This window comes from Podarcis gaigeae (genome assembly GCF_964106915.1).
Source record: "Podarcis gaigeae genome assembly, chromosome: 11".
NCBI classification, from domain to species: domain Eukaryota; kingdom Metazoa; phylum Chordata; class Lepidosauria; order Squamata; family Lacertidae; genus Podarcis; species Podarcis gaigeae.
In genome coordinates this window covers 45901010-46008698 of record NC_139687.1, presented here as the reverse complement: position 1 = coordinate 46008698, position 107689 = coordinate 45901010, and the positions used below count along the sequence as shown (strand labels likewise).

The window sequence follows — 107689 nt, the reverse complement described above, 5'->3', positions numbered from 1 at the left end:
CAAAGGTATACGCTTACCTCTTGCCATTTAGAAAAGAAGAAGAAAAAACTCATTAGCGGGGGAGCCGCCGCATTCATAGCACCTAGATTAATGCAGTGCAATGAAACATGGAAAAGCTTTAGAAGGGTTTTAACAGCAAAAGCCGTAATCGTCTTATAGGGATGTTTGGCATGTACATTTTTTATATTATTATTGCAATATTCAAAATAAGCCCGCTGATTGCTTTTTTCATTTTCTTTTCCTGAGCAGACAAGAGAAGGAAGCACAGTGAAAGAAAGAAAGAAAGAAAGAAAGAAAGAAAGAAAGAAAGAAAGAAAGAAAGAAAGAAAGAAAGCTGCAGACCGACATATCAGAACTTCAACAGGTACAGATTTTCCTGGCATAGAGATAAGGAAGGTGAAAGAGGAAGTCAACTGCTACATTTTTGTGTGTCAGATAGCTAATACAGTGGTACCTCGGGTTACATACCCTTCAGGTTACAGACTCTGCTAACCCAGAAATATTACCTCGGGTTAAGAAATTTGCTTCAGGATGAGAACAGAAATTGTGCTCTGGCGGCGCGGCCGCAGCTGGAGGCCCCATTAGTTAAAGTGGTGCTTCAGGTTAAGAACAGTTTCAGGTTAAGAACAGACCTCCAGAACGAATTAAGCTCTTAACCCATGGTACCACTGTAAAGACACAACTTAGCCATTTGAAAGCACGCCAGTGCAAGTAGATAGATACCGCTGCGGCGGGAAGGTAAACGCCATTTCCGTGTGCTCTGGTTTCCATCACAGTGTTCCATTGCGCCAGAAGCGGTTTAGTCATGCTGGCCACATGACCTGGAAAGCTGTCTGTGGACAAACGCCAGCTCCCTTGGCCTGAAACCAAGATGAGCGCCACAACCCCATAGTCACCTTTGACTGGACTTAACCATCCAAGGGTCCTTTACCTTTTACCTTTAAAGGCACAAGAGCAAGGCTGGGTCAGGTGGGGTGGGAGAAGTTGCCAATCCTAGAACCTGGCAGTGGCTTTTGAATTATTACATGGCTTTGTAGACTCTTCATTCATAAAGTTTATGCAGAAGGCCTTAAGTTCAGTCCCTGTCATCTACAGCCCAAATAAGACCTGTGGTTCCTGCATCAGGCAGGGGGTGGACTAGTTGGCCTACAAGCAGAGCTGGCTCACCAATGAGGCAGCCCCCTCAGGTGGAGAAACATCAAGAGGTGGTGCCCCTGAGGACACTTGCCCAGCCTGCTGCCTCTGCCACTGGCGCAGTAGAGGCGACAGCAGTGGTGGCTTCCAGCAAGATCTCAGGAAATTTTGTGCACTCTGTGAGATCTCATGGGATTTCACCAGAACCCACTGACACCACTTTGCCACATGACCCAAGTAAAGGAGCTGTGTGTCTACTCACGGTATTAATTTACACTTTCAAATGGGCTTCCAAGAGTAAAATTAGAGAGTCCATGCATAAAATATAGTCAGTCATTACTTCAATTTCCATTGCTCTGTCATCCTAGAATTTTTAAATCTGGGGTCACATCCATAATATAAGATTTTCTACATGCATTTCAATTGCGATTTTGGCACAGAAGCTGCTTTGGTTATCCTGTGTGATGGCCCCCGTTGGGACAGAGACAGGGGAAATGTGTCCTGGTTAATTCTCCTCAACCTCTCAGTGGCTTTCAATACCATAAACCATGTTATCCTTCTGGAGCAACTGAGTCAGGGGAGGAGAGGAGAGTGATCTTTTGCTGGGTGTTGCATTAGTGATGGATTTATACCAAATAGTCCACATGTCATTCTGCTTTATTAGTTCTTGTACTATGATTTCCCCAATGTCACTGCATTATTGCTGGTCTGGAGAGGCGCTCTTGCACTCCAGTGCAGTAAAAGTGGGTTGAAAAATAAAATGCACCATCTGTCATGTTGCAGGGTTTCAGCTGAAAGTTCTGGGACATTCACTGAGGGAAACAAAGCAGTATGTGTTAAGTTGTGCGTGAACATATCAGACAACACAGTGATTCCTCAAACAGCTCTTGTTTATTCACAGGCCAGAACAGAACTGAACTGAAGGGTTCAGTCAGCCTGCTTATATAGAGCTCCAGTACAATGTAACTGTAACAATTTTCTAAAACTATCCAATCACTGAACGTCACTTTCGATCCCTTATTTGCATAACTATCTACAGTATCCTCCTGCTGGCCCAGGGTGAGAACTTCAGTACATAACAGTATGTCTAAACCAAAACATCTGAAAGCACAAATGGCATTGAAAGCAGGACAGTGTATAACTGCCCTCATGAGCACTAATGCAGAAAAGGCCTTCTAGAGAGCCCTAAGATCATCAGTGACTACTATAGCCAAGTTGAATGGGCCCAGCTGAAGGCCAAATCTCTGTCAACTACATTATTTTAACTAATGATGGATATGTCAGCTTCATCCTTTGGAAGTCAATTTCATTTCTTACACCAACCAGCCTATTTTTTATTAGTCAATTTCATCATTCTTCCCCTTTTTGCCTGGCTGAGAAACTATTCAAAAAGACCTCCAAGACCTTTGGAAGAAGACGGAGATTGCAACTGTCTCTTTAAGGAAACTTGAAGACTTATCAAGCTGAGGTCGAAGTGCAGTAGGAGCTCCCTCTTTTTGCCCCTTTAGGCCCTGTAAAGAAGCAGTCTGCAGTTAATAGCATCAGGAAGCATCAAGCCCTGAGAGCATCTGGAGCATCACAAGTAACTCAGCCCCATGTAATTATGTTAATTGTCTTTAATTGCGCCCAGAGACCCACACACACTGCTTCACAGATTGCGACAATCAAATAGTAGTGAGTTAATTTAGAAAGAACTTCAACGAGCATGTAAGCCAGAGTACAGCATGGTGGTACTCTTACTTACTGGGCTCACAGAAATATCTGGGAGCAGTTGATGCCAAAGTACCTAGGGAAGGGCAATGGGGACGCATCAGTTTTGAATGCTCTACCAAGTTCCTAGGTTCAGTTCCTGGCATCTCCAGGTAGTTCAGGGGGAAAGCCCTGTCTGAAGTTCTGCTGCCAATCCGTGTAGATCACACTGAGCTGAATGGACCCAATGGGTCTAAGGAAGTTTCCTATGTTCCTGCATCATGAGGTGGGAATGTCTGATGGATCCCTGTGTGGTAGATAACTGGGAGCCCCATGTAAGCTGCTTCAGCCTAAGGAAGTGGAGGGTGTAAGCAGAACTAATAAATTGCCTGTTTATATCCTATACAGCGGTACCTCTGGTTGTGAACAGGATCCGTTCCGGAGGCCTGTTTGCAACATGAAAAGAGTGCAACCCACAGCGGTGCGTCTGCGCACGTGCGGGTTGCGATTTGCCGCTTCTGCGCAGCGTGTGACGTCATTTTGCACTTCTGCGCATGTGCGAGTGGCGAAACCCAGAAGTAACCCTTTCTGGTACTTCTGGGTCACCACGAGATGTAACCTGAAAGAACGTAACATGAAGCGGACATAGCATGAGGTATGACTGTATTAGGGTAGCCAATGTAATGTTCTCCAGTTATTGCTGAACTACAACTCCTATCAGCACCAACCAGCCTGGCCCAAGGTATTATATGTCTAACAACATCTCAAGGGCATCTTATGGGCTATGCCTGCCATAGATTGAGGGCAGCTTACAATAGCTGGGGCAATCCTAGTATGAAAGGGTTATACACAGGGCTTTTTTTTTTCAGCCAGAACTCACTGGAACTCAGTTCCGGCACCTCTCAGATGGGCGCCATTGCCATTCTAAGAGAACAAGGGAGGTGTTCATGATGAGTTCTGGCGCCTCTTTTTCCAGAAAAATAACACCGGCCAGAATGAATTTGGCCTGCTATTGTATTTCTGAACTCACGCGCTGCTCTCTTCTCCGACCCTTCTTCGGTTTGTGTGCTCAATTAAAAACGCCTCAAGCCTCGCCTTCACTTTTCCTCTCTTGCCTCTCTCTCTTCACCGCTGGAGTCGCCTCGTCCTTGTTAGGATCCCCACATGGAAGGCTCTTAGGCAGTTGTGCCTGACAGTTCTTCCTAAGCTGTCTTGACTATTAACTTCTCACATTCTTGAGCCCCATAGCGAGAAGTGGGAATTGGCAATGTTGCCTGCCTGCCTTCCTTGTCATCTCCTGTGACATTTCTCTCTATTTTGATTGCAGTTTTTATTTTTAAAAATATTATGCTCTCTCTTTCAGCTCAAAAAATTGGCTGGTGTAGGTATGATCTGGTTAGGCAGCGAAGCAGGGCATGGAGAATTGTAGACCATGGACCCCCAATACGCCTCTGTTTCTGTATGAGCTGAGCACACCAATTTATCAAAATGCTATGCAGATCATAGGCTGAGAGCGCAGGTGTACACTTGGCTACAAATGCCCACATACTGCATAATTAGAATAACTTTGCCATTTCCCTCTTCAGTATAAGCAAACCTCAGTAGTTGCCTTCATGTTGTTTTCTGGCAAGCAAAGCATTTTCGACATGAATATTGCACAAAACAGAGTTGCTCTGGAAAGGACGTGGGTGAACTTGTTTCATTCAGGGTCAAGTTCAGACTATTCCCTTGTTTCATGATTTATTTATTTTTAATAATTATATCTGGGTTGAAATGCACCTTCCATTTCTAAGATTTTTGGTCCATGGTGTTCTGACTGGCATGGTCCTTCACATTTTCCTCCTTTGTTTCAACTCTGCTAGGCTATCACAGATGTTGCCAAGCCTGCCTCATCATGCAGGGCAAATGCTGAGCTGAACTGTGCCATATTAGGAGGAAAAAGCAACTGACTGCCATCTCTCTCCCACCTTTTGAAATGAGAACTCTTTAACGCTGGGAGGTTCTGCTGCCACCGCCAGTATGAAACACAGAAATAGTTACACAAACTGGCACCATCCCCAGTGCATTCTGAAGAACTCTTTCATCAGTGGAAATGGTTTTATATTCCTTAATCAAAATTGCTTGAAACAAATGTGTGAGCCACAATACACCAAAGCAGAGCTGGGTGGTTTTGTGCCCTGCCACCAGGGCATCACTGTAGGAGCACAACATTCATATGTGTTCATATTATCTTGCATTGAGACTGCATCATGGGTTTAGTGGAAAGCAATTCTCCCCACTCTTCAACAGCAGAGACGCAAAATTTGACCCCAAATCCATTTTAGATGCAATTCAGTAGCTTCTATAGGTTGAAATATATCACACATTCTGGATCCTCTTTTTCATCCCCATTGTGTGTCGAGGTCCCCAAACCACCCCAAATTAACTCACACTTCACACAAAAAAAATTTCTTTAAGGTTTTTGGCAGAATTTTGGCCACAGCTTTATTTAAATACACAAACGTGAGTGGTTGCTTAGGTTATGACTATCTGTCCATACCCCAGTTACAAAACTGACTTCCAGGTTCCAGTGGAAGCCAGTCAGGGAAAACAATATTGGGGATCAATGAAGCTGGGCAACAGACCCTCACCTCTCCCCGCATGCTCCCAGGGGCTTATGTGGCCCAAACCCAATGCCAGGGATTTGGACGAAGGCATGGTAGGCCCCCGGATTCCTTTAACGGAATTCCCTTGCAGCACCAGCATTGGAGGGGTAGGCACTTACCCCTCCACCAACCAATTTTTTAACCAATGCCTAACTGCAAACCGTACAAGTTGTGACGATTTGCTACGCGGTAGGCAAAAACCAAATGGCACCAGCCAATCAGCCAAATGGGCAAAATTCCTACCAGGCCCCTGCCCCAAAAGCAGGCAGCCCCATGACAGGCATAGCAAGGTCAAGCAAAATAACCCTCATTTCAGGGAGGGTGGGCGGGTGATCCGATGCACAGAGCAAAAGAGAAAGTCCAAAGCTGCGTGACCTGTATTTAAAACCTTTGGGTCCCACCCCCAAATTGGCAACATGAAAATCTCCCCAGAAACTCAACTGCCCAATGACTGCCTATGGCCATCCAAAGAGATCTGCCCAGAAACAGTTGGGTGGCCTGCTAGACCCCACGGCAACATGCTTTGTCCTGACAGTTCATGACAGAGCATGATTAGGAAACCAACAACAGCGATAATAATTGCAGCAATGGCGGTGACAGGAAGACAGCTCTGTCCCACCACACTGCCCCCCACTGTTGCTCCCTGGAGCCAGTTCCATCTCCTGCAAGGCAGCCCCTCAAGAGTTTTGAAGATGGCCGCAGGAAGCCACACTTCTGCACCACCTTGCAGCGCCCGATTTTGTACATGGCTAAGAAATGCCAAAGCACCACGGCCAGAAGATTAAATGCTTAAATATTATTTCGCTGAGCTGTTTGGGAATTTATGAATTTGAACAATGATCAATTTCCTCCCTAATCCCGGGAGAAAGCTATAAAACCAGGTTTTAATTAATTTAGTCACAGCAGAACATTGTTATCAACGTTCGGCAGCCTCATCTGTATGCAGCACCACCAGCCTCCGTGTGATAAGAAGTGGGCAGCCAGGCCGTTTTATTAGTTTGCCTTCACCTTTGCCACCAGAGCTAATTTGCATTGAGATTGCTTGAATCAATGCCACCAGCAAATTGCCACATCTCGTAATTCATAACAGAGCCGTTCTTAAAGCGCGGCCTGAAACCATGAACTCGAGAGCACAAACAGGGAGTGAGACCCATCACTTCGACAAAAGCAAGCGATGGAAACAATTCAATTACATTTTGTGCAATGACCTATAAAGCGCTCTGTGTGTGTGTGTTTCTGTAGATGTGCATTGCGAAGGAGAGCATACAATTGTTCTTGTGCTCCAGTTCTGCTGAAGTGGTTTTCCTCTTGCTTTCAGATAGTCTTCGTGCTAAATGCTTGCAATGTTTTCCATTTGCTTGGACAAAAATGGCAACCTAGGTTAAAAAGTGGAAAGTACAACAGACGAGGCTTTGTGAGTTCTCTGCAGAACATGCAGCCTGTGTGTGCAAATTAGCATCACTTTTGCACATTTTGCGTGTGCATCGAATTGCATGTGTAGGTCCCCAGGCCACCCCTCAAATACCTTCACACATAACACGTAATTTTAGTTTTTGTTTTTTTGGGCACTATTTTGGCCACAACTTTATTAAAATACAAAATCAGTGAGTGGTTGTTTAGACATTGGTTATGACTATCTGTCCCCCCGCCTGGGACAGAACCGACATCCCAAGGTCCGATCGGTAGCCAGTAGAAAGGAAAGTCAAACTTGGGGGTCATTTAAGCTAAGTGTCGGACCCACACCACTCACTCCAGCAGCTCCCCGAAAGCTTGCCGGCCCTGGTCCCATGACAGGGATTCTCATGACAGGGATTGGATGAAATCGTGGCAAGCCCCAGGATTCCTTTAACGGAATTCCCTTCAGCGCAATGGGAGGGGCAGGCACAGCCTATCCTGACCCCTCCACCACCAGCATATTATAACCAATGCCTAACCGCAACCTTACAAGTTGTGACGAATTGCTGAGTAGTAGACAAAAACCAAATGGCACAGCCAATCACCAAATGGCAAAATTCCTACTAGGCCCCTGCGCCAAGGCAGACGACCCCATGACAGGCAAAGCAAGGTCAACCAGAAAAGAGGGCGGGCGGGCGGGTGATCCGATGCACTCTGCAAATAGAAAGAGAAACCAGAGTGCACCAATATTTAAAGACTATGGTCCCACCCACCCAATTTGCAACATACAATTTGCCCCAGCAACCCGGTTATCCAATCACAATGCCAGGCAACAACTATTAACCTGCCTGGCAACAAGAGGCGTGGCCCGGTGGCCCACATCGCAACACGTGCTCTCATTTGTTGGAGAACACGCTTTGTAGTCCTCATGATTGCGGGGGTCAGTTGGGAAGTATGGGGACAGAAAAATGAGGAAACCATGGTGTTCAGTCTGCTAGAGGCATATGAAAGACTTTGGTGCATTCATATTTTCAAAGGTAAAGGACCTTAAAACACCCAGAGCGAAAGGCACGATAGATATATGCAGCATACAAAATCTTTATCCGCATTTTGGAAACTTGTTTGTTTTGTTTATCTGTTTGCTAGGCATTTGGACACCCCATAACCAAATTTGACAGGAACAATTGGATGCCATTTTGAATCAAAATGGTGGACAGAACCTTTCAAAAACCTCAGTTTTCAGGGGTTCTTGGAATTCTGGAGCAGCAGTCTGGGTAGTAAAAAAGAAAGAAAACAATACAAATACAGAGCAGATCACCTGGTGCAGACTTACCGTTCAAACAGAGCTGGAAGATCTCAGTCAGTAAGAGGACTCATTAAAACATTTGGCCTGGCACAAAGAAGATTAGGGACACACATGAGAGGTGCCTTCCAATATCTGAGGGGCTGCCATGTAGAATATGGCGCAAACATATTGCTCCAGAAGGGAGGGTTAGATTGAAGAGGTGGAAATTGCAGATGAAGTAAAAACATCAAGTTAACATTAAGAGAAACATCCCAGTGGCTTTTCGACTGTGGAACAGGCTGTTTCTCCTGCAAGAATGTCTAAATAGGGTAAAGTGAAGTGTATCATATATTAATATGGACTTTGCTGTGTTTAAGAACTGAAGAAACCACCCAAAACCATCTGATGGGTACCAGGGCTTTATTAACGTTTCACTGAATACAAATAAACTCAGTTGTCGCCGTTGTCTTTACATTAAATACACATTCTTTTAATAAAAATCCACATTTGCTATACAGAACTGTAGGCGCGTTTTTTTGTTTTTAAAAAATGCAACGTTTACTAAAGCACCCAGATTCTGAAAGAATGAGAAAATCAGGTGCAGCCGTGTGAACCTTTGGTACACATTTGCAATTTGAGCCAACTTAACACATCCACAATTCTCATCCAAATAAAATCCAGTCACTCTGATGCTTTGAGCATGTTTTCTTGGAGAAAGAAGGGAAATAAGGGGTTAAGGGATTAATGCTGTCCTGTCAGGGAAAAAAAATCCATTTGGATTTTCTTGTTGACAATAATTAGTACTGCGCGGTGCAATTTCTGGTCTGTTGACTGCAATAAACTGATGATGGTGTCAATCATTATATCCCCAACCCAGCTACAGTTCATTGCAGCTGCGTCCCATTGAATGCAATAATCCAGTCACAAGATGTGCAACTGACACTTTCAATGCAGCACTTGGCCTAATGCATTTAGCTGGAAGCAAATCTCAATAGGACTTACTCCCAAAGTTCTTGTACATACAACATGTCTTTAACTTGGGCAGGACCAATGTTCTTAATGGCAATGCATGGTGGTTTAGCAGGTATTTCTGCCTGTAATAGTCCCATCGTTTTCAAGCATCAGCTATGCTGGCTGAGACTGGTGAGACTGGAATCCAACCATGGAAAAGTCCTGCTTTGGAAACGGCAGCTCAGTCAGTAGAGCGTGAGACTCTTAATCTCAAGGTTGTGGCTTCAAGCCTCACGTTGGGCAGAGGGTTGCACTAGATGTCCCTTGTGGTCCCTTCCAACTCTACAATTCCTTGATTCTATCATCAAAAGCATGGCAGCACCATCTAATTTCCTGCTTATGAAGCAGACCCATTTAAGGACCAGGCCACCACCCTGCATGAACTAAGACTTCCTTAAGGTCACTGAAAGCAAGGGTACCTGACTAGGTGCGGGAATGGGGCTTCAATCTGCAGCTTACAGTTGTGGTCAGCCATTGTGGTGGTGGTTAATTCCATGCCAGGGCATCCCTTTATTTCCATATGTTTCTAATAGCTGGGGAGAAGATTACCTGGCACTCGTGCACAGCCCCACACAAAGTACTTACCTTGTGACAACTGCTGCCACCTACCGAAATTTGAATTAGCCTCAATGAACGCTTTCACAGTAGGACTCATCTTGTTTCTGTGATTGTAAGGTGTTTTTAATGTTGTATTCTAATTGTTGTAACCCACTCTGGGACCTTAGGGTGAAGTTTGGGCAATAAATGAAGATGATGATGATGATAATGATTTGCAAATAAGAATGACATTATCTTCAGTTGAATTTTGGTAGCAGGACTATATTTACCCCTAATTCGAGAAGTGGGTTTTCAAAAAATAGAAGGTGCACTACAAGCCTACACTCAGAAGTAAATCTCGGAGTCTTCTCCCATGTGAATATGCACAGGATTGTAATCTTATCCTAGTCATGTCTACTTAGAAGTAGATGTTTATAGAGAAGCAAGCCCCACTGTGTTGAGTAAGTGAATTTAGGATTATAGTCTGAATCAATTTTTCTCCCTGTGAAAGAAACACCAAACTCATTTTTCACTTCTGCTCAGAACTTCAGTGAAATGGCTGGCCAACTGACTTTCACTCCCACCCATTCCAGACTTGATAACATTGGGTGGGGGGCAGTTGGCACTAAAATGTTGCTAGAGTACTTGAATTAGGTAAAAAGAAGTTAGTGCATACTGTGGGATACCCAGTGTTACTTAGAGTAAACCCACTGAAATCAATGAAGTGGTCTATTGATTTTAAATGGGTCTACTTTGTATATGACTTGGTTGGTTATCACCCACTAAAGGAGGGGCATGGGTCCAATGAGGAAGACAGAACACCAGTGTTTGATATGTGTCAGAATGAAAACTGCTTCCTTTTTTGTTTGGTGATTGCCTTCATTGTTTGTGACAAATGCACCATCTGAATTATTTAAAGAGGTTGTGTGAATTGGCCATATAAATTAGAGTGGAAGTAATTTTTTTCATTCAATTTGAAATTTGGCAAATCCCCCCCTATCTATAATAGCTATAATATTCAGAACATTGAAGAACAAACCTAGCATAGTGTAGGCATGTATTTATGTTTGTTTTAAAATATTATATCCCAAGTTTCAGGAATAAAACTAGAATTTTTGGTATCTGACTTTGGTTTCAGAGTCACAAAACCTGCCCTCCCTCTCTCCTTCCCAGGTTTGAAACCTGGCAGTGAAACACAGATTATGATGAATTTCAGATTTAATTATCATGAAACCTGCAAATCAATCCTTGCAAATTCATTCCATTGTAAGATTTGTGGTTGTATATTTGACATTGTTTTGTTTTGTTTTTTTAAAAAAGCAAACATTCATTTTTCTTAAATCTTTACAATTAAAACTTGCGTACTAAGAAGGAAAGCAACCGAACCCTAGGAGTGAGATCTAGCGAGCTTCAAGAGGTCCATACACTCAATGGTTTTTAAAGAAGCCTTTCTATTAAAGAGCTCTCTGGATCTCAGCCCAAATACATTAATCCTCAAGCACACATGAAACTTCAAGATTTCACAAGCTGGAACATTTGTAGCGTTAAGGAAGATAACACAACTACCCTTTTCATTGAGGCTGAAGTTGCTAATTCTCATATATTGTACAACGTAGTACACACCCCACACCCCTGAACACATACATACACACAAACACAAACGTGAAAACTTACAGGAACACTGGCACAATTTCAAAATTATGAGCTGGGGGAAGAAGGAATCACTGAACTCTTAACAAATTGGTAATCAATACATTTTACAGAGTATACAGCGCATTTTATCTTTCTCTCTTTTTTTGTCGGCAGGTAAACTGGGACAGTTCAGAACAATGTAAACACAGAAGCTACTGCAGAGTTATGCCACACATATTGTATAATACACAATTAGCTTTTGCTTCACTGTAAAAGAAGCTAGACTAGTTATTGGCTGAGCTCTTACGGTCCACACAAAGGACAGCGTTCAGGCAGCTGGGCTTGTCCCTCCAGGTGTCCTATTTGAAATAAAGTACACTGAAGCTGTTCTGTAAAGCAGACTGACAATCCATCTTCAGAATTGCTTGCTCTAAGGCTGTGTATACACTCCTGATTTTACTCTGCACTCAGTCTGCTCCCATTGCTGGTTGGGGAAGCAGTGTACACATGATCCTTATCTACCTTGTCATTTCTAACAACATACTGTGTTTTGAGCCATTCTCCCCCAAACCAGCTTCAATCTACATTGAGAAGAAGAATGTCTGACAGCGTTCTAAACTGGTAATGTGTGCATAGCCTAAGGCAGAAATGGAGAACCTGTGGTCCTCTTGATGTTGTCAGGAGTCAGTCAGCCCTGACATTGGGTTGATGGGATGTCTGGGGCTGATGGGAGCCAGAGTCTGACAACATCTGGAGGGCCAAAGGTTCCCCAAGCCCTCTTCTAAGGTGCACAATAGGCAGCTGTGTTTTGTTGTCCTACAACACCAGAAGGGGATATTTATGAACATTCCACTGAACCAGTAAAAAAAAAAACACAACCACACTGGATTTGAATGGGTGTTAAAATGGAAATACAGGATTCAGCCAAACACAACCACACAGAGAGATACCCATCCCTAAACATATTAGCTTTAGCCAGTGCTTCTTTTCTAGAAAAAGAGGTACTGGAACTCACCATGAACGCCTCCCTTGTTCTCTTACAATGGCAATGGCGCCAACCTAAGAGGTGCCGGAACTGAATTCCGACAAGTTCCAGCTGGCTTTAGCTATGCGCAACACCTGGGTGCAGATTCCTAATTCGCATCCGATGGTGTCTCAACGTAGATATTGGATATGCATGACAATGTGGATGGAGAAATCCATCCAGTTGTACGTTTGGTAGCATATCTGCGTCAGCAACTGTTACGGAAGTCTGCTTATGCTCCTGTGTTGGATCAGAATAATTCTTGCTTCTGGAAAGTTTGTTCCCAATAGTTTTTTAAACAACAACAACAACTGATTCCCCTCCCCCATCACTTCTTTCCATGAAAAATTGGTGTCAGATGTTGGTGAGATGTTTCATACGCTCCATTCAGCAGACAATGTTGGATGATTAGCCATCTTTGAACATTTGACAATATTAGCCCATAGATGTTCAGCGTCTAGTCTCTCTTGTCGTCATTAACCTAAGGCCAAGGTTTTCTCAGACTATGGTTTGGGGAGCCATGGGATTCCTTGGAAGTTTATCAGGGGTTCCTCAAAAGACTAGTCATGGTGGACTTGGGGAAACTCCCCTTTGGCAGCTTTCCCACCAGCTCCACAACTGATATTTGCTTGCAGTGCATGAGCCCCGGGGAATTCTGGGCACTATCCATTCATATACGGACTAGGATACTCTCTACTGTCACACTATTGGTCTGTCTTTCCCAGTAATTGGACTGACAGAGGCTCTGCAGAGTTTGAGGCAAAGATTTCTACCAACCCTTCTGATCCCCATAACTTGGGACTGGGGGAACCTGTGACCCTGCAGATGTTGTTGGACTCTGACTCCTGCCAGTGCCAAGAAGCATAGTCTGTGGCCATGCCTGCTTTTGCCAGAGATGCCAGAGACTAAGATTGGAACGTTGTGCATGCAAATCCTGTGCTTTGCCACTGACCAATGGTACCACCCAATACTCCATCACACAAATGAGTTTGGACAGGTGGGAATAGAAGCAAGATCTGGGGATATTACTCAAAGAAGGATCCTCAGGGAGGGAAGAAACTTGGGATCTTGCTAGCCTAAAGCACAATTTGCTGAATATGGGAATATTGCACACCCATTACTGTTGTCCTAGCAGAAATGGAGGTGCAGTTAAGGCTGAACTTTGGAGCAGAAATCTAGGGTCCCCTTCAGCGGAATGAGAAGTAGGACCCCCAGATGACAATTTGAAATAAGTGGAATAATATGTCTTACCCCACTAAACAACTTCCCTGTAAAACCACTAAGCTGAGAGTCTAGAATTACAGCTAACATTTCACCACTGAGTGGAACAATCCAAGTGACCTGGAGATTTTCCAGTCACAGTGAAGCAAGGGAGGGGAGACTTAAAAGAGGAAAAGGGATGAGATTATAGAGTAATGTGAGATACAGAGGTGAAGAAGTATAAATAGTTGAAGTGGGGCTATGATTGTGAAAGATCTGATTTTATGTATGGTGTCCACAGTCTAAGAAGACCTGTGACAGGGCAACAACTGGTAGATAAGCTAGGCTGTTTCTCAAGTTTCTCTGAAAATTCAAATAAATTATCAGACCTCTTCTTCATGTTCTGTTATGAGGTCTTATGATGATTTCAGGTACTTATCATGTGTTCTCTCTTTTGGGGGGGTTAAAAAAAGAGGTGCTGGTATATATTGATAAAAGTACCATAGGTGCCAGCCCAAATTGGCTGCCATGGGCCACAAAAGAAGTACTGGTACTTCTACCAGTGAGTACTATGAGGGAAAATGCCCGAGGGGGGGGGTACCTATCTTCCAACTGTATCGCTGAATTATAGGATATGTTTATGTGTTTATGTGTGAGGGACTTCCTCACATGGTCAAGTATGTAAACATTTTGGATATTCCTTTAAGAACAACATGGGGCAATCTTCCTTTGTAACTTTCTCTAGAACAGTGGTTCTCTCCATCCTCATGGACCACTTATTGTTTTTTCTGCCTGTTGTAGCAACTGTAATGTGTGGTGCTACTTGCTGTAGCTTTTAAATTGTATTTTTTATTACTTCTTTTGTTTCTTTTGTTTCTTCTATATTGCAGCTTATAGTACTATAATTTGAATTCCATAGAATGCAAACTGTAGTACAATAAAATCCAATATAAGGAATAAAAGAAGAAACAAAAACGCAATTAAAATTCAGTACCAGTATTTAATGGGATAGGTGTGCCTTCTCCCATCTTGAACCACAAATCCACAGACATGCTGCAGACTACCTGAATGAAGCTCATGGACCACATTTTGTAAACTCCTGCTTTAGAAGGAATAGCTTTTCATCATTCATTCAGACAAGGAAAGCTTATTTTAGCTTAACAAGTGGGACTTGCAACAGAACGCTGCAGCATGGAGTGCTTCCATTCAAAATTCCAGTCATGCCCTTTCCCTGGATACTCCATTGCATTCCTACTCCCCAAAGGCGGTTAATGCATTTTATAACTAACTAACTAAAGTGACAAATCAATATAATGATTTTTTTTTAATTGACTTCTCAGGAAGCCATGGTTCCAAATGGTAATGTAGAGTCACCCTCTAAAACTGCATAATGAAACTCTGTGCATAAGTCTATGACAGGCCTTCTGCCCCTCACAGGAGAAGACAGAATTAGACTCACAATGGGGAACTTCTTTTAAAAGCAATAGCAACAACATATTTGAAATGTTTAAAAATTTCAGGAAATCTGCACGTTATTAGGCATTGTAACTGCAACTGTTAACTTTTGACTGATCTTTTCTTTATGATGCCATATTCTTCCCTCCCACCTGAGTTCAACAAACCTGATGCCACCAATTTCTGAAACATTTATATATATATATATGGAGCACCTGGATAAGACTATACAATGTTCTTGTTCAGCAGCAGAATTACTAAAGACAATGAGAATCTACTGCACAGACAAAGGGCAGTTCATGAACGCCAGTTACAAGTTAAGCATAGCGAATGATCCTCAATATGGCCAAAACCACATGTGGTTGTTGGAGAAATATTTATGAATGGCTTTCTTGAATAAGATAACTGTGTAAATGAAACCTGGTTGGGTTTCATGAGACACAAGCTAATCAATGTCAAGAAATGATCAGACCAAGTAGAAAAACAACAACCCATTTTCTTTCTCTCCCCCCCTCATCCTTTCTAAGTCCTCAGCATGTCCAAAAGAAAAGAATAATATTCAGCATGTGCTTGCAAAATCTGTGCCACAAGATTACAACCTAACACAACTAAGGGAGATAAGTTCCACTTTAGAGCATGTCGGACACATTACGGTACTATCAAGTCGTATCAGCTTCGCCTTCAGCCAAGATGTAGTTCAGTTTTATGATCGTGCTGATAAAATCGCCAAGTTCTACAAAGTCCGCAGTGACAATGTTGACACCACTTTCGCCCGGTGTCTGAGTCTGGACCCACTGCATCATGGCGGGGAGAGCTCTGGGGAGGAAGAAGAGAAAAAAATTACCCACCATTGAAAGCATCAAATGTGCAGGGACATAAGAAGACGTCTTACATTGAGTCAAACCATCAGCCCATCTAGCTAAGTGTTATCTACAATGACCAGCATTGGCTTCCCATGGTTTTAGACATGGTGACAACTCTTGTCAATGTTGTTGGGCTCCAACACCCATTAATGTACCTCAAGATGCTGGGCGGAGGAGAGAGAGAGAGAGAGAGAGAGAGAGAGAGAGAGAGAGAGAGGATTTTATTCTCAGCATCCTGAGAAATGTTCTTTTTTGTTTTCTGTTTCATTTAGGATGCTCTCTGGGTTTTGATGTTCTGACTGAAGTTCAGAAACATCAGGAGGGCCAACGGTTCCCCACCCTGATGGACCAGGTCTCAAAAATAAATAAAAATGGAGGTAGCAAATACAATTGGAAAACTTGCAGCAGAGAATCCAACTTAACAAAAGTCTACTTCATTTAATTCTCCTCAAGAGGAGAAGTTCACAGGTAGGAAAGTATATTTTTCCTTCCACAGATAATCTTAAAATTCAAATCACAACCAAAATCTGAACCATTTTAATGAAAATATTCCATATGTACATGGCAACGAGAAGAAAAAAAACCAAGTCGGTGTTTTCCCTGGGCTGGAGGTGGTGTGTCTTGTTTAAGGATGGACAAATTTGTTTAAGGACGTATAGATCCATTAGTTTGGGTTTCTCAGTTTCTCAAACATAAATTAAATTCTTCACATTCCTGCAGCAATTAAAAAAAAAGAAAGAAACCAAACACCTCATGTAAATGTGTTAACATTTTACTGCAAATTTCTGCCAATAAACTACATTTTGTATTCAATTTTACACATAATTGCTATCAATTTTCACTATTATGCGTTTTAAAAGTCATTTCCACTAATATGTGCATGTTCTGTACACATTCCCCTAATATGTGCATTTTTATTTGGCTGGAGAACCGCATCGCAAAATTTGGAGAAGGGTGAATTTCAAAAGACAGATGTGTTTTGGTTCACATATTGGCTTGAGAAGTGAGAATTAGGTGGTTCCTTATTAGAATTCAAACAAAATCAAATTTGTCCCTTGTCCCTTGTCTTGTTTACCATTCCTTGTAATTCCCAGTGCCTCCATCCCTGTAATTGGCCTCATTAAGCAGTTTATTCAGCGAAAGCACAGCCCATGTGGCATGGCAGATACCCACATGGCTGAATGCTCTTAGAAACATAAAACAGCTACATTATACACCCTGACATTAGCAATAAACACCTTCTGGTTAGCTGTTAAAAAAGAGGGGGAGAGGGGGAGAGATAGTGGATTATGTATCTGGCCCAATGTGTTTCTCTTTCCCAATACAAAAACCTGCAGGTAGCCAAGGCCTTTGGAGAGTCAGAGAAAGCTCTGTCCATCACAGTGTGGTGTAGTGGTTCAGAGCAGTGGACTCGTAATCTGGTGAACCGGGTTCGATTCCCCGCTCCTCCACATGCAACTGCTGGGTGACCTTGGGCCAGTCACAATTCTCTGAAGTCTCTCAGCCTCACTCACCTCACAGAGTGTTTGTTGTGGGGGAGGAACAAAAGGAGATTGTTAGCCACTTTGAGACTCCTTAGGGTAGTGATAAAGCGGAAAATCAAATCCAAACTCTTCTTCATCATCATCCCTGTAATGTTCCTAATGAATCCACAAGTTTGCATCAAAATATCCACCCACCCCAAGCGCCAGTACCAGTTTTCCTCTCGGGATAAATAACAGGGCTGTGGTTCCAATGCTACAGAGTGGCCCTGATCTGTCCCAAGACAATCTGGAGCTTAGAGTATGCAGATCTGAGTCTCGATGCAATTTGGGGGCTGTCAGGGAACTGCCATCGGAGCAACCCCTAGAACCATTACAGGGGCCTTGGGCAGTCATGGGGTAGAGGGACAGGGAGAAGGAGACAAATGTTTTCTTCTCCCCCCTGGACCACTTAAACATGGTGAAACATGCAGTTGCAGGGGGAGAGGAGAAACACACAGGTTGACTGCAAATCTCCTTCTCCCTCTCCTCATCACAATCACCCCCAGCTCTTTTGACATTCTTCCAGGTAAACTTGACGTGACCCAGGCCAGTCTTGGGCTGCCTCAACCCAATCTGGATAAATCCAGGGTTGCCCCAAATTAGCCCACTCCAGTTCAGGATCTGAGAACCAGCCAGATCCAGTACATAGCCCTAGTAAGTAACACCTATCAGTAGGGAGATTCAGATCAGTGCCATGGCAGGCCAAGTGTTACGTCTCCTGTCCCCTTACACTGTGGCCTTGGCCTGGATTGGGTGACCCAGTGTCATGGACTGGCTGGATGCTGAGGAGGGGTGGGAGGCACCAGCAGGGGGACCCCTAAGGGAAGAAGGCTCAGAGCCAGCGAACTGGTGGTGGGACAGTGATGAGTGAGAAGAGGGAGCAGACTAGGAGGAGGATGAGTCAGAAGCCGAAGACGCAAGAGGGTCTAGTGAGCAGGAAGAGGCTGGGAGAGCAGTCCAGAAGCAGAGGCAGAAGCAGAGGCTGAATTGAGCTGGGGCAGAGAAGCAGAGAGGAGGCAGGCCACTGAAGAAGCCTGGGATGTTCTTGGGTTACGACTCCCATCCAGCATGGCCAGTGGTCAGGCATGATGGGAGCTGTAGTCCAACAATATCTGGAGGGCTACCACTATATTATGCTGTTTGCTTATCTCTCAGCCTGGTCTTTGCAACCAGAGAGAGGAATTCAGCATAGTGCTAGCAGACTGCCCTTCTGCTTGCCTGGTGGAATGACCTGACCTCTCTCCCCCCTGCATACTGCTCAGGGGATCTTCTGCCCCCCTCCCGAAGCCTATGTGAGAGATGCAGGGGGCATGGGGGGAAGAGGGAGAGGGGGGCATTGTGTTAGTGGAAGTGCTTGCACAGGCTTCCACTGGCTGAGCTTGTTTGTTGTATCCCACCAAGAAACACAAGTCCTCCAAGTCGGTGGTGGTTCCTTATTAAAAGGAGCTGATCACATGGGGGCGAGGAATGGGGGAAGTAATCAGCTCATGGTTGTTGCCAAGAAACTACCGGGTAGTGATCAATCATATTAAAATGTTCATCCAGCCTCAAAATGTTAAACTGTGCCATCTGATTGAATATGCTTCCAAATTTTATCCAGCAATTGGAGAGTGCTGAATTATAGATAAGCATTTCAGCAGAATGAATTCCACGGCTGCCGAGCGGCAATTTAGAAAAGCTGAATTCATAAATTTGTAAAAGTTACTTCCACTTGTTTCCAATGAGCCTGATGCCTATAAGAATGAAGCACTTCCATGGCTGAGATCAGCAAAGAATCTATGTCAGGGACAGGGAAGCTGTGGCATTCAAGAATTTGTTGGACTACAATTCCCATAATCCTGATATTGGCCAAGCTGGATGGGGCTGATGGGTGGTGAAGTCCAACATCATCATCCATGTCACCAAGAAGCTACTTGCACATTACTTTCCAATGTCCTGTTTTGTAATGGAGTGGGGTCTTTCCCAAAAGCAACAGACCCAAACTATGTACCCGCTCCTCCAGATCAGCCAGCCCCCCAACCATCTGGTCTAGGGAACCACTCATTAACAGTGCCCAAGTCTTTGTTGGCTCTCATCCAGTCCATTACTGAGGCAAGACAACAGTCCAGCACATCCACTGCCTCACCCACAGATGTAAAGGGGAAGAAGAGCTGTGGGTCATCAGCAAATTGCCAACAGTGAACTCCAAAACTTTGGATAAACCCACCCAGTCATTTCATGCAGATGTTAGACAGCATAGGGGATAAAATCAAACCCCAAGGAACCCCAAATTGAAGGCTCCACAGGGCTGAAGAACACTCCCCAAACAACACTCCCTGGAAGTGAACATCCAGGCAGGACAGCAACCACCTCAGAGCCACCCACCTTTAATTCAGACACCCGCTCAAGAAGGATGCCATGGTCAACGGTATCAAAAGCTGTTGAGAGGTTGAGGAGAATTAACAGAAGAAGAGGAGGAGGAGGAGTTTGGATTTGATATCCCGCTTTATCACTACTCGAAGGGGTCGCAAAGCGGCTAACATTCTCCTTTCCCTTCCTCCCCCACAACAAAAATTCTGTGAGGTGAGTGGGGCTGAGAGACTTCAAAGAAGTGTGTCTAGCCCAAGGTCACCCAGCAGCTGCATGTGGAGGAGCAAGGAATCAAACCCGGTTCACCAGATTACAAGTCTACCGCTCTTAACCACTACACCACATTGGCTCCACACAGGGACACATTTCCCTTGTCGCTCCCCAACAGAAGTCATCACACAGCACAACCAAAGCAGTTGGAGGGCTGGTGAACTTCAGGCCCAGGGACCAAAGTGGCCCTCAGGATTCTCTCTAGGCCATGCCCTCCCCAGTCCACACCCCTTCTCAGGACACACCTATCACCGACTCTGCTCCAGACCCCCCTGAAGAGCTTTTTACAGGCTGGAATGTGCCTTTGACCTGTGATCACAGCTCCTGCTGCTTGGATGCAGGATGAAGATGTATGTGTGGGTTGAAACCACATCCACTTTTAGCTCCTGCCCCACATACCCCTGGCTTGTGTCCACAATTTTGCAGCCCCCAAACAGGAAAGTGTTCCCTGCCCCTGTCTTATAGTAACTGGCCTGTGTTCTCCATGACTAAAGAAGAGTCGTATTATTAATGTTGTTAATTTTAATGACAGCTGAACATTTAGACGCGCGGTAGTGTCGCTGGAAGGGTCCGGGCCAGGAGTACGTCTAGTTACACATGAGGGAAATGGTTGGCTTTTGCAGGAAGCTTCAAAACACACCAAAGGTTTAACGAAGGATGGCTAGCTGCCTAGTCATCGAGGTCTGTTGTGTTTCCCAGACAGATGGGCTGCCAAGGCATACCTTCTGTTACAGTCAGCCAGTCTCACGGGAGACCACAAAGAGCCTGACTCTGTGGTGTCTATTCCCATCGACCTTCTTTGGTGACAAGATAAACCCTCTGTTCAAACTCCCACAGGCGTGAGGGAGAGGCGTTGGAGGCGACATTGCATTTGCATGCTGTTGTGAAAAACCCTGCACTCCTGCTACAGATACCCTTCCCACCATTTATATTTCCCGGCTGAGGAATTCGCCTTCCTCTCCCATACGGAGTCTCAGCCCCTCTTTTAATTGGATCCTTTGAACTGGCCTCTGCTATAGTAGAGAGATCGCATCAAAAGCCTCCTTGCTGGCTGACTATATTTAAGGCCAGCAAGTCCTAGAATTCCATGTGGAGCAATTACGGTAATTTCTGTCAATTTATTGGGCTGATGTGGTTCGGTAGACGCCGACAAGAGCCAGCTAGCACCGTGGGCCTCGGGACGGAGGTCATTTGACACTGCTACCCAGACTTATTAAAAAAGTTATTTAACTGCCTTGCTGTTAGATAATTCATCCATTGTAAGAGGTTGTAACAAGCATTATACGCTATTCATATTCAGGGAGTATTCAGAGGATGATTTAATGAAGGTGGCATTTATTTTTCCTCTAAGCCCCACATAAAGGTTGCAGCATCTGGGACTCTTTAGTTTAGGGAAAAGGCAAGTCAGTGGTATAAGGGGAGATTATGAAGATTTGCATTTAAACCAACCTGGACTCTGAAATCATGATCTGAGGCCCTTCTTCAGCGCCCCCTGCACAAACGGTCCAGAGCAGGGGTTGGCAAAGTTTTTGTGGCTTGGGCCGGTTCACGGTCCTGCAGACGCCATGGTGGGCCAGAGTGCGCATGCCCAAACGCTATTTCCGGCACTCCTTACAGCACGGAGGAGGCGTGCACAGCTTCCCATTGGCTGCAGGAGCTCCCTGCAGCCAATGGGAAGCCGGCCAGTGTTGCAGAAGGCGGTCCCCTCTCTGCTCTGCGCCGGTTTAGCGTGGCACATGGGAGCTGACCAAGCAGGCGGTGGGGGTCCCCGAGAGGGCGGCAGGGGTCCATGGGCTGGTTAAATGGCCCCCATGGGCCACTTGTGGCCCATGGGCCTTAGGTTGCTGGCCCCTGGTCCAGAGGTTGACAACATGAGAACAACAACTTTCCTGCTCTGTTTGTAGAATGCTTGCCTGGCGCCTTCACTACATAACTTTAGGCCCCAGGCAGAAACCTTCCTCTGTAATCAGGCATTTCACTGATTAAACATGCTATGGTCTTTTAAATGTGTTTGTGGGAGGGAGGTTAGTGTTGGGTTGTTGTTGTTGTTGTTGTTGTTATATGTATTTTCTGTTTTCATTTTGTATTTTTATGCTGTAAACCACCCTGTGATCGTCTGATGAAGAGCTGAATATGAACTTAATTAATAATTAAAATGTGGACTGAATTGAATTTGTCCCCTAGCCCTCCATGCCATTTTTCCTTGTCAGTCATGAGGAAATGTTCATCAAATTTGCCCACTCTAACTTTAAAGGTATGTTATAGATTAGGGAGGGACCCCCCCCAACCCTATAAATTAATAAATGGTAGGAATTTGGTTATATGGGATGCAAAGGGAGAAATACAAGCTGCATATGAATCCCTGAGTTAGCTTATGCAAAATGACCTGGCGAAGCGAGGGTCGTTGAGAGCCATTGGCAATGCAAGGGAACTGTCCTTTCCCCCCTTGCCCTGAGGTATGAGACAGTGGTCTGGAAGGTTGCCAGGATAACTGGGTACAAGGTGACAGGAAAAGAGAGTTTTTAGCGGGGTGTTCTGTGAAGGAGGAGGAGGAAGAAAGACAGGGATCCATCTTGGGCAGGCTGGCTGAAGGCTGGCTAGGAGAGATGCCTTGGACTCCATGGCTGCACTGCTGTGGGGGACAAGCTCCTCTTGAAATGACCATGCTGTAAGACCTGGACTCCCTCCATGGAGACTGAAGGTCTAAATAGTGAATAAACCATATTTCTTAAAGATACAACAGTCTCTGAAGTCTCGGTTCTCCAAAGGAACACAGACCCTGGGTGAGTGCGTGGACCCTTCTGGAATCTTGCAGGTATGGCACCCAGCTTTTGTAACAGCACCATGATTGCACATTTCCCCACTTTTCTAATATATAAGGGAACATAAAGGCAGGTGTATGATCCTCACACAAGTCTATGTGACCTACCTATGCAACACAAGATTCCTTACAGCTCCTACCCCATCACAAAGGCTGTTTGTTGATGCTGAATTTCCAGCACCAATGCCTGTGGCAGTTGTGTATCCACTGGAGATTACCCAAGAAAATACTGACCAGGCTTACCCTCTGTCTCCGCTTATGATATCCGACAAGAACACGGCTGGAGGTAATTCAACTCCAGGCAATTACAATAGCCCTGATCTGCCCTTTCTGTACACAGCATATGTTATCTCCTTAAATAAAACCACATCAAACAGGCAGCGTTTTCTCTGCAGCAGGAGCCGGTAATGAATTGATACATCCCAGCGCTGCTGGATGCATTTCCCCGATGGAATATTCAGCGAGTGTAACCAAGAGTAGGAGCCAAAGTGACATGGTTAACCATGCAGCTGTGAAATGGAGCACTGATGTGAGAATCCAGGAAAGTGAAACTAGCTAGCTCAGGGACCGAGGCATACATGTCACTGAGCAATCAAGAGCTACATAAAGAAACAGCAGGGGGACGAATGATGAGACAAGTGACATGAATGGAGAAAGGGAGAGCCAAGGTAGCCTAGATTTTACCCAGGGACAATGGTGCAGCAAAAAAAAAAAACCTTAAGGTGGCTCAAGGCATTTCTTCAGTGCTATAAATCTGGTTCTTTGCAATGTAAGAACCAATCTTGAAGCAATTAAGAAATCCCTTGAGACACCTTAAGTTTCTTTGTTGGGCCATTGCCACTGGGTAAAATCTAGCTAGCTTGTTTTTGCTAGAGCCGATGGGTTAAAACAGCTCTTTTCTGATTATGCTTAGACATGCTGGTATCCTTGTTGTTGTTGTTTAGTTATTTAGTCATGTCCAACTCTTCATGACCCCTTGGGCCAGAGCACGCCAGGCACTCCTGTCTTCCACTGCCTCCTGCAGTTTGTTCAAACTCATGTTTGTATCTTCGAGAACACTGTCCAACCATCTCATCCTCTGTCGTACCCTTCTCCTTGTGCCCCCAATCTTTCCCAATATCAGGGTCTTTTCCAGGGAGTCTACCTCTTCTCATGAGGTAGCCAAAGTACTGGAGCCTCAGCTTCAGGATCTGTCCTTCCAGTGAGCACTCAGGGCTGATTTCCTTAAGAATGGATAGGTTTGATCTTCTTGCAGTCCATGGGACTCTCAAAAGTCTCCTCCAGCACCATAATTCAAAAGCATTAATTCTTTGGCAGTATCCTTAGATACTTGGAAAAATAAGTTCCCCTGGGCAGGTCACCTTTTTAGCACACCCTTGCCCTCCATATGTTTCTGACTTGAACTCCCATCAGTCAGAAAGTTTTTATCTTGTAAAAAGTCACCACCAACTTGGCAACAATTTTGCATGAACCCAGCCTCGCAGGCTGAAAGCTGGTACTATTTAGCACACAAAAGAAACAAATTCAACAAATCAGATTTTCTCCTCGTGGCAAAACTGGCCTGACCTAAATATATAAAATACTGCTAATGCAATCTGCTGCCCTGCCTCCATTTTGCATATTTCATTTATAGATACTATAGCATTTGTAAACTTGGGAAGTTGGATAAGAGCATAGATCTCTCCACTCTCTCAGAGATCATTACTGATAATGCTCAGTAAAAAAAATGGCTAGATTTAATACATGCTTGCACCCCATTGCAGCTGAAAAATAACACTAAAAAGTATAATCAGCACAGATTTTCTTCAAGACAGCTAGAAATGGGAATGACCCGGGTTAGATTAATCTTTGTGATCTCTGGAAGGACACCTTCCTACATTGTACAGCAAAATAATTATTGTTATGCCACAGCAGCTACAAAGTAAAATACATGATTGAGACACCATAAGTGATTCTCTTAGCAATCATATCTAAAAGGTTCTAATGTAGGAAATAGGCAATCCAATCTAAAGTTTCCAGATGGAGATCATGAACATAGCTCCCCCATGAAAATAACGCCAACAGTGACCTCCCCCCCCCCCCGAAGTAAGGTATAACTAGCAAAAAAAAGAGGCAGCCTTTGAAAATAAGGAACCCACTGTGGCAATCCCACATTAAGGAGCTGTTGTGAATTTATAGGTGGATTCCAGATTGTGTTGATCTTGGGCGTTTAATTCTTCACAACATGCATTACTGCAATTGTCTTAAAGCTCTTGAGGCGAAACACTCCTCTCTGATGAAGCTCAGTAAACAAAGGATGGACCTGGCAGATCTCCAAGGCTCCAAACTGCTCATCACCAATCAGTTTTGCTTCAGTCCTTAAAGCCACTTTATCAAGCAGTAATATATTCTACATGACAGTTGCTTAGCTACCAGAACTCTAATTTAGATGGCTCTACAATTTTAAAATCTCCCCAAAGGTCAAAGCCCATTGTATGCTCCATCCTTCGGTCACATTAAACACATCTTTACATCCGCCTCTTCCTCGTTCATTCCAGACCCCTCCAAGTGTCCCTGTTTTTCAGGAACAGCCCTGGATTTACAGAAGACCATCCTGGTTTCTGATTTGATCTTAGAATGTCCTGATTTTCCTTAGGACGTCCATAATTTCTTCAGAGAAATATTGGAGGTTATGGAGCTACACAACCCCAAGCCAAGGAGATAAGTATCACTATACAATGGTACCTTGGGTTAAGAACTTAATTCATCCTGGAGGTCCATTCTTAACCTGAAACTGTTCTTAACCTGAAACACCACTTTAGCTAATGGGGCCTCCTGCTGGAGCCCGATTTCTGTTCTCATCGTGAAGCAAAGTTCTTAACCCGAGGTAATATTTCTGGGTTAGCAGAGTCTGTAACCTGAAACGTCTGTAACCTGAAGCGTATGTAACCCGAGGTACCACTGTACAACCTTTGGAAGACATCTGAAGGCAGCCATGCATAGGGAAGTTTTTAATTTTTTTTAATGTTTTTATATATGTTGGAAGCTGCCCAGAATGGCTGGGGCAACCCAGTCAGATGGGCAGGGTATAAATAATAAAATTATTATTATTATTATGGGATAGGACGCCCCATTTTCATCAGAGAAATGCTGGAGGATATGTCATTCTTTTACCAGCTCAAATCATGAATTCTAGGGGAAGTGTCATTATAGCAGCTTGTGCATCTGTTTCGGACCAAGCGTAATGTGTCTTCCCAAGCCCAAAGTTATTCCATCTCCATTACAAACTCCTCCTAGACCTCCTTTTATTTTTTTCACTATAAAATTTGACTTCCGACAGTCAAGTGGGAATGCACAGGGCCTAACACTGAATTTGCCTGCCTTGCAAGGAAAGTACAATCAAATCGGAATAATGGCTCTTAAAGGAACAAAAACATCACCGCCTGTAATAATAATAATAATAATAATAATAATGATGATGATGATGATGATGATGAAATCACTGTGTTTTATCCTACTGCTCAAAATGAAGTCTGCATCTTTTTCCAGCCGCAAAGAATCATGGAAAGTGCTTTACAAACATTAATGAATTTAGCCTCACAAATCCTCAATGAGGAATTATAATAATTTTCACAGGGAAGAAAATGAGAAGTGAATCGAAGGCTCCAGAAATATTTCATGAGCTACTGAGAGGCAAATGCAGTGAGGCAAAATGTGAGTCTCTGTCTTGCCTGCTTTTTATTGATTTGCTAATAAAATGACTGGTGTCATGGTGGGTGGGATGTATGTGGTCATGAACTGTGCTCCGGTGTGAGACTGGATGGAACAGGGGAGTTGCTGAGAGGATGGAATGTGTTAAGGTAAGAGGCAGGAGGAGTCTGCAGAGAGACAGGAAGTTGGGGAAGAAGCAGTTCCAGTTTGCCAGTTAACATGTTGTTGTTGTTTAGTCGTTTAGTTGTGTCTGACTCTTCGTGACCCCATGGACCAGAGCATGCCAGGCCCTCCTGTCTTCCACTGCCTCCCGCAGTTTAGTCAAACTCACGTTAGTAGCTTCGAGAACACCGTCCAACCATCTCGCCCTCTGTCCTCTGTCGTCCCCTTCTCCTTGTGCCCTCCATCTTTCCCAACACCTCAGCTTCACGATCTGTCTCAGCTTCACGATCTGTCCTTCCAGTGAGCACTCAGGGCCGATTTCCTTAAGAATGGATAGGTTTGATCTTCTTACAGTCCATGGGACCCTCAGGAGTCTCCTCCAGCACCATAATTCAAAAGCATCAATTCTTTGGCGATCAGCCTTCTTTGTGGTCCAGCTCTCACTTCCATACATCATTACTGGGGAAGCCAGTTAACATACCCTCCAACATTTCTCCAATGACAATAGGAAAAGCGGGACATTCCAGGATAAAATCAGAAATGGGGACGACCTCTGTAAATCCAGTTAAAGGAGTTGATTGATCTGGAATTAGGGCAGAGAGTGGGGGGTCACTTATCAGGAACAGGTCTAGCAGATGTGCTCTGCTGCTTTGAACATTTTGAACCTGGAGGGCACCAGGTTTGCGAAGTCTTCTTCCAGGCGCTACAGGACTCTGTTGTTTTTCTTGCAATAGACTTGGGTTGTGAAGCTGAAACACAGTTAGCTGAGGCTAAGGCTCATAAAACTCATTGGGACTTCTGAGTAGATATAGGCCAACATTCACAGCATACATATAAAGCACTATGACCCCCACGTTAAACTTTCATGGCTACCTCCACAGGATTCTGGGAACTGTAGTTTGTTAAGGGTGCTGAGAGTTGTTAGGAGGCCCCTACTCCCCTCAAAGAGACACAGTTCCCAGAGTTCCCTGTGAAGAAGAATTAATTGCTAAACTATTCAGGAAACTATAGCTGGGGGGGGGTAATAGGCATCTCCTGACAATTCTCAACACCCTTAACAAACCACAGCTCCCATAATTCTTTGGGAGAAGCTGAGACTGCTTAAAGCACTTTAAATGTATGGTGTATATGTGTGGCCATACCATACGTTTGTAAAAGTGTAAAGATGAAGGAAACCAACATTCACAAGATTCACCCAGCCCTGTTAGAGACTTTGACTCCATAATCCATGCCATCTCTCAATTCTTGAAAATTACTCCTCAAAATCCCACTTTTTCTAAAGTCTAGGTTTGGGCCAGGCAAAATCTTAGTGGCAGTCGCAGCCACACTATTGCTGGCCTAGAGCTATTCCCACCTGCTTCCACAATGGTGATGACTCCTGATACTTCACATTTAATTCCTGCCTCTGCTCCAAGCAACTCAGGATAGATAGCTAGTGTGGAATTCTCTTCATTTTATCCCCAGCACCCAAAACCCTAGAAGGTTAGTGGGGGCTTTGTGGCCAAGTGGAACAACTCTAAGTTCCTTTAACTCACTGGCTCAGTTAGAGCCATCATTACTTAATCCTCGTCACCAACTCTAAAAATACAGCTGTACCCTGGAGCAGCTAACACAAAGAGATGTAAGAACCTTTGAAGATAAAAACCAGTGCATACAAAAGTTACAAAATCTGGGCCAGAGAGCAGATACCTCTGGAGAGAGATCATCTCTGCCTGTTCTTGTAAGAAGGCTCCAACATATCCGGGAGGCATTTGGAGCAGTGTCCTGAGGACTGAAGTCAAGAGCTGGGAAAACCCATGGTAGGGCTGCCATATTCCGAAAAGTGAAAACCAGGACACCTCCAAAGTTGAGCTTACAAAAAAAACCACCCAAAATAATACAATTTTTCGATTGACTTGCCTAAGATCCAGTAGAAAGCAATGGGGGAAATTTATAACTTATCTTAAAGGCCACTGTAAACAGTTAAAATCGTTAGTAGGATTGGAATATCACTTGTAGTTTAATGATGAATTTAGGATACAATGGAGAGATAAAGATCTGGATTGTTATAAAAGATGCAGGAGGAAATGATTAACAGTGGGACCCACAAAGGGTAGGGGGGAAGTCCAAGAGATTCTTTGTTGTTTGTTGTAAGTTGTATAGGTGACTGCAAAATTTCAATCTGAGAAACTAAAAAAACTCAAATTTCTGAAAAAAAGTAAGATCCAGGAGAAAGCGCCACCTTTCGGAAATTGTCCACCCCCCACCCCTAGATGTCAATTCCACCTTTGAAATCCCGGTAATGTCCAGGAAAATCTGTGGGAACAAGTACCGTATTTTTCGCCCCATAGGACGCACCGCCCTTTTTTTTGGGGGGGGGAATAAAGAAAAGAAATTATTTCCCCCCCAGGCATGGGGCTGGCACGGGGGAAGCCTGAGCTTCCCCTGACCCCAGCCCCCAGAACAGCCTGCTATCCGCAAGCCTAGGGAGCCGCGCCGGTCTTTGAAATGCAGCTCTGAAATGCAGGCAGCTCTGCGCAACCCTCGGGAGCCCGGCGCGGCTTCACGCTGGGCTCTGGAGGGTTGCGCAGAGCTGCGCGGAGCCCGGGAATGCAGGCAGCTCTGAGCAACCTTCGGGAGCCCAGCGCGGCTTCGCGCCGGGCTCACTAGGGTTGCGCAGAGCTTCCTGAAGCCTGTATTCACAGCATGGGATGAACACACATTTCCCCTTCATTTTTGGAGGGGGAAAAGTGTGTCCTATAGGGCAAAAAATAAGGTAAGTGCTTTCGATTTTTTCATGCCTTTCAGAATGGGGTTTTTCTACTTTCAGAATGGAGTTTTCCTCCTGAGTTCAGGCCCCTAGGCTCACCCCTCTGACTTGGTTGGAGCTGTGTTGACTTCCCAGGCAGGCACAGCTATGTACCTATTGGAGGTACATAGGTGAAGCCAGGCCAGCTCATTTGGCCAGGTCTCAGTTCTGCACAGCAGGTCAGAGCTCCCTCATTCATTAGGTGGCTTCCTTTGGACAGAACCAGCGTTCATCAACAGCTCCACCAGACTGGGGAAGGGGAGGGGCGTTGACCAATGCTCATCCCAAATTATGAAACGTTACAAAGTGAGGGCCTCAATGTACCTGGAACTCCATCTTGCCCCTGGGAGTTTTAGGGTGTGCGTGTGTGTGTGAAACTTTGTTGGTTAGATTTATGGAGGATCCCTTTAAACGAATTAAGAGCGTAAGAACTACTAGCAGCTTTTATTTTCAATAATGGCCTCATCAGATCCCCTTTAGAACTGAAAAGCTGAACACACAACTGGCTGCTGTTTATCCTCCAGCCTCTGGTTCCAGCCAATGGGGCTGCTGAATTTGTAAAAGGGAGAAGAAAGGCAAAGAACAGGATGGAAAGGGAGGGGAAAGAACAGCAGGATCATTATGAGTTTGGCACAAGCTGCCTGCTAGTCAAAGAAGCTTGGCATGTACACCCTGTACAGGCGAACACGCGAAGTCTGAAGTTGCCGCAAGCCTTCCAGGTTCCTTAAAAAAACTGAAAATGACAAAATAACAGGCAAGCGCCCACGTGGTCTTCTCATTTACCCACCCATGCCTACCGCTGCTGGATACAACAGTAATCCAGGTTGGAGTTGTGAATTCAGAAAAGAGTTTCAAGGAACCTGACATTATTACATGCCCCACCTTCCTTTAGACACCAGGGACTAGCTGCTTCTGGTATCAAGCAGCAGAGTTCTTCAGTGAACATTATCAGCCAGAAGCAGACATGATGTATTTGCTATTGAGCTGTGTTTTAGGGGAGGCCTGCAGACTCCTTTCGCTTTTATCTGGATTACAACGGCGCTGCCTTATTGTACATTTGCTGTGTTGCTTGAGGGAAGGGGGCTGGGGAGGAGAGCAGAGCCATTTTTCATTCTGAGGAGGACAGATGAACTGCGCCCTTGTAATTCCCGTCTGCATTAGAGAAATAGCTTTGTGGCAGGTGAGACGGTGTTTGTGCGTCAATGCACGGCGTCAGCACAAGCTGCTTTGTTGTGGGCATGCACTCATGCGCCACATCAGTGAACTCATCAGTCTTCAAAGACCTTATGGCTGGCTGCATATATTTCCGGCCTCCAGTGGAACATCTCCTCCTGAAGAATTAACATTTGGAGGGTTAGGGTCTCCAAAAGTGTGTGTGTGTGTGTGTGTGTGTGTATACGTATACATATACACATACACATATATACATATAAACATACACACACACACACATATATATACATATAAAGGTAAAGGGACCCCTGACCATTAGGTCCAGTCATGACCGACTCTGGGGTTGCAATACTCATCTCGCTTTATTGGCCGAGGGAGCCGGCGTACAGATTCTGGGTCATGTGGCCAGCATGACTAAGCTGCTTCTGGCAAACCAGATCAGTGCACGGAAACGGCGTTTACTTTCCCGCCAGAACGGTACCTATTTATCTACTTGCACTTTGACGTGCTTTCGAACAGCTAGGTTAGCAGGAGCAGGGACCGAGCAATGGGAGATCACCCTGTCTCGGGGATTCGAACCATTGCAAAGCCTAGGCTCTGTTGCGCGGGTGGCGCAACCCACGGCGCCACCCGCGTCCCTACATATACATATACACATACACATATACATATGTACACACACACATATATATACATATACATATACACATATATGAGTCAGATCACCCAATTAAGGAAATTGGAGCTGATTAATTGTATGCATTTTAATCAATGCATCCATTGTTTATTTGTATCTGCACAAATTTATGCATGCTTTTAACAGTAATTTAGAACGGGTTATGGAACCTGGAGCTTCCAGATATGACTGGAAGACAACTTCCATCATTTGAGGCTGATGAGAGTTGAAATCTACTGATTCCCCACCCCTATTTTAAAAGCGGGGGGGGGGGAGCATCGTTCCTTTGTTAGATGGTGCATGCTGTGTTTCATAGCAGACAACATCTTAGAAGAGTCATTTCCATCTGTAACACAATATCAGTTTAAAAGATATATATTTTTTATAAAGGTGCTCATTATAAACACATAAAGCAATAAACCCATGAATATATTCATTCTACTGAACCGGGGGGAAGGAGACAAGCCAGTTTCACTTTTTCTTTAAATGTGAAAAAAAATAACCATAGGTGAACAGAAAGGGGTGAGATATGTTTTTAACTGGACTCAAATTTACAGCTTTTGGGGAATGGGGTGGGGGTGGGGAGAAAGGGGTAGTGAGGGTGGAGAGAGTTAAAACCTGAAATATCAGTTACTCCAAAGCAAGTCAGGTCCAGGTCCAGGTCTTCAGATAACCGTTACACAAATATTCATTAGGATTTGTAATGCACGCATTAGCAGTAAGATCAAATTTCAGACTGAAAACATACAATTAAGTGATACAATGAAACCCTCTAAGGCTTAGATGTTTTGCAACCCAAGCTAGACAGCTGAACTTTGATCATTGCCCTATTTTCTTTGAATAATATTTCAAGTGGGAAAGAGCAAAGAAGGAAACTAATCCCCCATGGTAAGAAAAAACTAATCCCTCCGACAACCTTTGTATGAATGGAAATATATTTCAAGCTATTTTCCCAAGAGAAGATGCAGAGATGGGTTTTGCACTACTTGAATAATCAGGTTCAAAGTAGTCCTTGAAGTGAATTGTTTCAATGAAAAAATTAATTACTCCTAAAACAAAGAAAAAGAAAACAAGAAAAGTGTTTTGAAAATAAATCCCCTTTGACAGAATTAAAGCATGTGGTAAGACGCATCCCTTGAGATGTATCTACACTTAGAAAATAAATCAGTTTAATAATGATTCCTTCTCTTTGGGGAACTCTGGGAATTGTAGTTCTGTGTCAAGGGCTAAGGAGCTCTAACAGAGAAATCTCAACATCCTCACCAAACTACATTTTCCAGGATTCTTTGGGTGAAAGCTTCTGACGTGATATATAATATAAACAATATAAATTTCTGAAGTTGGACGCCCTTTAGCTCTCATCATTTCATTGTGGCTTGCAACTTAATACAGGAATAAAAACTATTGGGAAGAATTGTTTTTGGAAATAAATTGGTATTCTTCCCCGTCTCAACTTCAGGCAAGAAAATGTCATGGATTAGCTCTGCCTTGGTGCAAGAGAACACTGTGTTTTGTTTTGTTTTGTTTTGTTTTGTTTTGTTTGTTTTGTTTTTTATGCTCAGTCCCCACTTCCCTTTCTCATTTCAGAAAGGATCACAAAGTTGGGTGCACTGCAAATCTATCCCTGCATATTTACATCTGGGTCACCCATTGCTTCCTCTCTGCATAGTGGCCACACCTAATCTTCAGACCCAGACTCAAGCTGCATGAAGGACATTAATCAATACTTAAACCCATCACCTGTAGATAATAAGCATGCATGTTTACAAATACAGACCAAAAAGGAGGGAAACAGTCATTATCTGATTTCTGGCCAATTGCTCCCATCCACAAATAACAGTAACAATTGTTGTTTATGCATTTTTTGACCATCATAAATGAATAAGAGAAGACAACTCTAATAGGATCTTACTTCCATGTAATAATAATAATAATAATAATAATAATAATAATAATAATAAACAACTTTTATTTATATCCCACCCTCCCCAGCCGAAGTCGGGCTCAGGGAGGCTAACATCAGATATATAACATTGGTATAAGATCAAACAATAATTAAATTACCTCCTAAAAACAGGTCAAAATCAAATTAAAGTCTAATTAGATGGCTTTCCGCAGGGTTAAGGTTGGGAACAGTAAGTGCTCATCGGCCTAACTGTTTATGCTGATTTTATATGGGCCCATGAGAATGCTGGGGGGCCTCTTTCATATTGGTTCTTATACAAAAAGAAAAGGGGAGTCAGGCTGAGCCTGGTGGAACAACTCCGCCTTGCAGGCCCTGTGGAAAGATGTCAGATCCCACAGGATCCTGATCTCTTGCGGCAGAGCGTTCCACCAGGCCAGGGCCAAGGCTGAAAAGGCCCTGGCCCTGGTCAAGGCCAGCCTAATTTCTCTGAGGCCCAGGATCCCCAAGGTGTTACTATTTGCAGACCGTAAGTTCCTCCGTGGGGCGTACCAGGAGAGGCGGCCCATAGGTACGTATATCCTAGGCCATATATCCAAGCACACCTGGATTTGTAAGGCACTCACCTTTCTGTGATGGTTTCTCTGAGACCACTAGTGACGCCTTTGACCACAGTGCTAGCCTTTGGGGTCAGAACCACCTGAGATATAAAAAAGGAGCCCTTCTTCCTCTTCTCAATGATGGATGCCTGGAGAAACTGGATCAGTTTTTCAGGATCTGTTGTGTTGGCCCATGGAGCTGGCATCATCTGCCCTGGCCACAAGAAGGAAACCTCCAAAGCCACTGGACTGTGATAAAACACCAGCACTTGATGATCCTTCTCCCACAGATACTGGAGAGAGACTTCGTGAGCAAATATAGCCGGGCACATTTTATTCCCAAAAGTGTCTTTGAGCATTTGGACCAGTTTTTCATGGTGGCACATTTGCATCCCATAGAAGTGGTTGAAGTCCAAAAAGACCACTTCCTTGTGGTGGTCAGCAAGAAAGGCACTGATCTCCTCAAGGCCCTCGTTGACTTTGGCACTGAACAAACCATGAGCAAAGTAGAGTTCATTGTCGGGGTCTCTGGGCTTGGTGGAGATTCTAAGATCAAAATACCGTATGCCTGCTCCAAGCTGGCTTGTGAAGTTCATCGTCTGCGTCGCCAACCATTTCCTCATCAGCTTTTTAGCCACAGTTCCAAACACAGAGACAAAATTCTGCACGGTGTCAGGTTGTTCAGGTCCAACGGGTGAGGCTTCATCAATGTAGAAGCTAAATGAGTCATGAGAGCCTAAAAATAACACAAAACAACACGTTTGCATTTCTTTTTTTAAAAAAGCAAGATTTGAAGACTGATACTCAGGGCTGCATGAAAATATTCCAGAGCTCAAATTATAACACAAATCACTTGTTTCCTCTCTAACTGTTTTAATATCAAAACAAAAAAAATTCCTTCCAGTAGCACCTTAAAGACCAACTAAGTCAGTTCTTGGTATGAGCTTTCGTGTGCATGCACACTTCTTCAAATACAGATAACTTAATATCAGTTATTTTAGCATTGGAAAGATGTCGCTAGTAGTATCCAAATGGGCCAGCTTTGTAGCAAGAGAATCACAAAATATGTTCTTTTCAGAAGGCACCTGATTGCTTCACACTTGCGCTGGTGTTCTGATAGCATTAGTTTACACCTCGCAGAGTCAATGAAAGGGATAGCTGTGTTTGTACTATGTTGAGTGTTTGGAGGTCAAAGCATATTGTTAGCTGGGAGGGGGAAATAACTTTTCAGGCTCAGTCAGTGGTGTGCCGAGTCCCTGCCGAGTCGTGCTTCTTGCACAGAATATGACTCGGCACTGGCAATTGTTTGGTTTTCATTCTGCAAGTCCTCGATCTGTTTGAGTAGCAATTGTTAGTCTTGAAGGAAACACACTGTTAGTCTTGAAGGCTGACAATGAGGAATAACTCCAGCTGATATCAGGCCAAAATATATGAATCCAACACCTGTTTAAATTATATGAGAGAGGGCTTAGTCCTAACACCTAATCCTGACATCTGTGGCAGGGCCAGAGGTAAAAGCAGGCAAAGCCACAAATGTACAGTGATACCTTGGGTTAAGTACTTAATTCGTTCTGGAGGTCCATACTTAACCTGAAACTGTTCTTAACCTGAAGCACCACTTTAGCTAATGGGGCCTCCTGCTGCTGCCGCACCACCTGAGCACGATTTCTGTTCTCATCCTGAAGCAAAGTTCTTAACGTGAAGCACTATTTCTGGGTTAGCAGAGTCTGTATCCTGAAGCGTATGTAACCTGAAGCGTATGTAACCCAAGGTACCACTGTAAATTTGCAGCAGGCTAGTTTTGACACACACTCATGCACCCTTCTCTATTCTCCATGAAGACAAGCCACTGAGATGTGTAGCCCGAGGAGAGTTATGAGGGCTGGATGGTGAGGCCATATTCAGTCCCTGGGTTTAAGCTTCCCCAACCCTGACCCAAATGTGCACTCAATTTGGATCATCACCATCACAGTGTCCTTGCAGCAGCACAAACTGTAGCATTGTGCAGACACTGTTCAGATGATGGGGCAACGTGCCAGATAGACAGAAGGATGGCATAGGAATGGTTGACATTATGGACTCATAGGATGAGAATGCTAGAATTATAAGAGCAGCACTATGATGCAACTGGACCCTCCCAGATGATGATGAAACTGCACTATTCCTTTGGATTTGGATGGATGAATCAACTGACTTATTGGCAGGTCTATCACATTTCTATTCCACGCATCCTCGGAGGAGCAAAGGATGCGTCAGTTTCCAGGGCTGGAGAATAGTGCATAACATTCAAAAACCAATAGCTGTAAATGAAACCGGCCCTGCCATGATTCTAAGAAGGCTTTGAGTGATAATACGAGAAGACCAGTAACATTATATAAAATGAAACTTCAAAAGGCTACAGAACAGTGTGAGCATGGAGGTAACAAGTTTAGCTTATCATAAAGGACATCATGGGTTTTATCCAAGAGAGTCTTGGGACACTTCTGCCACCAGATTCCCTGCAGTTCCCCCCAAAATGCAAGGAACGGCACCACCTCCCAGTACACATGCATACATAGGGATCTTTTTTGTTTCAGGAACAAAATATTGCTGTTTAAAGGCTGGAAAACATTATACCCCAGTGCCATAGAGGATGAATCTGACAGAGGATAGGGAGGTTTGTTACAGGAGATGGATAGCTTCAAATCTACCTGTCTCACAAGATATCCAGGGGGAGGCATCCTCCAGGAAACAGTAGTGCATTTTCTTGCACAGCCTGAGGATGTAGCTCTTCCCTCTTCTAGAACTCTGAGCAACCCGTCAGAAAACCTGCCGGTGAAGCAGGAAATCCCAGAGGCAGCAGAAGGCTCCCATGTCCCATCACTGACCAAGCCTAAGTAATAAGGCACAGCCCCTTTCAGCCCTGATAGGATTCTCGTTGGGAGTGGAGTTGCAAACAGCAGCCCTCTCTGGCTTGCTCCAGATAATTGCTGAAGCGGAATTCCAAGTTTGCGACGCCTGAGAGCCATGTTTCCTGCCGGAGTTGAAACTTTGCTCCCCAAATGTGCTGACCATGGTCCTGATCTCCTGCGACCTATCCTGGAATCCAGCCCTAACCAAAAGCAGAGCAACGAAGGCTGAGGCTCTCTTAGGGAGCAGGCATGTGAAAGCGCCAGCAACAAATAGGAAACATCTGCACGTTATCTGAAAGGCAAAGGACCCTAGAAAGACTCTCATGTGCCACACTCTGTTTAAAGTGTAGCGTCTTCTGTTCTCTGCACTCACACCACCCTGCAGGTCATTTACTGAAAGGGGATTAGACAAATTCATGGAGGACAACATTATCTTTGCTTACTACTTATTACCAATGGGTAGTCAATGGCTATATATGACCTTCGGGATCAGAGGCATTATTCCTCTGAATTTTCAGTTGCTGGGAAATGCAGATGGGCATCCTGTATGGGGGCCTCCTATAGGCACCTGGCTGACCAAGGTGAGAACAGGATGATGGACTAAATGGGCCTTTGGCCTGATCCAACAGAGCTCTTTTTATGTTCTCAGCTCTTTGCAGTGATGCTCCCAGTCCAGTCCTTAAAAGGAATCTGAGTGGCTAGAGTGCTTTTCAAGAGAAAGGGTTGCATTCAAGGCAGTGCTAAGCCTAAGGCTATCCTTGCACAACAGAATGTTCCCCCCACCCTGAAATCTATTCTGGGTGTTCTCCAAATCCTCCAAGGCAGATCTACAGATGGCCTGGGGGGCATGCAGGGGGAGGAAGGGAGGGAACATCTCATTGTTTTGCTATTTTTGTTTTAACTACTTATTTGTGTTTTTATCTTGTATTTTTATCTCCTGAACTGCCCTGAGATCATCTGATGAAGGGAGGTATATAAACCTAATAGTAAATGATAAATAAAATAAAAATTATGCTAGTGGCAGTCCCAGAACTATCTGGTTTTCTTACTGTGAGGGGAGGACCTATAACTTTGAACTCTTTGGAAGAAAACCAGTAAAGGGGAGAGGAAGATAAGATTCCGTGCAGAAAAATAGCAAAGAAAGGGTTAAAACAGCTGACCACCCCACCCCACCCAAGTCTCCTACCTTTAGACCATCTGTGTGTCCTTTGAAGACTACAGACAGATGGGGAGATACAGAGCAAGGTGAGATCCTGAGCAATGGCTTGACATAGGAATGAAGCAGATTCTTATGTTCCTAATTCCACTTGCAGAAGAACTCTATTTTATCCAGACCTCAGAATGTTTTTGAGGGCTGATTCACTCACGAATGTTTGTCATATAATGACTGAAGCACTGAGCAGTGGATTGCCATCATAAATCAAAATGCCACAGATATCACTTCACGTCACCTCAAATAGAGTGTCTTTTATTGGAGTTGGATTAGACATATTATGGTGAATCATCAAATGCTGGCTAGCTAAGAGCGTGCATGTATGAACCGGCACTCGCTCTTCGTGACAACAAATTTCACCAGTGTTTAAGCCGCCGTTGAAATAGTTCCTGCTAAAAAGTTCTCTTTTTTAAAAAAATTAAAAATACCAATCTTCGATGTTTCCTGCAAGCGTTCTTACTCAGATCTTACTACAAAGGCAACCATGTAAGCACATAAAGTTAAATATATTTGTGCCTGGGTGGAAAATAATCTGGCAGACTTCACTATTCTCTCAGTTAATTATCTGATGATCTGAGATTTTCTTACACCCACAATCATTATGTTTTGCAAACCCAGGTCTGTTCATTCATGTGCAAATACTGTCTTCTGTCAATCTATTCTTGCCTTAGTTACTGAAAAGAGGTCCCCTGTTAGGAGAAATGTCTGTGTTGATTAAAAGTAAATAACTAGTTTCTATGTTGAAACCAGGGATCTGGAAGTTGCTGCCCTCCAAATGTTCCTGGACTTGAATGTCCTGGTCAGAACGGGTAATGACCAGCAATGATGACAGCTCCCCAACCCTGATCAAACCCAATTACTACATTATATGAGATGTTGCTTTTCATCATGAGCTGAATGTGGTGTTCTGTGCCCACACCTAGTAAAATGTGCTTTCTTCACTGCAATCTCATGATGTTGTGTCCTCACGGCAATGCAAGGATGGACAAGCATTTCTGAACTGCAATGGGAGACCTCACTTACTCTAAAGTAAGCCCCTTTCTGTTTTGCAGGTCCTGCTCGGGATGGCAGTTTTCGGTCCGCAAAGACTTCCCCTTTGAAGCTTAAAGCAATCCCTGCTTCTCTGCAAAATTAATTAATGAACCGTTTTCACCATCGCCTTGAAAAGCAAAATTGCAACCCGATTGTCTGCATTTCCACTCAGATGTGAAATCCTGCTGCATTTAGTGGGTACAGAGTTAGAGCCTACAAAAACCTACCACCACCACCCCCTGAAAAAAAACAAGTTAAGGGGCAGGAGTTAGGCAGAGACCACATTCCCCCCCCTCCTTTAGAAGTTCAGCCCCAATCCCAGCTGGACTTCCACAAGATCAGCCTGTGACAGCAGTGCCACTCTGGCCCATGGGCATAGCCAAGAGGGGGGCAGGGGGCAGTGGCCCCCTCTAGATCAAGTAAAACAATAGAAATACTTAACTAACTGACCAATCACATCGGTTCTTCCCCCTCCACACACAAAAGTCCTCCCCTCCCCACAACCAAGTCCTCCCCCCCCACAAAAAAAATCCTGGCTATGCCCATGCTCTGGCCTAGAGGTTGTCCTAATTCCATCCTCTGGCTCAGAGGACTAAATTTCAGGTGCTCCAGTGAGATCAGATTCAACTAATGAGTCCTCTCACTGGAAGCCGTGTGCAATGACTTCCGCTTGTGCAACAGCCTTTCCCCCTCTGTTTGCCCCCCCCCAAAAAAAAAATGGAGGGAGGAGTCAGGGAAACAATTTGTCTGGCAAGCTCAAATGCTTGCACTGTGCATGCTACTGAATTCCTCTCCGGGTCTGCCCTGTTCCATCTGAGTAAAAGACACCTGGAAGGACCTGGTCTCCTCTTACTGAGGAGGAATCTTTCAGTGCAGGTGAACACAGGACAATCGCTGCTCCTATAAAGGGCTTGGTCTAAGCCTGGCTGTTGCTGAAGCAACATCCACCTGCTGTTCTTTGCTAGTACAGTGGTACCTCAGGTTAAGTACTTAATTCATCCCGGAGGTCCGTTCTTAACCTGAAACTGTGCTTAACCTGAAGAACCACTTTAGCTAATGGGGCCTCCTGCTGCTGCCGCGCCGCCGGAGCCCGATTTCTGTTCTTATCCTGAAGAAAAGTTCTTAACCTGAAGCACTATTTCTGGGTTAGCGGAGTCTGTAACCTGAAGCGTATGTAACCTGAAGCGTGTGTAACCTGGAGCGTATGTAACCCGAGGTACCACTGTAGTCAGGCTGAGCTCTCTGCTCCCTGCAGAACAAGCTGTTCTCATCTTGGCACGAACTGGGCTGAAGTTCCTTTCCACAACTGGTACCATCGGGGTGTAAGGAACCAGTACCTAGGCCACAGGACTTTCTTGTTCAAGCTTGAGAAGGTGCAACTAAAGTTGTTTTATTGCAATATAAAAATATACAATGGCATTGCTTTTGGTGGGGCCGGGCGGTGGGAGATACCATTTGCACACGCTTCAATTTCCCCCTTCCCACCTCTTGTGAGCACTTAGGAAGGATATATTGCATCAGAGACCTTTTTGTGATGCAAATGGTATTTCTATTAAAGAAGCCATCAGTCAAATGAAAGCCCTGGTTTAAATAAATCTATTTACCCAGCGTAAAATATTTGCATTGTATCATCAAAACAAAAATAAATCAGTGGTTAATAGCTAATTCTTTCTCCCAAGTCACATATATATAGGCAGAGAGATCCATTGCCAGGCTGTTAATCTGCTCAGGGCTGCCCATATTGACTGCACAGCTTTTAAAAACTCATTCTTCAAGTACAGGAAGCCAGCTTTTTTTCTTTTTTAAAAAGAACTCTTTCCAGGATAAATTGGTCCGCAACGACTATTCAAAGATAAAGATATTTGGAAACCAATATTCAGCACAAAGGCAGATGTTAAAATATTGGGTGTATTGTGCTGTGATCATGAACAAAGCTGGAGTTGGATGCTAATGGATGGAGCTAATTTTCTCTCTGTCTTTCATAATCTAAGACTTGAACACAGAGGGAGGAAATGAAACCAAGTGACAGAAGGTTTGGGACAGGCAAAATAACTTATTTGCACAACACACAATTTATGGAGTCCACCGACACTTGCCTCGTATACTGAACTGTGCTCCTCAAAGGCTGAGTACCCAACGTGTTCCCCTCCAAATGTTGCTGGACTCCAAATCCCATCAGCCCCAGTCAGTATGGCTCATTGTCAGGGGTGATGGGAGTTGCGGTCCAGCAACATCTGGCTAGCCTACGTTGGCTATTCCTGCTCAAAGGTATCATTTGGACTGCAATGCAATCCCCATCACCCATCTTCAGGTGGCTCAGTGGACCAGTCTGGATAAAACACACCTCACTCTCTGACTTTTATATTCAATTTTCACCACTTGACTCAACCTGATACCCCTATTTAGATTTGTTCCTGTTTCTCCATATTGCTACCTGCCTTGAATGAATTTACTTGCTTCTAAACCATGGGGTTTTTTTCAGCTGATGATTCTGCAACTTGACCTTCATGACCTTCTGTCTGGTTTGGACTACATTACCCAAATCCATTGGGCCTTCACTCTTGGGTATGCTTCCATTGATCGTTCTTCATGCTTCTAGCCCTGTGAAACTGAATCAGATCCCCAAAAACGTGACTGCCAGCAGATCCTCTCATCAAGCACGCAGCACCCCAGAGCCAAAACAGCCACAAAAATAAGCAAGCGAGCTCTTAACTTACAGCACAAATTATTAATCAACTTGAGCTTCAGTTGATTAACCTACCAGCTAAATGGTCTAGCGGCTCTTGTGAGAAAAGTGAATAGGATTCCATGAAAAGAAGGAGCTCCACACACAATTTAATTAGTGACCAGCATGCTCAGGTGAAACATGTCTAAAGTAGCCTACATTCCTGGGCAAAACCTGGGGGCTTGATTTCCGCCCCCACCTGCAATTTCCTCCATACAGCAGAATTCCTTGAGCACTTTCACACTACTGAGCATGAGAGACAGCATCTTTTCTACGCAACGACGTCCCCATCATCATTTGCGTTCGGAATAATCCTGGCATGTCTACTGATAAAAGCAATTTAAGAAAGAGAATCGCTTGTATTAGAAAAGAAGATGATGAAATTTCCAGACAGTCCCTGTTAAAGGTCTTTGTAGCACACAGCATTAAGTGAGTGAGGGCAACACTTTCTAGTAAAAGGAAGTTGAAATCAAAGTGTTCCCTCTCAGCCCTGAGCAGTCTCTTGATTGATGTTATCTATAACAACAACAATACTTAATAGATTTTTATAATGGGGAGAAACCTTTCTTTGAAGTACAGTGCTTCACAGTACTAACACGATTGCTGGATGAAAAAAGAAAAGAAAAAGCAGTCTTCATGCCAATTACCGGAGCTCATCAGCGAAAGAAACCTTCTGGATTGCTAGCTTATTTTTCCACTATAATTTTCCCCCAGTACAATCCGTACAGTCCTTCCTCGGTGCAAGGCTGACTTGGATGTATATTTTTAGACTCCCTGCAGACTTTTTCAATGTTACTTTCACCCGCTGCTTGTGTAATAGGTTTTATTAAGACTGTAAAAAAAAAAATAAAAAAAAAATCCAGACTCTATGCTGGAGTTTCATATTCTGTCCTTTAAAAAAACAACCACCAGAAACCTACCAGCCCTAGCATTAGGCAGTTTGCTGCCACTGCCTCAGGCTGCAGATTCCAGTGAGGGGCAGTGGTGCTTCTCCGGGGGGGGGGGTCGTACCCTTCTGTTGGAGGACAGAGTCCTGCACCCCCATAACTACCTTTACAAACTGCCGTTAGTACGAAAGCTATGGCCATTCCCTTCATGTGGGACCTTCCAACAAACTTCGCTTAATGAAAAAAACAGGAAGCAAGCCAACTCCTTGCAATAACCAACTAAAGGATGGAAATATGTATGTTTACATATTACACATTGTCTGTTATGTGTGTTGTCTGTTAAGTGTATGTGAATCTGTTCCTTCTGTCTCTTTCATTTTAGAAATGTTTAAGGGGTTTGTGTTGGCCACAACATCCACAGACTGCCTTTCTTAAGTGGGCATAGTTTAAACTGCAAGCTTGCTTCAAATTTTAGTTTAAAGAAACCATGTTGAACCTAATCAACATGGCATGTTTTAACACTGGGAGCCGCCCAGAGTGGCTGGGGAAACTCAGCCAGATGGGTGGGATATAAATAATAAATTATTATTGGAGCAGGAAAGTTTGACCACACTAATTTATGCATCGATTCCTTCAAGCCTGGGCTTCCCTTCCACTTGATCTGTAAGCTGCAGTTGGGTGCGGGATGCTGCCCAATTTAGAACCCCACTCTGTACCCACTCAGCCACCCAGTCCCCAGTCCTAACACCAAGGACCACTGGAAGAGCCCCCTAACCAACTCTGCTCTACTATATGTTTGTTTACTCTGCAATAACCTGCCCCCCATGGATTTAAAAGCTGGCAGAGGCTGCTTGTTCTTTTGCCTAAAGATACCCAGGGCAGGGGGTGGGGGGACCTGAATTTGCCTTCAGTGTGTTCTCTATGCTTCAGAATATACTTCAGCAGCTGCAGTGTGTGACATATCAAGCTGGGCACTGCACGGTGCCTTAATGTTCATGCCCAGGCAAAGACATTGGAGATTGTTCGAGCCCAAAACACCATGGTGGATATCACCATTAGAGGTATTATCTGTTAAAAAGAAAAACACAGAAGGCAAATGGGTCAGATATCAGCAATTAGTAAAAGAAGATCAAGGCCAATTAAGGTTAAGATCATATGAAGAACTTGGCCAGTATTGTAACACATGGCTACAGTATGGAGAGACATGGAGCCATGATCGCTCTTGTGTTTCAACAAAAGAGAGCTCCTGCGAGTGCTTTTGCTTGGCTGGAAGGTACTGTTGAACTGTGTTGGGCAATGGAGAGATGAGCATGTGGGTTGTGTGTAGAAGATAATGGCTTTTGCATGGAAGGAAGGTAGCCAACGTTATATACGTTGCTCCACCACTTTTGCTTCTGGTTTTGCTGACTTTTGCCTCTGCCCTGCCCACCTCTGGCATGCAGAACTCAGCAGGTTGCACACAAGGAAAAATGCCCCCCTCAGACTGAAAAAGGCTCCCCTATTGCATGGGATAGCCCAGTTTAGGAGCTATATAAAGGGGCAGGGCAGACTAAGACTCCGGGCTGCAAATTGTCTCTTGCTCCAACTTGTGATGCACCCCTTGGAGTGTGTTTGCAGCATCCGCATGCTAACAGATATATGCTGGTATAGACATAAATCTTCCCCCACAACAAGTGCATCAAAAAAAATTCTAAACAGTTCTTACAAAATATGAGTTACGGCTAATTAGCGTGTGCCAGTAGCACAATTAGCAAAATGGCTTGTTGCCAGAAAGGAAGGGAAGAGAGACTTTGTAGGCATTTTAATTCCTTATGCAACAAAAATGGGAGCCACAAAAATGAGAGTTTCTAAAAACCAGAACAAGCAGCATAACAGCATTTAAATCCCAGCCAGAGGGATGATGATGATAACTGCAAAAAGACTGAAAATACAAAGGTCTTCACCAGGTACCAAAAAGATATTTATGTAGGTATCAGGTCCTTAGTAACCTCCAGTTTCATCTCTTTAAGTGGGGAACCTCAAAAGGATCTCTGGTGGTAATAATCTGAAGGCCCAGGCAGGTATATACGAGAGGATACCTGACCCAAACTGGTGTAGACAATGAGTTCTTGAGTTGTCAGAGTGAGCTTTCTGAAGGTCTCCCTCTCACATGCAGATGTGCAAGGCTGCTGTGTTATGAAGGACCAGTTTATATCTTTAGGATAATTAAAGGTATAATTACTGCAGTGTACTAATTCAGGCTGACCATAAAGTAGGCTGATCGCCGAAGAATTGATGCTTTTGAATTATGGTGCTGGAGGAGACTCTTGAGAGTCCCATGGACTGCAAGAAGATCAAACCTATCCATTCTGAAGGAAATCAGCACTGAGTGCTCACTGGAAGGACAGATCCTGAAGCTGAGGCTCCAATACTTTTGCCACCTCATGAGAGGAGAAGACTCCCTGGAAAAGACCCTGATGTTGGGAAAGATGGAGGGCACAAGGAGAAGGGGACGACAGAGGACGAGATGGTTGGACGGTGTTCTCGAAGCTACCAGTATGAGTTTGACCAAGCTGCGGGAGGCAGTGGAAGACAGGAGTGCCTGGCGTGCTCTGGTCCATGGAGTCAGGAAGAGTCGGACATGACTAAACAACTAAACAACTAAACAACAACAACTACTTCAGGCTACAAGGTGGGGGGACTGCTTGAATGTTTGAATGTTCAGCATGCATGCACACCCCGTACACTTCCCTATACGTTGAAGTAAGACATGTAGGAGAAGTTTAGGCTGAATCACCCTGACATGCTGAGTTTCTACATGCAAGGAATTGCTTCCCAGCTAACAACTACTTACAGTATTAATTTGCTTCCCAAATCTATTGTGGTTTTAGGAAACAGGTAAAAGACACACCTCTTCCACAGCAGGCTTTGGAATGAGGGGACAGCGATTGCAGTAATTTATTAAATGGTTTGACACTGCGGCTTTTGATATGAGTTATACAGAAATAATAGTTTTAAAGTTCTTGTGTTGCATGGTTATTACGTTGCAAAGTGGCCTGTGCACCAAATAAACCATACAATCTAATACAGCATCAAAACCTACCTACAGCGTCAAATAGTATGATACAGCTAAAGCTTGATCTCAACATGCCTATTTGCATCATTGGCAAGGTAAAGGTAAAGGGACCCCTGACAATTAGGTCCAGTCGTGGCCGACTCTGGGGTTGCGGCACTCATCTCGCTTTATTGGCTGAGGGAGCCGGCGTACAGCTTCTGGGTCACATGGCCAGCATGACTAAGCCGCTTCTGGCAAACCAGAGCAGCGCACGGAAATGCTGTTTACCTTCCCGCCAGAGCGGTACCTATTTATCTACTTGCATTGTTTGGTGTGCTTTTGAACTGCTAGGTTGGCAGGAGCAGGGACTGAGCAACGGGAGCTCACCCCGTCACAGGGATTCGAACTGCCAACCTTCTGATCGACAAGTCCTAGGCTCTGTGGTTTAACCCACAGCGCCACCTGCGTCCCTTATCATTAGCAAAGGCAGAAGCAAATTAAGCAAGGTTTCCTGAGACTTTTCTCAGCTAAGCAATGTAAGGGGTGTGCTCTCCAGATTTCCAGTATAAAGTATTACCCAATTTTCAGAGTATTCAAAATAAAATGGCAATAACAGTTATGCCCCAAACATGCATATATTGTATTGATTCATTTCATTTATTTTGTACACAGAATTCAACTTGCTGTTTCTTGGGGGGGGTTGTTGTTGTTGTTGTTGTTTTTAAGCATTTCCATTTTACAGCATTTCCAATTTTCAGCTTTAGTGCCAAAACATAAACAAATATATTTGCCCAAAGCGCCTATCTATGGTGCATATGATCACAGTAATTATCTAAGTGCAATGTTCTGCTCTAATATAGACTGTTTACACATCTTCCTTACATCAGTTGGGGAAAATAGCAGAATTTCTGCATAATTTAGACAGCATAATGTACATTGCATAATTTAGACCCAATTTGCATAATGTATTATATGTGTGCATATGTGTGTGTACACACAGCATAATCAAACTATCTTCCGTTTCTCTAGTGCAGAGGTTTGCCAGTTCTACCTCCCAGCTTAGTTGCTATGCAGACTAGCAAGCATGTGGCGCCGGGAAGTGGGGGGCAACCTATAGACTGGGGAGCGGGGCACAATACAGTACTTAAAATTGCCTTTCTGTGCGTCATAAAAATGATGCTCAGAATAATTACTATAATAGGCATGCTGAAACGCTGTTAAGCCAAGCAGTTCTCTGCAGAACATGCTGTTTTGATTGATGCGTCGGCTAGAATGCAAACTTTACTTAGCAATCTCTTATGTGCTGAATCAAAGTACTTAATCAATGTGGTTGGATGAAATGGGGTTCTCTCTCTCTCTCTCTTGCTTGATGCTGAACCAAAAGGAAGACATGCTCTTGCACACTAGGCCGGGTGAGTCCAAAACAGATGTTTCGAAATCCACAGCTTTCAAAAGCGGGTGGATCTTCCTGCAGTGGTCAAATATAGCAAGGAAGTTATGGCAGGATCAAAGAGGTGCTGGCAGTTAAATAAAGAACCTCAGAGTAAGCTAACGAGATCAAGCTATAGATAGCATCACTCCAGCTAGAAAACTTTGCACAAAGGCATACATAAAATATCAGAAGCCCAATAAATTAGAACTAATTAAGAAGGTATGCAACCAGTTAAATATGGTTAAAATAATAGCTGTATTTGAGGAGGAAGGGAGGCTTAAAGAAAGCAAAAATAAGAGGAACCTGGTAACTTCTTATATCTCTTTTGAGAGTTGGGAAATCCAGGCCAGGGAATGGATAATATGTAATGATGAAGACATGAAGCTTTAAACAAAACGAAGAATAAATCAAATGCCAGTCAAAGTATCTGCCACAAAGATGTAGTATCTTCCCAGTCCACAGCACTCAGGATTTTCTTATCTATATTCACATTACCCAAAAGGAATGGGTGCCATTAGCCTCATGGCAAGCTGCATGTATCTCTGAGCAAAACTACACATTACTTTTTTAAAGGGGCACTACATTGTTTAGCATGGCAGCATTGGCACTTTGGAACTCCCAGCTTATTGATGCCAGGCAGACACCTTAACTGTATTCTTTTTGGCACCTGCTGAAGACATTCTCATTTAGACAAGCCTACTCAAAGGTTTAAGGGATGCAGGTGGCGCTGTGGGTTAAACCACAGAGCCTAGGACTTGCCATTCAGAAGGTCGGCGGTTCAAATCCCCATGACGGGGTGAGCTGCTGTTGCTCGGTCCCTGCTCCTGCCAACCTAGCAGTTTGAAAGCACGTCAAAGTGCAAGTAGATAAATAGGTACCGCTCCAGCGGGAAGGTAAACGGCGTTTCCATGCGTTCCAATAAAGCGAGATGAGAGCTGCAACCCCAGAGTCGGTCACGACTGGACCTAATGGTCAGGGGTCCCTTTACCTTTACCTTACTCAAAGGTTTATAAAGTTTGTGTGAATTTAATTGGTTTTAGTCTGTCCTATTGCAGTTTTAACTTTCTGTTACTTTCTGTATGTTTTAAAATTACGGCAGTTTTATTCCATCTTCCCTCGTTTCTCAAACTGCTGATTTTGTTTTATCTTTTACACAATGCAAAAGTCGCTTCTCAATGCTGTAGATCAAAGCATCCCTGTGGATGTGAGCTTAATCTGTAATGTCGTGAAAGATTTTCCAAGCCTGCTTTGATGCCATATGGATCACTGCATACAGAACATAACACTGATGCTTCTATTTGTCCTGAAAGACAATTCTCAGTGTCTGGTGATTATTAATTTTTAAATTTAATAGTGTTTGTATTTTTGTAAGCGACTTCTGGAAGTCTAGCAGGATATAGCGGAAGGCTGGTGCTCATTTCTGTGTTATTTGCTGCTGGAAAAACTTCTGATTGCAATACCATTAAATCACAAAAACATGGCAGTTTTGTCCCAGTGGTTTTCATGATCACACTACTACTACTCTCATGACAAAATTTGGGGTAGCATCCTTGGCTGGCCAAATCTCCCACCCACCCCCCACCTTTCTGAATAAAGCTGCTCTCTCTACTCGTGCTGTTACAAATAACTTCTAACTCTGAAATTCAAAGAAATCCATAGGTCTGTTATACTGTGCCTTCCGCAGATAATGATGTTGGGTGTGTGTCATGCACTGCATAATGGAGTGTATCTTCATGAGGGTAAAAAAAAACACCAAAAAACTATTTCCAAATACTGAGATCTATTTATATCAATTCCCGGAGTTTGCCTCGTTAAAATGGCTTGCCAATTGTACCTACCGTACATTTGTGCTGATTAGCTCAAGGCCAGAAATCAGAACAGGCAACGCATCTCAAAAGGCTTTGGGCATAATCTGCTACTTTGTGCAGGAAAACTTCCCGCTAGATGAGCTTTCCCCATGCCGACGACCTCCCGATGGGAGTTGCAGTCCAACACATTGGGAGGTTGCCAGCTTGCAGAAGGCTGTGCTAGATGGTGTCCATTGACTGTCTTTGTCCTGGCAAGATTTCCTGAATCGCTACCTGAATAGTCAGCAAACCCCTGTGCAGTGCAATCCTTGATAGGTCTACTCAGAGGTAACTCCGAGGGAGTAAACCAAGGCAGGTAAGTGGGCATAGGACTACCGTCTTTAAGTCTTTGCTGCATGACCCACCGAAAGTGTTTACCCAGACATTGTTCGTCACTTGATGACAGACTGCAGCAGCATCATATGACAAGTTGCATGGGTGAATGCAGTCAGCTCAGATACAAGCACCAGGGTCCACAGATACCACTTATTGTATCGCCTCAAACAAACAGCCTTTTTTTTTAATGGAGTCCCTTCACTCATTTGGTTTAACGTTATGCAACATTGAGCAGTGACACTGCTGAATTTGGGCACTGCTGGCTTAAAATGCAAATATGGCTGTATCCTGTATCATGCCATCCCCCCACTCCTTCTCTGGCTTGAATTCTAATCCAAGCTGTGGAAGAACTACCTGGTCTGGTCTACCTACTGGTCTGGCCTGGTTTGGCCTTGCCTAGCAGCACCCACCAAAGCAAAGCTGGGGAATCTGAGACTCTGTCATGTACTCCAACTGGGGCTAAGAAAAAGCCATGCATTTTCCAGTCCCTCAGGAAAACAGCTTTAAAACAGACAGACAGACAGACAGACAGACAGACAGACAGACAGACAACCCTGTCCCACACTGAGCCCAGAAGGTGTTTTTTTCCACCACTAGTTCTGAAAAATCCAATGATCAGCAATTTAATTTAAATGCACTTCAGACTTATTTTAACCTTTGTGCAAAGACTCCTGTGTTGCAGAAACCCAACAGTCTGGACTTTGAAAGAAGAGAGAGACCTCTCAGCACCATGGAGAGAAATGAAAGTTCTGTGCTTTCCAACCACGGCGGCCATGCACCTACTTTTACAGATGATAGCCATCTGTTTGAAGCCCAATTTTTAAATAATGTGTCGTGAGAATGGAGAGCAGGGGCAGACTTGGAAGTTTCCCAGTGTCAGGCTTCGGGGAATCAGATCTTTCCCCTGGTGGCAGTAAATAAGCATATCAAACGAAAGGAGCATTCTTACCAGTTAGTTTCTTTAATAATCACAGCGAGAAACAAAGGAATGCTTATCTCTCTAGAAATGGCGTTGCTCCCAGTAAAGGTTTACCCCCTCAATCCCCATTAATCTACGTCACTCCTATGTCGGGTAATCTGAGCTTGTTGCCGCTATGCTCTCTGTTCTATCATTCTCAAGCCCGTCTAGTCTTAGGCGAAGAGGGGTCAGGAATGCTGTCCAAGGACACTGAATCTGCCAGCTGTCTCTCTCCTGGGGTTTACTCTTCTAGCTGTTCCTCACGCAGTATTTCCCAGCTTTTCCCTTCTGGACTATGCCCCTCTGCAAACCACTGCTCTAAATCAATACTGTCCTCCTGCCCTTAGGAAGGTTGAGGAAAAGGGGGCAGCTCCCACCATTCCTCCTCAGTCCAGTGCTTGACACCCACCAATACTTTCCAAATCCTCCACTTGACATCATCGTCTGCTGCTGGGACACATAGACCTCCAGGGGCAGAGGGAGGCAGGCAGCAATGTGAGAGCTTGCCTCTGTGTTGCCATCTCCACCCAAATAACATGTGTAGAGAGTTAGACATTTTGAAAAGTTATTGTTGCATTTTGAGTTGACTTGTAGGACACCTTAGAATGATTTCGGTCCTTCAAGATCAGATACACATGATTTCATAAATAAATAAATAAATAAATAAATAAATAAATAAATAAGCAACTAGATTGCTGGACTGATGCAATGCTGAGAGAAGGGAAGGAGGGGATTTTCTGATGGCAGCCAAGAACTTAGCTCTGCTTCTAGCTGGATCTTACTCCCACTCCCCCCCCCCCAATCTCACCATGCATTTATAAAATGTGCTAATGAAGAGAATGTGTTAATCAAGGTAAATCAAGGATAGGCAAGAGGGGTTTTCTGGTGGCAGCAGAAAACAATGATCAAGATAAATCATGGAGGGAGGGATGTTTTTCCTGGTGGCAACTAAGAACTTATCTCCACTCCCAGCTGTATTGAGATCACTTTGCGCACATTTATAAAAGGTGCTAATGAAGAAAATGATGGATTTATCTACGCTGTGTTAAGCTAAATTGTGGATGGGGGGGGGGGTTCTGGTGGTTCCAGAAGCTGTGTTTTAATCTCTCCGTTTTAAATTCTTTTTAATTATAGTATGTGTAAGTCGCCTTGAGACAGTGGTTTAGAAGGGCAATTAATAAATTAAGCGTAGAAATAATAATTATAACAACACACTTGTAAAATGTGCTAATGAAGATAATGAACAATTCACCTGCCCTATGTTAATCAAGCTGAAACTAAACACACGTGAAAATGCTTTTGGTGTTGCGTTTGATATTCATGCTAACAGCAAGACAGTCTCAGAAGGCAAATAAGTATCCTGGAGACAATTCTAGGCACATTTTTTCAAGTTTGCCACGTGTTGGCTTCCAGGTGATGGCCCTTGTTAGGGTTTGTTTGTCTTTTCCATGTTATTTTTGGTTTTCTCCTTCACACAAACATATACCCTTTTGGATGTACACACACAGAGGCAGACAGAGATTTAAGACGGTAAAAATAAACTTGCTGAGTTTATTCTCCAGTGACTCATAGCAAAGAGCAAAGGTAGAATAGAACAAAAAATTGTAGAGTTCAAAGGGATCCCAAGAGTCATCTAGTCCAACGCCCTGAATTCAGGAACCTTTCCCCCAACCTGGGGCTTGAACACACGACCCTGAAATTTTGAGGCTCCTGCTCCAACGACCAAGTTATTTCAACAGAGGAGGAAAAAAGAATGGGGAGCTGTTGATTCCCCCCCCCCCCCCCGTTATCAAGATGATCAGGAATATCTAACCAGCACTGGTCAGGACTAAGACTGGAGTGATTCTATACACATATTCACATAAGAATAAGGCCTTAGAATCATAGAATTGTAGAGTTGGAAGGGAGCATGAGGTTCAACCAATCCCACCCCATGCAATGCAAAAATCTTTTTCCCAACATGGGACTTCAACACACAACCCTGAGATTATGAGTATCATACTCTACTGACTGTCAGAGATCGTGCTGAGGAGGGCTGCACTGAGGAGGAATGGTGGGAGCCACCCCCTCTCCCTGTTCCTGCTCCTGAATCTTCCCAGGAGCAGGAGGACAGTATAGATTTGGAAGAGTGGTTTGCAGAGGGGCATAGTTCAGAAGGCAGAAGCTGGGAAGAACTGGGTGGGGAACAGCTAGGAGGAGAAGAACTGGGGGGGGGGGAGAGTTAACTGTCACTGGGAAGCGTTCATCCACTCAGCCCAAGCTCAAGAAGAGCAGATAAGGTTGGCAGCCATTTTGGGGGTGGTGGTGAAAGGCGTACATGGGGGAAGGAGAGAGAGAGAAAGCCTCATTGCACAGATAGAAGCCCTTGCGAATGGCTTCCGCTTATGTGGTTCACTAGGTAAATCCCATCCTATTTATGTCTTTCCTTCAAAGGTAAATAGCAATTGAGAGTTGTGGATGTGTGTAGACTTGATGGAGAAAACAGATGACTAGGGAGGAAGTGGGTGGAGCTACCCCCTCTCCCTGATCCTGAATCTTCCCAGGAGCAGGAGGACAGTATAGATTTGGAACAGTGGTTTGCAGAGGGACATAGTTCAGAAGGCAGAAGCTGGAAAATACTGGATGGGGAACAGCTAGGAGAAGAAACACTGTAAGAGAGAGAGTTAGCAGATTCACAGTCATTGGACAGCATTCCTCCACTGCCCTCCCCAAGGTCAAGAAGAGCTCAGAAAGTCTCGGAACAGAAAACACACAGAATGGCAAATTAAGCTGTTGGAATATGCCGAAAAGGCAAAACTGACCGGAAGGCTCAGGAACCAAGAGGACAAAACTTAAAGAAAGAATGGGAAAGTTTTATAATTCATTTAGGAGACCACTGTAAACAAATGAAAACATTAACAGGATTCTAATAGCACTTGTAATGTAACAAAGACTATGAACAATATGGAGATACACAAAATATGAATGATGAAATATTATGCAGTTGAAAGTTTTGACAATAGGACCCAAGGAGGGGATGGTGGGAAGTCTGGAGAAATCTCTGAACATGAACATGTATTTGGTATTGTTATAACTTTACACTTGTAAAATCAAATAATTTTTTTTTTAAAAAAAAAATGGTTTTGCTTATTAACCAAGCACAACCTAGGCCTTTACATCTAGGCCACATGACACATCCTTTCAGCACTAAACCCTGGCTTTTGTCCTTCTCACTCTCTAATAACTGGAGGAGGGGCCCCACCCATTTGTCATCTGGTCCATAGCCCCCTCTCTTGCTTTCTTAATGGCCCCTTTGTTCTCTGAATACTTTCTGAATCCAGGGACTAAGTGTCTGGTACCCAGTTTAACACCCCAAGTCTTGATAAAACTCTAAAACTTCCTAGAGGCAAGAATTTAGAGGAGTCCGGCACCCAAAAACTCATAAAACTATACTTAAAATACTGGCTTTCACATGTCTATGTATACCCATTTCTCTGTGTTTATACAAACTTACATAAAGTTAATAATTCACTAACAGATGGCTAATCAGTTAAAAGGATTTCATCAGTTGACAGCCCTACTAGAAAAACTGTACTGCTGAATCTTTTCAACACAGGTGTTCAATTTTTTATGATTTTTTTAAATTGCCTGTAGCATGTAGAAAGCTCAGTATGTGCATTTTATTCTTTGCAAAACAAATCTAAATTATCCTGCTTTTAATTGCCCTTTAATTGTTCTTAAGTAACATTTGTACCACCGCCTTAGAAATCGTCCAGCTTTCAGTTCTGCGTTGCACACTGCATTGTGCTTTTATGATATGTAAGCCACTTTGTGTGGGCAGTGCTCAGAATGGCAGACTATAAAGGAATTTATAATAACAATAATTAAAACCAAAGCATACTAAAATCACAAGCCCTCTGCCATTGTAATCTCAGGTCCTCAGACTCACATCGTGCAAAAATGTCCCAAACCTTCTGCAAAATGGCTGGATTAGAAAAGTTTCTCTGTAGAGTTCTGGTAGTTCTATTTAAATAGCCAGGGTGAATTAATGTAGGATGGGATGGGAGGAAGCCCCTATGCACCTTCTATTGAATGTCTGCTTTGGAAAGCTGGGTTACAAGTCAAAAGCAGGTGGTCCAATGTGTGTACATTAATATGCAGATGTGCTCAGACTTCTGTCCTGGACTAAATTTGTGGGTCAGGAAATAATAATATTAACAACAAATAATTCTTCAGATACCGAAGATTCTTCAGGTATCTGAAGAAGTGTGCATGCACACAAAAGCTTATACCAAGAACAAACTTAGTTGGTCTCTGAGGTGCTACTGGACAATTTATTTATTTATTTTTAATATATTTTGACTGCGTCAGACCAACACAGCTACCTACCTAAAAGTAAATTAAGTTCATTTTGGAGTAGGACAATGTTTGGTTCATCTTTACATTCATTCCTGCCCCCTTCGCTTCAACAGGAGGGCTGGACTTTGAGCTTTCATTTAAAAAATAAGTAAATCAATCGCACATATATAATGAAAGTTAGAAAGCAAACTGTGGAAGGAATGTTCCAAGGTTTATTAGGCAGGCATGGGGCCACTACTGCTGCTCTACTGCTGCTAAGGATGTTTGGTCCCTAAATCACTGTTGCTAAGCAATCAGAAAGAAGGAATGTGAGCACTGTTGGGGACACTGATAAAGTACAGGGTGTTCTACTCATGTTCAAACACACACTGAACACACTATTGCACTGAACATGCAAAGATCCTCTCATCACTCACCCTGGGTATGACTTCTGAATAGGGTTATTGTTGTAAGCAACTAACAAGACCAGTTCTCTATGGATCCTGTCGATCTTTGTTTCACCCTTGCTTTCTAGGGGGACAGTGGATATGATTTTCAGCGCTCGACAGCTTCAGGAAAAATGGAGAGAGCAAAACCAACCCCTGTATATGGCATTTATCGACCTGACTAAGGCTTTCGACACTGTAAATTGTAATGCCCTGTGGACTGTCCTTCTGAAAATTGGCTGCCCAGATAATTTGTAAACATCATTTGGCTCCTCCATGATAATATGACAGCAACAATTGCAGATAACAATGGCTCTCAAAGTGAACCATTCATAGTGGGATCTGGCGTTAAACAAGGTTGTGTTATTGCCCCAACTCTATTAATTATTTTCATTGCCATGATCCTACACTTTGTCAAAGGGAAACTCCCCACCAGAGTAGAAATCATATCTCGAACAGATGGAAAGCTCTTCAATCTGAGCAGGCTGAAAGCAAAGAGTAAAGTTACCATAACTTCCATCATAGAGCTTCAGTATGCTGATAACAATATAGTGTGTGCACACTCAGAGGATGACCTCCAAACCATCCTAAATATCTTTGCAGAAGCTTACAAAGAGCTTGACCTATCACTCAACATTCAAAAAACCAAAGTGCTGCACCAACAAGTACAAAATAACCCCTCTGCAGCACCACAAATCCAACTCAATGGTGTAACGTTGGAAAATGTCAATCACTTCTCCTACCTAGGCAGTTATCTTTCCACAAGGGCCAACATTGATGCTGAAATCTAGCATGGCCTGATCTCTTTGAGTGCGGCTTTCTCCCAATTGAAGTGCAGTGTTTGAGGACCAGGACATTCGCAGGGAAACCAAAATACTTGTTTACAAAGCTATTGTACTACCAACCTTACTGTATGCTTGTGAAACATGGACCACTTATAAACACCATCTCCAACTCCTCGAAAGATTCAATCAACAGTGTCTCCAAAAATTTTTACACATCACTTGGGAAGACAGGCGAACTAATATCAGTGTACTGGAAGAAGCAAAGATCACCAGTGTTGAAGCAATGATTCTTGAACATCAACTTCGTTGGACTGGTCATGTTGTGCGGATGCCTGATGATCGTCTTCCAAAGCAACTATTCTATTCCGAATTTAAAAATGGAAAGCGTAATGCTGGTGGTCAACAAAAGAGGTTTAAAGACTGTCTCAAGGCAATTTTTTTAAAAAAAATTAGTATAAACACTAACAACTGGGAAACAGTGGCCTTCGAGCACTCCAGTTGGAGAACAGCCTTTACCAAAGGTGTCATGGGTTTTGAAGACACTCAAACTCAAGAAGCAAGGGAGAAACATGCTAAGAGGAAGGCATGCTTGGCAAATCCACACCATGATCAACTCCCACCCAGAAAACAATGTCCTCACTGTGGAAGGACGTGTGGATCCAGAATTGGCCTCCACAGTCACTTACAGACTCACTTTTTAAACCGTGTTTATGGAAGACAATCTTACTCGGCTACGAGTGATCACCAAAAAGAGAGAGAGTAATATTTTATATCCAGGATGTATATTGCTTACAATATATCTGTATCTAGCCAGCGAGCTAACAAAAATTGTTAGCTCGTTCCCCCCATTTCTGAAACCCAAAGAAGAAAATACTAGAACAAACTGTGTTCAGCAAAGATACCAAGCATCTGTTAGGTCAAAACCACCTAGTTTCCTGCTGTGGAATGTTTAAAAGAATGAGAGATGAAAGGGACTTCAGAGTCCAGTACTTTGCTTGTACCACAAGTCCCAGAAAACTGTAGCATGTGGCCAAGAAGATGCACTGGGGTACAGCCAACTTATTTTAAGCTACTTTGAAACCTTGATGCTTATTCTTAGCAATTGTCTGAAAATGTTACCTTAAATGTTCATACAACTTATTCTTTCTTTTTTCAAAAAATATACTGGGGAGAATTTATATTAACAAAAATGCCTGGTGCCCTTGAGCTAATATTGGACTACAGCTCTACCTTCCTTTATCATTGGACATGCTGGCTGGGACTGATGGGAACTATGATCCAAAACACTTGGAAGGCACCAGCGTCATGATGGTTGATGTGCAAAGTAAATGGGGGCCAAACCCAGGCACATTTAATGCTGCAAGAACATTGGGTGCACATTATTATTATTATTATTCACATCTCCCATTTCAGACAGGATGCAGGTGGCGCTGTGGGTTAAACCACAGAGCCTAGGACTTGCCGATCAGAAAGTCGGCAGTTCAAATCCCCACGACGGGGTGAGCTCCTGTTGCTCGGTCCCTGCTCCTGCCAACCTAGCAGTTTGAAAGCACGTCAAAGTGCAAGTAGATAAATAGGTACTGCTCCAGCGGGAAGGTAAACGGCATTCCATGTGCTGCTCTGGTTCGCCAGAAGCGGCTTAGTCATGCTGGCCACATGACCCAGAAGCTGTACGCCGGTTCCCTCGGCCAGTAAAGCGAGATGAGTGTCACAACCCCAGAGTCGAGTCGGTCATGACTGGACCTAATGGTCAGGGGTCCCTTTACCTTTACCCATTTCAAACAGCTCCTCCCAACCCTGCAATAAAGAACTCCATTTCTAGATGACCTTTGGGGTTCCTTCCAGCTCTACAATTCTATGGTTCTATTTTAGTTGTGCACCAGGACCTGGAATGTTTGAAATTTTGCCATTTAATTTATTCCCAGCACAGCATGTAGGAAACATGATGGCTTCAGCTTAATCTGTTTGGGTTTTTTCCTTGCTTTATTTAGATAGCAGTCTCTTCCCCACCCACCCCAAGTTTTTAGGTTCCTGCTTTCTTTTATTCACCAACCTGACTGCAGAACAATATGACACTGCAGGTGTCTGCTGAAATATTCTGTTTGTTTATCTGTTTTTACAGTTTTGTTTTGCTTTTGTTGGGAGGCTAATAAGACGAGCAATTAAAACATGGATTTCTGCATGGCCCTCTCCCCTTGCTTTTGTGCTTTTTCCACATTAACAGACTGCTCCATCCACTGCCGTGGAGCAGAAAAATGGCGGGTGCCACGGCAGCGAGCAGCTCCTGAAGCTAGCCAGAGCCAAGTGCGTTAACAGGCTTGCTCCAGGCTGCCGCTGCCCTGTTTACCGGGGACAGATTTGCAAATCTGGGGACATCCCGGTGACGAAATTTGTCCGGGGACAGATTTGAAAATCAGGGAACTGTCCCCGGGAACCGGGGACGTCTGGTAACCCTACACTGAAAGCCTTATTGTCCATGAATTTGTTCCCTTCTAAAGCTATCCAAGTTGATGGCCATCACTTTATTTCCTCCTGCGGGAGCATGTTTAATAGTTTAATTATGTGCTGTGTGAATAAGTATTTTCTTTTATCTGTCCTGAAGCTTATTCCAACATTCAGTTTCACCGGATAGTCACAAGTTCTAGTGCTATGGGAGCAGGGCAAAAACTTTTCTCCAGCAACTTTCTCCATGCCACGCATAATGTCACCTCTTAAGGTAAAGGGACCCCTGACCATTAGGTCCAGTTGTGGCCGACTCTGGGGTTGCGGCGCTCATCTCGCTTTATTGGCCAAGGGAGCCGACGTCCAGCTTCCGGGTCATGTGACCAGCATGACTAAGCCGCTTCTGGCGAACCAGAGCAGTGCACAGAAACGCCATTTACCTTCCCGCCAGAGCAGTACCTATTTATCTACTTGTACTTTGACGTGCTTTCGAACTGTTAGGTTGGCAGGAGCAGGGAGCGAGCAACGGGAGCTCACCCCATCGTGGGGATTCAAACCGCTGACCTTCTGATCAGCAAGTCCTAGGCTCTGTGGTTTAACCCACAGCGCCACCCGCGTCACCTCTGACCTTTACTCTAAACTAAAAAGTCCCAATAAGCTGCAAAAGTAACCCTTTTCTGAAGCTTTTCCAATTTTATAGTCTCCTTTTTGAGGCGAGAGGACCAGAGATGTATTCCAGACAAGGTCACATATTTCTATCACAGCATTATGATATCAGCGGGGGGAGAACCATGAGCACCTTCAAGGAAAGGTGGGGAACAAATGTTAAATCTATACGTAAAATTCGGTGTGGAAGGGGGCATAGTCCAAGCAGAACAGAGTCATGTGTCTGGAAGCTGAAAAGTCAGGTGGCACATCAGAGATAAGCTATTGCGCCACAGCAGCTTTTGTAGGAAATGGCTTGTTTTATTGACTGTTCAAAGTGGTCTGACCACAGCAGTCTGTTTATACTGCAGCTGTGTACTGAAACATTCACCTGGTAGCTATAGGCACCAGGGAATTCCATCCAGGTGAGAGCTCTGAATTCCATGCTGGAGAATTGAACAGGCTGGAGGAGGAAAGCTGGAGAATTCTGCTGCTTTTCTGCATCCAGCATAGCTCATTTACTGCGAGGTTGGAGAACCTCCAGACTAATTTGGCCCAGCATGGGTCTCAACTGGACTCATAAGGCCATATTCCCCAAACCACAGCTGCTTCCCCTACACCTAATCTGGTGTGGACCTGGTCTTTTCCTCAGAGCAGACTAGTAATACTCCACTGACTGGGGTGGAGTGGGGGGGGGGCTCAGTGTGAGTCACTTGTCATGGATAGACCATTCCCTGGTGAGGTTTAGGCTAAATGTAGCTACTCAACTCCGCAGGAGAGACTCAACAAGTTGGTGCACTCTCAAAGACTGATGGAATCTGATGGATTCCTGAGCGTTCTGGGGGATTTTCAGGCTGGCGCACTTATCAAGACTCTTGTCTCACCGTGGAATGTGCTTTTTGAGAGACAAAGTGGCCTTTTCCATAACCACTGGTTCAAACAACCTAGCTTTTCTTTTGCTTTTTTTAAAGATCTGTCCTTGCTTTCCCTTTTTCTTTTGCATTAACAGATGAACTTTCACTCTGCCATACAATGCGCTCTAACACACTCTTCTTACGAAGCTAGATTATCGTGCTCGTGGAGTGCCAAATAATAGAAATCACAGAGTTCTTACACACACAAAACACGCCATCCCGTGTACATAAATGTCAAACTTTCATCACAATGCATAATGCTTTTCAAGATCTGCAAGGCACAGGGAGTATACTAAGGACAGCATGTCTGTGTAGGCAGGATGAATAGCAGGAACATTAACGCATGCGGAGTGGTAATGGCTTGGGTGGGGCTTACCCCCTTTTTATTTTCCACAAAGGCGGGGGGGGGGGGAGGTTACCATACGAAACCAGGGAGGGAAGGGGGAGGATGGTAATGCGATCCCACCCATTAACGACTCCCTGCTAAGCACCAGCATAGCAGTACACACTTTCAAGAATCCGTGCAAATTAAAAATGAAAAGGAATCCTTTACTGCTGCAGCCAAGAAATTACTGCATTAATTGGTGTTTAAACGATAGCAACACCCCGCCGAACCTCTGTTTTCTACACTACGGCACAAAGAATCACTATTGTCACTCAGAGAGCTAAACAGTGGCTTCTAACTCAAAAGAAAATTATACACGGGGAATTCCTGCTTTGAACAGATTTTTGAAAAAAGAGCTGTCCAAAGCGAGCAAGTTCTTTAAAGATTGCTATTTTGGCTGCTCATAGAATTTCTCAGCAACAAGCAAGTCTTAAAGCAGAGCCAGGCAACTGCGGGTTGCAGCCAGGAGCCTGAAGGAACTGCCTAGAACTGTGACGCTCTGTCATAGGGACCACCGCAGCTCACTGATCAAGCAACAGCTTCAACATATGGAAGACCCCTGACTTGGTCTGATGTTCCCAGTGGAAATGACCTTAGGCAGCTGAGAACGTAAGAAGAGTAGAATCCAGAGTTGGGTTCACAAGGTATTGTGAGCCATTTCCTCAGTGATGTGTTTTACCAAGAGGTGAGGAACATCATGCCCGGGGGGTAAATGTGGCCCTCCGGGTCTTTTCCCCAGCCTCAGGACACAGGACACACCCCCTCCCAAAGCCACCTCCTCTTGGAGTGATTTTCCAGGATGCATTTTGGATAAGAGGTTGTCCTGTCCTTCCAGGAAGTGCAGGAGGCTGTGGGGGCATTAGAGACAGGTTTGAAATTTTTCACGAGTATTAAAATGAAGAACACCACTCAGCCACCTCACAATGCCGTGCTTTCTCCTTTGAACTGTGCCTAAAGACAGCCTCCTGCAGCCACATGGAGTTCTGGTAACAACACACACAACATAACATGCTGTTTTTGACTATAACTTCTATTTCAAACACAATTCAATATATAATATCTCACAAAGTGTAATTCTATAGACCAACACATCATGCAAATAGAACATATATACATGGAACATCAGAAGATAAGCATACCGTATTGTGGTTATTGCCAATATGCCAATTTAGGAACCAAATGGACTTTATCTCCTGACCATCCATTGGACTTTAATTTCTCTTGATATGTTCTGTTTGCATGATGTGTTGGTCTATGGAATTATACTTTGTGAGATATGATATGTTGAACTGTGTTCGAAATAGAAGTTACAGAATCAAAAACAGCCTGTTACATTGTGTGTGTTGTTACCAGCATTGTATATACGTAACCTAAGGTTTAGTAGTGTTTTGCCTCATGGAGTTCAGCAAGACTAGCGGCAGCAACTGAAACCTAATTCTCTGTTCACTTTCCTTTACTCAGTACTTACATATTTAAGTCTAGATTCGTTGGACTGGTCATGTTGTGTGGATGCCTGATTATCGTCCTCCAAAGCAGCTACTCTATTCTGAACTTAAAAATGAAAAGTGTCATGCTGGTGGTCAACAAAAGAGCTTCAAAGACTCTCAAGGCAAATCTTTAAAAATGTAGTATAAATACCAACAACTGGGAAACACTGGCCTGAGAGCACTCCAATTGGAAAACAGCCTTTACCAAAGGTATCATGGGCTTTGAATACACTCGAACTCGGGATGAAAGGGAGAAACATGCTAAAAGGAAGGCACATTTAGCAAACCCTCACCATGATCAACTCCCACCCTGAAATCTATTTCCCCACTGTGGAAGGACGTGTGGATCCAGAATTGGCCTCCACAATCACTTACAGACTCACTTTTAAAACCATGTTTATTGAAGACAATTTTACCCAGCTACAAGTGATCACTAAAGAGAAAGAGTTTCTTTTGTAATACGGAATTTACTCTATGTTGGTTCCATTGTTGATTTTTGCCCTGCTTGAATTTATGGATATGTTTTGTAAGCTGGCTTCTCTCAGCTACCCCCAGTGCTTGCTTTTTTGATAAGTGGATGCATCTGCTTTGGAGCACAGCTCACTGTGGAATGGCAGCATGTAATAAATGAACTAAGCCATTCTGCCCACCAGGGCTGTTTCAGCCAAGCCACTTGCCCTATGCCTAACATCAAATATGGCATCAGGGATAGGGCAGGCAAGAACACAGCTGGACCAAAGCAGGTTTGTAGGCACTGACAATCTGCTGACCAATGGCACCCCTGAAGTTCTGCATACAACGTTTTGTGATTGGTGAAAATCAGCACATTGCAACACCAGGTGACTGACAGCTGGGTGGCTCCGCCCCCCACCAAACTTGCCTCATGAGGAGCGGGAGAGATAAGAATCTGGTCCACCAGCCTAATTCAGGCTGAATCCACACAGCATTGTATTTCTTTCCCCTAACCGTTAATTTCCACATTTTACTTGAGGTTTCACACAATGTAGAAGCCACCTGCAGAAATCTGGTGGCAGTTTAGTGCTCATTTCTCTGCTCATTGCTTCCATTAACTGCAAGTCCATTAAGTTAGAAAACTGCAGGAATAAAATGATGGAATTTGGGGTGGCATACTGACATATAGTTCATTCTTGAGGTTTTCCCGGGTGATCTGTGGGGGAATAAGAAGCATGCATGTGTGGAAAGGGGGAGGGGGACAGCAACAACAGCACCCATTGTTGTGTCACAGCACAACCGCTGGTATGAATGAAATTTAGAAAGATATGCCAGTTTATTGATCAAAGGTTCCATAATGCAACAGGCACTGCAGTGAAAGGAACATTAGAAAATGTGCTAACGTTATAATCAGGAAAGTTTACGCAGTATTTCCCAGGTCTGAATGAATTCTCAAGTCCCCCGCCTCTCTCATGATGCTATTCAGCAAAAAAACCGACAGGCCACAGGGCACTGAATTTCTCCCACTCTTTCCTAATATGGGTAAGGGAGCTATTTGCTTCTGTCCTGAATGGGCAGGGGAGAAATATCTCCCAAATATCAGGTCATTTCTAGTCTTGACACCTGGCCACCCCCAATAACACTCCCAATAGTATGTTTTCATTGTGGTAAATTCTAGGATTGGCAATCTCCAGCTTTTAAGTCAATTATTAAGGCCTTTCCTGAGCATACATGTCTCAGCTTTCCATTGAAGGACAACCATCAAGGTCACCCTGATCTTGGCACAGCCTCAAAAAACATTTAGCACAAAGCTCTAATGCAGGTGGAGAGAGGCAGCTCTTCTAACACAACCCTTGCAAAGGGTGTTTTGCAAAGAACTTCTCCATGCTGAACAATTTGCATTTGTTTCCCTCTGTTTTCTGAACAATGGGCTAGCAGGAAAATAACCTGGGGCCTCATCCACCACTTTTCTCTATTAGATGGTCACATGTTTGCTCATTACTTCAATGTTCCACCACAAATGCACAGCACATTAAAAAAAAAATAGTTCACAGTAATGACAGCCAAGCTCCAGGTTCAATCCACTGATCAGAGAATGTCCTCCAAAAATATCTATAAGACATCCATTAAAACTCCATCTGTACTATACATTTAGAGTGGTATAACACCATTTCCCCCTTCATGGACCACTGCCTTGTCATGTTGAAGGGGCTTGAATAACTCCAAGAAGCTATGAGCTATGCTGTGCAGGGCCACCCAAGATGGACAGGTCATATTCGAGAGTTTAGACTAAATGTGACCCACCTGCAGAAGGAACTGGTAAACAACTCCAGTATTTTGCCAAGAAAACTCCATGGACATAAAAAAGGAGAAGCTTTGAGGAGAAAGTGAGAGCTTCCAAGGTATGCTCTGGTTCATGGGATGATGGAGAGTCAAACACAACTAAGATGACTAAACAACAACAACAACAGCAACAACAAGAAGACCATTTTAAGCAGTCTGGTACTCGGACTAGGAACCAGAGGAGTCTCAGTCTGCACTGGATCCTTTGCCTCAGGCATAATCTGAACCAAGTCTGGGGCCTGATCCTGAAGAGTCCCGGTCTGCACAGGTTCCCCTGCAACAAACACCAGCTGAGCCGAGTCAGGGACCTGAACTTGCCCTGGCTCCAGATGTGGGGAGTACCTCGTTGCCTTCGGCTGGGCCATCACTTACAGCTGCTCCACTACCGGTTGGGCCAGGGGAGGCTGAGGAGGCCCCTGGGTCTAGTAACCAACAGACGTCTCCCGAGCTTCAGAGACTAAGGTCTGAGAGAAAGAGAGACCTGAGTACTCGCAGGAGGAGTGCTCGCCTTCGGGCGAAACAGGGAGGTGAGTCGCCAGGGGATCAGGACCAGCCGTTACCCTGACAAAGGCTGACTGACCCCACCCCAGGTTGCGGGAGCAACATTGCTGTATGCCAGATCCTGTACCTGTCCTTGCCTGGTTTCCTCTCTCGTGTCTTGCTTTGGCCCTGTCAGACTGACTCCTAGCAGAACCTCCGGATTCTGGACCGGTCCTGGACTGCGTTTCAAGGGTTACCCCCGGGCCTAGCACACAGTCATAGCTTCCCCACAGAGAATCCTGGAAACTGTAGTTTGCAAAGGGTGCTTGTAGTTGTTAGGAGACCCATATTTCCCTCACAGGGCTACGATTCCCAGAGTAGTTTAACAATCAATCCCTCTTCCCAGGGAACTCTTGAGTACTGGAGCTCTGTGAAGGAGATAGGGGTCTCCGTACCACACACCTAACCCTAAACCTAATCCAACAAACACAGAGAGACAACCACACACTGACTTCCACCCCAGCAATGAAGTTTGAGAGGTGATCTTAACCCTTCCCAATGTCATTTCCAGGAAGATCAGACTTTGATCATTATGTTTGACACCAATGGAAGGCGTTTTCAAGCCCACTTGTCGTGCAGGATAACATTTTCAGTGGGAGCATGATCACTGCCCATGAGGAGGCTACAATATCAGAACAAATATTCTGTTGGCTCCAACTGAAGGTTTTGTTCAGAGCAAGGAGAAGATACTGACCCACAAGTCAGTGGTTCTCCACCCTAGATACAGAAGAAGAGGCCCAGACTGCAAGGCAGCAGAGCTACTGCCCCACCTCAAATCCCCAGAAAGAGATATCCCACTATTCTTACATCTCTCCGCCTGCCAATCTCTTCCAGTCATATATATAGACCCACCTAGTTTAAACATAGCAGGAGCTGAACACACATTCTCAGGAGACAATGGAGAAGTGCGCCTTTGGGGGGTGATGTCAAACTGCGGGAAGGTTACAGTTCCTGCTGTGGCAGTAGAGACTGATATGGGAGAGACTTGAAGCCATGTTTGCAGGCATCTTTGTAATGCAGAATGCCAACAAGCCTGCTTCCTGTAGAGCACATCCTTGGGGATCCTGCCATCTTCCATTCTGTACACACGACCAAGCCAATGCAGATGTCACTGAGACAGGAGTGTGAACATGCAGGGAATGTGGGCTTGGGAGACCAGATCTTTGCTTGGGACTCTGCCCTGCCATGTGATGCCCCAAATCTTCCTGATGCAGTGCATGTGGAAGGCATCGAGGCATCATTCCTGGCAGTTGTAAGTGGCCCACAACTCTCTACCATGTGCTCAACACGCAAGCCTGGTAGACCTTCATCTTGGTATTGGATGTTAAGCATCACATTGTCCCATACCCTTTCAGAGAGGTAAGCCACTGCTGTAGCTGCCTTGCCAATATGCTTGTCTAGCTCAGCATTGATTGAGAGGTTGCTGGTTATGGTGGAACCCAGGTAGACAAAATCATCTGCCACCACATGCGTGTGGTCACCAATGCTGATGCATGGAGTGCTTGCAATGTCCTGACCCAGGATGTTGGTAAAGTCAAACTCCCCCCCCCCCCTCAGTGTGCAGGCAATGAGAGCAGGGCCACCAATGTATAGGAATATTGGAGCAGAAGCAGGAGGACACAGTCTCAAGCCCTTTTTTGCATGCATATGAAGGAACAACTGAATATGGCTTCAGACTGTAAGTCAGTGGGTTGGAGTATTCTGAACACAGCTGGAGATTTTACCCCCCAACTATCAGGCTTGTCTCTCCCTCCCTCTCTCATATATATAGTTAGCTAATTATTTGTTTCATAAATCTGCTGTTCACAGTATTTTTTTAAGAGATTCTAGATGTCAGCTTGACATTCGTATCAAGATAATTATGTGCAACATATTATTAATTTTTGGTTTTATGCAATGTACGCTGGTGGTTTCCTTGTGACTGTTATTTAGACTTTTTTTTTGACAGATTCATAGCTCTGTTCTTACATCGATTTTACTTTTGGTCCATTGACACCTGCAGCTGCTTCTGATGAAAAGAACTGTTGATACACTAAGCAATCCTTTGTATTAATACGTTTTCTTTAGGCACTTGGTTTAGATTCACCACTCTTCTCACTCCTCTTTTTTCTATTCTTTCTTTTCTGGCTCTCTTCTCACCACTGCCAAATCTGTGACACCAAAATCATTTGCTACAGTTATCCCTATCAGGGCCAGAGTCAAGCTCTTCTTGATGTGTGTTACTGGCGCAAGGTCTGTTGGTCAGTGGGAAGGATCTTATTAGCACAGAAGCAGAGTGACTGCTTGCATGTGGAAGTTCCCAAGTTCAAAATAATAATAATAATTTATTATTTATACCACGCTCATCTGGCTGGGTTTCCCCAGCCACTCTGTGCGGCTTCCAACCAAATATTAAAAACAATACAGCATCCGACATTAAAAACCCAAAACAGGGCCACCTTCAGTGGTCTTTTAAATCCCCAACACCTTCAGGTACAGCTGAGAATGTTCCTGGTCTGAATAGTGGTGAAGGAAGGCTCTCTGGCTCCCAGTGCAGGGTCTTGAGGGGTGGGGCAAACCACCCACAGGGGCGGGGCAAACCACCCGGTGGAGCATTTGCAGTGCCGATGCAGACGCCGCCGATCGAGCACCACCGATACGGACAGTGCTCGAGCAGCGCCCATAGCGACAGCATGCGTGTGCCCTTGGCCACCCTACAGTGAGCGTAGCCTTTGGCCAGCCGCCATTTTGTCATCCCCCCTCAGGGTGACACCTGGGGCAGTCCATCTCCCCTCTCCCCCTTCCTACGCCCCTGGGTCTGAAGCCATAGAGAGCCACTGCCAGATAGTATTAGGAGCTTCCAATATTCCTAAGCTTTCTGATAAGAATCACAGAATTGCACAGCTGGAAGGAACTCCAAGGGTCTTCTAGTTCAACACAAACACACCCCACAAAGTGATCCACAAATCTTAGAGGCCATCCAACCTCTGCTTAAAAGCCTCCATGGAAGGAAGATCCACAGCCACCCATGGGAGACTGTTGCAACGTCAAACAGCTCTTACTCTCAGAAAGTTCTTCCTGATATTCTTCCTGATGTTAAGTTGGAAGCTATTTTCTTGTATGTTGAAGCCATTGGTTTGAGTCCTATCCTCCAAAGCAGGAGTAAACTAACTTGTTCCCTCTTCCATGTGACAGCCCTTGAGTTACAGATTACAGACGCTTCAGATTGCAGACCCTGCTAACCCAGAAATAGTACCTCGGGTCAAGAACTTTGCTTCAGGATCAGAACAGAAATCACGTGGTGGCAGTACGGTAGTGGCAGGAGGCCCCATTAGCTAAAGTGGTACCTCAGGTTAAGAACAGTTTCAGGTTAAAAACGGACTTCCAGAACGAATTAAGTTCTTAACCTGAGGTACCACTGTATTTGAAGATGGCTATCATATCTCCTCCGAGTCTCCTCTTTAACAGGCTAAACATACCCAACTCCCTCCACTGTTCCTCATAAGGCTTGGTTTCCAGACCCTTGATCATCTTGGTTGCCCTCCTCTGCGCACATTTCAGCTTGTGACCCACTTTCATCTTTCTATCATGACACTGTACTTATAAAAATATAGTAACTTGGTTCCCTTCCATTTATGCATGCCACTTTATAATGCTTCAATGCCATCAAAGTCAGAAGCAAGAGAACTTTCTTATATTAAGGAGGTTTACTCTGTTCTTCTATGGTTTATAAGCCATCCAGGGAATGGTGATGGTCACTGAAGAAGCAGGTATCAATTTTAGAAATAAACACATTCCTTGAAAGCTTAATACAAATACAAATGGGAGCCATTAGGACAATTGTGTATCTTAGTGGCTTATGAAAAATGTACCCCAACTCCCCCCAAAACTTGTAATATTTTATAAAAAAATATGCATGCACCCTTTGGAATGTTTTCACCTCCAGTAACTCTCTCCCTCCTTGTCTTTGTACACAGTAATATTGATTGAGAGATTGATCACTTGGGGCATGAGCCATAATTTGCAAAGCTGTTTTATTAAGTTGACCGTGATAATGATTTATGGACTGTTATGTCATTCTGCTGTCTACGTTTGAGAAAATACGAACCTAACAATCAAATAGCTCCTTGATTCCCTGCCCATGTATGATTTACCTTAAACCAGCAATGGGCAACTTGTGGCCCACCGGCTGCTTGTGGCCTTCACTCAAATTTTATGTGGTCCTTGGCTGACTTTCAAAACTCCTCTGCAGGTGATCTCTGCTCAGACATCTGGAAAGAATGATCTGTCTCTCCTGCAACAGCCAATTGGATAAGCAGCAGGGGAGAGAAGGAGTGGAAGGGAAGGAAGGAGGTAGAGAGAGGGGGGGGGAGAGAAAGAGAATGAAAAAAGGGAGGGAAGGATGCCATCACCTACTGTGGGCTCTGGTCATTTTCACCATTGTCTTCAGCCCCATCCACAATCATCACAAGCCCCCTAACCTACGCCAAAGGAAATTGGGCCACCAACAGCAAAATAAAGTTTGCTCACCATTGCTTTGACCATCTCTCCAGGAAGTACAACTTTAGGTTGTAAGCATGGCTGCTGTTCCACTCAAACAATAGACTTATTCTTGCACAATGGAACTCCCGCTCCTCCTTCAATTTGTAGTCCCTACTCTGTGCACCCTCAAAATCTGCTCCGATGGATTTCGGGACCCTCCATAGCACATTTCATGGGCATACAAGTGGAATTCTGCTTGCCCAGCAGGATACAACCCTCCTGATTTCACCTCCCAAAATGAGCCGTTCTGAATTCCACCCTAGCTTATTGTCCTGTTTTGTGCTTGTGCTGACAGTATGCCACCACTAAACTCCTCAAATCTCTTGTTCACACAAAAGGTCATCTTGCAAAATGAGAGTTAGATTTATATATACTGTCAAAAGGCAGGAAAATAAAGCCTAGCTTTCCGCCAAGATCCCAAGTTCAGATTCTAGCTCCCCGGTGATTTTGAGCCACAATCAGTTTCTTTTTCCAGCTACACCTTGCTTCAGAAAATTGTATTACAGGAATTATTTCGAAAGCTGGAATAGCTCCACTTCCTCCCGGTCTCATTTTTAAGAGCAAATTTTGTAATCCAATAAACCTCCTCAACAGGCTCTTCCCTCCCTAGCAACAGCAGCCTGTGTGTGTGTCATACATCTCAGCTAATCTGCAGATGTAGTGCCACGTATCAAGTGCAGCTTAGTCTGAAATTGACACCATGGAGAGCATTTTACTCTTCCCAGAGTGCTTGGAGATAGGCAGTACTGAAGGTTAGGTGGAAGAAAGATTGAACAACCTTTACACAATAAGATGGGGGCACTTCAAGCCGCCATAATGGTCCCTGAAGGCACAAGAGGCAGCAAGCCTTACGAAGCTAAGCAGGTCTGCATCTGGTCTGGGCTGGATGGATGGGAAACCACAACAGACCCTCCAAGTGTCCCTGTTTTCCAGGGACAGTCCTGGATTACAGAAGCTGTCCGGGTTTCTGATTCATCAGAATCAAAGAAATGTTGGAGGGTATGCCACAATTGCTTGGAAACTCCTAGGCAGCAATTTGAATTCAACAGAAGAAAGGTGGAACATAAAACAAAATAAGTAGGTATAAAACAACTCTCAAGGAACTAGACAATATAATGAACTGAGCTTAATTCAGATTTGTGGCTATTGTTACTATTTTTTATTTTTTATTAAATTTATCTTCTTCTTATTTCTTTGGCAATCACTCGTAGCTGAGTAAGATTGTCTTCCATAAACACAGTTTTAACAGTGAGTCTGTACGTGACTGTGGAGGCCAATTCTGGATCCACATGGTGGGAACATTGGTTTCTGGGCGGAAGTTGACCGTGGTGTGGATTTGCCACACATGCTTTCCTCTTAGCACATTTCTCCCTTGCGTCCTGAGTTTGAGTGTCTTCAAAGTCCATGCACCTTTGGTGAAGGCTGTTTTCCAACTGGAGAACTCGCAGACCAGTGTTTCCCAACTGTCAGTGTTTATACTACATTTTTTTAAGATTTTGTTTTTAGATTTGCCTTGAGACTGTCTTTAAAACCTCTTTTATTGACCACCAGCATTACACTTTCCATTTTTAAGTTCGGAATAGAGTAGTTGCTTTGGAAGATGACAATCAGGCATTCGCACATGTCTAGTCCAACAAAGTTGATGTTGAAGAATCATTGCTTCAACACTGGTGATCTTTACTCCCCAGACCTGCAGGTCTCAGGGTGGTTCACAAACTAGGTAATGATTGTGTGTTGGCTGCAGTTTGTAGCTTAGCAGCCAGCATTGGTTTTATCTTCAATGAACCTCAACTAAAGGGGTACCTAGAGTGCTGGGTTCCTTATTACTTATATACAACATAAATGCTGGACTCCCAATTTTCCCCAATGCCAACAAGCAAGAATGTCTAACCACAATTTCACAGGAAGCCCTGAGCTCAAACTTTTGAAGCATCTCCAGCTGTGCAACTAGACAGCAAAAATGCCCTTTGACCGTTTAGCCAAGTGGATGTTCTTGGCCGATATATAGTCTTGGCTGCTATGAAAGTCTGTGATGAAATGTAAAAGAGAAAATGGTCTCTACCTGGTGCATTTAGAAAATCTTGTAGTTGCAGGGAGAGAGAGAGAAGATGGGGAAAGTTTTCCAGTCAAGACTTAATGGTATATGGGAAATGAATGAAGTAAGAGATATAAAAGAATAATTCCATTTATTTTGTCCCCCATAGAACCTATCAATAGCAGTGGGATTTTATTGAAAGGAGTAGCAATGGGAAAGACAATGCAAAACTATATTAATTTGCACTGAAACAACATGCAAATGAAAATGCAGGTTTTTGGTGTGTGTTTTTGTTGTTGTTGTTTTTTAAAAAAACCTCTTTGAATTTTGTGCTCCAACCAAAATTTTTTTGCAAAAGTGGGGGATGTGTGTGGATTTTGTTCTCCAACCAGCCACAGTTTCCACCCAAGAATCTGGAGAATTGTAATTTGCTAAGCATGCTGAGAGTTGTTAGGAGACACCTCTTCCCATCACAGACCTCCCCTGACGATTTCCAGAGTGGTTTAACAATCGATCCTCCTTGCCAGGGAGCTCTGGGAGTTGTAGTTCTGTATTGGGAATAGGGTTCTCTTAGCAATTCAAAACAAACTACAGTTCCCAGTATTCTTTGGGAGGAAGCCATGGCCATTAAAATGGTATAGTACTGCTTTAAAGGCATGTTCTTTCCAATTTTTTTAAACTATTTTCAATTGGTTTTTAATGTCAAGTAACAAAATGTACTCATACAGAGCTTAATACAGAAAAGAGAATGAGAAATAGCAGCCAATGGTTGTAGTTTGAGACGTTCGAAGAAAAGCAGTTCCAATGAAAGCCCCTTTCCATAAGGTTCCATGAGTCAATGGAGGGTGAAAATCACGTTAGAATGTCTTAAGAAAGTCAACAAAAGGGCATCATATTGCAGTGAGAGCTTCACAGCTGCTGTGAATCCATTCCAACCTCCTGCTCAGCAGAAGAATCTACAGAATCTCTAACAGATGTCCAACCTTCTGGGGTGGGATTCAACTAAGTTCCTACTCCGAGTAGACCTAACTTAGTCGTGTTCATTAGTTCAAATGGGTCTACTCTGAGTAAAATGCATATCTGACTTCCACTCCTTGTTCTACCTTTACAGGAAGCCCGGGTCTTTTTTCCGGGAGAAATTAAAATCAAGAGCTACACAAGCAACAGGTAGATGTGCTGCTGGCAGACGGATTTGTAAATGTGAGAAGAGCAATTAATCACTCAAGGTTAAGCCACCAAGGTTACTATTATTAAAATCAAGCAGCCATTGAAGTCAGAGAAGTGCCTCTTTGGAAACTGGCTGGGATTGGGTCCGAGACAAGAGACAGACGATAACTTTTAGGAGAGCTGAAAGTAGCACAACAGGGATGTTTTCCCTCATGGCATCTGCAGAAATGTTTCCATTGTCCAACTCACACATCTGGTCAAAAAGGTTTTCAAACAGTCCTGGGGAACCTCAGGCATCTTTTGTCTGTGGTTTATGAAGTTGGCTTGTTGTGGTAAACCATAACTAGCTTAACAACAGCCTAGAGTTTAGACAGAATGTGAAACTTGGATTAACTGGAAATGGAAGCTAAGCTTCTGAACTCCTCCTTGTGCCCACACCAAAACTGGAGATGGAAGTAGGAGGCCATGATCCAAAGTAATGTTTAGCATTTATGTCTAAATTGGCCTATAGTGGCTGACCCAAAGTCATACTGCAAGATTCATGACCGACCAGGAGTTTGAACCCAATTTTTTCCACTCCGAGCCAGTCTCTTCATACCTGCAGTGGCTCTCAGAAATGGAATATTCTAAGGTGCAGAATAGTTGCTGCAATCAGGATAGAGCGAAAGGAGAGAGAAGAGCCCCAGAGGAAGCCCATTTTGAAATTCTCAGTTATTGCATTTGATCTATTTTCTATTCATGCCCATGCTAAAATAGGAAGAGGTACTTTAGCAAAATTTAAACAGCTGAATGGTATAATTTCTACATGCTTCAATAGCCCCCAAATGGCTAAACAGATGTTCCTAAAACTTTCCAAGAAAAATTTGATCTTGGCCAAATATAAGCATATAGAAATGTCAGCCTAAGAGGTAATATACACCAGCAATTTGTAGATGCCAAGAGGAGGGCTAGAATTAAAATGTCATTAAGAAAAAGAGAGAGAAAACACACCCGTCATGATGCTAGGATTTTATACAAAGAAAAATATTCCACTGCTATACTAATATGCAGAATAATAAGCCAATAGAAAACAGGTGTTGGAATACACACCATGTACAACATTTGCCGCACATTTCAATGCATGTGCAACATTTTCTGTGCATTCCAATGCATGTCTACCCAGAGGTATATCCCAGTGAGTTCAATGAGGGTGACCACTAGGTGTGTACAGGAAGAACGTTAAGAGGCCTTCCTGGTTCCAGCATTCTGTCCTCACAGTGGCCAAGCCGATGCAATACCTATCTATAGAAAGCCAGGAACACAACAGTGCTCAGCACACTTGTGACATCCAGCAACTGATATTCAGAGTTATACCATCTCTGACAGTAGAGGCAGAACACAGCCATTGGACTAGGAGCCACTAATAGCTGTAGCCTCCATGAACTTGTTTAACCCTCCTTTAAAGCCTGCAAAGTTAGTGGCCATCGCTGCCTCCCGTTGGGAGTGGACACCATCATTTAACTATGCACTATGCCCTTTATTTAGTCTGTCCTAACACTTCCAACATTCAGCTTCCTCAGAGGTCCTGGACTTAGTACGGTGGTACCTTGGTTCTCAAACTTAATTCGTTCTGGAAGTCGGTTCCAAAACCAAAGTGTTCCAAAACCAAGGCACGCTTTCCCATAGAAAGTAATGCAAAATTGATTAATCTGTTCCAGACTTTTGAAAGCAACCCCTAAAACATGTTGAAATTTAACATGAATTTTACTATCTAATGAGACCATTGATCCATAAAATGAAAGCAATAAAGAATGCACAGTACAGCAGTCGCACAATCAATCAATCAGTAGCTGGCCTGGGTTCCACACAGTCACAAAAACAAACAAAAAAACTGCAAAAACAAAAACGCAATATAAATAGCAAAAACAGACAGGTATCAGCATAACACTAAAAACGGAAGTGTGACACTCAAATTGAAAGCATAACACTCAAAACAGAGCATGTTCAGCTTCTGAAAAAAGTTCACAAACCGGAACCCTTACTTCTGGGTTTATAGCCTTGTGGTTCCAAGTTGTTCAAGTACCAAGGCGTTTGAGAACCAAGGTACCACTGTATTATGAAAGAGAGAGAGAGGTTTCCTACTGAGTTTCTCCACACAGTGCATCATTTCAAACAACACTATCATGTCCTCCCTTCCTACCTTAGGCTACAATCCTATTTACCTGCCAGTAAGCCCCATTGAATTTAGTCACACTTACTTCTGAGTAGTCATGTTTAGATTGTGCTGCTAGTAGTTTGTAAGCAATGATACCGATAATGGCAATGATAATAACTAAGCTTGATTACAGATCAAATTTAAGACTGCACTCTTACCTGGGAAAACTACTCCTCTGACCAATGGGGTTAACTTTCAAGTAAACAAGCACAGACTTGCACTATTAGACATGCTGTACATGCTTAGCATGGGCCGTACCAACTAATTCAGCATCACAAGCCAAATATTGCTCTTAAATCTCTAATGTTCCACAAGCAAAGACAGGCTCTAGCGGATTGAGTGGACAAGACCAGTAATGGGTCCAAAGGTCAGGAAGGGGGTTTGTGCACATGTTGTAGAGGGAAGTGAGGAGCAGATGGGGTTCGTCAACCTGGGGAGGTAGCCCATCTAGGAGATCGGCTGGCTTGTGGGACATCTTCAGGAGAAGAAAAGGCTAAGGAGCAAACCCTACACAAATCCAGAGTGGAGTCCCTAAGATGGTTGGATGGCACCTTGTACGCCTCCTTCCAGCAACTCCTGCAGCCAAGCTGGGGCCAAACGTATTGCTCTGTATTCCTTTGGACCACATCAACAAGGCCAAGGGAGGGGTCTTGTTGTCTGGGCAAGCCAGGACCTCCATACACATTGCCCAGGCTTGCATCCCAAAGACGTCACTTTGGTGCTGCTAATGCTCCCCTAGAGATGCACGCCAATGTCTCTCGAGACAGATGGATGCCAACAAAGCAATTTTCCACATTAAATGTAAGGCTGGACCCTATATTTGCCTTTTCCTTTAGGGGCCAGAGAGAGAACAATGCTTCACAGGGGAGGCTATTTTCAGAACTCCCTCAAACCTTCTCTCTCTCTCTCTCTTCTCTCTCTCTCTCTCTCTCTCTCTCGCTCTCTCTCTCTCGGAAGACCATTGATTCATCTGGTTCCCCAGAATTTTAAACGAGAGTTTCCCAACCATAACAAGATATCCCAAGGATTCCATCTGAGGCCCTTTGGCCCTTTGGGTTACAGCCCTTCTTGCTAAAATTAATCCATCCAGACAAGCAAGGATCATTCATTCATTCATTCATTCATTCATTGAATACCCTGCCTTTCCTGCCAAAGGAGCCCAGGGGAGGCAAACACATCAGCCATAACACAATCTAAAATGTAATGAAGTGAACAACATTGCAAGACAATAAGATTTGGCTATGTCAGAAAGGCAACTGAGAGTGAGGGCACAGTGTCCTGGATCAGCATTGCCTCCACTCCGAATGAGCTCATAAGAATAAGAATATCCACAGGCCACCCTTCAATTAGTGGAGATATGTATTTATCATGCCATCACTGTGCATGATGATTTACAGAGTAACAGAAGCCAAATATATGTCCCTGCTCTAAAGAGCTTTACAGACTAAATTTAGACAGTGAAGAAGAGATTGTAGGAGCAAGACAATGGAGAGAGAAGAATAGTGAGAGATAAGTGCAAGCAAACGTGTTTCTGTCAAGGACCGAGGGCTTTGCAGAAGAGACAGCAGTGGTTCCATGCTGGAATTGCAGGAACGTATCTCATGCAGCCTCTTTTCAGAGAGTGTGTGACTGATCCGTGTTTGTTCAATTTTTGGATTATCATTCTGATGCCCTACCCCCCATCTCCCAGACATTCAAGAGGAGTTGCTCAAAACAACATGCAGTTTGAAATGTTATTATGGAGATGCAGCCAGAAAAGAACATAAGGAAAGAATTCCAAAATGCTGTTAATACCATGCAAACAATGCTGGGATTTGTGACGACTTCCAAACATGCTTCACATTCTTGAAATCTCTTACACACACACAAAACAACAACAACAACGCTGGGCTGCTATTTGGGGACTAATTGAACATTTCACTGGCATTTCAAGCTGCTCATGAAATTACACACTTATTGGTATGAGAGGATGCATTCAAATAACCCATTATTCACATTGTGTAGCAGTTTTTCATTCTGGTTCATTTTCTTTGCAATAGCAGCAAGGCGAAACCTGCTTGAAAATCAGCAGTGCAAAGCTGTCCAGCCTATGAGTAACATCTATGCCCATTTTGGTTTAGCAAACACATACAGTAATCTTATCCATGGACACAGCAATTCTTGAAAAATGTAGCGCATTCCAGAAAGGAAGGCTGCCTTACTTTAAAATGAATTCCACATTCCTGTCCCCCGGTCAGCAGTATTTAATGACTGAAAACAGCACAATACTGCTCAGGAGGAAGACCCACTGAACTCAAAGAGCATAAAACAATAAAAATATCAGTAAAAACAACTCTTTAAAAACAGTCAAAAGACAAAATCAGATTAAAAACATACGCCAACATTCTACATGTCAAGGCAAGCTCGCCTAAACAAAAATGTTTTTATCAGGCACCGAAAAGAGTACAGTGAATGCAACTCCCTGGTGTAAATAGGCAGGGAGTGTAAGTTCTGCCACACTGAAAGATTGATTTCTTACAAATGCAGAATAGGTATTATGAGGACCAGTTGCTGTGTCAGTTCCACAGACTGAAGCGGTCAAGTGGGTGGATATGGGAGTAAGATGATCCTGCAGGTAAACATGCCCCTAATTGCTAACTTGGATAGCACCCTGAATGTGTTTTGCTGTGTCAGGCTGCAGTCACAGAGCCCTAATCCTGGGCAAGTGACTGGTCCTTGCACTGAATTAACCTTTTGCTGAGGATATCACCCCAGCCTCCTTCTGGGTCCAGACTGCCGAGGTTATTGTTTCAATGATGAGTGTCAAGGCTGATGTCTGATGTATTAACTTTGATATTGAACTCTCTCGAAGAGGATTATCAAGAGCCAATCAAATTATTTTTATTGCACACACGCACAAAAAAACTCTCCTAGGAGCTGCAAATCTACTCCTCTCCCACTCAGCACTTGACATCTGCATCAACTGAATGGGCAATTAAGGTACTGGACATCACAGAAATGGATCCATTAACAGATAATAAAGGCAGAAGAAATGGACACGTTGGGGAGAAATAGGCTCTAAGTAGTTCTTATTGGCATAATCGTTGCTACTAGAACATAAAAGTGGAATGAAACATATTCTTTCTTCTTCTTTTGCGGTAAAGTTCGAATTTCAAGTCAAGTGTGATGTCGCAGCAAGAGTATCAGACTAGGGTTAGGGAAGCCCAGGATCAAAACTCCACTCTGCTACAAAGCTCACCATAGGTGAAAAACTGTCTCTCAGCCTAGCCTACCTGGGCTGCTTCGTTATGCCAGTCCCCAAGCAAACCACACAGGAGAACAGAATAAATTTATTTCATGATAAATCTCATTTCTCAATTGCAAGACTATTATACTTTGGGTGCATCAAAATCACGTTTTGTTACACGTATGGGAATTGTGAAAAGGCGAGATGTGCAGTGCGGCTCGGCTAATTAGGAGTCTCCACAATGTCACTAGCAGCAGATCACCCCTAAAAGCAAACATTAACTCGAGCCACGTGACTCTTCCTCATTCTATGTGCAAAGAACAAGCAAAACATGTAAGCACAGTGAATTATCAGGAAACCAAGTATATCTGATTACCCTAGAAACATCTTCAATATTGAATCAGTCAAGACAAATCCATTAGGAAACTGAAGATAAGTTATTGTATGTATGAATACACACACACACACACACACACACAACAACAACAACAACAGATGCAGATAACATTCTGAGCTCAAACTCTTGCTATGCCAATATCAAGATCAACATTCTTCCTACTGGGGGTGCAGGGAGAAAACAACAAATTTAAATTCTGCCATTCGACCAGACTGATTCATATTTCAATGAAGGTGATAAGAACAAGTTATACAAAAAAAATCTACCCATGGGCGTAGCTATTTATTTCTGGAGAAAGACTTACACATAAGAATTGAATGCAGTGTTCCCAATTAATATACAGCACTCACTGACTTCCCCAAAATGGTGCTTTGAAGCAATTTTGAGAAGGGTCACCATGTGAGCAGTGAGTGGGCCTGGCAATCAACTCACCAAGATGGCCTCAGAGAAGAGAAGTAAACACAGACTTGCCGACAGAGCTCTGTCAAGCTATGTGGCCACTAGGTGCACCCTTGATGGCAGGGATGTGGAACTTCAGGTCCAAGAGCCAAATGGGATCCTCTGTCTGATCTCTACCCAGGTCCCATGCCCTTCCCAACCTTAAACATTTTTGCCTGTCTGGAATGTGTCTTTGAACTCAGATAACACTTGCATTGCTGGATGGAGGAAAGAAGGGGAATCAATGCACAGAAACTAGCCTACTGAACAACCTTACATTCATATTCAAGGCCCCGCCCACTTTTGCATCTGGCCCCACCCACCACTGGCATGTGGCCCTGAGAAGGTTACCCAGAAGGGAATGTGGCCCTCAGGCTGGAAAATGTTCTGCAGCATTGCTCTAGAGCAGGGATTCTCAAACTTGGGTCACCAGCTGTTTTTGGACTACAATACCCATCATCCCTAGCTAAGCAGGACCAGTGCTCAGGGATGGTGGGAATTGTAGTCCCCAAACAGCTGGAGGGCCAAGTCTGGGAAACCCTGCTCTAGCGCAAGATAAAAGAATTTGGGGGTACGCTGGTCATATTGTCCACTGCTTTGTTAGCTGCCTTAAAACTGAGTCAGGCTGGCAGCTCATCTACCTTGATGGCCTCTGCCTGTGGCTCTCTATCAACATGAGCTACTACAGCAGGGTTTCCCAAACTTGAGTCTCCAGTTGTTTTCAGACTACAGTTCTCATCACTGCTGACCACTGGTTTTGCCAGCAAGGGATGATGGGTGTTGAGGTCCAAAAACGGCTGGAGACCCAAGTTTGGGAAACACTGTACCATGGCATTGGCTCTTATCCAGCCACAAAAATATACACTGCTGCCAAGATTATCCTGCCATGCTTTTAACTAATTAGTGTATTAATTAACCAATTAACCAAGCATCTTAAAAAGCAGAGACATCACCTTGCCAACAAAGGCTAGTATAGTTAAAGCTATGGTTTTCCTAGTAGTGATGTATGAAGTGAGAGCTGAACCATAAAGGTGGCTGGTGCTTTTGAATTATGGTGCTGGAAGAGACTCTTGAGAGTCCCATGGACTGCAAGAAGATCAAACCTGTCCATTCTTCAGGAAATCAGTCCTCAGTGCTCACTGGAAGGACAGATCCTGAAGCTGAGGCTCCAATACTTTGGCCACCTCATGAGAAGAGAAGACTTCCTGGGAAAGACCCTGATGTTGGGAAAGATGGAGGGCACAAGGAGAAGGGGACGACAGAGGACGAGATGGTTGGACAGTGTTCTCGAAGCTACCAGTATGAGTTTGACCAAGCTGCAGGAGGCAGTGGAAGACAGGAGTGCCTGGCGTGCTCTGGTCCATGGGGTCACGAAGAGTCGGACACGACTAAACGACTAAACAACAACAACAAAAGGAGATAGTTGGGAGGATTATGTAATGAGGATGGAAGGCTTGACACTAAGTTGTCGACTGCTAAGTTTGGTCAACTAACCTTTGGTGGTTCCCTCTGGGTTTAAACTCAGGATCCGAACCAAATCAGAATGATATACTTAGCATGTTTGGACAGACTTAACAAACGAAGGCATTTAGATCTAGGTGCAGAGCAATCCTGTACATTTTTACTCAGAAGTAAGTGCCACTCTGCTCCATGAAGTTTGTATATATGATCTCAGCCCCAGCCTAAACAGCCCTGGTGCATTTCTAATTCCCTTTCCTCTCCTTATCTCTCATTTTAATGGCAGGAGTTCCAAGAGTTCTGAGCATTTGGGGATACTAATCCCCTTGCAACTCCTACAACAAAAGAATATTATCTTTTGCCACCTTCCAAGAAAGGGAATTGGAGTGCCTTAATCAATACTGCCAAGGTCATTTCAGATTAAGCAGTGGCAAATAAAACCCTCGTGGCAGGCACTGAAAGAAAAATAAACTCCCTCTATATTCTAGAAGGTAGCATGGTTGGGATTTGCAGGAGGGGTCCCAACATTCCCCAGCAAGATATGGAAAGAAAACCCAATGTCAAAGGCAACATGAGGGTGGGAAATCCATTTGTACACACACACCAATCTCTTTCCATTAGATGCCTCTGTGAGGCCCACTACTTTGAAAAGGTCCATAAAAGAACAACCAAAATGATCTAGTGGGTGAAGCAGCTCCCTTAAGAGAAAAGGTTGCAATGCAAACAGATTCTTTATCTGCAGTTCCTACATTTCCAGGAAGTTGGGCTACATGACCCTTTCAATTCTGTGATTCCATGATTTGGGGCTGTTCAGTGTAGGAAAAAGGTAAGGGGGGTGTTCCAGAGGCACATAAAATTATGCACGGTGCGAAGAAAGCAGATAGGGAAAGGCTTTTCACCCACAAGAGGTCGTGATGGCCGCCAACTTAGCTGGCCTTGAAAGAGGACCAGACCAATTCCTGGAGGGCAAGACCATAAATGACTAATAGCCATGATGTTTATGTTCTAAGGACCCCTGACCATTAGGTCCAGTCATGACCGACTCTGGGGTTGCGGCACTCATCTCACTTTATTGGCCGAGGGAGCCGGTGTACAGCTTCCGGGTCATGTGGCCAGTATGACTAAGCCACTTCGGGTGAACCAGAGCAGCACACAGAAACACTGTTTACCTTCCCGCCAGAGCGGTACCTATTTATCTACTTGCACTTTGAGGTGCTTTCAAACTGCTAGGTTGGCAAGAGCTGGGACCGAGCAACAGGAGCTCACCCCGTTGCGGGGATTCAAACCGCCGACCTTCTGATTGGCAAGTCCTAGGCTCTGTGGTTTAACCCACAGCGCCACCTGCATCCCACACATTTTGTGTGTCTATGTTCTACCTCTACTGATTTGGGAGGCATTATGCCTCTGAATAGCAGTTGCTGGGAATTGCAAGTGGGGAGGATGCTGTTGTGCTCAGGTGCTGCCAGAGAGCTTCCCATGCGCATGTGGTTGGCCGATGCAACAAGAGGACATCGCATGTTCCCTAAGGTTACCTGCCCAAAGTAAGCCCCCCAGAAATTATGGAGCCAGCAGTCCACCTATTGCAGGAAATGTTGGGGAAATCAGTCGAGAAGAAGAACAAGAAAGCAAACAGCATTTCTCCCATTGCAACAGCAAAGCACTAGTAAGCAATCCCCTGTATTTATTTAATTTTGCTTGATTCGCACGCCCACCCTTATCAATACCAAATCAGATCACCAATGAGCTGCAACGCGCTTTGTTCCGAAGGCAGATCAAGCCTACATTGCAGCTCTAGGAAACTGCTTTGTACTGCAGTCATTGGCTTGTCTTGCTCACTATTGTACTGTATGCAGACTGCCAGAGGCTCTCTAAGGTTTCAGGCACGAACCCAAGACCTTTTGCATGCAGAGCATGCAGTCGACCACTGTGCTATGAAGCATCTAGAGCAGGATTAAATGCCATCCACCCACAGATAGCCATCATCTGTTATTGCAAGAGCAGTTTGCGCTGTTCCATAATCTTGGCCCTACACTATGGGTTCTGGCTTCTGCCTTTAAATTGCTCAGTATAACAGGAAAGCTTATCTAACCACAGGCATTCCAACCCACTTCCCATGGCAGATCCGCTCAGCACTCAAGGTGCTTGAAAAACTCAGTTTGAGTGTGTGTGTGTGTGTCTGTGTGTGTAAAGAGAGCAATAATTGTGTGTTTTTGTTTTTAAATTTAACTAGCCAGATAAACACATCTCCAATCAGCAAGCCATCCACTTTCTATGTCAGAGCAATTAACCTATTTGCATGCATTAGTTTTCAATTAGCATATATTAGATTTCAATTAGCAATTAGCAGAGAATCCATTTCTTTGTACTGCAGAGAATACAAAGGATTTCTCTCTCTCCCTCCCTTTCTCCCCCTCCTCTCCAAAATGTTATTTTGGGCAAGTTATTTTCATATCAGACAATTATGGAAAGAACATATTAGAATATATTTTCCCCCCAAGAAGCCACCTGATTTTTACCTTTGTTCTGTCTCATGCTGACACCCTAGACACTAGTGCAGCCTTCATGAAACCAGGATGCTCCAGATGTTGTGGTTGCAACTCCGATCAGCTCCAGTCAGCGAGCTGTGCTCACTGGGAACAATGTGAGCTGTAGTCTAAAACATCTGGAGGGCACCAGGTTTGCAAAGGCTGAGCTAGGAGTTCAGAGGCAGACAAATTGATCATTGATTCCTGCAATGATCAGGCACTACCTCTCTCTTGCTCTTGCAAATTCCAAATAACCTTGGCAATCTGCACAGGCGCTCCTTCGCACAGCAGCTTCAACAATATCCCAAAATTAGAAGATATCTTTTGTTCCACAAAGCAACTCCACATTTTCAAGTCGTGTCCTTTGTCCGAGGTCATCCAGAGCCAAGTGGTGTCCCCACAACTGCTTCCTTTGCACACACACCATGCAATCCCAAGACTACAGGCATTAGGATGCATTTGGCATGTTGGCCTAGCAACATGCACACGGAGCGTTTTCACAAATGTGGCTTAAAGCGCAATCTTCCCTGTAAGCCAAACTGAGTTCAATGGGACTTGGCACATTTACTAGGGAACAAGTTCCACTGAACTCAGTAGGGCTTGCTTCTGAATAGGAATAGGGTTGAATGGTTAAACACATTCCTTGCTTCTCAGTTTGCAATGAAAATATGAAATCTGCCCTGGCTTGAATGCTCATCTGCTTTGTCTTGCACAAAAAAAGCTTCCAGGTATCCACACGAACAGCATGAAATAAGCTGAAAGGCAATGTCAGTCTTATGTGGGAAATCAGCACCAATATAGTAAATGACAATGGAGGGTTGTTGTTATTATTTTTTAAAAAAGCTTATTATTAATCCCAATAAATAAATTTATTCTGCTTTTCCGGAGAAAGGTACTTTTTCTAAACTGGATTTTTTTGGGGGGTGGGAGAAATCTTTCATGTGTTCTACAGTAGTGGCAGTGGCCGTTTCCTCCAAGGACATCAAAGACTTACACAATTTATCCTCACAATGCTGAGAGGCAAAGTCAAGGCTGAGACAACTTTCTCAATATACACCCTCCGCCCCAGATGAGATGCATGGCTGAGATAGGCTTTGACCCTTCAGTTCTCCCTGTTACAACCCCAAGTCTTGCATCCATTACAAACTGTTGACTCTGCAACAGAGGAATAAGGCAGATCATTTTGAAAAGTTGCACTGTGTCAACGGTTCTTGGGTAGATTTCAAATGATAGATGAGTTTCCCACAAAGCAGAGATGGGGAACCTGTGGCCAGATGTTGCTGGACTCCATCTCCCATCATCACTGCCCATTGGCCATTCTGGCTAGGGCTGATGAGAGCTGAGAATCCAACATCTGTTAGGACTAGGGCTACCCAGCCCATTATAGAGCAAGGCTATCAGCAATGCAGAGTGTGGCACATCAACCCCAACAGACTTCCCTCTACCTGCTGCATGCAAACATCTTGACCCCTGGATCTTAGTTCTTGGTCTTGAACTGTCCATTCTCCGTGGCTCTTTGATGATTGCTCACACATGTACACACACACTCCTACCTACAAGGGTCAGTTCATACATGAACACCCATCACCCTTTCCCTGCAACGTCAGGAAACATATTGTTGCATGCATGCAACGTCAACGATGCAAAAACCACCCAGGCTTAACATTGGTTTCATCTCGCATCACCTGAAAGGTGCAATGCTTTGCTATTTAGGCAGCTCACAAGCTTGGGACCACTAGACATGATGCTGGCCATTCTGTGGATTTGAAGATGAGAACTATCTCAACTATGCAAACAGAGAGGGGTGGGATGGGGTCAGGCAGGCATGCCAGTAAGGTTTAGAGCTAGGAACTGGTGAGACCCAAATTCAAACTCCCACTCAGCCATGAACCTCACTGGCTGAATTTGGGCCAGCTGCTGTGTCTCAGCCTAATCTACCTCACAGGGTTGTTTGTGAGGACAAAACAGGGGAAGGTAGAACCTTGAGCTCCTTAGAGAAAAGTCAAATAAAAAATAAAATGTAGTAACAAGCATGTGTGCCCGATTTTAACAGCAAGAGGTTGGTGGTGCCAAATATCTAAACTGACCCTTGCTTGTCACTCATCAAGATGCAGCAGTCAGAGGCAGAGAATGAAGAGAAGGGCATGCATGTGTGAACCAAGCCAGATAGATCTGCCACATGTATTAGATCATGGAAACACATGATCTATGGGACACACATCTAGGTGCCATTGAGCTTCTAACAGAAGGTGGAATGGAAGAGGGACAGAGAATAGAATGAAATGGTTTCATTAGTCTGAACTTTTGTCCCTCCTTTTCTTGGAACTAGAGATTCATTTTTAGAGACTTGAGGAGAATATTAAGAACCTGGATTCCAGGCAGTGGGGGAATTATCTAAAGCCATAAGCCTTCCAATGCAAGTCAAACCCAGATCTTCTGGCCACAGAGGCAGGTGGAGAAGGTGAGGATTTTTAGTATTACACACACATTTCCAGAGGGCGAATTCCTTGTTGCAGTAACACTTTATATGCCTGTGGCACCCTAAGCAAAAGCCAATTTTATTGCGGCATAAGCTTTCTGGGACTCAAATCCACTTTCTTCCCATATGCCATATATATTATATACGGTCTCCAGCCTATGAAAGATTATGCCTCGGCAAGGCTGCAACCCCTAACCCCACTTACTAGGGATTAAGTCCCATTGGCCACAGTGGAACTTACTCCTGAGTAAACAATGTACGAGATGGCGTTGCAAATGCGCTCGCCTTCAAGGAGCCACGAGAGTCTTTGTTGTTTGCTTGGTGCAACGCGACTGATACCAGCTACCCTTCTGGAAAGCATGTGCACAGACGTGCACGCAATACGCACACACACATGAAACGCCGAGGGGCTCACATACAAGCCAGTTTCTCCCAGCCCTCCATCACACACGCCAGCCATTCCCCAGAAGAAAAGCCATTATCTCCCTGCAGGCGAAGCGAAAAGATTCTCTGGCAATGTCACCTTTCCCATGTCTGGTTGCAGCCCAAGAGCTCATCCACATTTTATAAAGGACTTTTGAGGCAAAACCAACCAGTCCTCCCCAAATCCCAACCTCGAGTCGCCTACCTGGGATCGCCAGATTCGTCAGGGGCACGCTGTGGATGCTCTCGGGCAAACTTGCCATCCAGTCCGCAAATTTCAGCTCCAGCTTGCCTTGCGACGAAGCCATGCTTGCAGGTCGGAGAGGGGCGCAAAAACGCACTCGCTCACTCAACCCCGCAAGCTGCGGCTACTCTCTGGTCCCAGCCGGCGGCGGCAGCGGTACCAAGAACAGCGACCTCCTTCTCCTCCACCTGACTCCCTGAATCCCAGACTGTTCGCTCTTCTCCAGCCTCCGCTGCGCTCGGGAGTTTACGCGCCACGCTGCGCCACACCCACCCGATGATGGCGCAGGCACAGGCGAATTCGAATCGGGCTGCGCGCAACAAGAGAAACAAGCCGCGGGCTAGCGCGCTACTGCTGCTAAGCTCTCTCTCTCTCTCTCTCTCTCTCTCTCTCTCTCTCTCTCTCTCTCTCTCTCTCTCTCTCTCTCTCTCTCTCTCTCTCTCTCTCTCTCTCTCATTTTTGGTAACCTGCAAAGCAACCGCGAAAGGAGGGAGGAAACCCAGCCAGGAAACGGGAGGCTTCGTTCTTCTTTTGAGTAGGGCCCGGGTCGCAAAAAAACGAAGGCTGAAGCTACTCCAGTCAGCCTGTTTCCCTGCCACCCCCACCCCCACCCCCGGGCCAAATCACAGCCCCGGAGTGGGAATTCCAACGAGAACATTAAGAAAGGTTGGAGGACATCTATCTCAACCCCCTTTTCTCAGTGAGGGGACTGATGTGCAGTGCAACTCCCATATCCCTGACGTGACATTTATTTCTAGCCCGCTTAATATGTATATTAAAAAATCCATGTGGCTTAGTATTTAATGGAGGATAAATCTATCAGCAGCTACTAGCCACAGTGGCTATGTAGCCTGTGTGCCTTTGAATACCCCATGTTGGGAGCTGCTGGAGGGAAGAGTGATTTTGTGCTCACGTCCTGCTCATGGGCTTCCCTTGGGCATCTGTGAGCTTCATGGCTGAGCTAGACGACTGATGGCAGCAGATAGTCACAAATGTGTGACACAATTGTTTCAGCATCTGCATTAACTTCCCAGCTATGATTGAGCCAAGTCTAAGGTCCTTGCCCTCAGCAACTCAGGTAAAAGATACCTTAGGGACCTCCTGAACCTCCTGAACCAACTGAATCACTGAGATCATCTGTAGGAGCATCTCTGGTTGTCCCCTGAGTTGGCAATACTAATCTGACGTCGACACAAGACTGAGCCTTCAGCCACTACAAATACACAAGAAGAGTCCTGCTGAGTCGGGCCAAATGCCCATCTAGTCCAAGTTCCTGTTCCCAGAACCAGGTGCCTCTGAGAATCCCACAAGCAGAATTACCATGTAATTACATTCTCCCCTCTTGTGATCCCCTGATATTCAGAGTATACGCTCTTCAATAATGGAGGAAGGACATATCCATTGCAGCTAGTAGCTACTGATAGCCTTATCCTTCATGAATTTGTCACTCCAGTTCCATAGTTTAACTAAGTGCTGCTTGATGAAGTACTTTCTTTTGCCTGTTCTGAGTCTTTGAGCGTCCAGCTTCTTTTGATAGCACCCAGTTTATTATTTATTTTATTGCACTTATATCCTACCTTTTTTTTTTTACTCCAAAGAGCTCAAGGCAGCATACATGGTTCTACCCCCCCCCCCATTGAATCCACACAACAACCCTGAGAGGTAGGTTAGGCTGAGAGGCAGTGAGTGGCTCAAGGTTACCCAGTGAGCTTCATGGCTGAGTATGGATATGAACCCTGGTCTCCCAGGTGCTGTTCCCAACACTCTAACTACGACACCACACCAGTTCTCAAAATCTAAACTCTTACACTGTCTATAGTTCTCCTCTGAATCACATCAAACACCTCAACTTTTAAACATTTATACCCCACTTTTCTTCCATGATGGAATTCTGGGTGATATATATGGGGTATCCAGAAGGGCTAGCATCATCCAGGCCCTGACTAGACCCACACCTGCTTTGCCTCAGCAATTGTTGTTGCATCCTGCGCTTAGAGCCACTGCCTTCTTGCACCTGTCAAGAAGATGCTATGGATCTCAGCAAAGTGCGACTCTGACAAAAACACCAGTGCTTGCTAGTCTTCATTGCCGTTTGGGGGCAAAGTCAAATCTCATTTGGGTGTTACTAAACAATGAGCTGAATTCTTCTTTTTTTTCTCTCTCTCTCTCTTCTTCTTTTTTTCAGAGCTGTGTTGTTCAGCACAGCTAAAAGGAACCCAATGAAGTATTTTTATCTCCGAAGTGTTTGGTTAAACATGAAGGTGTCACATTTAAACAGTCACCAAGAGGATGTGTGAGATGGGACTTGGAGGAGGTTGTGTGTGTTTTTTTCTCTCCACTGTCTGTTTCACATTTCACTTTAACTCTGATATCAATACTTCAGGTAGGTTTGCAACACTTGGCTCACTCCAGATTTCTTTTAAAAAAATAATAAGAATAATGTGTGTTTATTAAGTGAAGCAGCAGAAGGAAGCCATGAAGAGGAGAATGGGTGGCAACTAAAGCAATCACCTAAATATTCCAAACCAGATCTAAGCCTATTTGCTTACTTGGAATACCAGATCTGCTCATCCTTCCATAAGAATGCTTAGCATTGTAGTCTGAGGGCCAAACTACATCAGATGAGAAATATGTGACTCCATTTCTATCTTTTTAGACTTCTAAATATATGTATATATCAGCTAGAGGGGACCTGGGACCATGGCACAGCTAGAAGGAAGATTTCACATTTCCTCCCTCACTTTTTCCCCATCAAGTCCACACACATCCCCAACTCTTAATTGCCATTTACCTTGGAAGGAAAGACATAAATAGGATGGGATTTACCTAGCAAACCACATCAGCGGAAGCCATTCACAAGGGCTTCTATTTGTGCAATGAGGCTTTATTTCTCTCTCCTTCCCCCATTTACCCCTTTAACCACCAGCCCCAAAATGGCTGCCACCTTATCTGCTCTTCTTGACCTTGGGCTGAGTGGATGAATGCTTCCCAGTGGCAGTGAGTCTGTTAACTCTCTCTCCCCCAGTTCTTCTCCTCCTAGCTGTTCCCCATTCAGTTCTTCCCAGCTTCTGCCTTCTGAACCATGCCCCTCTTCAAACCACTGTTCCAAATCTATACTGTCCTCCTGCTCCTGGGAAGATTCAGGATCCTGACTAGGAGCAGGGGGAGGGGGAGGTTCCCATCATTCCTCCTCAGTGCAGCCCTCCTCAGCCCAGTCCCTGACACCAGGAGACTAAGAGGAAGACCCCGGCCATTTCCTCCCTAGGGGTGGATGGAGAGCAGCAGCATCTCCCATTCGTCGAGAGGCCATTGTGAAGGCGGCATGGAGGGGCTTCTGAGGAGGAGGCAGACCCGGCCTCAATGAGTGTGCTGCAGACACCACTGCCACTGTGGCAGCAGTGGTGGACGATGTGTTCCTTGGAGGCCAGATCTGCCACCACTGTGGCTCTGTTGCCTGAGAGGATCATCTCACCTTGCCTCATGGATGGGCTGGCCCTGCCTGCCATGCAGTAAAGAGATGTGCTTTAGGCTGCACATGAATAGATGAAAACAGGAATTGGTACCTACAATTATTTTTTTTAAGAGTTGGTCCAGGTAAGGGTTGGGCAGGTGCCATCTTCAGGAAGCAAAACGTCCTGGGTTGGCAGCAACAGGCAAATGGAAATACCCTAAGTCTGTGTTCAGGTGCCCTAAGTCTATGCTCTGATTGATCCACTGGGCCGCTTTTCCCAGAGCTGTAATCTATAGCATTAAAGCTTAAGTGACAAAAGTCCTTTAAGAAGAGACTTTGCTTTGGACAGAGGATTTCTCTCCTCCAAAATAAACCTATTAAATTAAGCTCAAAATTGATATGTTCTCCATATTTATGGAAGTGGAACTCTTGATATACGAGAGCCACTGTGGGTTTTATCACAAGATGTTTGCTGCCACACCTTGTAATTTATCTTAATTAAGGCTGAATGCTGCTTAAGCAGTGATTATTTATGCATTTCTGATTGCTTTATTGGAGGGTCATTGGAAAGGCAGTTCCAAACCTCCAGAGAAATCCTTGTTTTATTACCTTAGTTGTGAAATTGTGGAGGGAGGGAGGCTTAGCCAGATGGAGCCTCAGCGCTGCCAATAAAAGACACTTGACATGGGATTCACATATACGTACTAAATGTTATTGAACGAAATGGCGGACCCAAAGGCCGCTTAATTAATAACAAAATGGATTGTTCTTTCTTCTTGGTCTTTTGAGGCAGGATTGAAGGTCCATTAATGAAAAGGCTGCCTTGTACTTTTCGGAGCAGTGAAGATCAACTCTCTGGTAAAAATAGATGCAGACCATTACAGGCAGCTGCACGCGCTCAACAAAAGCTGGAAAGCTCTCACTGCAGATGACAATTGATTGGGGAAGGGTCATAGCCCACTGGGGAAAGGGCAATAGCGCAGTGGAAGTGCACATGGTTTGCATGCAGAAGGTTCCAGGTTCAGTCCCCAGCATCTCCAGGTAAAAAAAGCCAGGAAGTGGGGATGTGGTACCCTGGAAAATGTCAGTCAGTGCAGACAATACTGAGGTAGAGGCAGCAATACTCTCAACTATGCATAAGGTATAGGAGCCTTAAAGGCTTGAGGAGCAATGCCATTATTTGGCCTTGATGTTGCTGTTTTGGGACTATCACTGCTTGTTCATCCTTGCTCAACCTGTATGTTGGCAACTACTGCAGACAGACATTACAGAACCAGGAAATGCGGCCTATCCCCCACTCCACCAACCAGTAGGTGAAAGAAAGAAAGAAAGAAAGAAAGAAAGAAAGAAAGAAAGAAAGAAAGAAAGAAAGAAAGAAAGAAAGGAGAATTCCTAGATGCCAAATTCCAAGTTTGGGGCAAGTACTCTTTGGTGAGAAAGCCCCAGCAGAGAGTTAAAGTCACAAAGTATACAGCAAAGTAGAGCATGGAAATATAGGCTTTAGACCCAAAAATTTGAGTACCAAAATTTCCCTCCCAGCATAGGAAAAGACCACATCTTTTGTTAAAAATTATTTACTTACAAACTCTCCAAAGGTCAGATTCACGTGCTTTCCCACACCTTAGTCAAAAAAAGTTGCACAGGCAGTAAAACATAGCTTAGTTACAAAGTGGTAAAAAAATCCTAGATTATTGGTATAGGAACTTAAGAGTGGCGGGTGAGAGCCATGTGACTGAGCTGGAGCAAGCAGCTCAAGTCTCTTCACATGCTGTGTTTCTCGGTAAGCAATAGACCTGATTACCTAATTCCTCCCAAGGTAAGAGGAAGTTGCATAGCTAAGCCTGGCAGGACAGCTTACTCTATGATTTTAACTCCTTCATGCATTAATTAGACTTAAACATGTTGCTTATATGAGGCTGGTTATCCGACACAACCACCTTGTCAACCCTCTCCCTTTATATCTCAACCCATTATCACCTCACAGCTCCTTTAACCACCCCCCATTCCTGCTACACTTCCTTCTGTTGGTGGCACAGAGCAAAGGGAAGAAAGACTTTCTCATCTTCATTCAGGGAAGTGGGAAAGCTTGCCTGGGCCATTCAATTGCCTGCTCACACTGCTGGCCTGCTCACTCATGCCACCAGCCTGCTTGCTTCACTCTCTCGCTCCAGCCGCATGACAACTCTTCTTCTTACAAGCATATCATATAATAAGACAAGTCCCTGTTGTTCTCTCCTCCAAAAGGAAACTGACCCCTGAGGATCTTCCCTGGAAGATCTCACCAACGTGTATCAAACAGAGACAGCTCCTTCTTATCTCTTCTGAAACAACGTAAAGATTGTAAAGAGTTCGGAGAATTCAAAATGCAACACATGCAGATGCTGGGAAGCACAGATTGCCGCAATAAATCTCATTTTGGTTTATTGTTACCTTTCCACAGAAGCTTTCCTTCTCGCCTGATGAGCTTCCACTGTTTCTTAATTTTGGAAGCCCAAAGGACCTATCTCTATTTACATGGTAATGAAGCACTCCCCAAAGGTGTAGAGAGCCGTCAATGAGCCTAATGAGATTTTATGAAAATTACTTAAATCAATATGCTGGTTTCGGTCCACAGCACAGTTTGCGGGTTATGTTACCATCTACAATGCACATCTTGCAGGCCTGAAAACCAGAGGGACCTAATCAAGTTGATTATGCAAGACTGTAGTTCGTTGTGGTGGTGATGGTTAATATATGCATCTATCCAACTCCTGGAAATGGGGAACCTGACTTCTGTAGTTCGTGCTTTGGCACAGAAGCTTCAGCTGGTGCAGAGTGCAGAGACTAGACTACTGAACCCTTATGCCAGAAGCTCGGCTCTGCCCTCGCCGGTCCTGGAAGGATCCTTTAAAAAATTCCTTTGCGCCTGTTCATTAGGGGATATAGGAAGCTCAGAGCACTTGTTCTTTAGATGTCCCTTTTATGAAGAGGCACGTAGTGAGACCATTGATCCCCTGCTGGTGAGGCTCGCTGACCTCCCAGTAAAGCAAAAATTTGACCTTTTCCTGTTAGGCAAAGATCATAAGACGACCCGGATGTTCGCCAGATTATGTGTACAGATCTGTAGGCACAGACCATCCCTCAACCTAAACTAGTTTGTTAAGAAAATCCCCAAACTCGGTTCCATGGGTGACTCTGGGTCACCTCTCTGCGGTAGCTTATCTTAAAGTTTTAAGTGTCTATACTCTTCTCGCATTTATAAATTATAAATTTATCATTGTACATTGTACATTGTACATTGTTTTTCTTCTGGGGTTGTACCCCCAAGTGTGTTTTACAAGCTGGTCTCCGGCCGTAATAAATTATCTATCTACTGAACCCTCATATCTCAGCTGAGTCACTGAGATCATCTGTAGGAGCATCTCTGGTTGTCCCCAGAGTTTATTATTTTTATTTATTTATTAAGAAAAAAATTATTCGATTTTACAAATTATTGTTTACATTCACAATCATAAATAAGACTTCCCTCCACCCTTCCACCCTTTTCTACTTCATATCGTGTGTCGCTCCAATTTTTCAGTTTTCCATTGTATCCAAAGTCCTTGTTACCTTACAATAGTTATTTTAGACCTGCTAAAGAGTTCAAATGTTTACAGTGGTATTCAACTTTACTGAAATTTTGATCTTCCTGATTTCTGATTTTCCTGGTCATTTTTGCCATGTCTGCATAACCCAAGCATTTAGTCTGCCATTCCACTCTGGTAGGGACTGTTAGGATATAGTTCCGTTCCTCCTTAAAAGAGTCAGGCATGATTGTTGTGTGTCACATGCCTGTTTACTCCCAGCACTGTTCTCGCTGGGAACTTCCGTTTTGTATATATCTTTTGTTCTGGCTGTTTCCTTGACACAGATGCAAGCAGTCATATTTTCCCTTTGTTCTGACCTACGTTGAATAAAGCTGTAAATATGCTCTTCTGCCTGAATCTTCCGTTGCGAAGACTGCTGAAAAGGGCGTGCATGAGTCTTGGAATGTGTCTGAGGCTCGTGTCACTAATTGACTGATGCTGTTTCCACGGGAGACCGGTGATTGTCTGGAGATGGCGTAGAGACCTGATACCTCTGTCTCCCTGGCAGTATCCCAAGAGGGACCTTGTCGTCTTTCTAGCTCTGGGCTACCCAGCATCCTGGTGGCAGTCATTGCATACATGAATAGTTTTTTCTGCTCTGTCGGTAATTCTGCACCTAAAATTCCTAACAAAAATGCTTCTGTTTTTTTTTAACAAATGTTATTTTATATTTTTCTCTAATTCATTATATATCATTTCCCAGAATTCTTTTATTACCTTACAATTCCACCACATATGTTAAAAGGTACATTCCTTTTCTTTACATTTCTAGCAGATATTTCAACTAGTCCTATACATTTTTGCTAATTTACTCAGAGTTAAGTACCAGCAATACATCATTTTCTTGGTTTTGTTTGTTTGTTTGTTTTAAAAAAATTGCTTTATTGAAATAAACAAAAGAAACATTCTTCACCATCCATTAATACAAAAAGCTAAAACAAATCAACTAAAAGAAAGAAAAAGTATCTAATAGAATAGAATAAAGAATATCTTATTACTTTACATTCAACTTCCCATCCACTCCATATTTCACATATTCATTATTAACTTATTGCCAAAACTTGTCAAATTGTTATCAAAGCCAAAAGGATAAATAAATATTTACTTATCTGTGGTCTCGATTCTTACTACCAACTACTACAGATGTTATTCAAATGCTACAACAGAGTTTAGACTGTGACAATCATTTTTCAAATATATTTACACTACTTCCCACTTAGAAATGAATACATGTTTTGGTTTATTTTTCATTTTTCCTGATAAATTGTGCAACTCTGCATATTCAACCAGTTTTTTAATCCATTCTGTCCTAGAAGGAACTTTGTCACTTTTCTAATTTGATGCAATAAGCATCCTGGTGGCAACTGTGGCATAAAGGAAGATCTCTCTAATATTTTTGGGAATATCCGTATCTATGATTCCCAGTAGGAAGGCTTCTGGTTGTTGTTTTTTAAAGCAATATTTAGCATTCTTTTAAGCTCGGAATAAATGTCCTCCCAGGACACCTCTATTTTCCTACACTGCCACCACACGTGAAACATTGTGCCTATTTCTTCTTTACATCTCCAGCATGTGCTAGAGACATTTTGTACATCATTTTCATGTAATTTCTTTTAATGTATAACATGCCGTAAATTTTAAATCCTCTCTCCATAGTTTTTCCCATGCTGACAGATGTATATTATATCCAAAATACCTCGCCCATTGGATCATTACCGAGTTAACTTCTTCATCTTTAGTATACCATTCCAATAAAAAATTGTACATTTTAGAAAGTAATTTCACATTATTTTCCCACAATTCCTTCTCAAACCTTTTAAAATTCCTTTAAATTCCTAGGAGTTTATCTCAATGAAGACCTTCCTTGGAAAATAAATACAACCCAGGTGGTTAAGAAAGCCCAACAGAGACTTCATCCCCTCAGAGTATTGCAGAAGAACGATGTCAATCAATATTTGATGATCCCCTTCTACTGGTAAGCAATAGAAAGTGTCCTTTCATACTGCATCATGGTGTGGTACGCTGGTTTGACATCATCTGATAGTGCCTACAGAGGGTGGTGAATACAGCACAAGATATTATGGGCTGTCCCGTGAATCCGCTGGATGAAATAGTGGAAGAGCGTTGCCTCAGGAGAGTGAGGAAAATCCTCAGGGATGATTCACACCCTGGCCGGCACTTTCTTGATCTCCTGCCCTCAGGCAGAAGATATAGAAGCACCAACAGGGTAAATAACAGCTTCTATCCGTGGGCTGTTAGGCTGCTGAATGAAAAGATTACAACAGGGCAACTGACTTTCGGGTTTGGTGTGTGTGTGTCAGTAAACAAGGGGAATTAAGACTAAGAGAGCTGAGTGAGGCGTGCTTGTGTAATCTCACTGTATACAAGTTGTACAAGTGACAATAAAGTATTTCAAATTCAAAAAAAGAAAGGGATTTACTAATGAAATATTGAGGTGTTGTTTTTATTTATTTTATTGCGCTTATATTCTACTTTTTTTGCTCCAAGGAGCTCAAGGCAGCATACATGGTTCTACCCCCTCCTCATTTAATCCCCATAATAACCCTGAGAGGTAGGTTAGGCTGAGAGGCAGTGAGTGGCTCATGGTTACCCAGTGAGCTTCACAGCCAAGTGGGGATTTGAATCCTGGTCTCTCAGGTCCTGGTTAAGCAGTTAAACCCAGACACTACACTGGTATCTGTGTGGTTGTCATCATATCTCTTGTGCTGCACAAATTAGACCAACCACACCAACGCGCGCACACCAGATCTAGCTTCTGCTTCTTAGCATCAGCAGAAATTTCCATGTTCCCTGTTTCCTGAACCATGGTTGATGTTAAAGTTATGTGCATCTGACTCTTTTAATTTTAAATCCTGCTTCCTTAAAAACCGGCTATTTATTTTCTGTAATAACATTTGCCTGTTCATCCTAAAAATAATTTATGTGCACGTTTCATACTGAACTTTGCCTTTCTCAAAAAAAAGTGGGGGGATGTTGTCATTATATGCAAAAGCTCCAATGAATATGTTAAAATATTTTCATTACATGCAGAATAGTTTTGGATTATACAGATAATTAGGTGTTGAAACTGTAATAACATTGTACAAAATAAGGGATGAATTGCTAATAAAGAGCTCAGACCCCATGGGATTGGATCTCATTATTGTTTCTCAGTTTGAGCTACAAATTGCAGCTATCGGTTCCTGCAAAGTAAACTTACCGCTATTAGCAGGCATGGATTAAATAAGAAGTTAACCTTTGGAGACATCTTCAGCTTTCCCCTGGAAGCGTAAGAATCTTGTTTGGAATTTTAAAATAACAGAAGGAGAACAATAGAACTCAGCAGCTACATGATGAATAATACAGCACCGGTCAACTAAGAACCCGTATCTTAAGCTAACAGCAAACTCATTCTCCAGTTGTGGATACCTAAATGTTCAGTACAGTACCATCTATGCCAAAAAGGGGGTATTAGCAGGCTTTGAGAAGCCTCAAAGTTTGTAAAAGTAGAGAGAGCGTTTGTCACTCGGGTTAGTGATTTTCGGCATCCCCCCCCCCAAAAAAGCAAAAGCTCAACAACTCTAGGGCATCTCCCCCCATTTTCTTAAATTTGAATCCCCAAAAATAATAGGGGTCGTGTTATAAACGGGGGGGGGGGGGCGTATACACAGAAAAATACGGTATTTATTTCAGAGTAAAAAATGTTAGACTGCTCTCCCCTGCCCCCGCATCATGATGATGTAAGATCTATTCAGTTTTGTAGAGAAAGTTCTATCTTTATGGCTCGTGGTAAGTTCGGAACAATTCAAATGAAGAATCCTGTTATTTCTGATAGTTCTAATAAGAACTTGTACAATGACAAGAGCATCGTCCTTGATGGTTTGCAGACTCTAAACCACTCTTCTAACACACTGTTTTGAAAGCTCAGGTCCTCTCTGTAGCAATCATCAGAAAATAAAAGGCTTGTCTTTACAATGACATTCCATAGCACCTTCATTTAATTAGCCACATTGTTTGGCATTCAGTTTCTTAAGTGCATGTTAATGCTGAATTTCTCTATATTGCCCATGTCATCTCCACCATAGAGTTCAAGTATATAATGGAAGCATGTGCAAAAAGAGGCACTGGGTGTTTTTAGAGAGCGGCCATCCAAAGGTTACTTGTAAAACTTGTTTGGATACAGTGGGTAATGTAGAGTGGATAATGGCCTGAGCCATTTGTGGGGCTGCCTCTGAAGATGGTCTGGAGGCTACAGGTGATGTAGAACATGGCTGCTGCTGGACTTAACTTTTCAAAGCTCTAAATCAGAGAGTCTTGAACCTCAGACCAAGGGGACAAAAGTGGCTCTGCAAATCTCTATTTCTGTCCCTCAGGACCAGACCCTCCGTGATACAATTTTCCAGGGACATCCCTGATTTACAGAAGCCATCCCGGTTTCTGATTTGATGCAGGAATGTCCCACTTTTCTTTAGGATGTCACTATTTTCACTGGAGAAATGTTGGAAGGTATGGAGTTATCTGACTCCCAAGCCATCTGAAGGCAATCCTGTATAGGGAAGTTAAAAAAAATATTAATGTTTTATTATGTTTTATATATGTTGGAAACTGCCCAGAGTGGCTGGGGAAACTCAGTAAGATGTGTGGGGTATAAACAGTAAAAGTATCATTGTGAAATGGAACCTCCCTATTTTCATCTGAGAAATGTTGGAGGGTATGCAAACCACACCCTTCACTGGTCTAAATATGCAGCCTCCTTGAGAGTTTTTGCTGGAACCTCCAGAACAGGGTGCAGGTTGCATGAGAGGGAAGATCGCACCATCAGGCAAACAGAAATATTTTCACTAATGGAGTGGTCTCCTTAGTGCTGCATTGAATTTCCCCCCTGTCTTTCATGTCTTTGTACTTTTCTTAGTTAAAGGGTAGCTCTAAAGAGAAGTGTCAAACATGTTATATCAATAAATATACTCTGCAGAATTTGAGACATCAGAAATTCCAACAGATGTTCAGGGACCAATTTGGCAAGGCAAGTTCAGATGCAGGTTTCACTCCCAGCCTTCCCTGCACAAAGGGAAAATGGAAAGGCAGAATGCAGTGCAGTTGAATGCCGTCTCAGCCCAAACTGAGATGGCAGATTGAATCTGTGTGTGTAGATGCAGCCTAAGAATGAACCCCAATGCTATGTCTAGTTTGGTCCTCTGTCAATCAATCAAACCTTTGTAATGAAGGGAAAGACTATATCTAGGTGATGGGGCACTGAGGGCAACTGTGCTCATATCCTGCTTGTGAGCTCCCAATCAACATTTGGCTGGCCACCATGGGCACAGAATGCTAAACTAAATAGGCTTTTGTTTGACCCTGCAGAATTTTTGTAGTCTTATTTATCTTGGTAAGCAGAAGATCTGAAGTTCCACCTTGGCTACCACAAGTTAATAGGACCAGGTGATGGGCAAAAGTCTGCCTGAGACCCTGGAAAGCTGCTGCAGTCAGAGCAGACGTTACTGGGCTATATGAACAAATCATTTGACTTACCTACCTTGCAGTGTCCTGAAATGGCTGCATTGAAGAGAGCGCCCTTGCTTCAGGACCAGTGCTCAGTGGTGGAGCATCTGTGTTGGATGCAGAAAGTCCCAGGTTCAAAATTTGGCATCCTCAAGTAATTCTGGAAATGCATCCCATCTGTGTGGGAATGTTCAGGGATGCAGGAGAGGATATATTGTCTGATTATATCCTTATCCAACTTGTGTTAACAAGTTCCACAATTTCAGCAGAGTAACATTCTCCTTATTTTAAACTTTGCTCAGGCTCGCTAAAGCCTCTATAATAACTGTTCTGTATTTTCCCCTTATTCCCTCATAAAATATAAGAGACGACACAGTCTTTTACGAAAGTATAAAAGGAGTTTACTCACATTCTGTTCACAATCAGATCCCAGAAGGCAGACTTAGCTTAATGAAGTAACATACACTTGGAATCTATCTCATAAGAAGACAGTCCTTTCGTCCTCTCTTGGCTGGAAGCCAAGAGGGCATCTTTGGCTCAGTAGATGTTGTTTCTTCGATGCATGTGGTGAAAGAGAGAGAGAGATGGCTGCCCTGCCCTGTGCTTTTTGTCATTACCTGCACAGGTGAGGCCACACCCACCTCCAGTCACATGCAGAGGAAGTCTGTCCCAGCCCAGAAGGAAACAGGAAGTTTCCTGATGGCTCGACAAACATTCCTCCCCATGTGTAAATATGCTGTACTTGACTGCTCTTGTGTTTCACATCCCACAATCTGAAGCCCTGGTGAGCAGCTACCAGTTATTGTAGTCACAATACTGGGCTACATGGACCAACGGTCTGACTCAGTATAAGAGAAATTCCTGTGTTTGTGTTCCTAATGTCTCTGAGGCGCTTTAAAAGTCTATTCCCAATCAGAAGGTCAGTAATGGCAGAGAAGCTAATGGCAGAGAAGTAATGGCAGAAGAGAGCAACCTTGCCTCAGGACCACAGCTCAGACCTCAGCATCTTCATGTAGGGTTAGGAATCTCTGCTGAGTCTAAAACCCTGGAGAGCCACAGCCATTACTGAGCTAGATGGACTTGAAACAAGGCCGTTTCCTGCATTCCTTCTTTCACTTGGCCTTTGTATTTCCCTTTTTCTCATTTCTGCATTTCCTTATCTAAGAATTGTGTGTTCAAGTTTTCTCATTTGTTCCTTCATAAATTCTTAATGTTGCCTTTGCATCCAATAAATGTGATGCAGTTGGAAATGAGAAAAGTGGAAGAGAGAATACAACAGCTCTCTTCTCCCTGTATAGCTCCCAGCAGAGGTCATCTACCAGGATGGCTGAAGTTGTCTCTTTCCCCAAAAAATCATTCCTGAAGCTGGACTGGAATGTGCATCTGCTTCATCTGAGAACCTTTGAAGCTGACTTGCTACCATATAGCCAGACACCTAGTCCAAAAATGGAATACTCAACACTGGCAGGGAATTCTTCAAAATGGAGAGTCTACACAATAAAGATCTAACCAGAGGCACTTTAAGGCTTGATGGAACTAGAGTTTCCTCAAGGGAGAGGCATTAGCTGCTCTTCTGACCCAAACTTCCGTTGGCTGTCTTATGTAGCCAAGACAGGGAAAGATACTTCCCCGGTGCTGTGCTGAAACCTGTCCTAAAAAATTTCTGCCCTCCTGTGGCCTTGGACCCATCGCAGAAGTTGGGCTAATAATATGTAGAAGGTATGAGTGAAAGTGAAAGTCAGGAGTAATAAGCAAGAGTGAAAGTTGGAGTGAGTCTTTGCAGCTGTGCTAGAGCATCAGTGGTTTCCTGATGTATAATGTGCCTTTATCTTAAAGCAACCATTCATGGTATTGGCCCATTAAAGTGGCAAATTGCAAGCATTTTTTCAAATGCTCTTGGATCAAAACTTACAGCAACAATTCAATCAGCAAGGCAGACTGATATGGTTTAGTGGTATCTTTCATGGAACACATGGTCCCTGAAAAATGCCACAGCACTTCGTTATTAATCCAGCTGGCAGATGTGAAAAAATACAACACAGTTTCTCTCCATGTTCAGAACCTTTCTCTTCTTGTTTGGTAAAGGACAGCTCCCCAAACTGAAACAGAGGCTTACAGAGCGTGCTTTGAAGGATTACCGCCTTTAGATGTTCTGAGTTTTGGAAGGAGTGATATAGTGGAAAGAGACAGTTAAGGGGATTTTGCTATGATGAGAGTGAAATATTTATAAAAACAGATTTGTACCTAAACGACAAGAAAGCCGCACGAGGGAGTTATAAATCGATGCTTGCAGCATGCGCAGTGAACTCCACGGATACTGGGCCTGATGTAGAGCTCAATCCAGATCAGACAAAAGCCCCTTTTCAGACATTAAGGTTCCAGAGAGAGAAAATGAACAGGGCAGCCCCTCCCACTGGCATCAGTATGCCCAGAGCAAATGTCTGAAGCAGGGGCAGAGGACCTTGGACTCAGTAACTCTCCATAGGTCACCCCCCTCAAGTGCTTTTGCTGGTCGCTGAGCTGCAATAATGCCTCTAGCCTGTCCAGATGGAGAAATGTGCATGTGTAGGAAACATATTGCTTTTGCATGGCTAGGAGGTAGCCTAGTCTTCAAAGGTAAGAGTCTCATCTGTTGTTCCATCCACTTTCACCTCTAGCCCTCCACACTGTTGGGAGTTTGGTATAAAGACTGCTGGTTGAAAGGATGAAGTGTCTTAAGGTTTTTCCCCACTCCTGGGAAAGAAAGCCAGCCCAAGCGCAAGCTTCCTTCTGGCCATATCATGGAGTCAATGAGGGGAACCAAAGGAAGACTCAACACTAACACTGATGAAGAAAGGAAGGAGGGAGGCCTGGGCGCGAAGAGCGGGTTGCTTTTCTGTCTGTTGCCCCCAACTGGTCCGGGTAACTCATTGCAATATGGGTTCTTCGCTTCCATGTGTTCTGTTACTTGGAGTCCCTGACAGAGAAAAAGGCGGGGTAAAATAAATATAGTGGACGCTCGGGTTGTGAATGTGATCCATGCAGGATGCATATTCGCAACCTGCAGCACTCGCAACCCGCGTCTCCATGTCTGTGCACACACGGGTTGTGATTTGGCACTTCTGCACATGCGAAACCACCGAAACCCGGAAGTAACCTGTTCTGGTACTTCCGGGTTTTGGTGGTCCGCAACATGAAAAGATGGAGCCTGAAGAGGCTGTAACCCGAGGTATGAATGTATTATAATCCGGCAGGGTTCTTACAATATTACGGTCTGATTCAGTAATGTGGTAGTAGCTGGTGTCTTGTTGTTGTTGTTTAGAATTTATTGCTGATTGAAATGAAGAAAAGAAAGAAACCAAAGAAAGAAGAAAAAGAAACTACAAGATCCTATCTCATTACTTTCATCCTCTCCAGAGGAAGGTACCCCATTCCATCTTTCACCTGGGCTCAGCCTCTGTTTTCACAGCCTCTCAACCTGTGAGATCTCCCCTTACCCGCCTCTCACACAGGGTCCTCTTATCTGTGTGTTGTTGTTGTTTGTGCACTGACTGTGAATTGCTTTTGGGTTTTCTCATCAAGGTTTGACTCCTGTGCCTGAATAAACAGTGACTTTCATAACAACAGCGACAGATTTTAAGCCATATGCATTTTGTCAATTCATCCATCAGCTACAGCTTTCTGCAGCCATCAGCAATCCGATCCTACCTAGTTTTCTTGTCCCCTAGTGATAGTAAGAACAAGGACCCGTAGCAGAACTTTAGCCAATAAAAGGCCATGGAGGCTCTGCTTAAAATATCCCTGGGCAGCACTAAAGCATCTTTCTTTGCCTTCTTTGTAATTCTATGCATCTAATTCACAGCCTTCATAAATGCACTAAACTGGCCCCTTTATCTGTGCTTTTAACACAAGAGAGGAATAATTTCCTTTCTGATCCTCTCGTCAAAAGGCACAGAGCTGTGCACAGCTGCCTCTTATTAGTCTTAGCCCCAGTAGTCAATAACATTGTATTCTTTTACCAAGCTAATATTTTACCTTCTCTGTTACGCACATCCTCATTTAGCAAATCAAATCAATGGATGCCCATTATTGATTGATGCCATTGCTGTATTTAGATGTCTCCCACAAGAGACATTCAAATGATACCCCATGGAATCACAAGGTATCTTGTTTTATTAAGGGTGAAAAGGCCAGAGAAAGGTCTATTTTTTGGCAGATGCTGTTTCACAGCCTGTCTTCATCAAATGTTTCTAATCGTGCTGCATGGTTATTAAGAGCTGCTATGGATCTGTGGTCAGCTGGTAACAGCATGAAGCTCTTCATCTCAAGGTCATGGGTTTGAGCCCCACGATGGGCAAAAAGATTCCTGCACTGCAGGGGGCTGGACTAGATGATCCTCATGGTTCCTCCCAGCTCTAAAATTCTATAAAATTGAGTCTGCATCATGAACAGCTAGTGTGTACTGAGTAACTGACCAATAAGCAAATCATGATTGCCCCGGCCTCATTTCCTATGCTTAAAATAAGTTATTCCAATCCACAGAACTAGTGTCAGGATGAACTAAATAAACATAGTTATTTAGGATGCAGCCAGACCACCAGAAACTAGAGGTAATGGCAGCATTAATCTCTTGTGGGGTGTCTACCATCCAGGAGTGTACAAGCAGTGCACACAAATGGCTAAACACTTGTACCCTTGTACTTTTACATGTCACGTTCAAAAAAAGTACAGTGTCTGCACACCATAGTTGAGCTGTACAAATGAACAAGTGTACACCCTTTCACACAAATGCTTGTACACGTGTCATGACAGTTTGTGCTTGTGTTCAGTGTAATGTCTGGACAATCCTCGAGTCAAGATATCCAAGGGCTAAAATAAAGGTAAAGGTAAAGGGAACCCTGACCATTAGGTCCAGTCGTGACCGACTCTGGGGTTGCGGCACTCATCTCGCTTTACTGGCCGAGGGAGCCGGTGTACAGCTTCCGGGTCATGTGGCCAGCATGACTAAGCCGCTTCTGGTGAACCAGAGCAGCGCGCGGAAACGCCGTTTACTTTCCCGCTGGAGCGGTACCTATTTATCTACTTGCACTTTGATGTGCTTTCGAACTGCTAGGTTGGCAGGAGCGGAGACCGAGCAATGGGAGCTCACCCTGTCACGGGGATTCGAACCGCCGACCTTCTGATCGGCAAGTCCTAAGCTCTGTGGTTTAACCCACAGTGCCACCTGCATCCCAAGGGCTAAAACAGAAGAGTTTTAATCCAAAGAAGTGAGAGATGGGGCAGAATCTCATGCATAGCCAGAGTTTTGTTGACACTGGTGACAAAGCCATCCCCGCAGCTGAAGAGGCAAGCCACAGAAGAGGGCAAATAGGGCTTGTCCCTTCAGCTGTAGGAAGTACCACAGTACAAATCGCATATATAAGAGCCAGGGTTCTTTCTTCTTTTGTTTTGTTTAAATCTGTTTTGTCAATCTAGCATGGAGAGGGAAGTCACCTTTCAAGTGGCAAGCCTAATGCAACTCATAAAGGTAATTTCAGTGCTCTGGATGCCCTCTGCAATTTCCCTTAAGTGTGGTTTAAAAAACATTTAATAATAATACAAGAAACATACTTGTCCTTGGGGACTGCTCTTTGAAAACATTTCCCTGGGCTCAAACACAAAAGCAAAATCGGGACATTTGCCATTCTTTAGAGGTGTCACTTTAGAATTTACCCCACGATTCTCTATACCCTGCTGACAGTGATGAATAACAAGCAGTCTCTCCATTCAGGTAGAATGTGTTTCAGCTGGGTGAGGGAGCATTTAGCATCAACAAAGAAAGACAGCACGAAGCTGTTGTCATGTTGTGCTATTGCGGTCTGTGAATACATGATCCTTTAAATTTCTACTAGCAAGAGTGGGGAAAATATCATTCACACAAATATCTTTCTTCATTTCATGGAATTGTCTACTCGCATGGTCACTATCTTGGAACTGCCTTTGCCTTCTATTTTTGACAAAAATATTTTCATTCATTCATTCATTCATTCAGTATACCACCCTATACCATAGATCTTAGGGTGGTTCCCAACATAAAATCACAGTATACAAAACACAAAACACATAATAAAAAAAAGACAACCCAATAATCCGCATTTCCACCACACATTTTAAAAGGACAAATATAGATTTGTCCGTGTTGAGTAGCTAAATTGGACATCTCCATTCCAGAGCATCAGGATCTTAGAATTAGAGACATCATGGGAATTTGCCTGAAGAAGAACCCTGGGAGTTTGGAAAGCCTGCCCCAAAGGCAAACTCCCAACCCCTGGTACTTCTCCCCTGCTCAGATCTAAAACTGTAGCACTGAGGGATGAATCCCTGTCTCCACTCCTTCTGCACACCACCAGAGGCCCCATCCCTGCAATGCTTCCAGGTCCACAGAATTCTCTCCCCTCACGCATTGTATTGTCCTTGTCAGTGGCAGAGAAGCAGTGGTGGCAGCAACTGAGGAATTAAAAGGAGAAGGGTCTTTTCATTCCCTCAATCACACAGACAAAGGAGAGTGCTAAGGAACTACAGGTCCCACAATTCACCAGTCCCCTGCCCTTTTTTTTCTGGGCCAAGGGTGGAACTCTTTACGGAATAAGATGGTACCCAGACACACACACACACAGAGAGAGAGAGAGAGAGAGAGAGAGAGAGAATGTGAGGCACCCAACAAATTGCATGATATTGCGGCTCCTTGAGGGGATGTCGTTCAGTGTTAAGCATCTTAGCCAAGAGATAAGCCAGACAAACATATGAACAACAAAAAAACTCTCTGCAGTCTGCATAATGGTATGTGTGCCTATCAATCTATTTTAAGGATTTATAAACTTCTTCCCAACAAGTGTTTCTGAACAACAACAGAAATATCCCAAAACAACAAGTATACACACACACACACACAATAGAGAAAGAATGTGAAATACATGCAACAGTCTAAAACACAGATCTTAAAAGCATCAACTTACAAAATTATCTATCATATACAATACAAAATGGCTGAGTTTCTTCAGGGGAAGCCCTTTAAAAAAACAAAAATAAAAATAAAAATTGTTAATCACTGTCTAAAAGCTGTGATTCTCTATGTTCATCCAGCAGCTGATTCCATCGAGATGGAGTGCAAGCCTCAAGGTTTGGTTTCTAGCTGATGTCAGTTGTACCTCTGGGGCATAAAGAACTCCTAATATACCCCATCAGGTTGGGGTACACAGAGTACTCCCTCAGGTAGCCTGTCAAGTAACCTGTCCCCAAGATGTAAAGGGCTAAAAGGAAAACCTTGAACTGAGCCCAGGAGCATCTTGGCAGCCAGTGCAATTCTCCCAGCAGAGGTGTCCTATTCCGTCCTAGCCTATTCTGTCTGGGAGACATCCCAGCCGGCAGCTGGGGTTCTTCGCCAGCTGCAGCTTCCAGGCTGCACCCAACAGAGGAATATAACTGAAAGGGACTTTTCTAAGTACAGTGGTACCTCTGGTTGCGAACGGGAGCCATTCCAGAGGCCTGTTCGCAACATAAGCAGAACACAACCTGCGTCTGCTCGTGAGCAGGTCGCGATTCGCCGCTTCTGCACATGTGCGTGATGTCATTTTGCACGTCTGCACATGCGCGAGCAGCGAAGTAACCCTTTCCGGTACTTCCAGGTCGCTGCGGGATGCAACCTGAAAACGCTCAACCTGAAGCAAGCGCAACACGAGATATGACTGTATTTCACTTGCCTTCCACAAGAGACAGTGGTGGCCACCCTAGTTGAATGGCTTTAAAAGAGGATTGGACAAAATCATGGAGGATAAGCTCCTAGCTATGATGAAGGTTTCTGAGTACCAGTTGCTTTAAAACCACAGGAAGGGAGACTGCCTAGGTCCTGCTTGAAGGCTTCCCATAGGCATCTGGTTGGCCACTGTGAGGAGAAGAAGAAGAGGAGGAGGAGTTTGGATTTGATATCCTACTTTATCACTACCCGAAGGAGTCTCAAAGCGGCTAACATTCTCCTTTCCCTTCTTCCTCCCCCTCAACAAACACCCTGTAAGGTGAGTGGGGCTGAGAGACTTCAGAGAAGTGTGACTAGCCCAAGGTCACCAAGCAGCTGCATGTGGAGGAGCAGGGAAGCAAACCCAGTTCACCAGATTACGAGTCCACCGCTCTTAACCACTACACCACACAGGATGATGGACTTGATTGGCCAAAGGCCTGATCCAGTAGGCATTTCTTATGTTCAGAAAGTAATATTACTCTTCTCTAGTTCTGAAAATGCACAAACACACCCACCCACAATGATAAAAAATGTTTTTTAGAAAAATTGTTTTTTATTCCATTTGATCCAATGGCAATAGGATAACTTAGCATCTCAGCTAAAATAGGCAGCAATCCTTAATGCCAAGACCCTATTAAATCCAATAAGCATTACTTCTGACACGGTTTGGATTGTGCTGTTAGTCTGTCAATCTAAAGCTGCAGCAAAGTTGTCATGACCGCTTTTGACACCAAAGCCTTGCTCCGTTTTAATTCCCTCGCCTCATTTCTCATTTTTTGTCCTGTATAGTCAAAGCTGCAACTGAATACTAAATAAGTCTTTTCAGTTTTTGAATGAAAACATGTTTAAAACTGTTGTTATTCATGCAAAGCAGCTGCTATTTCTTCTTTGATCTGCTGAACATCACACCTTCCTGGCAGAGAGGAACGTGTTAGGACTAGAATATTAACACAGGGCCCAATCCACCGGGGAACTCCCCTGCTGCAAGCCCATTTCCAAAGGGTTTTGCAGCACATTTCAAAACCATTTTTCATTAGGGTTGCATAAGAGACCATCTTAAAGGCTGAGAGCTATGGATACTTCCCACACTGATTATTACCCTTGTGTTTGAAATGGATTAAATACATCCACTTATTATTTTTCCTTTCCATTAGCTAGCTTCATTCCTGGCTGCCAAAGCTCTTGTAATTAAAGACTACAGCACTAGTCCTATTTTGTAAAATAATGGCCAAATCTTTCTGCAGCTCAGCTAGAAATAATATAATTATTACAGGAATCCCTCATTACTACCAGTTCTAAACTTGCTCCTTTTTAGGTCAAATATATTATCAAGAGCATACTTTCCCTTTTTTTAATTTAATGAAAACACCCAGTTGCATAGCAACCTCTCTTGATCCCTCTTTTACTTCATTTCCATAAATGAAGCCCAAGTTTGCATATTTCATTTTGTTCATTTATGGTATGCTTTTCCACTAGCCATAAGAACATAAGAAGAGGCTGCTGGATCAGGCCAGTGGCCAGTCTAGTCCAGTGTCATAGTGGTCAACCGGATGCCTGTAGGAAAACGGCAAGAAATAGCTCTGCAAATACTTTACTCACATGTGTAAATAGCTACTTCCCCGCTCCTCCACATGCAGCTGCTGGGTGACCTTGGGCTAGTCACACGTCTCTGAAGTCTCTCAGCCCCACTCACTTCACAGAGTGTTTGTTGTGGGGGAGGAAGGGAAAGGAGAATGTTGGCCGCTTTGAGACTCCTAAGGGTAGCGATAAAGTGGGATATCCAAATCTAAACTCCTCCTCCTCTTCTTCTACTTTGATAACATTCACTTTCTTCACTTG

General features: G+C 43.9%; 1 protein-coding gene across 1 annotated transcript; it reads right to left on the bottom strand.

Moving 5' to 3' along the window:
* Positions 1-8551: 8551 nt before the first annotated feature.
* PLCXD3 (phosphatidylinositol specific phospholipase C X domain containing 3) lies at positions 8552-85870 on the bottom strand. Its single transcript, XM_083703670.1, has 3 exons — positions 85504-85870; positions 33852-34560; positions 8552-15823 (listed from the first exon to the last, which is right to left on the bottom strand). The coding sequence occupies exons 1-3, from the start codon at positions 85604-85606 to the stop codon at positions 15667-15669; spliced, it is 969 nt and encodes a 322-aa protein (XP_083559796.1). The 5' UTR covers positions 85607-85870; the 3' UTR covers positions 8552-15666.
* Positions 85871-107689: the final 21819 nt, after the last annotated feature.

What these genes read in the sequence shown, in the direction of transcription:
- PLCXD3 (XM_083703670.1), bottom strand. Translation starts at nt 85,606, where the DNA reads ATGGCTTCGTCGCAAGGCAAGCTGGAGCTGAAATTTGCGGACTGGATG. An exon ending in GACGAATCTGGCGATCCCAG is followed by an intron (nt 34,561 to 85,503) that starts GTAGGCGACTCG and finishes TGTTATTTTTAG; the next exon opens with GCTCTCATGACTCATTTAGC. An exon ending in AGAGAAACCATCACAGAAAG is followed by an intron (nt 15,824 to 33,851) that starts GTGAGTGCCTTA and finishes CTTCCTCCCCAG; the next exon opens with AGCTCTCCCCGCCATGATGC.